This window comes from Eschrichtius robustus, chromosome 16 (genome assembly GCF_028021215.1).
Source record: "Eschrichtius robustus isolate mEscRob2 chromosome 16, mEscRob2.pri, whole genome shotgun sequence".
Classification (NCBI taxonomy): domain Eukaryota; kingdom Metazoa; phylum Chordata; class Mammalia; order Artiodactyla; family Eschrichtiidae; genus Eschrichtius; species Eschrichtius robustus.
Window position 1 is genome coordinate 5,466,045 of NC_090839.1, and position 141,622 is coordinate 5,607,666.

Consider the following 141,622-nt stretch of genomic DNA (forward strand, 5'->3'; position numbering starts at 1 on the left):
CAAATTCTGTAGCTGGTCCTGGTGTGGCGGCCTGGCCACAGTGGGAAAGACCTTTGTTCCTGTCTGTGTGGGGATTGACCACAGTAATAACGACCTCTACACCTGGCCAGGTCATAACAACTTCCATTTATTGGACTCACTGCCTACCAGGCCCTGTGCCAACAGCCCTACAAAATCATTCACTGCATTCTCACAACATCTCTGGGATAGATGGCATCCCCATTTTATAGATCAGGAAACTAAGGCTAGGAGAGGTGAGAAACTTGCCCAAGGTCACAAGGCCAAGAGGTAGCAGACAAGATTTGAACCCAGGTCTGGTTCAAACACAACAGGATTTTGAGTTCTGTTTGTATTCCATCACACCATCAACATTCCTGATGTGATACTGAAAATTAAGAAGCAGGACACCCGTGTAGGAACTAGAAAAGGAGCCTAATGAGGGTGGGGAGTCAGTCCCTGGAGGCCTGATCAAGCCATTCCTGAACTCCCACTCGCACAAGTTGTGCCCTAGGAGTCTCCCCAGTCTTATTCCTCAGAAGACTTGCTCCCAGGTGCTCACAGAGGAAGCTGGCAGGGACAGACAAGTAACCCATGATGGGGCTGGCACATGCTGGGCTCAGCCTCAAGCTCAACCCAGAGCCCAGGACTCATGTCTTTATTTTGGGAACACATGGGAGAATCACAGAGAACAGCCAGAGCCTGGGTCTGAAGCTGGCAAAATCAGGGTTTGCACCTTGGCTTTAGTGCTTAAGTCTGTGGTTTGGGGAAGTTTCTTTACCTCTCTGAGCCTCAGCTTCCTCATCTGTAAAATGGACTAGGACTTCCCTTGTGGAGCCTTTGGGGGGATGAAAAGAGTATAAACAAAGCCCTCATCTCTTGTCTACCAAATGCTGATCACTCAGTTCTATGCAAGAGCTCCTTGGTCTCGGGAGCCATGCTGTTCTCAGAGGAGAGGTCTGGGGCAAAGTTTCTCAAAATGGGAATGTGACACACCCCATCCCTGATGACTGACAGCATTTTCCTGCTGATAAAAAGATCAGTTCAAGGCTCAGAGACTGACTTCTTGCTCATCAGGATTCTTTTGTTTTTCTCTGCTGAGGAATGTTTTGCTTTCCCCTCTTTCTCCTGGGGGCAAACCCACTTCCCTCTCCATATCGCCGCAGGCCACAAACCAGAAGGGAAGAGAAAAGCATGCTTGGTCCTGGGGGGTCCAGGACCTGGGGGTTTATTGTTGTAAACGCACAATTTAATTATCTCCAGTTGAAAACTGGCAAGCTGTTCAGGATCTTCCTTCGTTGAATGTTAATGATGTTTTGGGAAACCTTTAAGCCACGCTCCCAAGGAGAAAATGGCTCCATGTGGTGGGGAGAGAGGAGGCGGGGGCTACCTGGGAAATGATGGCTGGATTCACCACTGTGGGTTCTACACCCTGACGCTGGCTGAGCACGCACTCCCTGCAAGGCCCTCTCTCAGCTCCTTGCGTGTCCCAAGCACCCTTCCCACCCCAGGGCCTTTGCACGTGCTGTTGCCATGGATAGAGCACTCTATTTCCAGATGTCCTCAGAGATGCTCATCCTCATCTCTTCAGGGAAGCCTTTCCCAAGCCCCCTCTCTGACGATGGCTTCCCACACCCCCATGTACACACGTTTGCTTGTTTGTTTCCTGCAAAGCACTTACCTCAACCTGCAATAATTGTAGGTGCTTGACCTGTTTACTCATCTTGCCTGCTATGATGTAAGTACTTGAGGTCAGGGCAGGGTGTCAGCCTCACTCGGTGCCCCTGAGGCATAGCACAGTGCCTGGAGGTGGGCGGGGCGGTGGCAGGTGCCCAATGAATGAATGAAAGTTGAATGAATGAACAGACAGACTCAGTGTTTGGGAAAGAGAGCGACAGGGCAAAGAAAGAGTGGGCGCATTCCCCAGACCTCAGTGTCCCCCGGGCTCACCTGCTTTGCGCCAGCTACTAGACGCCGTGCCAGTGTCCTCTTCCCCCACCACAAACGGCCTCCCCGCTCCTCCCCAGAGTGTGGCTGGATGGGCGGATGGGTGGATCCAGGGAGGGGTACATGAGTGGGGACGGGCTGCGACTTTCCTGATTTGGTTTCCATGGGGGGAGACAGGCATCCCCGTGCCCAGGACAGTCACACAGCAGGCATCTCCTGGGCCCTCGGCAGCTGCTCACGCTTCCTCCCGGCCACCCTGCAGCCCTGCACTCGTGCCAGGACACACTTCTACTTTCACTGTTTCCTTGCTATGGTTTAATGTCAGTGTTTCCTCCAGTAACCTTTCTCTTGCCTGGGCCGAGCCCCAGACAGCTCGGCTGAAAAGGCACCCTCGGGGCTTCCCTGGGGCAGGGAAGCCTGCTGGGGCAGAGCAGGGAGGGGCGTCGTCAGGTCCTTCTAGGCACATTGAGTCTGTCCCTGGGTTACTGGTTCTCACTTCTCTCAGGCCAGAAACCCAGAGACAGCTTTCCCATCCTACAGGCAACCAAAATTTCTGAGCGAGTAATCTGGGGGCAGGCAGGGCTCAGTGACTTGCCTTTGGGCTGCAGGAGGTCTCTTCGTTGAAGCTGTGACTGAAGCATTCTTATCAGCTGAGTTAACGCTAACTGCTCTTGCTAGGTTTTGTTCCCATCTCCGCAAAACTGTTGAGATTTTTCTCTTTCCCATTACAGATCAAACGGAACTTCTGTTTTGCATTTTATGCATCTGATCTCATGCACTTGGTCACTTTCTTCGCGCTTATATCAGCTGCAAAAGCACTGGGGAGACGGGGCTGGGGTTCCCCCCCTTTGCGGTGTTACACTCACAAGTCGCAGCTCCACAGGTAAGGCCCACAGGTACCCCCAGGTGGGAGGCAGCGCTGCCCCCAAGAGAGGGCTCGGAGCCCAAGGGCGGCGCCCTGAGTGTGCAGAGCAACACGCCCTTTCCAAATTGCCACCCCGTCACCTCAACTGCTTCTCACTGCAGCCCAGGAAAGGAGGAGGGACATTACACGTGAGGGACAGTGGGGCGCCAGGCGGAGGGGGGAAGGCAGTAAGCATTCACATCTGCTGAGCGCCGGCCCTGGGACCCGCCACGCGTCCCCGCCGTCGCAGGGTCATCGCTCATCTCCTCTCCGCGCATTCATGAAGCACCAACTGTGCGCCAGGGCTGCCTGCACGGTGCCGAGAACGCAGCGGCGAGCAGAGCAGACCAGAGCCCCGCCCCACAAGTGTTCAGTCTCCAGTGGTGAACAGACGAGGAGCTCCGGCAAACCAACAAAAAAAGCGAGAAACCCCAAAGGGAAAATGGACAAAAGATATGAACAGGCAATTTGCAGACAAGGAGACTCAAAAGCTGATAAGCACAGGAAGAGATGTTAACATTCCTCAGCAGTGAGAGCTATGCAGATGACAGCAAAGTCTGGCAAGAGTTTAAAAGGCAGCCGAGGGCTGGAGGGGCACACAAGGGTGGCCGGGGGCACACAAGGATGGCCGGGGGCACACAAGGGTGGCCGGGGGCATGCAGTATCCAGTACACTTTACGGCGTTTCAGCAATTCTGGATTCTGGGTGTAAATGTCAAAGAAATGCTCACCAAAGTCCAGAGAATGAATGAGTTTTTCATCACCGCCTCGGTGCAGGGCCCCTGGCGACCAGCTGGCATCCTTTGTGAGGGATGAAATCCACGGGCAGACAGGAAGCATCTAGAAGCAGCAGCCCGGATGTACACGTAGCAGCATGGATGTGCTTTACAGATGATGCTGAGAAAACAGAAGAAACAGTGAGATCCACAGGCTTCTATCGTTTCCGTAAAATAAAGCACACACACACAGAACAACAAAAGGACACACATCAACACTGAATGACTGCGGGAGGGGTGGGTTGGGAGCGCTGAGTAACTGGAATAAAACAAATAAAAGAGAGCGTGACAATGGTGTTAGCTATTGTTACACATGCTGCTCAAGGCTGGTCCAGGGTACCGACTCGCCTGGCTGGGAGGGGTGGGCTTTCCCCAGAAAGCCCTGACTTTGGTGAGGAGGAATGTCAGGGGGGCACATTCTCCCCACCTCAGCCAGGCTGCGTGAGGGCCGCACTGGGAGCCTCGGGGAAAGAAGAGAAGCCCACTCCCCTTCCCACCCCGGCACAGCCCACCCACCTGCTGGCAGCAAGTGCCTGAGCATTGTTCCTCTGTCCACCCCCAGGCCCCGGGGCGCTGAGTTGTGCACGAAATCATATATTTGGACCAGCTAGGCCTGGAGTCAAACAGCCCCCGAGCCTCCTGCCTCAGAAGTGAATCATCACCTCCCAGCTCTGCCATCTGGACACTGGGTCTCCCCTCCCACCACCAGCTCCTGGGCCCCCAAGGTCCCTCCGTTTCCCCTTTGACTTGTCCCTTCCTTCCCTCTCCACTGACCAAGGACTGAGTCATTGTGCATCCAGGCTCCATCTCCGCTCCATCCTCACACGACCCACACTTACTGAGCACCTGCTCTGAACCCCGGAAGTTTTACACTCGGCAAGCTGTCCTCAAGCTGGGAGGTTCTTGCGTTATGATACCCACTTTGCAGATGAGAAAACTGAGGCCCAGAGGGGCACAGAAACCACCCCAGTTCACGGAGCTGTGCAGAGAGGAGCACAGGCTCTGTCTTCTTCTGCCACTGGCGACCAACAGAGGGAGTTTGTGGGGCCAGTGTGGAACTTTCCAGAAAAGCAGCCCCTTCTTCGGAGCAACATCCCGACAGAGCAAATCTGTTCTTTCCTGGCGTCCCCTCCACTCCCGGTCTGACCTTCCCGTTGCAAGTCTGAGCCACGAAAGCCAGCTCACGTTCAGAGGATCTGAGGTTTCACAAACACCCCTCAGGCCAGGAACTCCTTAGGGACCAACCTGGGTCTAGTTCCCCTTTGCCTCCCCACACTCAGTCCTGAGCAGAGGAAGGTGTCTGGAGTCAGATAGACTGGGTTGAAATCCAGTCCCCCAGGCTGTGTGACGTGGAGCAGGTCCCCTCACCTCTCTGAGCCTCCGGGGTCACGGGGGTCATGACTTCTGCCACGGGCCTGGCCCCCAGCCGGCGCCCACGTTCCACTTGTCAGCACGGATTGGACCTCATTCTGGAAGGTATTTGCAAATGCTTATCCACCCTGGACCAACAGCCCCTTGGGGAAAGGAAGGGAAGGAGGGGGGTGACATCTCCCCCACAGGCTGGGGTCCTTGAGGCCTGTGGCCTCGGTGAGCTGGCCAGACAATGCCCCAGAGGATGGAGGGCGAAGCCAGGATGGGGGACCACGTTCCAGGGGGGAGAAACCATAATTCCAGTGGGCGCCACAGACTAGGTGAATGCCCCTCTGCTCCCAGCGACCCCGGTCTTCTCTTCAGGGTTCAGTTTCTTTCAATTAATCCAATTATTTCTGCCACCAGCCCCAGAGGTCTGGAGAGCTGGGGTTCCTGTCACCACAGGCCCAGAGGGGTTAGGTCCAGTCTGGCCGGAGTCACACGACGTGAGCAGAGCAGGACCCAGGGACCCACGTCCAGCCTGGCCCGGTGCCCTGCAGGACCCGCTGCTACAGCCCCTACTCGGGAGGTTAGCTCAGCCAGCACTGACTGAGCCCCTGGCACCGTGCAGAAGGGGGAGACCTGGGAGACAGAGGGCCAGTGGGCAGGCTCCCTGCCCCCACCCGCTCAGTCTGGGGCAGGAGAGGCTGAACAAGAGGATGTCTGATGATTAAGAGGCGTGGTTGATGGGGGGCGGGGGGGGTTCTTCCAAGGAGGAGGCCCTGGGGTGAGGGGAGATTTGAGACCCAGACTACAGGAAGGTGACAGACAGAGAGAGAGCTGGAGGAGAGCACTCCTGGCAGAGGGGGCGGCAAGTGCAAAGGCCCTGGGGTGGGATTGTGCTGAATATGCTGAGAGAAGGAAAGGGGCCCACGGTGCAGGGATGTGAGCAGGGTTGGGGGGTGGTAAAGGGGAGAGCGACGTGCAATTCGAGGGAAGGTCCCAGGGGACAGATCACTAGGGCCTTGCAGGCTGCAGTGAACAGTTCGCATTTGACCCCAAGTGCCCTCGGAAGCCGCTGGAGGGTCGCAAGCCTGGCAGTGACACGACATGAGTCTCCAAGGGTTGAAGTCTGAGCTGTGCCACCCCAGGAGGCCACCATCCCCCTGGGCTCTGTGTCCCCCCGACAGGGTCCCTGAGATCAGCCTGGGGCAGAGCCGGGCTCTGAGGCCTTCAGCCTTATAGCTGTGATTGCGGGCTGTAGATTTGGCATTTTTACTTTTTCCAGCATCTTCCACATTGCTTCGCACATTGACTGTGCCCGTTTCACTCCAGCCACAGTGGGAGAGGGTCCCGCTTTCCCCACACTCGTCCAAATATTTCCACACTTGCCCAGGTGATGGGAATCACAGGGGTCCCTGCTGCCCACTCAGCCCCAGGCCTGTGCTCCCCGGGGGTCCTGCTGAGGGGGCTCGTGACCTCTGCAGGCCCCCAAGAGCCCAGGTCACAGAGAAGCCGTTGTCTGAAGTGCCCACCCCCCCGCTCACGGTGCATGGCCAGCATCTTCTTCCCTTCCCTGTTCCATTTCTATATAGAAAAGGCATCGACAGGAGCCCACCGTGGCCGCCTCCCACCACCCGGGAGATGATCTGGACTGCGTCTCACCCAAACAGATGGGGGAGACTGAGGCCCGGGGAGGCAGAGACAAGTGTCCAGGGTGTGCGGGTAGATAAGTGCCCCTCCAGAGAGTGCCCCTGGCTGTATGTCGCTGTCGGTTACTGTCTTCGTGTCTCACCATCCCCCTCCTGTCCCGGTGCTTTAGCTCCACGAATGAAACAGGTATCGGTGAAGAGGGGCCTGGGACCCAGGGGCCAGGAGGCAAATGTTCAAGCCTCCCTGACCTCCTGAGTGCAGCGGGGAGATGACCACAGCTCTCACCCAGGAGCTGGGAAACCAGGTGGAGGTCCCAGCTTCCCCCAAATGCCTCCACAGGACACTCAGCTCATCATAAACTCCCAGGGCCATTCCTGCTCCATGTTAAATTGGATAATAACTCCAGCTCTTCAGCTGCATCATGGGCTCTGAGAGCCTCGAATGAAATACTGGATGATGATAATGAGAGTGGTGGTGATGATGATGGCGATGATGGTGAAGGCAGTGATGCTGATACTATGCTGCTGCTGATGGTGGTGATGGTGATGATGGTGATGATGATGATGGTGAAGGTGGTGATGGTGATGATGATGGTGAAGGCGGTGATGGTGATGATGATGACGATGATGATGGTGAAGGTGGTGATGGTGATGATGATGATGATGATGATGGTGATGATGATGATGGTGAAGGTGGTGATGGTGATGATGATGATGATGATGATGGTGACGATGGTGATGATGGTGATGATGGTGATGATGATGATGATGGTGAAGGTGATGATGATGATGATGATGGTGAAAGTGATGATGATGATGATGATGGTGATGATGATGATGGTGAAGGTGGTGATGGTGATGATGGTGATGATGGTGATGATGATGATGATGATGGTGAAGGTGGTGATGATGATGATGATGATGATGATGATGGTGAAGGTGGTGATGGTGATGATGACGACGATGATGATGGTGAAGGTGGTGATGGTGATGATGATGATGATGATGATGGTGAAGGTGGTGATGGTGATGATGGTGATGATGATGGTGAAGGCGGTGATGCTGATAATGATGACGATGATGATGGTGAAGGTGGTGATGGTGATGATGATGATGGTGAAGGTGGTGATGGTGATGATGATGATGATGATGGTGAAGGTGGTGATGGTGATGGTGAAGGTGGTGATGGTGATGGTGAAGTTGGTGATGGTTATGATGACGATAATGATGATGATGATGATGATGATGGTGAAGGTGGTGATGATGATGATGATGATGATGATGGTGAAGGTGGTGATGGTGATGATGATGACGATGATGGTGAAGGTGGTGATGGTGATGGTGAAGGTGGTGATGATGATGATGATGATGGTGAAGGTGGTGATGATGATGATGATGATGATGATGATGGTGAAGGTGATGATGATGATGATGATGGTGAAGGTGGTGATGATGATGATGATGATGATGATGGTGAAGGTGGTGATGGTGATGATGATGATGATGATGGTGAAGGTGGTGATGGTTATGATGATGATAATGATGATGGTGATGATGATGATGGTGAAGGTGGTGATGGTGATGGTGATGGTGATGGTGATGATGGTCTTGCATTTGAATGAGGGGATCATGCAGACGGAGGCTGACTTTGTCTAGGGTAGCCTCAGGGAGAGACACCCCACCCAGCCTGGGGACAGGCCCGCAGCATACTCTTGCCTGGGGTGGATGACTCATTTTTTAATTATAAAAACAAACTGGGTGTAAGGTGTTTGCCTGGGCCCGGCAGCAGCAGCTCTTGGGGGGTGGGGAGGGATGGTGAGCAGGGTGATGGCCGTTAGGGGCGTGAGGCGGGGGTCCTGGCCTGGCCGCTCGGGTCCTCCTGCATCCTGACAACCCGTGAGTAACCGCCCTGCAGCATCGCACCGCTTCCCTCCCAAACAGCTGGTGGAGAAAAACAGACACAGGGAGGTTTCTTCTCCAGTGATTTCTGGTCCCTGGAGCAGAGCTGGCTGTGAGAAGCTTCCCGATACAAGCCTCGGCCGCCCGGGGAGGGTCTCGCCTGGACACTGCAGCGGCCTCCCCTCACCTCCCCCGACCCTGGCCCACTCCATCTGCACCCCCGCGGCGGCCAGCTGACCTCATCACCCGGCCTGGGTCGCGCTGCTCCCGGCTTCTATCCTCCTGGTCTGAGAACAAGTTCCTTGCGTGGTCTGCAAGGCCCTGCAGGTAGGGTTGCCAGATAAAATACCGGACACCCAGTTTAATTAGAATTTCAGATAAATAACGAATAAGTTTTAGTATAAGTATGTCCAATACAATACTTGGGGTATACTTACATTTTTTCAAATGTATTTGGCATTTACCTGAAATTCAAAGGTAACCGTGCATCCTGTAGTTTTATTTCCTAAATCTCAACCGTATTGCACACCTTTCAACGAACCTTCCCCATCCCCCTTGCAGCACCTCTCCCCGTGTCTGTTCTGGAACTTACCATGCCCCACCCACCACAGGGCCTGTGCCCAGGCTGCTTCAGCCTCTCCCACTTGGCCTCATCCTTGTTAAATTCCACTCATCCTTCAGACCTCAGCTGAAATGTTACTTCCCCAGGCAGCCCACCAGCCTCCCTGAGCAAATCAAGTTCCTGTCTTCTGCACACACAGCTCCTGCCCCGTCCATACCCTTCGCACATCTGTGGTTTACACGTGGGGATGTGATGCTTGGACTCATGTCCAGATCTCTAACCAGACGCCCATCTGTACAGGCAGGATCGTGTCTGCCTTGTTTGCTGCTGTGACCCTGGCACCCTGCACAGGGACCGACACACCGGATACTCAGTGAACAAGAGTGCAAAACACAAATGGACCAGGGCCGCAAAGGTCGAGTGAAAGCCCACGCAGGCCCAAGGCCTGATCCTGTCACCGTGGTGTCCTGCATGGGGGTCGCAGTTTTGCTGCACGCCAGCGGGCAGTCCAGCGCCCCTTGTTTGCGTGGATAAGGACTCAGAAGCAGTGTCTACTTAGCAGAGCTGGCTTGGGGAAATAAAGGGTGGAAATTCTGAATTACAACAAATTCTGAATTACTGCAATGCATCATTTTTTTTTTTTTAAGTTTTATTTTCCTGGCAGGAAAGAAAGATGCCTTTTCCAGAGTTAATATGGAAGAACTGACAGGGCTTGAAAAACTGGCCAGCACCAGCTTTGTGTTCTTCCACGAGCACCAGAGAGATGCTTGTGAAGATAACCATGAGACCAGCCTTGGGCTCAGCACTGTAAAAATACACATATTTTCTCATTTACCCAATGACCCAGTGGCGTAGGGCTTACAGATTAAGAAACTGCCCGAGACATGCAGCTAGGAAGTAAGAGAACCAGCTAGAAACCAGTGCTAGAAACATCTGTCTTCAAAGAACCAGGTAGGAGATAAACAGACACTCACTCAAAGGACCCCAAAATTCAACCAGAGGACTTCCACTCCTGCTAAAGACTGAACGAGTCCCTCACAGAACCCAATAATAAAACCAGAGCCTGATGCAAGTGCTTGTCTTCGCAGCTTTCGTCCTGAGGCTAAGTGCAGGTGGCACAGTGCAGCCACAAGGCAACAGGACACCAGGGGGACTCGGTCTCTCTGGACCAAGAAACCAGAAAACGGAAGCTGGTAAACCATGACTGTTGACGAGAGCAGGGGATTCCTGGATGGGAAAGATTCAGAGGAAATCCCCCCCAGTTCTGTCTACCCGCACCTCTGACGGACCCCTGACCACTCCTGGAGCAGACCCAAAGCAGCCCAGGTAAGATAAAGCTGTGAATGGGGCCGGAATTGCCACCCCAGATACAGAATTTGAAGTTCAAATTCGGCCAACATCACTGCTTGCTAAAACACAAGAAACAGCACTCATGGGATAAAAATAACAAAATCTTTGAATCTTCAAAATTTAACATTCATTATATCCAGGTGTATTCATTTGCTATGATTTAACAAATTCCCGGGAATTCCCTGGTGGTCCAGTGGTTAGGACTCAGCACCTTCACTGCCAAGGGCGCAGGTTCGAACCCTGGTCAGGAAACTAAGATCCCCATAAGCCTCGCAGCATGACCAAAGACAAACAGACAAAAAACAAATTCCCACAAACTTCGTGCCTTAAAAAACACACAGTTATTATCTCACAGTTCTCTAAGTCAGGAGTCTAAATTCGGTCAGCAGGGACTGTGCTCTAAGGGGAGATCTGTTTTCTTCCCCTTTTCAGCTTCTAGAGGCTGCCTGAGTTCCTTGGTTCATGGCCAAGGTAAGTGAGGAATAACTCTTTGTCATATTAAATCACTGCAATTCTGGGATTGTTTGTTACCACAGCATAACCCAGCCTATTCTGACAGATACACCCTGATATCCATGTTAAATAGGTCATTCTGGATGCTGTTTGAAGAGAAGATTGAAAGGTGGCAGGACCTGTTAGGGGAATCTTACAGCCATTCAGGCAAGACCAGGGCAGAGGGAGTGAGAATCAAGAAACTGCACTGATTTGAGGGCTTTTTAGGAGGTAGGATGAGTGGGGTTGGGGGCTGGATTGCATGTGGGGTGCCTGGAGGAGGTCGATAACACCCAGGTCTCTAGCTCAAACACCATGAGGACATAGGAGAGGACCGTTCACCATGAAAGGGAACACAGCAGACAGTACCGTGGGGGCTTAGATAAGGTAGCCAGCCGAATAATGGCCCCTTCAAAGATGCCTGCACCTTAATCCTCAGCTCCTGGACTGTGTCATCTCACGTGGGAAAAGAGACCTTGCAGATGTGATGAAGGGCACAGACCACAGCTGGAGAGAGCAGCCTGCATCAGCTGGGTGGGCCCAGGCCAACCACAGGCACCTGAAAACCAGGGGACCTCTCTTAGCTGGGTCAGAAAGTTAAGATGATGGAAGAGGCCAACAGATGCATCTTGAGAAGGGCCCCAGCCGTCACTGCCAGCTTTGAAGACGGAGGAAGTGCCATGGGCCCAGTAGGGCAGTGGCCTCTAGAAGCCGGAAAAGGCAAGAAATGGCTTCTCTCCTAAAGCCTCCAGAAAGAGATGCAGCCCTGCCGACACCTTGATTTTAACCCACTGAGGCCCTTGTGGGACTTCTGCTCTCCAGAGCTGTAAGATAATGAACGTGTGTTGTTTTAAGCCACCGAGTTTGTGGCAAGTTGTTACATCAGCCACAGAAAATGAACACAGAAGACGAGTTCACATTTGGACACGCTGAGCTTCAAGGGCGTGGGACCTCCGGTGAGGGATCAACTGTAGTTAAGTGAGGGATTTGTCAGTGCCCTGCTGACCCCTGGGGACACCTTGCGCCGCTTCTGTTACCTGTGGCATCTCTACAGCGCACTTCCCCTGGGCCACTGGAGCCAAAGTGCCTGGAAGTTATGGTCCCCTATGCAACAAATCATCACCAACGCCTGGCCGGTGCAGGGGGACAAAAGTCCAGCTCTGCGCCTCCAAACAGGACAAGCTCAGAGGCACGGTTTACATGCCAGACCCCCAAGGATCAGGCTGCTGGTCCTCCCCTGGGGCTGCACCTTTTCGCCTTGCTTGGCGTCTTCTCCTGCCTGTCCTGCTCCCCCTACTCATCCCAGTGCCTCCTGGGAGCGCTTCCCTAATAAATCATCTTCACGTGTATCCTCGCTGCTGTGGAGCCCCACGTAGGTCCAGGTACTTGAAAAGGAAGGTCAGGGACGCCACTCTGCAACACGGTCGCCACTAGGCACACGTGGCTGTTTACACTTACACGTAAATGACTTAACATTATATGAAACTAAAAATTCAGATTCTCAGCTGCAAGCTCTCAGTAGCCTCGCTGGCTGGTAGCTACGGTATCAGAGTAGAAAGAACGTTTTCGTTGTCAAACGGTTCCATTGGGCAGTGTCCGTTTAGAACTTAGGAAAGATGTCAGGGCTGGGGGCGGGGAGGGGTGGTCATCGGGTCTGTAGATGGAGAATGAAGCCGAAGAGACAGGTTGAGCTCCCAAATGCACACAGCGCAGCACTGGTTGTTCCTGGCCATTCTGGACGTGAAGTCCAGCCACAGCGCGCCTGTCTCTCTCTGTGAGCTTGGTACCCCTGCTTCTTGCCAAGATGAACTAGATCACTGGGTGCTCCGTGGAAAACCGGGAGGAAAGACGTATCATTTCCCCCTTCGGCCTGTCAGTCACATCGTTAATATAGAGGCGGTGAACGAAGGCAACCTCTTTCTCGTTGCCTGTGAGCTGCTTGAATACGCATCCGCAAGCTGACAAGCAAGTGCTTTCCCGCTGCTCCCCGCTCATCTGCATCCTGCTAACGCTGTCAATCGGCACCAAGTCACAGCTCCAGCTGATGGGTGACGAGGCCGCCTCGGGGGTGACGGGCCACGAGCTGGAGTCGGCGTTTGTTGATCTGCAGTTAGAAGCACGGGGCTTGGGTCCAAGGCGACCTGGAGAGAAGTCAGTAGCTGCAATGCCGTGGGCTTATCACCTGATGACTTTGAGACTCAGTTTCTCCTTCTCTGGCGGGGGTGGAGGTGGTTCTAGAAATCCCTACCTCCCTGGACCACTGCCGGGAGGACTAGATGAGATGATGCAGGAAGATGCTCTCACAGGACGTCGTACAACATAAGCCCTTAACAAACAGTAGTTGTGGTCAACATTGTTTAAATATGGAAGATGGTCCATGAGTGGCCTGTCGCCTCTCGACCCCCTGAAGTCAGAAATATAACAACACTACTTTGAATCAACAAGTTCAAATCTTCTAGGAGATTTTCCCCTAACCAAGAACTGATGTAAGAGGCAGGGCATGGGTTTAGCGTCACACAGACCAGGGGCCCCTGGGTGGGCCACCTCACCTGTGTTTCCCACTTTCTTTGGTAAGAGTGACAATGCCTCCTCCGAGGAGGGTGTGGGGATCAACGTGCAAATCACTGGGGAAGGGGAGGTGCTTCGTTAAAGGATTTCTCCAGTGCTTTCCTGCAAGCAAGGGTTCCCTACTGGAGAGGAGAGTTGGCCTTTTGGCGAACGTGCGTAAGAAACTCTCCTGGGGGACCCCATGGAGGGTCTAATGCAGCAGAGGTGAGATGTGGCAGAAAGGCCCTCAGCCCAGAGGAAGTGCTGGGCTTGTGTGAAGGCTGGAGGTGTGTGCCAACACCAAGAACATGCAGGTCTGCTCCGTAGACTTCGGCGTGGAGAGAGTTGAGAGGTGAAGAGTCTTGTGGCTTTAAAATATGTCCACAAGTTCTCCCTCCTTCAAGAGGTGGAGCTGCGTTCCTCTCCGTGGGGTGACAGCTGGATTTAGGGACTTGCTTCTAACAGCTGGTACATAGAGGAAGTTACCAGGGCATAAAAGGCACTGCAGCATCCTCCTTGCTCTTTCTCGGATGACTCAGTCTGGGATAAGATGCTGCCATGTCCTGAGGACACTGGAATAGTCCTACAAAGAGGTCCAGGTGGCAAGAACTGAGGCCTGTGCCCACCTCCGTTGTGTGAGCCAACCTGGAAGCAGGTACTGCGGCCCTGGTCAAGCCTTCAGATGGCACAGCCTCAGCCAGCATCCTGCGTGCGGCCTCAGGAAGGACCCTGAACCAGACCTACCAGCTCAGGGTGACCATGGAAACTGTGAGATTAAAAAAATGGTCATTGTTTTAAGTCACTAAGTTTTGGGGAAATTCGTTACATAGCATTAGATAACCAACACAGGCGTTCACTTGATTATTTGAATGAATGGATGAACGTTGGTTTTATTCTTACTTGGTAATGAGAGACAGGACAAAGAGTAATACAGTGATACTATTGGTTGCCTACAAATAACCATTGCCCCTTCCTTCTTTCCCCCCAAAATTTTAATTTTGTTCAGGTATCTGCCTTTCACAGGCACCTCTGTAACCGGGGAAAACCTGACTCCCTCCTAGAGGTAGTAATTGGCAGGTCCCTGATTAACCTACCTAAGCCAGTCATGGTAATCTCATCTCCCTTGCTAGGAGTTGGTTCAGTTTAGCCAGTCAGCTCATAGCAATGCCTAGGCAAATACTCCTGTTTAAATAAGGGGCATGGGATTTAAGTTAACCCAATGAGACCCAAGAAAAGGGAGGCTTATATGCCATAGGTTGTTATGAACAAGGAAGCCTGCTGCTGCTGGCAGCATCTTGTGATGTGAGGGAAGCCAGCCTGAGAACAAAGCAAACACATGGAGGAGGGCAGAGCCAAGAGACTTGCAGCACAATGGAAGCAGAGCCTTGATCACAACATGCCTGAAGCCCTCCCTCTGGACTTCCTATTATGTCAGATAATAAGTCTCCTTTTTTAAAGTCTTCTTTTTCAGAATTTCCATTTTTATGCACGTTGTTCACCTTCACCTTCTTTCCATCATTTAACAAAGATTTATTGAGCAACTACTCTGTGCAGGCATGGTGATATTCATCACTGAAGAAAACAGACTTAGGGTCTGACCTCAAGAACTTATAGTCCATGGGGCCCTAGTTGACCTTCAACCTCTTCAAATATAATGGAGAGTGGGAGACCAGTGATGGTAATGAGGATGACCTAAGACCAGAAACACCCTTATTCATCTAACAAGCCCATACTGTGGTGGAGTTAGGGGCATAGATGTAGACAGCCCCTGAAAGCCCCAAAGGGAAGGATGACAGTGGAACTGTGAAGGCCCCAGATCCTAACATCTGTAAGATGAAGCTAATATTAGGATCGACCCCATAGGGATGTTTGGAGGATTAAATAAACAATTTAGTTGAAAGAGAGGGTGGAAAAGTGATCTGTAGAGCCTGAACGTGGGAAGTGGGCTTGGTCTCCCACCAAGATGTATAACAAAGGGGGTCCCTAAATGTAAGAGAGGGGTTCAGACTCCGGGTGGCCAAAAAATGACACATGCCTGCAGCCCAGGTGTCTGGGACAAAAGCTTGCACATTGAAACATACATGTGGCTCAGCCACCAAATGGCTAAAATGAAAAGGACAGACACTACCAAGTGTTGACAAGAACATGGGGTAACTGGAGCTCCATACAAGGGGTGAGGGTGCACGATGGCACGGCCACTTCGGAGAACTGCTTCGCAGGATCCACTGAAGCTAAGCCTTCACCTGCCAACAATTCCACTCCCGGGAACACGCCTGGGACAAATGCACCACAATGCACCAGAGATGTGTGCCAGGTACTCATAGCGGCACCATTTGTTAGAGGCAGAAACGACCCAAATGCCCATCAACAGCAGGGGGATAAATGAACTGTAATCTACTCATACAATGAAACACGGTAGAGCAGGGCTCCCAGCTTCAGCACCGCTGACATTTTGAGGTAGATCTTTCTTTATTACAGGGGCTGTCCTTTGTATTGTCCTCTACCCACTAGTTGCTAGTAAAGTGCTCTCCCCAGTTGTGACCATCAAAAATGTCTCCAGACATTGTCACATGTCCCCTGGGGGCTAAATCACCCCCAGTTGAGAACCAGTGCTGTAGAACAATAAGAAGAAGAAGAAAGGAAGGATGGAAGGGAGGGAGGGAGGGAGGGAAGGAGGGAGGGAGGGAGGCGCAATCCCACGTGCAAACACAGGAACACATCTTCAAAACATTGTGTTGAGTAAAAGAAACTAGACACAAAAAAGTGCCCAGGGAGCATGTGGTCCCATGTACACAAAGTTCAAGAACAGGCAAAACTAACCAATGGTGAGTCCATCAGAGCAGTGGTTATCTAGGGAGGGGTCACTGCCAGATGGACTTGAGGGAGTCTTCTGGGTTCTGGGAGAGGCTTATACAATGGACACTCACGTACAATTTCATCAAGCTGTACAAATAAGAGTAATTAAGTTTACTCTAGGTTTGTTAGATCTCAGAAAGTACTTAAAAAATAGATGTGGCCGCTCTAGCCATCTGTCTCCTAGGGCCCCCTCGTCATTCCCAAGCCCTCCCCCTGGCAGAGAACCCCGGCATCACCACCATCACTCCTTTCTCCAGCTCCTCTTCTCCCCCTTCCTCACTCCCGTCTCCCAGGGAGCCGCGCCCCCTACACACACACACACACACACACACACACACACACACACACACACACAGCAGCTCAGGGCTCCCACCCGACACGGGTGCCGCGGCAGGGGGTGGACCACATCTCCAGCTGCAATTCTCTCCCAGCAAGCCAACAAGCTCTGTAGAGCCCACCTTGGGCCTCCGGCTCCAGTCCGCCCTCCAGGTGGGGAGAGGAATTTCTCCTCTTGTTTCACAGTCCCAGACCAACCCACAGCTGACCCCGACCCTGACGGGATCCAGCAGCGTTGGAAGAGCCCCACGCTGTGGCCTAGGGGTTGGCAAGCAAAGCGGGCTCTCTGCGTTAACCGAAGTGCCCTCGCAGAGTCTGGGATCAAGGGCAGATGGCCCTGTAACAAGACTCGCCCACCCTGGAACGTGAGGGCGTCCAACTGCTTCACTGGACGCATGGAGCCGCAGGAAGATGCATATCCACAAGGAACCCAGCCTGGACAGAGGACCAAGAAGAGCCCTGGTTTACGCCCCCATCCTTCCAATTCAGCTGAGAGGCGTGGAGTCTGAGTCCGTACCAGTGTCCGCAGGAGGCGCAGGGGATGCAAAATTAGTCACTTCTCCAAGGTAGGTATGCAAATAGCCAGTGAGCACATGAAAAGATGTTCCATGTCGTTAGTCATTAGGTTAATGCAAACCAAAACCACAGTGAGACACCACTGTACTCCCGCTAGGATGGCTGGAATCAGATAAACGGGCAAGAACAAATGTTGGTGAGGATGTGGAGAAACCAGAATTCATATGCTGCACTGGTGGGAATGTAAAATAATTCAACTGGTGCGAAAAACAGGGGTGGCGATTCCGCAAAAAGTGAAGCATAGAATTACCACAGGATCCAGTAACTCCACTCCTAAGGGTATACCCAAAAGAACTGAAACAGGGACTCAAATATAATGTGTACAGATGTTCACAACCACATTAGTCACGAGAGCCAAAAGGTGGAAACAACCTAAATGTCCATCGGGAGATGAATAGATAAGCAAAATGTGGTGTATCTGTACGGTGGAATATCATTCAGCCTCAAAAAGTTACAAAGTACCGACCCAGGCTGCAACGTGGAAGACCCTCAAACACATTATACCAAGACAAAGAAGCCAGCCACCAAAGACCACATATTGTACGATTCCACTGATGTGAGATGCCCAGAACTGGCAAATCCATAGTGACAGAAAGTAGATTGGTGGTCGCCAGGGGCTGGGGGAGGGGGGAGGGAGAAATGGGGAGTGAGTGTCTCATAGGCACGGCTTTCTTTTGGGGGTGATGAAAATGTTTTGCAACATGTTAGAGGTTGTGGTTGTACAACATTGTGAATGTATGAAACGCTGCTGAATTGTAGGATGAAAATGGTTCATTTTATATTATGTGAATGTTGCCTCTGTTTTTAAAAATCAATGAGATAATCCCTGTTCTGAGGAATCCCAGAGGAGGCCGACTATTTGGAAGGCAAGGACACATAAAAGCACATTGTTCTGATTATTTATTATTAGTACATTATTCTGATTATGTATTACTATAATTTGAGTAAAAAATTACCCAAAATCCAGCGGCTTAAAACCATTTTACTTTGCTAACAATTTATGGGTCAGAAACTCGGACAGGACACAGCAGGGATTAGTTGTCTCTGCTCCACTATGTCCTGGGACTCAGCTGAGAAGACTCAAATAGCCAGAGCATCTTCTGGAGGCCTCTTTACTCACATGTCGGACACCCAGGCAGGAGTAATTCGCAGCCTGGGCTCAGAGGGGAGCCAGAACACCTTCACTGGACCTCTCCACGTGGCTTGGGCTTCCTCAGAGCATGGCAGCCTCAGAGCCCAGGCAAACCAGGCAGAAGCACTATGGGCACTTCTAACCCACCATGTAGTCAGATAGCATCACTCCCGCCATACTCTATTGGTTGAGGCAGTCACAAGGCCACCCACCTTCAAGGGAGGGAACATAGACCTTACCTCTCAGTGGGAGGAATGTCAGAGCATTTAGTGATGTGTGTTGAAATCTCCATGCCCATCACTAGAGTGTTAGATAACTTATGCCCATCTACATAACGGAATACTATGCGCCTATCAGAAAGAATGAGGCAGCTGTATGATGTACTGATAAGGAAGATCATTCGAGGTGCAGAGTTAAGTGAAAATAAGGAAGGGGTAGAGCAGAGTACCAAGAAAAGAGGGATGTAGTTACAGTAACTGCTTCTACATGCACAGACTGTCTAGGAGGATGCATAGGAAATTAGTAATAGGCTTGCTTCTGGGGAAGGGAAATGGGGGCTGGGGACATTGTCAGGAGATGGAGAGACACATCATTTTCACTTTCTATCATTTTGCACAATTTTTTTTACTATGTGTCTGTATCATAGGTTCAAGGGAAATATTTATAAAAATTAAAAATAAAGGAATAAAAAATAAATAAATAAATAAAGGAATAAGTTAGATAAGCAGTGCCGTGGAAACACGCCAAGACATTGTTTTCAAATTTACTTGTTTTGCTTAATATGCATAGTACAATCACTTTAATAGGCAAAACAAAATGATACATATACACACACTCACAATCACCCTCCTGAAGGTCAGGAAAGACACGCACCAAACTGTAAGGAGAGGTATAAGATTAGGTGGGGTAAGACTGCCGCATTTTACTCCTGATGCTTCTGGATTTTTTTTTATCTTTTATAATAAGAATGTTTGCAAAATACTTATGAAGATGTTTTAGGGAAAGTTTACAATTTTAAACAACAGACATCACCATACAGGGATTTCCCTGGTAGCACAGTGGATAAGACTCTGCGCTCCCAATGCAGGGGGTCTGGGTTCAGTCCCTGGTCAGGGAACTAGATCCCACATGCATGCCACAACTAAGAGTTCTTATGCTGCAACTAAGGAGCCCACGAGCCATAGCTAAGGAGCCCACATGCTGCAACTAAGACCCGGCACAACCAAACAAGTAAATAAATAAATAAATATCAAAAAAAGAGAAAGAGAGAGAGACATCACCATACAGCATGATGTGTGCTAAAAGGGGAGCCTGAGGCAGCAGAAGGATAGAGGGCAGCTAAATGGAGCTGGCAGTCAGGGAAGGCTTCCTGGAAAAGGAGGCATCTGAGTTCTCCGAGGCTGTTGTCTCTCCCTGAGTCAATGGAGGAACGGTCCTAGAGGGAGCCCCTCTGCTTGGTCTCACCTGCTTCTCATCCCAGAGGACTAAGTCCCAGTAGGACCTGCCTCTCCTTCCTCCGTCCAATGCCATTGGGATTTGCTGGGCCAAGACCGAATGCCTATAGACATGGGAGCCCCTGCTTCTCTTTTCCCTCTTTTCCCTGCTCTTTATAATAATAATAAACTCAAATTAATTAATAATCACCACTTTGTGCCAGTTGTTGCTGAAACACTTTATTTGTTTTAACTTAAAGAGGAGTACCATTATGATCAGTGTTCCAATTTTACAGATAGGAAAATGGAGGCACAGAGAGGTTAAGTGACTTGCCAAGGTCACACAGCTGGAAAGTGGCAGAGCTGGGATTTTGAACCCTCGATGTCTGGCTCCTCAGTCCAGACCCTTACCCTCTCACTGGGCTGCCTGGCCTTCCGGGTACTCACTCTGTCCCCCAGTGGTCCCCAAATCCCTCTTCCTCCCGTACGTTTCTCCCTCTCTCCTCTCGTCTCTTCCCACCTTTCCTCCCTCACGTCTGCTGCCACGTTGGCCTTGAGGAAGGTCAGCTTCCTTCCACAGACACAGCGCATTTCAGCCAGCTTGGGTTCCTGAAGGCGACCCTCCTCCCAAACTCTTTCAGGTATATTTATCTAATTAAAAATCTCTCAGCAGCCCGACGCGCTGGGAGATTTCATATTCAACCGACACACGTGGTCAACTCAACCTGTCCGGGCAGGGCAGGCCCATCCCAGGAGCATCACCCTGCCAGGCCTTGGGAGGCCGGGGACGCCCAGAGCAGCCATCCGTCCCGCAGAGCCAGCGCCAGCCAGCTGCGTTTCTGGCCACTGAACCTGCCACTCAAAGCCCCCTTTTGAATTAACTCCAAATCTCAGGGGGCCGGAGCACGTGGGCAAACTTCTGTCTGACTTCACTGCAAAGCCCAAGCACATCCCAGTTTGCTTTCCAAGAATAGAAGTGGGAGATGGGGGAGGGAGGAGGCTGGGATCTAAAAATGAATTTGCAGCCCAGAGCAAAACAACCCAGCCGAGGAGAGGGGAGAGAAAGCAACACACATGCATGCAGCCCAGCCCAGTGGGGGCTGTCTGCTGCCATCCCGGGTGTGAATCGCGGACCTGGCAGTCTGCCCAACTGTCTGGCAGGGACGGTGAGGGGGGGGTGGGGTGGCGTGGCTCATGCCAGGAGCAGGCAGCTGGGGACGCCCATGGGAGTCTGGATGTTTTCTGGGCTCGTTGGTTTTCCCCAGTAGACAGAGGTGACTCACGGGCTTGCAGGCTGGGCTCGGGGGGTTCATGAGTGCCCCAGATGTCGGTCGCACGAGGTTTCAGGCATTCAGGAGCCAAATGCCTGAGGGGCAAGGGACGAGATTCCACCACCAGGGATACACTGACCCCCACCGGGCCCCACTTAGGAATTGATAGGGGTGGCATACTTACCTGCAAATTATAACAAAATCAATAACAACAACAAGAATAATAATAACAGCTTCTATTTATTGAGATTTCACTCTGCCCATCGCTGCTCCAAATACTCTGCCTGAAACATCTCGTTTGAGCCTCACGACAACCATGTGGGGTATGAGCTATTCTTGCCCCCATTCTACTGATGAAGAAACTGAGGCCTGAGAGTTTGTCCCATGCCCAAGGTCACATGCTCCGGAAGGGATACCCTAGGATGGGAACCCAGGTGGGCCTCTTGCACGGCCCGGGCCCTTCACGTCTCAACGGCAGCATCTCCCTGACAGCCCGCCTGCCTCTGGTTGCCCACGGCCTATGGCAGTGCCGCCTAGGCACCGCCTGCATCCCTCAGGAGGCTCTAAGGGGTCCTCAGCATCAATTAACAAACTACACAGAAAGGGCTCTTGCCTTTCCATTCTCTTTCATCTTTTCCAGTGAGATCTGTCACAGAGAAAGTCTCTGTGGGGTACTAGCTTGTGGCTTGTCCTCAACACCCCCTAGCCCTTACTGGGCTCCCTTTGGGGCCAAGAGAGCAGGCTAGCACCACCTAGACGTTTATGACACTGATCTGTTCTCTTTGTGTTTATCTTTCCATCTTTATGGAGAGGGACCCAAATTTTCCTTTTAAGGTTGTGATACAAGAGTTCGCTTTTAAGATAAACTCAGTTTTAAAAGTCGAATGTTTTAGAGACAGGTACTGAAATATTTACGGATGAAATGACATGATGTCTAGGATTTGCTTCAAAATAATCTGGAGTGGGGGCAGACTCTGAGTCAAGGTATAGAAGAAACAAGATGGGCCATGAGCTGAAGTTTTTTGAAGCTAGCTAATGGGTAGTATATTGTAATAAATATAACACAAAATATGTTTATATATAATTTTATATAAAATTTATTTAAAATTTTAATATACCATCTCATATAGTATATTATAAATTATATATAATATATAAAAATATTATCAATTATATAATAAATAATTGTATAACTATATTCTATGTTAATTATACATAATATATTATATTGCAATATAGTTTATATTTTATGTATTACATATTGTGGGTACCTTGTATTATTTTATTTGGGCTACTTTTGTATGTATTTAAAATTTTCCATAAATACAAATGTTTTTCTAATTCTATATAAAAAATTCTATTAAAGAAAACTTTTAAGTAAGTTGTTTTAAAGAAAAAGGTGAGGTAACGGTGTAAGCGGTACCCAGAGACGACAAAAACTATGACCGAAAAGAGCAAACAAGCAAGGCGTGCAGAACACTGGCACGCGACTTATTTTCAACATTTACAAGTTTATTTTCCTTCCCAGGAAATGGGGAGGGGGGTGTACTCCTCCCCCTCCCCCAGGACTTTCTTCCTCTGGCTGCAGGACGTGGGCCCCTGGTGAGGCCAGTGGTCTGATGTCATCCTTGCAGAGCCTGGGAGAAAGGGCAGGAAGGAAAGCACTGCCTTTTTATCTTTCCCCTCCAACGATATAAAAGTGCAATATTGCTAAAATGATCCCATCTGGAAATCCAAATGCATTAGGAGCAAACAGGCCTGGCTCGTGGAGGGGGGAGTGTTGCAGGGCTCTGTGCTGAGGGCATCCGCAGGCCACGCCGCAGGCCCCACCCAGAGGACCTCGGCCCAGAGCCTGGGGGAGACAGGCCATCTGGTCTACCCAGAGCCCCGCCCCACGGAGGCTGCAGCCCCTCGGTGGAGCCGAGCCAGACCCTGAGCGGAGCGGCTCTGGGCCCTGGGAGTCGGCCCAAAGGGACTTCACAGAGCAGAGACCATGAGGCCAACAGACAAAGGCAGGAGGGGCCTCAGAGTCCCCACCCAGAGTCCCAGATCTGCACCTTTCCCCCCTCGGGCCTCTCCCCCCAGCAGGGCTTCAACTGTAGCTTCAAACCCCAAACAACTACACAATGCCCCCCTTCTCATGGACATTCATGTATTCATGCATTAGTTCATTCAGTTATTTAACTAACACTTATTAAGTGCCTACCGTCCACGGGGCGGGGGGCGTGTTCTAGAAGCCGAAAATGCAAGAGGGATATTGACACTTCCCAGGAGTCTTAACACCGCCAAGTCAGGAAACACTTTCATCACATCCATTCTCAGATGGGGCCTCTGGGGCCCACACACAAGGTGGCAGGGCTGCAGACAAGGAAACAAAGAGGCCCAAGCAGCAGCCGTGGCTGACGTCCACTGAGCCCGCGCCGGGGCCGCTCCTCCCCACGCAGCGCCGGGAAGTGTGCGGTCAGCAGGTGCCCTCCTCACACTGAGCGGAGGGGTGGGAATGAGGCTGGCCCGAGGTCCCCCGGCTGCCACGTGGCCAGGCAGTGGTTCCATCGATGGCAGCGGTGGACCCCCGGCCACCGGGCCACGTGCTCTGCATCGCCAACAGCCCCGCCAGACTCCTGTTGCGGTGACCACTCGGTGACCAAAGATACCCAGGCACAGGAAGAAATGAACCCTGGTCTGAAGTCGATGAGCACTTGCCTTGTTTCAGGAACCATGGGGGCCCCTTTGCCTGGATCTGCGTGGTCCGATGCTACAAGCCGTGTGAGATTTGAAACGTGAGTGGTCCAAAATGAGATGAACCATCAGTGTGAAATACTTGCTGGGTTTCCACTGGTTGATATGAAAAAGAAGTATAAAATATCTCAATGATAATTCTTTTATTTGCTAACATGTCAGAATGATAAGATTTTGGATATATCAGGTTATACGTAATTTTAAGTATATCGTTAAAATTAACGTCACCTGTTTCTTTTTACTTTTCTAATGTGATTACTAGTAAATTTTAAATTACATATTTGTCTCAGGCCGTTATATAGGTGGGGAGACTAAGGACACAGAGCGGGGAGCAGAGTCAGGGGAAAGAAATCCGCCCAGTCACACAGGCCCCCGGCTGGGAGAGGTTATTGCCGTCTTGAAATTCTTAAGAACCTAGGAACGAGGGGTTGGGCGTTTGCATTTTGCACTCGTGCACGCACAGAGGAAGGCCAGCTGCCCACACTGACCGCAACGCGAGTGTACAGCAGAGCCAGCTTCTAATGCAGCGGCCCAGGTGCTAACCCTCAGCACTCCAGTGCCGCCGTCTGGGTTTGGCGGCTGAGCGCAGCCCAGTGGATGCAGTTCCACTGTGCACCCATCCGAGACGATGTGGCCTCTCGGACCCCACAGCCCACACCCCCGCCCCCTTAACCATATGCTTGGTGTTTCCTTGACCAGATTCCTCTTCCTGAAAATCTCTCCCATGTCAGGTATGAATGTGCATGAATACCTCCCGGCCCCTGCTACTTATTTTTCCCAAATGGGCACACCTCCTCTCTGCCCCAGAAGGCCCCAGAAGGCTCCATCTAGCCCTCCAGCCAACTCCTCACTCATTCCTTGGGTAAAGAGAAGCAAAGAGACCTAATTGGGAGCAGTTTATGATAGGCGGGAATATTATCCAGGCACTGAAGAGGTTATTAACACCTTTTATGAACCTCATTGTTTAAAAGCCTGCCATGCTTAATCATTTTAGCACCATTAAATCAGTATTAACAACAACCCCACGACTTGTACTCCGAAATGTCACCACTTGATAGCACTCATGAAACGCAACGCCTTGGAAAATCTGAGCAGGACAGGTGAATGCTCAGCTTCCCTGCAAACACGTGTCCTCAGCTTGGTAGGCCCCAAACTAAAAGCGGGGGGGGGGGGGGGGGGCGGGGCTGCTACCTGGGGTCTCAGGATCTGTCCCCTACCCAGCTGCTTCCCAGTCATTCCCCCTTCACTAGAGCAGGCCTGGGATCCTTCCAGGAGACCTTCCGAAAAAAATCACCCATGAGCCCCACTCAGAAGAACACCCTGGGAGGTAGGAGAGGGCCTGAGATCAAAAGGGTACGTGATTGGAATTGTGTAAACCCTATCACTTTTTTATTTTTTTCATGCTTGCCCAACGATATACACTTTTGTAAAGTAAAAAGTGTTTGCCCTTCTCCCCCGCACTCGAATCCCAGCTCTGCTACTCGAGAGCTGTGTGACCTTGGCCAAGTGACTTCACCTCTCTGTGCCTTCATGGTCTCATCTGTACAAAGGGCATCAGGATAGCACCTACCTCCTGGTCATGTTGTAAAATTAAGTGAGAGACTCTGTGTCTTCAGCACAGTGCTTAGTACCTAGTTAATGCTCAGTAAAGTACACGACCTCTTAAATTCCAGAGGTAACATTGTCAGCAGATTGGGGTGTACCCTTTCAGACTTTTGTGTACCTATAAAATACATCTGCATGCATATTTCTAGAGTTTTTTTGTTTCATTGTTCTTTCACTATTCTTTACAGAACTGAAATCCTCCTATTTATGCTGTGGTACATCTCCACCCCTATTTAGGTATTTTTCTCATGTGACAGTAAGTCCTGGAGAGCCTTCCACCCTGATGTTTATTGATGTAGCAGTTTTTCTGAAAATGGTCAAATAGTAAATACTGTAGGCTTTGCAGGCCATCTGGTCTCCATGGCAACTACTCAACTCTGCCATTATAGCTTGAAAGTAGCCATAGAAAGTATGTAAATAAATGGTGTGTTCCAATAAAACTTTATTTACAAAAACAAGCAGCGCACCATCCCTAGCCCTCAGGCTGCAGTTTGCAGAGCCCGACTCCAGCCCCGCCCTTGTGGATAGCTCCCCGGTATCCCCATGCAGTTGTACTGTTACGTACTCAGTTCCCTCTTGTAGGGCATTTAGGTCATTTCCAAGTTTGACTTTTCAAACGATGCTTCCAGGTCTCACACCCAGGTTCCTGGGCGTCTGTGGCAGGAGGATGCATGCCTCCCACTGGGATTGCTGGGTGATGCAGGAGGCGCCCCTTGAACGTTACCAAGGAGTATTTTAAACGCATGAAGCACACCCCTGGGCAAAGTGAAGGCTGAAAGCACATTGAGGGATCAATTGTTTCCACTCTTGTTTTCTGAACAAAAGCAGGGCTATTCTACAAACTTGACCTCTTCAAGGTCACTGACAAGGTGGTGGGGAGTAAGGTGATAGGGACCATATTTCATGAGTGGAAACTCAGCCTGGGCTGCAGGACACAGCCCCCTCCTGGAGCTCTCACTCCGATAACCGTGACCGACCTGTAACAATCCTACAAGGTAGGGACCAGTGTCGTCTGCACTGTTAGCTTAGAGGGCAGAGGTTCAGAGAGGGGATGGCAGAATACACTTGGTTTTGCCCCCAAATGTATTCGGATCTCTGTGTAACTTATTTTAATTTTTTTTAAACTGGTTGCTAAAATGTACATATCAGGACATTTCCTATAAAAATCAGGATTTGGGCTTCTCTCGAGTATTCAGACAGGACTCGTTAAGGGCACAGACTCGGGCAGAGGACCATCTGTGTTGGAAGCCCAGCCCTGTGAACTTGGACAAGCCACTTATCTCCTTGTGCTTTGGTTTCCTCTGAGTTAAAACAATGATGCGAAGAGCACGTGTTCCCTCCCTCCTCTTGCTCCAGAACATGCCTCTCTAGTTTCTCAAACTCACCAAGGTCCTGTCCTTAACAGGCCGGACTGTTCCTTGCACCCCAGCCTCTTTCCAAAAAGAGCTCCTTCTCGTCTGGTCTTTCTGGCCTCAGCACAGAGGTCTCATCCCCAAGGAAGCCCTCCCAGACCTGCAAATCCAAAGCAGGTCCCTCCCCTCCTCCTGCTCCCTTCTCATCTCCCCAGGAGTGCCAGGATCTGCCATCACTTGGTGTCATTTGCTTGTTTGCTCCTTTGTTGTCTGTCTCCTCCCACCTCCATCACCCCCTCGATGATGAACGCTCATTCAGCCACTCAGCGCTCAGCTCCCGTAAAAAGGCAGAGTTGGAATCTGAACCCAGGCTCCTCTGACCACAGGGGTTCTTCCCTCTAACCCTCACGCCCCCCTCCAGCATCGTGATAAGAGATCCTCCACGGTGGACATCGAGGCTCCAGAACCACACCACTGCAGAGTCTGAGTCTCCCTCTCTGTCGTTCATCTTCCTCAGCTGTAAATGGGAACCGGTGCCCAGCTCCCGGGCTCGTCTGGGCATTAGGTGAGTCTGTAAGGGTTAGAACAGTGCCCTGTGTGGGGTATACACACAGCGTGAGCCATCACTATGTCATCATGATTCTCCACTTCTCAGCAGGTACCAAGGTCCCCAGAATCCCTTCCCAATAGCAAATCCAAGCTGTCCTGGCTTCCCCGAGGGGCCAGCCAACAGCAGTCCTAAGCACTTTCCAACTCATGCACCCCTCCCAGCAGCTCCAGGAGGTGCATTCAGTTCTAATTCCCATTTTAGAGATGAAGAGACAGAGGCAACGAGAGGTTAAGGAACGCGTCCCAGATAAAATGGTTGGTGAAGGGAAGAGCCCAGATTCGCCCTCATGCCCTTGATTCCAGGACCCACTGTTATAATCGTATACACAACGAGGCACCGCCTCTTCGGAACACTCTTTCAGGTATCAGTTCCACTGATGGGAATTTATCCCAAGGCAAAAATCAGACAATTACACAGAGGACGGTGTGCAGGGGGGCTCTCTGCAGCATCACGTAATGATGCAACACTGTAACGAAAAACCAGAAACAACCTAAATGTCCATCCACCGGGGATTGCTCAAATCACAAATACTACACCCAAACCTGGGTGCTCTGCCACCATGAAAGGTGATGAGAAATCTATGTTCATTAGCATGGAAAGCTGTGACAGCTAAGTAGAAAAAAAGCAAGCCACTCAACAGCACTTGTAGTGCAAGTCTATTTTTGCTTCAATATATATTTAAATATATATATTAAATACATATATATCCCCATGTGTGCAAATATGCATAGAAATGAGATTGGAAGAAAATGCATCAAAATGTTAGAAGTAGTGTTTGTTTCTGGGCAGTAAGATTCTGGATTCTTTCCACTTTCTTTCTCCTTATAATTTTCTGTTTTCTCTATTTTTTGCCATGAGCATGTATTGCTTTTATAATTGGGGGCGGGTGGAGATGCAAAAACCGATTTAGCTCTTTTCATTTTGAAAAATGTACAACTTGCTTTCTGTACTTCAGGATAAATCGTGGGCACCTCTCTAGACCTACAGATAGAAATCAAAGCCTTCTCTATGATCGCTGCCCTTGTTCTAGAGTATGGAGGGATCACACTTATTCAACCATTCCCCCAGTGACAGTCAAGGGTATGGGGTGTCACCCCTGTGATCACCTCACGGCACACGGCGAAGCTGATGGCGTGTCACTCCCACGCTTACATTATGCTGTAAGGACCGTCTTGCTGCCAGACTCCCTCTGGACGCTTGGCTTCCTCACGGTCTTTGAAGAAGCAAATGGCCATGAGTCCCACAGCCACAAGGGAATCAATTCCACCAATAGCCTGAGGGAGTGTGGAAGCTGATTCTTTTCCAGCCTCACACCCTGATTTCAGGTGAGACCACAGCCCCAGTTAGTACCTTGATCTCAGCCAGGGGAGATCCTGAAGCCGAGGCCAGCTAAGCCATGCCTGGTGTCCTGACCCACAGCAACTGTGAGATGATGAATGTGGATTGTTTTTTTAAGTATAGTTGATTTACAATATTATATTAGTTTCAGGTATACAGCATTGTGATTCAGTATTTTTACAGATTATACTCCATTAAAAGTTATTACAAGCTAATGGCTGTCATTCCCTGTACTCTACAATATATCCTTGTTCGTTATCTATTTTATACATAACAGAGTGAATGTGGATTGTTTTACACTGTGAAGTTTATGGTGATTTGTTATGCAGTAATAGAGAACTAAAACATACTCGGTAATTCATTCACCCAACTCAGCTTTGCTAGATAGGGGTGTCTGATTTAGGAAATAAAATACACGATGCCAAGTCAAGTTTGGATTTCAGTTGAACAATGAAGAATTTTGTAGTATAAGTATGTCCTCTGTAATATTTGGGGCATATTTATACTAATCAATTATTCATTGTTGAACGGAAATGTGAATTTACTGGATGTTCTTTCTTTTATTTGGTGCCCCTACCGCGGACGTCATCGGTAGAGAGCTGGGCATATACCCGTACCTTCTGCTGGGAAGGCCTGCACAGCAAATCCAGGGACACCCTGCGAACAACTCTACAAGACCAGATAGGTGAAGACAAGGACCTAACCCCAAGTTCCTCTTTCGTAACCCCAGATGTTCAGCACCATATCTCTGTCCCTAAATTGAAGCGCCCTGCCCTGCATTTCAGCTCTCCTGGGTCAGAACACACCCAGGACCCACCTCCAGGACTCCTGGCCCCAACAGCGAGGGCTGGTCCCTTCACACGTGATGCTCTCCCGTCCAGTGGAGACAGCCCACCCTCCACATAGTGTGGCCCAGGGCCTGCAACTCTTGGCACCAAGCTACAAAGGTAAGTAAGACATAGTCTCATCCCTCAAGCGGGTCATGGCCTAAGAGGCAGAGAGAAAGAGAGGAAAAAAAGGAGGGAGGGAGGAGGAAGGGAAGGAGGGAGGGAGGGAGGGAGGGAGGAAAGAGATTCATATGTGCAAAACTGTCCGTAGATGCATTATTCATTATGGCCAAATACTGGAAACAGCTCCCGCGTGCCTCCACAGGAGAAGGGATAAACACACATCGGAGGGCTACTCAGCAACAGAAGAACAAACTGCCGACACAAGACAAGGACGACGTTTCAATCATAATGTCGAGTGAAGAAGCCAGATACACAGAAAAGAACATCTTGTATGATCCATTCACATGAAGCTCCAGAACCATCAGCTTAATCTATGTGTTAGAAACAGGCTGGGGGCGCCCTTTGATGGGAGGCTGGGACTCGAACGGGCACGGGGTTTCCGAGCTGCTGCTCTTGTCCTGCTTCTCCATCTGGATGTTAGTTGCAAGGGCGTGTCCACCATGAAAATTCACCCATCTGGTCACACAGGATTTGTGCACTTTTCTATATGTATATTATACGTCAGTAAATAATCTCATTGTAAAAAGAGGTAGGTTGATCGGCAGGTGAATGGAACTGGGGTCTATCCACACGATGGAATACTATGCAAAGATAAAAAGCAATGAACTATTGCTACACACTGCGACATGCCCAAATCTCAGGCTAATTATGTTGAGTGAAAAAAGCCAGACCCAAAAAAGCACATACTGTATGATTCCATTTATATAAAACTCTAGAAAACGCAAAGTAATCTATGGTGATAGAAGCAGATCAGTGGCTGCTTTGTGGGAGGGGGCGAGAGAGATGGCCAGGGGGCACAGGGAAACTTCTGGGTAGTGACAGAGATGTTCGGTATCATGATGGCGAGGACGGTTTCGTGGGTGTGTCCATAGGTCAAAACTGGTCAACTCGCACATTCCAAATACGTGTAGTTTATTGTTTGTCAACAATGCCTCAATAAAGCTATTGTTTAAAATAGAGGTAAAACCCTAGGATCTGCCAACAGATGGGACGTTGGGGGCAAGGGACAGAAGGGAGGTGCCAGAGGGATCCCAGACTCATGGATCAAGGAATGGGGGAGAGGTGGAGCGCCCCCCAGGACAGAGAGTTTTCTGGCCCCAAATGTCAATAGCGACAACTCTGAGAAATCCCAGTCTAGAGGTAGACCTCCAGGGGTTGAAATTCTGGATCTGCCGCTGTGGGGTGAGAAGAGGCAGCAGAGGGAGACCTAGGCCAGCTCACGCCTCCCTTGGGAAGCTCACAAACAAGGAACAGAGAGCACCAGCCCCCCCCCCCACCCCAAAAGAACAGGCACATTGTCACATGCCCTGAACGCGTGTGTCTGACGGTCGAGTTTGTCAGGAGGGTGTGTAAAATGATACACAGGGGTCTAAAAATAAATAAATAACTGGAGAGGCCCGAATTAGCCGTCTGATGGTTTTAGCATGGAGATTTGGTACAGCTTGCTCCAAGCATCCTGGTTTCCCGGGATACGTTGGCCACGCATTAGCTGTCTCAGGCCAAAAATAAAAGAATTGCAAGAAAGAAGCCACGGGACATTGTCGCTGCCACCGCTGCTGTCAGGATCGCTCGTCATTTTAAAAACCAGACACCCCAGGCTCCTGGGACAGACGAGTGCCGCACTCTCTCTTCATCCTGACGGCAGGACAGTGCAGTGCCTGACGAGGCGGACCCTGGAGCCAGACTGGTCTGAATTCAAATCCTGACCCTAGGACAGCTTGTAAACGTATCATTTGACCTCCCCCAGCCTCTGAGAAGTTGCCTTCTCTGTTCAGCAAAAGGGAAGATGTTCCCACCTCATAAGGCGGTACGGGGCGTTGGCACAGAGTGAGGCCCTAAATCTAGAAGCCACTTTCATCACTTCCAGAACAGCCGGCACAGGCGGCCAGCATGCAGCACGCGGAGAGGGGGCACCATTAGACGTGCTCTTGGCCAGCCAAGGAGATGCATCCCTGAACCGGCATCCCCCCCCCACCCCGTCCACCCTGGCTGGAGCCCAGGGAGATGGCCCTCAGACAGGCCTGCCCTGCCCCCTGCCCCAGGGTTCAGTCTCTCCCTGCGGAGCTGGCCCTGGTCTTGCCGCGGCGTTCGCACGCTCTGCGCTGTATCGACAACAAAAAAGAGGAGTCGTAATTAACGGCCAGCACCTAAAGCAGTGCTCTCGGCCCTGGCTGCCCATCAGAACCTTCTGGGAGCTCTTAAACATCCCTATGCCCAGGCCACTCCCTGGACCAGTCGGGATCTGAGGCTGGGCCCTGGGCCTCAGCGTTATTAAAGATCCCCCAGTGTTCAATGGAAGTTGAGACCCAACGTCCAGACCAGGGGTTGGCAAACTTTTTTCTTAAAGGGCCAGAGAGTAAATGTATTCGGTCGTGCAGGCCCTGAGGTTTGTCGCGACTACTTACCCCTGTCCTTGTAGCAGGAAAGCTGCCACGGATGACTCGTAAATGATGGGCATGTCTGGGTTCCAATAAAACTTTATCGACGGACACAGAGGCTTGAATTTCATTTTCATATGTCATAGAATATTTCTCTTTTTGTCTTTTAACCTTTTAAAAATGTAAATACCACTCTCAGTTCAAATACAGGTGGCAGGCTGGATTTGGCCACGGGCTGTGTAGTTTGCCGCCCCTGGTCTAGAGGAACCACAGTGAATTTTTAACTTGAGTTATTTCATTGAGCATCTACGCTGCGCCAGGCACTGAGCCAGACTCTGGGATACAGCGGGAAACACAACAAAGTCTCTTATTTACAAATCAGGGGCACAGAGGGGACCACATTTTCACCTCTTAACACCCCCAGGAGGGGAGGCCCCGCAGCTGCCAATCAAAGCCTGAGTCTAGACCAGAACTCGGATTCTGTGAATTGACACTGGAAGCTGCCCTCTTCCTCCTCAGTGAGGGGCCCATGTGCCCCCTGACCCCTGTGCAGGGTGCCAGGAAGGGCCACACAGGAAATGCGGTCCACTCCTTCCCTCCAGGGGAGGGGAACCAGCACTGAATCTCAGCCTCACACCTCTATATCCCAGGGAATCATTTTTATTTTCCCATCCATTTTACAGATGAGCTAAATGAGCCCAGAGAGGCGAAGCAATTTGCCCCAGGACCTTAGCCAGGCGGGTCCAGCTCTCAGGAAACCAGCCCCGCAGAGGGGGTTGAGATAAGTGAAGATGTATCAGATAAGTGAAGTTTCAGATAAGCTGTGATGAGACCCAGGCTCCCAGCAAGCTGCCCCCACCCCGGGGCTGGACTGACCACTTCAAACCGCCCCCCCCCCCCACCCCATGGCTTCCCCAAGCCTGGCATTTCCCCAGAACCCACCATGGTGCTCTAAATAAGAATAAATACTTATTTATTTCCAGCATGGGGACATTTCACCAAGTTGTGCACGTATATCGATATTTTCTTAAGGGTTTTTGTTTGCTTTTTTTTAAAACTGGAAATGTAAGCTCTCTTCTTCCACATTTATCCCCACAGTCTCCACCCCACAGGCGCTCCTTTAGGACAAACATACTTGCTTCTCCCCTCCCTCTGAGTTCCTCTTTACTGGGTCAATTTCAGCATCTCTAAACCTACCCTCAGGCACTTGGATCCTGAAATTGCACTAGCGTGAAGCCAGGAAATGGGATTTTTCCAAGCTCACCTCATCCCAGCTTCTCCATAACTTGCCAGGGTGGGTCCTTGCAATATCCTGTGCTCCTGATGAGGCCAAGAAAGGTGGGAAAGGTGTTTCTGGGCTAATGGGTGGCAGAGCCCTGTGGATCCACCCAGACCTGGGTACTTGGGTGGGGTGACCTGGAGAGGTGGGCTCCCCCATGGGCAGAACTCACGGGCTAATATACTTTTTTAAAGGGCATGTGAGGAGACCACCATAGGTTAGTAAATTTTATTGTTTATTTATTTATTTGGGTGCAGGATCTTAGTTCCCCGACCAGGGATCAAACCCATACCCCTGCAATGGTAGTGCAGAGTCTTAACCATTGGACCACCAGGGAAGTCCCTGGTTAGTAATTTTTAAATTGCCAACAAAGAACATTTTGCAAGTTACTTTCTGCGATCAACATCATCTCACCGGAGAAAGAACTCGTGAATATAAACAAAATGGAAAGCAGACTTATCTCTGCAAAAAGTTCACACATCTCCCTGTTGGTCTCATTTCACAATGGCCTGATGGAAATGTCATCCCGGACCAGAAGCAGTCCCTAGCCCTGAGAGGGACAGTCACGGGACAAATTCATTTCTCTGAGCCTCAGTTCTCTCGTCTGCAAAATGGAGATAAAAATAACCGCCGCCCAGGGCTGTTCAGCACACTGGCAGACTTATCTCTAACAGCACCCTGCACCTTGCGCTGTGCTGCCCGCGGGAAACTGCTGGAAGGCTGTAGAAAGGAGCTGCAGGCGGCTCTTCACACAGGGCTCGGCTCAGAGCCAGGCTCGTCAGTGGCCGCTGCCCTGGCTGGGGCTGCAGCAGCGTGGGCGTCACTATTACTGCTGGAGTCGTTGTTGCTGCCCTCGTCATCCTCCCCCCGAGCCCGGTCCTATCTTCTAATTCCAAATCTGAGTCCTTCCATTAATCAGATCCCGTGTCTGTAAAATGGGGACCCTACGGAGGCCCACGTCGCAGGATTCTTGTAAGGATCTTGTGAAATAATGCAGGTAGAGACCTGAGAACGGTGCTTAGCACGTCGCAGGAACTCAGACTGAATTCACTGCCATTACTGCTGTGGCTGTAAGCCAGCCCGCCCAACTGCAGACCCCACGCTCTTTCCACGACGCCATCTGCCCTTCTCTCTCCCTCCCTCCCGAGTCCATTTGACTAAAGATGTCAGGACCCACAGGCCAGAGTGCCAGGCTGTCCTTGGCCATGAACCCAGGAGCACTGAGGGGCCCTGCAGGCAGACGCAGTGTGGCTTCTACACTGACCAACTGAGACCTTCCCCAGAAGGAACCAGACCCTCCAGGAAAAGGAAGTCTGGGCCACCTGTCCTTGCAGAACCCAAAAAAGTCCCCCAAATGTCAAACCAAGAAAGCAGTTTGGCTGTTGGTTGGCTCCTGAACTAACAGGTGAGGCTGGTCCCTGCCAGAGGGGCCCATGTGGCCCTGCTGACCTCAGATAGGTGTTTCCCATCCCCCCAATCAGGCTGCCTCGGTCGCCTTGAACCCTGATACCTCACAAAAGCAGCCAAAGCAAACGGCACCCTAAACGGGGCACCTGATGACCCACCCCACAGGAGAACGCAGCAGGCTCGGACATCTCCGAGGCCAGTTTGCCTCTTGGGGAGGCAGCCCGAGTTCATCTGACACACGTTCATTCAGCAGCTCTGCTGAGCTTTCTCTGTGCCAGGCAGGAAGCTGGGGTCATGCAGCAAACAAGCCAGACAGGCCCCTGTCTTCGCAGCGCTTATAGTTTGTGAGGCAAAGACATGAACAGCAAACAAATACACACGTTCGTACTCAGGGGTTCTTGCTAGGGGCCCAAGGGAAAGAAACAGGGCGATGGGGTAGGACACAGCAGGAGGCCGGGGGGAGGCTTCCAAGAGGAGGTGACACTTGAGCTGAGCCCTGAACGACAAGACGGAACTGGCCGTGAGAAGACCATTCTCAGCAGAGGGAACAGCAAGAGCAAAGGCCCTGGGCTGGGGTGGGTGGGGAGGTGTCATGTCCAAGGTCGTGCAGCTTTGGATACGGAGCAAGAAGCAGTGGGAGGAAACCAGGCAGGGCAGGTGACGGGGCAGGTGACGGGCAGCTTGAGTGCCACATGCAGGGATGTGAAAATACAAGAGGAAGCGTCCAAAGATTGCAGCTGCCCCTGCCAGGTGGCTCTCCTCAGCCAGAGCTCCTGAAGGCATGGCTGACAGGAGGCCTCATCTGTCTCAGGGATTCAACCTGAGGTGGGAGAAACGTGATCTTCTCATCCAGGGGCAGCACGTTTGGAATTGGATTGCTCTGTCAGGCTTTGGGTGAGGAGGAAAGGGGTAAGAGTTGAAATCTGGTCCAGAATGGGCATTTGTGGTTTTGCCTGTTTCCCTGACAACATCTGCCCTCAGAGGCATGAGCAGAGTGAGGGGACTCAGGTGTCCTTTCTGATCGCTGGACCACAGGCGGCATGAGGTCAGAGACTGCGCCTGTTCTGCTCCGAACCAAATCAGCAGAGGCCCGGACATGGATGAACAAATGAGAGAAGGAACAGGGAAATTCTGGTAGCTGTTTTGGCTGCACCTGAGTTCTTCGAAGCAAACTTCCAGAGGCTTTCCTAGGGAGCAATCAACACGCCGTGGATCCGAGAACACCTTTTCCAGGAAAGGGAGCCCTGAATGAAACGTGCCTATCCACTGCAACTTATGTTCCGCTTCAGAAACCGAGGACTGGACCTCCTGGAGAACAGGGTGGTACCGGGTTGAATGGCAGCCCCAAAATTCGTGTTCACCTGGAGTCTCAGAATGTGACCATATTTGGAAATAAGGCGGTTTCAGATCTCATTAGCTACAATGAGGTCCTACTAGATTAGGGTGGGCCCTAAATCCAATGACTGGTGTCCTTATAAGAAGGACAGAAGAGATTGGCGTGGCATCTATAAACCAAGGATGCCAAGGGTTGCCGGCAGCCACCGGAAGCTGGAAGAGAGGCCCCTCAGAGCCCCTAGAAGGAACCAACACTACTGACACCCTGATTTTGGACTTCTGGCCTCCAAAACCATGAGAAAATAAATTTCGGTTGTTTGCAGCCCCCAAAAGACAAGGACCCTTTTGCATCTCCCTTACCGTTGCCCACAGCTGCTGATGACTGGGGAGTCGTGTGGTCCAGACATTGGAAAAACAGCATTCCAGACCTTCCACATTCAGTTCCTGGGGCTGCCCAAACAAATTATCACAAACTTGGTAGCTTCAAACAACAGAAATTCTCACTCTCACAGTTCTGGAGGCCAGAAGTCTGCAATCAGTATCACAGGGCCGAAATCAAAGTGTCTCAGGGCCACGCTCCCTCCAGAGCCTCCGGGCGAATGCATTCCTGCCTCTTCCGGCTTCTGGTGGCCGTCGCTGTGCCATGGCTTGTGTCCGAATCACTCCGATCTCTGCCTCTGAGGTCACATGCCTTCTCTGTGTGTATCAACTCTCCCTCTGCCTCTTGTGACACCTGTGATTGCCTTGGGCCCACCTGAATAACCCTGGCTAATTGCCCCATCTCAAGATCCTTAATTTCATCACATCTGCAAAGAGTGGATGGTCAAGTGACATAATTTTCAACAAGGTGCGTGGTTGGCTTTCCTAATCAAATGACCGTCCTGGAATCCCCCCCAGTCACATTCTAGAACAGATCTGTGAGAGGCCCTGCCTCGAAGGCCCAGAAAAGAAAGTGATTCCCAGGAGCTGGCAAAGGTCCACTCGGAATAAAGGTCACTTCCATTTTCCATCAGTAGACCCGACAGGCAGGCTGTGGTGATGTTCTCAGGCCAGGCTGGGAAAGTGGGGAGTGGGGAAAATGAGGCAAGCTAGGCCTGAGGTCCTCACCCCCAGGACACAGCACCTACTCAGCTCTCACCCCATATGGTCTGATCTTTTGATTTATCAGGAACAGCCAGAAATGCAGATTTGTTAAGGTGAAATTTCCTCATTAAGTAAGCAACTAATTGTAAAAATTTGAAGTGCTCTGTAGATCAAGCAAGACACATCCAGTGGGTGGCCAGTTCCCAATGTCTGCTGTTGACTGGGGTCTATCAGAACCCAGCCAGCGTTTAGGAAGGTCTTCTCTGGAGCAGTATGGGAGGAGGGTCCACAGCTGAGGCTCTGGGGACAGATGGACTCGGGTTCAAATCCATCCTTCACCAGCTGTGGAACCTCAGGCAAACTACAACTTCCAAGCCTCAGTTTTCCTATCCGTAAGATGGGGTGATAAAATCAACCTGCCTGGGATTGGGATTGACATACACACACTACTATATATAAAATAGATAACTAATAAGGACCTACTGTATAGCACAGGAAACTCTACTCAATACTCTGTAATGGCCTATATGGGGAAAGAATCTAAAAAAAGAGTTGATATATGTATATGTACAACTGATTCACTTTGCCGTACAGCAGAAACTAACACAACACTGTAAATCAACTATACTCCAATAAAAATTTTTTAAATTTAAAAAATAAAAATTAAAAAAAATAAAATCAACCTCCCTGGGAAGTTCACATTGAGATGCCCCAGGCCCCCAGCACAGGGCCTCCCATAGTGAATGTGCTATAAGGGCTGGGCGTTATTATTATTGTTGTGTTTCTGAGATGCATTCTTTTGCGTATATTAATCATTCATACATTTGGCTGCAACCTACAATCACTGTGTACATTTAACATCTGTTCTGCCCCCTCTTCTCCCTTCCAAAGATGTCCTTAAATAGATTGTGTGACTTTAAAAAGATCGGATACCTTCCTGCTCAAGGTGTGGAAATGAAGTGCACGATGATCACGTCGTCGGAAGAGATCAAAGACTCGAGACCCAGGTGGGGAGGGAAGTGTCCAGGAGGAAGCCGGGGCTCTCCCTGCACTGCGGTCTGTCCTGTTCAGAGTTTCATCAGTCACTTAGATGAAGTCCATGCTTGTGAAATTTGCAAGTGACCCCAAGGGGGAGGGGGAGCTCCAGGGCTGGTGTGTGAAAGTCCAGGGTTCAAGGTCTCGGCAGCGGTCAGGAAGGAAGAGCAAGCGTGAGTCGCGGCACTCGGCTTCCTTAGGTCAGTTCCAAAAGTCAAGAGTGACATCACCAGAATAGCTGCAATTAAAACAGTGGCAATGTTGAGTGTCGGTGAGGCTGCGAAAGACCAGCAAGGCTCACGTGACTGCTGGCAGGAGTGCACACTGGTACCACCACCTCTGGAGACTTCGGCAATACCCACTAAAGCCAAACACAGGCCGACCTCTGACCCAAAGCCCCACTCCCGGCAGTGACCCCAGGATAATGAGTGCACATGCACGGTGAGCACGCCAAGACAGTTCCAGGATGCCCGCGGCAGCCCTGCCTGCAACGGCCAACAGCTGGAAACAACCAAAATGAACAGGAGGATCCACAGGAGAATCATGGTGCGTCACGACCGCTACAGAGCAACAAAAAGGAACAAACCACGATTATAGCGACGAGGATGAGCTCCCGGAGTTAACAGTGAGTGAAAAGGTCAGACACAAAACAGCACGTACTGTAGGATCCTGTTTATATAATGTTCAAGAACAGGAGAAGCAAATCCGCGGCGAAAGAAGGTAGAATGATGGCTACCTGCAACTGGGTGTGGTGGGTAGTAGCCGGGAAGGGACTGGAGGGAACTTTCTAGACTGGTGGGTGGTGGTTACATAGGTGTATACAACATAAAACGTCATCCAGCTATAGATTTTGGATCTGTGCACTTTACTCTAGATATATGTTCACAATGACAGACAAAAAGTCGAGTGCAGAGAGCGCCAGTGGCTGTAGGGCAGGCAGCAGGGTAGGATCTGTGAACCAGGACTCCCGAGGAGGTGTAGACCATGCCAGCAGGTGCCTTTCCCTGGGCCCAGCTGGAAACCCTCCTCACTCCGTCCTGGTCCAGGCAGACCTCTTCCAGCAACGTGCGGATCTGGAGGACATTACAGGGCCAAAGATCACCCATGGGAGCAGGGCCCATCCATGGGGTGTGACATGGGCAGTCACGTGGGACTCTGCTCTCAGAAGGGGCTCTGAACTCTGCTGTCACCACCTTGACATTCTTACTAATTTTTGAACCAGGAGTCCTACATTTTTAGTTTGCACTGGGCTCCACAAATGATGCAGCCGGTCTTGAATGGGAAGCCGTGATGTGTAGCTGGGTCCTCAATTTCTGAAGGGCTATTCTATGGAAACAGAAGCACATTTCTGGTGGCAAGAGCATGAAGTTATGGAAGTTATAGAGCAACTGGACCTCAGCTTGATGTAAGGAAGAACTTCCTGCCGGTGACAGTGCCTCCCAAAGAAAGACCAGCAGCCCGTTTGATGAGCGCCTGCTGTGTGCCAAGCATCTTCCCTGCATCATCTGACTCTTCACAATAACCCTGAGAGGAGGGACTGTTGTTATCCCCATTCTGCAGAGGAGGAAATGGAAGCCAGTTTTTATGGTCGAGGATCACTCAGCTGGTTAGCAGTGAAGCTGGGATTTGAATCCAGGTTTAAATGAGTCAGAGTTGGCATCCACCAGCAGAGTTTTCAGATATTCCAGCGAGGGCTGCACAACATCAGGGGCCAGTGGACGGGCTTTCAGCTTTGGGAGGTGCAGGACTTCAGGGCTCAAGGTGGAGATTCTGGGATTTTAAACTCAGACAGGAGGCAAGGTAAAGAATGCCAGAGCACTCACCTGAGTGCCAGCCCTGAGGAGGCTGGTCTTCAGGTGCCTGGCCTCACCTGGGAGCTTCCTTCATGGTTAAACCAGGGGACAGAGACACTCAGGTGCTGACAGGGACACTTGAGTAAAGGTAGGCATGTGTGATACAACAGGGAGGGGGTGGGGACTGTGGCGACTTATGCTAAAACGTTTAGAAAAAGTGTAAACATTAGGCAGGCAAAACCTAAAACACTTCCGCAGGCTGCCCACAGGTCACCAGTTAGTGGTTGCTGGTTTAGGCTGCCAGCCCCATGAGGGCAGGGATGGATCTGTCATGCCCATCAGTGTACTCCTGGCCCAGCCCAGCACAGGGCCTGGCACGCCCCAGTGGCAGCCTCTCTGTTCACCCCTCTTTGACCTCTGCTACCCAGCAGAGCTGGGCAATGTGGTGGGTGGCAGGACCCCAGCTCACCTGGCTGTGCCACACCCACCTGATCCCTCCCTTTTCTCTGGATTCCCAGGAGCACAGGGCTGATTTACGAGAATTTTCTTAGAAAAGAAAAACAAGTACTGGATAAATATTGGGATAAGGCAGTGGTTAAGACCAAGGCCTCTTGAATCTAACCCCACCACCTCCTAGCTACAGGATCTTGTAAAAGTTACGTGGCCTCCCTCCGCCTCGGTTTCCACATCTGTGAAATGGGAATAATAATGGTACTTAACCTGCTTGTTGTAACTCTTAAGTTAGGGAAGACTTGAATCTCGTGACTATTAAGTTCGATATGTCATCTTGTGACTATTAAATGAGGTAATACGTGGCAAGTGCCCAGAACGCCTTGCACACAATAGGGCGTTTAATCAATACTAGCTATTGTTCTTTATTGCACAAACAGCTACCATTTATCAAACCTACTACCTGGCAAGCCCTGCGCTAAAAATCGGTCTTTGAAATAATTACCTCACAAGTACATGTTGAACACGAACTATGGGGCAGACCCTTCACAAGGCACACGGTATCCCCGTCACTTACTCCCCTGGGAAGCTCACATCTTGGGAGAGGAGCAGAGTTAGCGCTAGGGAGCAGAGCAGGGTGGAGGTAACGGTAAGACACTTGCTGGTCGTTACACACGAGCGTGGATTCTCAGGGTGCCTCTCGTGGGTTCTACCTTATCCCACCAGGCCCTTCTTGGCACACAGTAGAGGCTAGCAAACATCAGTCCGATGAACGAATGCCACTGGATACTCACAACACCCTATACGGTACCTGCTGATACAAACAGGTGCGGTGAGGCTGAGCACCTGGTCCAGGACGCAGGAGGCGTGGCGGATGGCACCGCCGCACACCCTCCAGGGCAGAGGACTCTCTCCCCAAAAGGCGCAGCCGCCGCCGCCGCCCCGCCCTTCCGCCACCATGTGGATTTAAAACCCACGCTGCCGCCGGGCTCCTGCCCCTCTTCTGCCATTGGGCGAAGCCGCCCGCACTTGTGTCCAATCGAATGGCTGCTCCCAGAATGCAAACTTGGGATTGGCTCTTCCGCTGTGTCATTTTGGGCTGCTTCTGACGTCAGTGGTGTCTGGCACCCCCGCCTCTTCCGCGTCTTGACTGGAGTTAAAGGAGCCGCAGGGGGGAAGGCGCGCGAGTTGCTTCAGAGACACCTTTAAGTAGCCTTTAATTTTTGTTTTTTTTAAATTAACGTTCATTGTAAAAGCTACAACAAACAGTATAAGAGAAATATAAGTTTCATTTAATCCATTACACAAAAACTAACCACTGTTAACATTTTGGCAGTTATCATTTCATTTTTTTTTCTAATAATATAATTTTATTTGTCCAAAATTCGGATCAGTTCTGAAGCCTATTTTAAAATTTACTTCATGCAGGACTTCTCTCTGTATCGTCAAATAATCTTTGAAAACGTGTTTTTAAATAGTTGCATTATCTTTGACCTTCTTTATTCAACCAATCCCCTATATTTTTCTTAATTTCATTGAATTTTGCTTTTCCAAATGAAAATAAATATTCTTGTCCTTAAAAATCAGTTCTCTGATTATTTCCTTAAAATATGTTGTAGAAATGGAACCAGAGGGTGAGGACACTCATCCTTTAAGGCACATTGCAAAATTGTCTTGCATTCATTCATTCAGCAGGTACCTACTGAGCAATTACACCTGCCAGTTGCTGCTAGGAGCTGTGGATACAGCAAAGAATGAGACATGTGTAGCCCACGCCTCTTTCAAAAATGCTGCTCCAGTTTCATCACCTCTGAAGCCAGCTCTGTGTTCCCAAACCCCTTATCTGAGCCCAGGGCTCTCTGTGCAGAGAGGAAGAGGTTGTATCTCCAGCTCCGGCACAGGGACCGCAGAGAGAAGGCATAGAGCATATGCTGGGTGCCACACCCCTTGGGGGGGGGACTGTTGGGGTACCATGATGCCCCATTCCTCTGGATTCCAACAGTTCCTGTCTGGCATTCTGGAGGCCCTGGGGACATCTGAGCATCTGTTCCTGGGACTAAACACTGGGGACATGCAGGGCACAGTCCAGCAAGAGACACTGAACAAAGCAACTCACAAATTTATTTAAAAATTACGGTTTGGGCTAACTTCTCCAAAGGGAAGGAGGGGATTTCTAGGGTTCATTTGTGTTTTGTATGGAACACGGAGCTCCTGCAGCACAGAGCATGCAGTAATAACAATAATGAACTTTTTGCAAGAGCTTCTTCCTAGCCAGCCCCTATGCTACCTGCCTTACAGGAGTTTTCTTATTTAATCCTCCCAATAGCACTCTAAGTTCCTTGATGATCTCCATTTTAAAGATGATGAAACTGAGGCCTGGAGTCATTAAGTTTCCCAATCAAGGCCATGCAGTTAGAAGTGGTGGCCTATACTTGTGTGAGGTTTTGGCATGCAGAATTCAGCGTTTGGGAAATGAATCACTGAATGATTGAGCCCCCAGAGGGTAAACTTTGCAAAGGCAGAGGCTGGCTTGCCACGGCTGCAGTGTGGAACAGTCTGTGTGTGCCAGGTATGGTGCCCGTCGCTGGCCCAGCCCAGCCAGGCGGACGCAGCCCTCCCTGCACACTCTGCGACTAGCCTGGCCTGTAACCTCATAGCCACCTCCTTCTTCACCAGCCCCCCTAATCCCAGCAGCAGAGTGCCACTGCCCAGCCTGGCACAAGTGCCTTTTATGCCACCAAGTATCACAGTTTTACATTATTACTCACTCCTGACAACAGTAAAATGTATCGTTCATGAGAACAGAGACACAGAACATTTCTGCCCCAGTATTTCTGGTCCATGAAATCAGCTTGAATGACAAATAGTTCTTTCTGGAAGTGTTTCAGACATGAGCTGAACATCTGGAATCTTCCAAACCCCTCTCAGGCTCAGCCTGTGGCAGGAAAGTCTGTATCCTAAGCTACTTAAGGTAACCAAAGACCCTGCAGGGCCTGCGCCGGGAGTCAGGAGCAGGATGCTGGCTCAGCTTGGCCTTTCTCCAGCAGCTTGACCTTGGCCAAGTCATGTCCCTGCCTGGGCCTCAGTTTACCCATCTGTCAGAAGACAGGATTTAGCTGAAATGCTTCCTTCCGTCCTTTCCTTCGGTCCACCCCTCATCGCCCTGCCTTGGTCTCAAAACCCCGTCTTCTCTGTAGAAACCACTTCCCTGATGGAAATGAGAAACTACACAGGAGAGAAGGAGGTGACTCCCTGGTGGCATCTGTGACCAGTTTAGCAGGGCTCCTTTGCTTGTTGCTGGAGAGCTCAACCATGTGGCATGTGTCCAGGAGCTAAGCTCCTGCGTCAGCACCTAAACACACACAACACAACCAGCAAAACACACAACACACACACCCCACACCCCCCCACAGCACAAGTGTGTCTCAGGATACAGCCCACACACGTGCAACACATATATGCACACACACACACACACACTCCTCACGTCTTTATGGTTACGACTTCTGGACCTGGTTCTGGTACGAGGCAAGCACTTGTTCTTGGTAGGCACTGCCCAGGTCTCTGGCTTCTGGACACTTAGAAGCTTGTCATTAGGTGGGCACAAGGAGACCAGAAGTGGAGCGAGTGAGCCAGCCAGGAAGACAGAACCGTCAGCCAGTCAGGAAGGTGGCCCCAAGTGTGACTTATCTGTTTACATGTGCAAGTGCCACTCATTTACTCCACGGAGGTTTGCCAAGTGCCTGCTGCATGCCAGGCCCTGCTCGGTGCACTCACCAGGGACGCATGGGGGACAAGCCAGACTGTCCTGCCCCCGTGGGGTTACCACTCAAGTGGAGACAGACGGTGAACACGCAGACACGTGTCTGATGCTGCTGGTCACTGTGTCGAGGCCTTGAAACGCTCTCCCCATCCCACCCTATGAAATCCTGTTCCTGCCCCACTGAGGGGTAGAGGACACGTGGCTTCCACGAGGTGAGGCCGCCTGCCAAGGTCATCTACGGGCAGCAGGCGCCCAGAGGTGCCTCTCCGAGTTTGGTCCTCACCCTCTCCCCTCCCTGCACAGGTCAGCTACTCTTAGTCTTCGAAGGTGAGGTTTTACAGACAGAAATCACCAAGCAGTGGGGCAAATGGTGGAGCTGGGGAACCTCTATGGAGCCCAGGACCAGCGGGAAAGGCAAGGCGGACCCAGGCAGAGGTAGTGAGGATGGTGCAGGGGAGCAGAGACACCATTTGCTGAGGTCAAGCCCGCGGGCTCGGGGGCTCTGCATTCACATCCTGCACTGCCTCGTTCATGGGTTCCGGAGCCTCAGTGTCCCCATCTGTCCAATGGAAACGCTATTAGCTTGTACCTCACAGGGCTGACGTGGGGATCCAATGAGCTGAGCCCTGGCTCCCTATGGGATCCCACTGCATATGTGTTGAATGATTAAATGTACAAATATGAAGTGGCTAGAACAGGGCCTGGCACACAGGCAGTGTCCAATAAACATTAGCTCTTACTAGTGTTTAAAAAGGAAAACAAGACAAAAATAATAATAAAAACACAAAGTCCAAAGATGCTAACTTGGGCAGATCAACAGGCCCATGAAACCACCAGTAGCACTGCGGGGTGGAGGAGCTGGGGGGAAAAGTGACTCAGCCGGAAGGGGTTTCCAAAAGTGGTGAGTCGGGAGAAGAAGTGGTTAAACCACTTCAGGCCACCAGAGACTGTTTCTGAAAAGGCAGCTCTGTCCCGCAGGCCTGGGGATGGCATGAGGTGAGGGGGCAGGGCTGGACCTCAGAGGCCGGGGTCTGCTTTGTCCCCACTGGCCGCTGTCAAAGCAGGCCCCAGCGAGCACAGTCAGGACACGGCCAGCCATCCTCGACCACAACCAAAACCCACGCTGTTTTCCCTGGTCCCTGACTCGCTGCCGACGAGGGCCTGGAACCTGAGCGGGACCATCTGCAGGATTTGCAGGGCCCATTGTTCAAAAATTATTAATTATGAAGAATTTCAAGATGGTGACAATAGAACATCAAACCAAGCAAGGGGCCCTTCGGAGCCTGGGGCCCTGGCGTCTGCCTGGGCTGCACACCCGTGAAGCCGGCCGGCAGTGCAGCCCAGACGGCAGGCCCTGGCAGGAGCAAGGCCTCCTTACGGGGCTGGACCGCAATGTTTCTATCTAAAGATCGCCCTGTGGCAGATCCAACCCCTTCTCAGGGCAGACAGCCGCATGTGCTGTCTGGAGGCCCAGAAAGGCCTGTGCCAGCGGTCGTCTGGGGACACACACCCATTTCACAATCCCACGACCTGTAACCGGGTTGGGAAATGTATTCCAAGTCCCAGATTTCCTTTAGTTCCTCTTCCACCAAGGGCTCTGGCCTGGGCATGTGCTGCCCCCAGCCTGGGGCTCCCTCCCTGCCTGTCCCACCTCCCCAGAGAGGCCACCTGACCCCTTGGGCTCCAGCTGCATCCAGGCCGGGTCCCTTTGTTTCTTTCCAACTCTTGTCCCTCTGAAACCATCGCTTGGACTTACATGTTTACACATCTGTTGTCTGTCTCACCCGCAAGAATCCGAGCCCCAGGAGGGCCCTAGGAAGATGCTCAGTAAATACGAGTTGAATGAAACACCACCTCCTCGGAGTGGGCTGCCTTGATCAGCAACCCAACCTCTAGCTCATCATTACCGTGTCTGAAGTAACCCGTAGTTTAGCTACAGGTTTTCAGGCCTGTCTCTAGTCTCTCCTGACCCCCACGATGTCACAGGAGGGTGGGGAGTTTATTTTGGTTGCTGCCCTGTGTCTAGTACCCAGCACAGAGCCTGGCACTGAATAGAGGCACAACATTTACTGAGCGAAGGAAGGAAATGTCTTTCCCTGACTTTCGGTCTCCTTCCCACGGACTCAGGCTGGCCCAGCAGAGGTGGGCCGCCTCCCAGTACCCGCACTGCCAACAGAGTGAGCTCTCCCATCTCAGCCCACATCACCTCTTCCCGTGCCCAGCCTGACAGCGCGCTCTGTCCCCCATCACTGCGTTCCCAGCACCACATAGGGTCATGCCTGGCACACATAGGGTTGCCAGATTTAGCAAATAAAAGCACAAGACATCAAGTTAAAATTAAATTTCAGGTAAGCAACACATAAATTTCCAGTATAAGTATGTCTCAAATACTGCACAAGATACACTTACACTAAAAATTGTTCATGGTTTATCTGACATTCACATTTATCTGGCAGCCCTAGGCACACGTGAAGCCTCCCATGAGTGTGTGTGTATGCTTCTTCCAAAGCATCTTTGTCCTTTCCTGCTACCCACTCAGCCAGGGGCCCTGTCATTGCGGGAAGGCTTTCCAGTTGTCAATATCCTCGTCTGCAAAAGAGAAAACAACATAAATGCCAGAGCCTCCCCAGCTGGGGTTCCATGAGGATTAAACAGCATAACTGCTAACATATATTCAGCCCTCTTCTTATGCACTTCCAAGGCACTGCCCCCCTCACCCCCTCACAATCACCCCAGGCAAAGTCACCTTTAGCATCCCCACTTTGAAGAGGAGGAAACTGAGGTCAGAGAGGTGAAGATACTCAACAAGGTCACATGATTGTGTCCCACTCATCTTTGGAGATGCAGTTGCCACCACCATACTGAGACCCTGCATTAGGCCTCCAGGCAGAACTAACTTTGGATCCAGGACGGAGACCACTAACTAGTCCCAGGTGTTACCATCAAAACAGTGGGGTCACATTGTAGGTGCTCATTAAATGTGACCAGTGCTGTCGTTCCAGACGGATGAACCAGAGGTCAATGTAGTGGGTTTGTTTTTTAATCCACTGAATTAACTGGTTATTTTTGCCTGCTGGCAGTTTAACCTGAATTGTGTAAAATGTTGCCTCATTTCCAAAACAATCAGCGGTGTGTGATTCTTGCTGCCAGACAGGCCAGATCAGCTGCAAGAGAATTCAGGAGCGCAGGGGCTGCCCCTGGCCTCACTGAATTCCTGGCACTCAGGGCTAGCTAGAGCTCAGTGAAAGTCTGTTGATTGAATGAATAAAGGAATGGCTGAAATGAGGGGCAAGGCTGGTGGTCTCCTTTGGGACATGAATGGGATTCAAGGTCATCCCCAGGCCCTGATAACAATTTCAGGGACCCCCAAGGCATGTTCATGACTCTCCAGCTTTTCCTCCAAGCTGCTGAGGTCCAATTGCAGCCAGACCTCCCCTGTTCCTTCCTTGGACCTGCTGGTGAGATCGACCCCTCCTTAAGGTAGGGGCTGAGACTGTCCAGCCCATGGCAGGGGCGCCCTCCGCCGTAGGCCCTGAGTGCTTCCCCTCTTCCTGGCCCCTGGGCTTGGCTCCCTCACCAGTCAATCACTCCTGAGCTTGAACCCTCTAGAAAAAGTTCCTGGGCCTGCCCTCCGAAGAAAGCAAGAGGCATCACTGTGCCCCGTTGGGGAAGAGACCTCACCACTTCTTGGGCTGGCTTTCAGTGAGTTCTGCAAGATACAGCTCTGGTTCCAGTCTATTAAAAGGAAATGTCAATAACTTTTAAAACCTACCCCTCCCCAATGCAAAAGTAGTCTCTGCTCATTAGGAAAACTCCAGGCATTACAGGGATATGTGGATATTTAAAGAACTAAAAATATTTGGGCGGCGGACGGGTTGAGGAGCTGACCTGGGTTCAGCTTAGACTCCTCCATTGTGTGACCCTAAGCAAGTGACCCCCCCCCCGCCATCTTCCGTGTCTGTAAAATGGGGATAATAATACTCCTGCCCCTCAGAGTAGGTGTCAGATTGCGTTCATGTTGGTAAGTTTCTGGCGCACGGTAAATAAGTACTTGTTAAATAAATGGAGATTTCGGGCAGGGTCTAGGAGAGGACACACCGAATTGCTGAGAGGATGTGGAGATGGGCCAGGGAGGGGGCCTCTTATGTAATATTTTAATATCTTTTTAATTCCAGGAGAATGTGTTCTTGCAGCACTTCTGTAATTAAAACTTGAAATAAAAGTACACCCCCGCACTTCCTCCCCCGTCTTTAGAACTCCCGAGCCGTGCCCCTTCCCCGCCCCCCCCCCCCCCAGCCGGTGGCCCCTCGGGCAGCAGACGTTGGGTGTGGATTGCCCCGGGCCCCGCCGGCTGGGAAGTTACGAGTCCCGGACACGTATTTACATGACAAGGGCTCCCGGGCGTTTCTCGGAGCTGTCCGGGGCGTGCCTACGCGAGTTCCAGTTTTCCCCAGTCTACCTCTTCTCGGTCGGGTTAAAGTGCGCGGGGGGCGCAGTGGGCTTGGGGCCTCCTGGGGCTGCAGATCTGGAGTCGGGGAGCTTACTGCAAAATCAGGTAATGGGTAACCTGGAGGGCTGCCCCCTTCCCTTAATTTCCCCTGCCCCGAGTCCCAGGGACATCGTGCTTCTCTGGGGGGGTGGGGGGCAAGCTTCCCCCCCCCCCCACAAAGCCTCGGTCGAGGACCTCGGGGGCCGGGTTGGGAGGACGCACCCGCAATGGCTGGGACCCAATCCCGCTGCCCAGGGCCTGGTCTGCGCCGGGCAGAGCTTCCTAACTGACCCCCGTAGGGGAGGGGACGCTGCGCCCTTCCTCCGCCGCGCGGGTCCCGGGTCTACGCGGGCAGCCTTGCTCTGGCCCTTTAAGAGCCCGCCTCCTTCCCCGTCACCCCGCCCCGCGGCCCGGGGAAGGGGTGCGGGGGAACCTCGGCGGGGATTGGCGCAGCGCGCGCCCCCTCCCCGGCCCCCGCGCGGTGGGAACCGGCAGCCCCGTCTAGCGCTGACGTCAGACCGTCTGCCTGCCTCCGACCGCGGTCTCGGAGCGAAACCCGATCTCCTTGGACTTGAATGAGGAGGAGGCGGCGGCGGCGGCGGCGGAGGCGCTCGGCTGGGGGAAGCCAGCAGCGGAGGCTCAGCCCCGGCGGCAGCGCGCGCCCCGGCTGCCAGCCCATTTCCCGGACGCCACCCGCGGGCACTGCCGACGTCCCCGGGGCTGCGGAGGGGCAGCCGGGGGGCGCAGGGGAGCGCGGCCCCGAGCACTGAGTCCCGCGGCGCCCCGGGAACTTGGCGGCGCCCCGAGCCCGGCGAGCCGGGGCGCGCCTTCCCCGCCGCGCGCCTCCTGCATGCGGGGCCCGAGCGCCGGGCGCCGGCCGGAGCCCCCCCCGGCCGCCCCCGAGCCCTCTGCGCCCCGCGTCGCGCCGCCGCGCCGTCCATGCACCGCTTGATGGGGGTCAACAGCACCGCCGCCGCCGCCGCCGCCGGGCAGCCCAATGTCTCCTGCACGTGCAACTGCAAACGCTCTTTGTTCCAGAGCATGGAGATCAGTGAGTGACCCCGCGCCCCCCTCCCCGGAGGCCCCGTCAGGCTCGGACCCCGAGTCGAGGCGCAAATGCGGGCGGGGGCCTGGGCCGTGCGCGCCCCCTCGGGCCGTGCGCCCCGCGCCCCGGCTGCGCCCGCCGCGCCCGGGGCGCGCCCTCCCGGCTCGCGGCAGCTGGCGGCCGGCCCGGCTTTGTCCCGCGGCGCTGCGAGCCTGGCACGGCCCCCGCTGCCCGCGCCCCGCCCGCCAGGACTCGGACCCGGGGCCGAGCTGCTCAGAGGGCGGCGGGGCGCCCGGCGCGGGAGGGCTGGGGCGGGTGGATCCGTGAAGTTTCCATTTTATTTCCCTAAAGGGCAGTCGCGATGGAGCAATTAGGCCGGCTCTTTATCAACTTTGGCTTGGGGGCAGGGGGGTGTCAGGCGTGTGAGACACTGTCTGGCCTGCGCGGTGCCTGGGGCTCCGGGTGTGTGTGGCTCTGTGGCTCTCGGTCTGTGTGAGTGGGTTTCCGTACGTCTGTGGAGTGTGCGTGTCTGTGTGTCTCGGTCTAGGTCTCGGCGTCCCTCTCTGTATGACTGTGTGTCTGGCTCGCGGGCTGCCCCGGGAGTGTATGCGCCCGAGTCTTCCTGGGTCTCTGGGTCTCTCTGTGTCCGGGTCTGGGTGCCCCTCTTGAGTGTGTGCATCTCTCTGGGGGTCTGGGGACCATTTGTGTCCAGGTGTCTGAATCCAGGGCTCAGCGCTGGCGGGTCTGGCGAACGTGGATCCTGAGTGTGTGTCATTGTGTGATTGTCTGTGTCCCCGACGCACCTATAAATAGCCTCTGTCTGGACAGTTTGGCTCAGTCTGGCTGGGACGGTGGTTACAAATGAGTCAAAGTTTGGGGCTGTCTGTATTTGGGACTGCCTTGCTCTGAAGGGGGAGGTGGACCAAGGGTGGGGAGGGGAGGGTTTGAAGCTTGGCGCTGACTCGCCCTGTGCTCGGAGAAGTTGAGACAAATAAGCCTGGACGTCCGTCACACGTAGCCCACCCAGGTGGACCTTGGGGTGGATGGGCATTTGACTGGCACCCCCCAGGGGACTGCCTTCTAGCCTATACCCCCTGCCCCCGCCCACCCTTTGGAGACCCCTTGTCTCTCTGAGCTTCAGTGTCCCCATGGTCTCCCCTAATCTCCCCAGGCGAGGGTGGCACACAGCCCTTCCCTGCTGGGGCCAGCCTTCTTCCATCTGGGACCAGGAGTCCAGAGACAGCCGCCACCGAGCGAGGGCAGTCACTGAGTGACTCATAAGCCAGTTTCCGCAGGCGGCTGCCACAGTTTTCGACCCCTGAGCCTGTACAGTGAGGCGCAAGAGGTAAAAATAACCCATGACCGGCCCTGCTGGGGCAGGCTGGCTGGCGTTGGTGGTGGGTCCTTCCATCTGCCGGTCCCCACTCCCTCCAGTCCTGGAATTGAAAGCCTTGCTCTCCCTCACCACCAACCCACCCCCCCCCCCCCCGCCCCCAGCTGCCTCTTGCCAGGCCAGCGAGATGCCAGGAGAACCTGCCCAGAGCCAGCGTTTGCGGAATTGAGTTGCATTAAACCAGATTGCTTCCCAAAGGCCCTTTGTGAACTCCGGAGGCTAATGAAATGCAGGAGGATATTATTAAAATATGTTCGCACATGTTTGGAGAGTCTCGCTGGTGCTAAGTGGATTGGTGCTCAAGTACTCTCGGTGCCTTATTCTTCCCCTCCTGTAAAACTGCCTTAGGGAACTCCCCGCACCCCACCCGGGTCCACATTGTCAGGTTGAACTTATCCATTATGAGGGCTGGGCATGGCCGGACGTTCTGCTCTTCTTCCTTTGTGTTCAGGACTTTTTAAAAAATTCATTTTTATTTCTGTGCCTTCTTGGGCTAATCAGCCCTGACAATATTTTGACCGACACCAAGAGGCCGTTAAGTCCGATGCCTGTTTTGACCGGTGTGCTTCGGCATCTGAGTGGGACCCTTGAGGTTATTAGTGTCTGGAACCCTGGCCTGCTCCAGCTGGCCCTGAGGTGGCCCATTAGTCATCCTGCTCAGTGTATTTTTTACACACGGCCCTCTACTCCCTGGAAGAAAGCCCAGGGCAGGGAGGGAAGCGGTCTTTAAAGCGCAGGTATAATATAACAGTTTGTTGCGAGTGCTAATCAGATTTCCCGGAAACAGTCTGATGAGGACGCTTTAAAGGCCTGGAGTTTCTTTATACAAAAATAAGGACGGAAGGAGGGAAGGGAAAATTGAAGGAGGAAAAGAAACGGACGGTGGTCGCTGTGCATTTCTCATGATCTGAGCTGGGGGTTCAAGTAGAACGTTGAAGTTGGATTTGGAGTTGGGCTGCAGGGCAGTGTTCAGGGGGCTCCTCTTTTAGAAAAGAAGAGATTGCCCTTGGTAGGTCCGTTAAGCCCCCTGGGCCTCAGTTTCCTCATCTGAAAAACGAGACCATGATGGTTGAAATAAAAAACTCTACCGTCTTTCAAGATGAGACCTCGCTCTCTCCAAAGTCTGGCTGGAGGCATCAGTGCCGGAACTGGCTCCCTGCCCCTCGAATAGTGCTGGGTCCTTGGTGTGGTCTTCAGTGGCCCCAAATATCAGACCTGGGTGGACCCTTGGCAAACTCGGGGTTCACGCCCTCGATTTATAGATGAGGGGAAGTGGCAATGGAAAGCTTTGTCCCAGGTCCCCAAGCCATGCTAGACTCAGACCCAGGGTTATTTCTCATGGAATGCACACATCATCTTGAAAATGGACCAGGGGCCCCAGAGTAGGTCCACCTTGAACTTGGGGGCTGGAGGAAATCAGCAGCATCTCCTTTGCACCCGGAAGAATGGGAACTGGGTTGGCCCTGAGGAAGCCAGATATCTGGGATGGTCTTGACTTTGACGAGACACTGCCAAGACTCTCCAGGGGCTCCCATCTCTCCTGAGGGTCGAGGGGTGTGGGCTGCTGTCTGATGGGACTTTGCTGTTCTCAGAACTCACCCCACGGAAAAATACACCATTCTGGGAAAGAGCCAGGGTTCTTGGAATGGAAAACAACCAGCTCAAGTGACAGCCCACCGGAGATGACAGCCAGGGAGTTCGATGTGGCAACTTTTGAGGAAAGGATTCCTCTTGGCACACACATTTGCATTTTTCTTGGCATTCTGTGACCTCTTTTCAGTTCTGCTGCATCTCTTAGAAATTACCCCCTGTCTTTCTCCTCCAGCTTCTGCTTGAGACTTTTGGGGGCAGACAGATGCTAACTGTCTTTTCTGGACAGACCGAATTGTAGGGCCAGACAGCCGTTGGCCCTCGTGGCAGCATTTCTGGAGGGTCCTGGCAGGTGCCCCTGCCCTGGCTGCTCCCTGCACCTCTGCAGACGGTGTCTATGGTGGTGGCTTTGTTTTTTTAACACAACCGGAGCCATTGAGCCTCAGATTCCTCTTCTCCGACCTCTCCTCCGATTCCAAACAAATATCCCCAAGCACTAGAGACTCAGAAACTCATAGGAACCCAATTTTCTGGTGGTTTGTCTGGCACATGTGCTGTGCACGTGTAACACTGGAATCCAGGGTATGTCACCCTTGGCACTAGGACGCCTGGGCCAGATAAGTCCCTGTTGGGAGGGAAGGGAAGGTTGTCTTGCGTGTTGGCTATTCAGCAGCACCCCTGCCTCTACCCTCTAGGTGTCAGGAATAAGGTTGTACTCCCCCCAGCAAGTTGCAGCAACCAAAAATGTCTCCAGAGTTTGCCAGATGCCCTCTGAGGGGCACATTGTCCCTGGCTGAGAACCACCGTTTTAATCAGTTACTGGTTTTTCCAAGGGGGCTGGAGGGGGCGGGAGGGCAGATCTCAGTGGAGAGAAGATGATCCTCTGTTCCTTTGCAAAATCAGTCCCTGTAAACGCCCAAGGTGGCACCTGCCACTCATCCACTTAGCCTTTACTGAGCGCCTCTTGTGTGCCACGCGCAGGGAGGATTGGGGCTCCTCCTTGATGAAATTTCCGGTTTTCGCCTTGGATTTGCATTTATTAGGAGGAAAGACTCGGGCACCCTTGAAAGCTGATATTTCAGGTTTCCGGTTAAACTATGGACGCCCAGCCGGCACCAGCTTTTACCCCCGTGGACCCTCTCAGCTGGGACTTTAAACCCACATGTGTTCTGACTGTCCGGGTTTTAGGTTGAGGTGCCGTAGGAGGCTGAGTTTTGACTGGATCTCAGGTCAGGCCGTTGGCCACAGCTTCCCAGGAAGTCTGGGTTAAGCCAGCTACACCGCCCAGGTGTTAGTGTTTGTCAAGACACAGAAGAACTAATGGCTTTTGTGCACACACGCATACACAGGCACACACATGGCGTGTGCACACACACCCATGCCAACACACACGCACACATATGGGCTCACACACTCAGCTGCTACCCCTTTCTGCCTTTCCGGCCAGCTTCTCTCGAGGATGGGAATGGTTACAGCTTCTTCTGGGCATGTGAGACAAATACAGAGGAAAAAAGTGCACACACACATACTTTCTCCCCTATAAGTTGTGCAAATGTATGCACTCTCCCTTTGAAAGAGAGGAAGGGAGATGGAGCTGTGCATGAGGCTGCCTGGGAGAGGAGGCTGGCGGGGCGGGATGGGGGCGGCTGCTTACCTTCGGGACAGTGAGATGCACTTGAGCCCCAGTAACCCCAGAGCGGCCAGCTCAGCTGTGCCCGGGTGCCACCTCCACGTACCTGCCCCACCTCGTCTCAGGGTTTTTAAACGTCCATGGTTTGGTCAATTGTTAAAACATAAGAAAGTGTTGGAGAGGAGGGTACGGGTGGGGGGCCCCAAGCCAGAGGGCCCGCGTGGCCTGGTCTCCAGGTGTCATCACCCAGAGAGAAGTTGGCAGGCGGCTTGGCACCTGGGGTCCCGCGCAAAGAGAAAGAGCTCCGACACACTGAGTTTTGGAGACTGTACTCCTGCCAGCCTTGGGCTCTTGTATGGCGCACGTGCTGAGGAGGAGATCAAGGCCGAGGACACATTCTGTGCTTTTTAAAAGGTGGCACGTGCATGCCTGCGTGTGTGCGTGTGAGGATGCTTGGTTAGGGGTGGGGCTGGGTGCCGTGGGTGCCACCTGCCCCCTCCTCTTTGTGTGCCTGAGTAGCAGAGAGGATGTACCCCACTGCTCCGGGCCTTCAGAGGCCTGCAGAGCACGGTTCAGGGTGGCAAACTCAGTGTCCTCTGTTCTGGAGGGGGGAGCTGCAGAGAACGGTGGACGGAAGTCCTGCCTAAAGGGACCACTGCCAGTGGGCTCACCGTTGTCACGTGGGCCCTGTGAGGCCAGATCTCTCAGTTTCAGGGACCTGGACAGCTAGATTTTGTTGTAAAACTCCTGGGTTTTAAGTACTGACAATTCCTTCTTTTCTCACCTGCTCGCAGACCCTCTCTCCCGAGGGCTGAAGTGGGTTGAGAGTGTGACCCAGGGCCAGAGGGATGGAAGCTCTGCCCCGCTCCCAGACTTGCTGGCTGTGTCACCTTTCACTGTCACTTGGCCCATCTGTAGGTCTAGGTGACAGCAGCTCCAGTGTGCTGGGGTGTCGGGAGGATTCAAAGATGATTTTCGGGGAGTGTGGTCATGGGAGCTGGCGGTGACAGTGGGGTGAACTAGGCCCAATGACCCGCTTGTCCTGTCCCCTAGCGGTCACACTCTGGCACTCTGCCTGTTGAGAAGGGCTTCAGAAGAGGGTTCCTCCAGCCTGGGGCTGGGGTGCCGGCACTGGTTGGGGATGTTGGAACGAACAGGCCCATGTGGGTACCATGACCTTGAAAGTGGAGGTAACTGAATATTTGTGTGGGTTTCCTTGTCCCTGGCTGGCAAACCTCCAGCACGTCCACCCTCGGCCCAGGAAGGCCCAGACATCTCTTAGGGTCCCCCGCTGGGTCACTGGAATCCAGAGCCTGCTTTGGAGGCAGAGACTGGGCTCTGGGGGTGGAGGGTATGCGGCCATGAAGAAGTCAGCACCACCCTGACACCAGATACCCCACTGGGTCCATTCCTAAGACGGTTGGGAGCACACAGCCCAGAAACTCTGAATGGTTTGAGGCTCTCACTTTGAAAATTCATTTCCATTTTTAACAAGTGAGGGTACAGGGCTGGAGAGTGAGCCATCAAAAACAGACCCTGATCTTTTTTCCCCCGGTGGGTTTCACTTCTCCACCTCTGAGCACCTGCGTCTTCGCTCCTGCCCTTCCACCTCCCCAGGTGGGCTGTACCCTCCATGAAGTCACGTCGACTTCACTTTCCTTTGGGTGGCACCACAAAACCAAACCCTGACATTGCGGGGTCTTGCCAGGGCCTTGTCAGGCACTGGTAGAGGTGTCTGTCACCAAGCCGGGAAAGGTCCCAGCATGGCTTGCCGAGAGGAGCAAGGGCTTCAGCACCCAGGGATAAGCTGAGAAAAGGTTTAGGGCATCCCCAGGCTTTCCAAGAGCCACAGAACAGCTTCTGTCTTCTGTTTCCAGGGTGACTGATGGGTTTTTGTTTCCACTCCTTTTCCTAGTTGGATATGAAGAGCTTATTATGTGCCAGGTACTAGTGACGCATTTTTCTCAATCTTCAAAACAACTCTGTGAGAGAGCTGTTGCTATCACCAATTTGTAGATGCAAAAACGGGGTCAGAGAGGGTAAGACACTTGCTCCGGGTCACACAGCCAGGAACTGATGCTCTGTTGGGATTCAAACCTCAGCTCCCTGACCCCACAGCCCATGCTCCCGTGATTTCTTCCCCATGACACAACACCGACTCCCATTCATCAGGGAAAAGCACTAACAAATCTCAGAGCACACAGTTGGACAGCACACTGGCTGACTTTCATTGGAAAGGTCTCCCCCAAACATGTGTCCCGCATCAGGCTGTCTCTGTCTCTGGCTCCTTCCCGCACCCCCAGACCACCACCATCCGATCTTGTGGCAGGGGCTTGCTAAGTGGCCCAGGGCTGTTCCTGGAGGGACCATAGCTTAGCTTTCCTAGGATTTCCAGGCCGTCCGGGGTCTGAGCACTGCCAAACTTCTGGCCAGGGTGAGATGATGAAGATCTAGACTTTATGGGGGACCTACGTGGGGCAGAGCATCCCGTAGGTGCTGAGTAATTCAGCACTTCCTCCTGCACCGAGGGTGCTGTTCCAAGTGCTGTTCTGGGCACTGCAGAACATCAGGGGACAACTACACAGATAAACCTACCCTCCGAGGGCCGCCGTTCTAGTCAGGACAGGGACAAGAAAATGAGTTCATTTCGGGGAGGAGGGCTGAGAGGAAACCGAAACAGGGGCAACCTCAAAGCCTCTTTCGGGGAGGGCCCCCGGGCTCCCTGACTGGTCATTGTGTTTGGGCTCGAAGAGCACCCCGTGGGTCTCCTTCCAGACCTGTCACGTGGTATTGAATATTGTGTAATGAGTTGTGTCATCTCTCTTCCCTCTGGTCGCTGAGAGGTTGGGGTCCACTTTGTTCATTATATCCAGGAGCCTGGTTGGTACCTTGTGTATGAGGGGGGAAGGGAGGGGGCAGGGCGGGCCAGCAGGCTCCTAGAAGATTCCAGGCAGGACAGGAGGTGGTCAGGATATAGACTTGGAAAACCATCCTTTTGGGGATCCCTCCTAAGCTTCCCTGCTTGCCCCTCTGCAAAACAGAGGGGAGATTAACACCTGCTTCATAGCTTGTCGAGACAATTGCCCAGCAATGAAAAGCACCTCGGCACAAAACATTTTGAATGCTCCAGGGAATGCTCCAGGGACGTTTCCACTGTTTGGGGCAGGAAGCTGTGCCTCAGCCTCCTCCCCACCACCTCTCCCTCGGGGGCAGGTACCGAAACCCACGCAGAAAGGCCCCTGCCGCTGCCCCCGGAGGTCGGGGTCTCTCAGTGTCACTTTAGTGCCACTAAGAGCTTAGAAATGACAAAGGTGCATCGCCGGGCCTGCCCCATGCCCCCGAAAGGGGGATTTCTAGGGCGATTCTTATCTGCACACAGTTGTTTCAGACTTGGAGTGTTTTTTGATCGCTCTATCCATTTGTTACCCCAGTGGAGCTGGCGTCTGCTCGGATGTGACCGTGAGACCCACAGGCTGCAAGGAGTTAGCCAGCTACTGTGACTCACCTTCCGAGGTAACCAGGTGGTGATCGGATCTTCCTGACGTTCCCGCAAAGTCTGACATGTATTTGTTTTTCACTGGAGTGGGAGGGGGGAGGAAGGGGGTGGTCACTTGGCTTAGAATCGGTGCCTCTGCAATGCACTTGTAGGATGTTGAAAGCATTGGGAAATGTGGAGTCTGATCTTCCTTACCTTCAGATGTATTTTAACTATAGTCATTTATTATTGTATCCGGTGGGTTTGGGAAGTGGTTCTCCTGGCAGAAAAGAGAGTTTTAATTATTTGGTAACAAGTGTAAAATCCCAGGGGCTCTGGGATCTGAATGTTGGGTAAAGTTCGCTTCTGGCCTCCTTGAGCCAACTCTTAAAGTTACACTGTCCTCTGGAAACGTCTCCCGGTGCCCCATGCCTGGCACCAGCGCTGGGCTCCCCGGGGCTGGACAGATACAACTTAAACCACTGAACAGTCATATGAGTTCAGGACACCAACATTGCCTTTGATGTTTGGAGAAACGGTCCCATATCTTCTATCCCTAATATGGACTTTGGTGGTGATGGGGATGGGGGCAGCTGTGCCAGGTTCTACTTAGGACGCATACAACTTTTGCATGATCTTGGCACAGAGCAGATGTTCAGTAAACAATGAAGCAGTGAGTGAAAGAGTGGATTTATAGTGTTCCTTCATCACCCCCGTGGCTGCTGGGAGCATGCACTGAGGTTCTGTAACTGCTGGCATTTGATCTGTCACCTTCTATCATCGCAGTCACGCTTCAGGGATAGGAGAGTCTCTGTAGGTCCTTAAGGTCTGCAGGAGCTGATGTTTCCATCCCTGGCTTTGCGGTTGCGGGCAAAAGTGACAGATCCAGCTGTGGATCTGTGTGGGTGTCAGTGGTTAAGAATACAGAAATATGTGCTTTAATACATTAAAACCACATATCATTGGGTATAAAAAATACATACATATATAGACTCATATTTATAATATAAAATATGCAGAATATTTTAAGACGTGTGCATTCCACCCAAGGCTAGGAGACTTCTCTGAGGTCCCCCGCCTGGAGGCCACAGCGGGAACCACATCCCCACCACCCCCGCAGGTGTGTTTTGCCCTGGGCTCCCCCAGGGAGGTGAAATCAGGGTTCCCAGGCTCTGTCCTCAGAAGCAATGGAAATGAGCAGCTGAGTCAGTTTTCCTGCACATTTTGGGCAAAGCAGACTGCCCTTTCCCAAAAGAGGTTTTTTCAGCCCCGCTGGTCTTGGGTACCTAGTTGCTGACTGCTCATCTGGAATAGGTTCCGCAAGACGGCCCCGCCGCCCCCCTTGCCTTGCTTTGCCCGAGAGGGTCCAGGCGGCTGCTGGTAAGTGGGGCTGCTGCCTGAGAGCGTCAGCCAGGCGTGAGCTCAGTTGTGTTCTCGCTTATGTCACTTTGCCCACCAGGGTCAGACATTCCTGACGGGGATGCTTTCAGACTGTGCTAAAGCTGCCCTATAATGTTCAAATGCCTGGCCAACAAGCGTCAACCCAAGCCCTGTGGGGTGATTCGTCCCAGAGGCCACATTTCCACTGGGGAGGCTCAGAATTTGCACGTGGCCATAGCAAGCCCTATTTCTTCATCTGCCTAAGCTTTATAGCAGGTAGAGTAGCTTTGCTCTGATATCCCTCCAGTGGACGTCAGTTGAGAGATGGTGGAAGAGTCTGGCGGTTGTAGGTAATGTATTTCAAAATCCCGATCACAGAAGGGAGAATCTGTATGGTCTATTATGGTTGCTGCACTTCAGGAATAAAAAATAAAAAGTCAAGACCAAGACGTTTAGCAAAACTAAGTGCGTACATGCTTACTTCCTTTACATGGCTCATGTGGCTACACAGAAAGACTTCATCAAGGTCTTAAATAACCCTCCAAAAGAAAGTACAAAGTGAAGGAGGCAGGGAGGGTCCATTCAGCCTGGGGAGCCCTGCAGGAATTTGGTATCTGCCCCTGGCCCACTTTGCGAATTCCCAAGTCTGAGAATTCAGGCCGAGGTGCTGTAGCTGGTCACGGGTCTAATTGCCTTCCTGAAAATAATTTAGTCGGTAATAATTCTGTAAACCTATGAATCAACTTTGCGCAAACACCCTGAGTGATTTCTTTGTTCTTTTCTTTCTACTTTGTAAATTGGTGTCTGTAAAAGCCAAAGGTTTGGTCTTGTGGAAGCCATGATTCATTTATTGGTGTCTGTGCTGCCCCGTTGCTGTCCAGTCATTTCAGAACCCAGTTGCGGTGAGCCAGGAATGATTCATACGGGGCTGAGTTGAGCAGCCGATGGGGGTCACGGCCACAGGGGAAACAATTTTTTCTAGTCTGTTTATGGTATGGGAGAAAGAGGTGGCTGTATCGAGATGATGGAAAGGGTGTCAGTTACATCGGTGAGTATAACCGATGAAATGACACCAGCCAGCCCTTTGAACACCCCTCCATTTGCTGCTGTTGATCGTCCTGATGGACCACAGCTAAATGCACTCCTATCTCGGGTGTATCTTTCCCGTGTTTGTGGATCCCAATCTCTGAGCAGGCTGACATGTAGGGACACCCCCAATCAAACCTAGAGCCAGAGTTTCAACCCCAAAGCCACAAATGCAGAGAACGTTGCCTTTTTAAAAAGTCTATCCACTAGGTTCACCACGGGATAGTTCAAATATCCAGGCTTAAGGGTCAGGGGCCACTCCCGTCCCCTCTCATTTCTCTAACAAGGACAGTTATTAGATGTTTGCAGTTGTCAAGTCTCTGCATTAATCTGTAGTGTGTGGGGACTTACACGTGGAGCTGCTAATTTTGTCTAATTTTATTAGTTACTTTTGGCCCTAAATAAAATTGTCACCGTCCTCCCATCTAGAGGGTAATTAGAGTCGCCTGCTACATGGCGCAGAGGTGTAATTATGAGTCCAACTTCCAATCATCCACATAAATCTAGGCCCTGCCTGCAAGTGCATAATCCAGAAGTTGCTTATGTTTAGTTAAGGAATATTTCTTCCTGTGGCCATTTCTCTTCTGAAGTCTCCTTGTCTGGTTGATTCTCCATCTGTGTGACTTGCTCCACTGTATCCTGTCCTCTGTATCACTGAATGAGGTCCTGGCTCGGGTGGGTATCTGTGGATCCCCAGTTCCTATAACTCTTTAGTTAGAGGAGAATTTAGCTGGTACTTATGGAGCCCCTTTGTGACTTTCAAAGTGTGGATCAGGGATGAGTGCATGGCATTTGAGCCAGCGCTCCCCTTGCTGTCCGTGACAGACATTGCTAATCGATCCCAGCATGGGAGAGTGGCAAGGGCTGCAGAACTCCTGGAAGGGGAGGGACTGCTCCTGCATGCAGCCACCGGGACTCCCCATCTGCTCGTCATGTCATGTCACGTGGAGGCCTTTGGGCTGCCTGACAAGTCGGGGACAGCCCCTACTATGAGTTCTAAGGCTGTGCCACCACTTTGATATGACCCAGGCCCCGGCTTCAGCTGTCAGGCCTGGGTCCCTCCCAATCCTCTGGGCTCATTCATGGTGAGATCTGGAGTAAGCCCCCTACCCATGTTACTCTCAGCCCCCCAATATTACTTCATTTGTCTTTCTTTAAAATCGGGGTCACCAACTCAAATGTCACAGAAGCCTCCATTTTTACCTGGGATGCATGTTGCGGCGTTCTTTTGCACTCTAGTGAGAATGAGCTCTGAACCCTCTCCTGGAATAGACCCAAGTGAGTGGGGGTGGGCTTCAGGAAGAAGAGGAAGAAAGGAGAGAAGCTGGCAGTCAGTATTCGGGCAGTGAGCCCCCAGTGTCCAGCAACTTTGTCTGTTTCCTTGATGATTGCCTTAGTCGCATTGTGGCTTTTCGAACCCCGGCCATTCCTGAGCCCCAGCCATTCCTGCCGACAGTCACAGATGCTCACCAAGCACCTTGTACGCCCTCGGGGCAACCCCATTGGCACAGGAGGAAGCGGAGCTAAGGCACGTGCCAGGGTGCGGAGATCACCAGCCAGGAGCAGAGCAGGATTTGAACTTGGGCTACGGGACTCCAAAGTCTGTGCTTTGCCCCCTGTCCCCCCAGCTTCAGAACCGCTTGTCACCCGTGTAAGGCTGTGGCCGACTCCAGGCCTCTCCGCCTTTGCTCTCGGGCTTTTGCAGCTGGGCCTGCGTCCTGTTCATCCCTCCTCCACACGCTCCCCTTCTTGGAATGGTCACCGGCGAAGATCCCGGGGCTCCGTGCCAGCGAGAGCAGGAATCTGTCCCGTGTCGGGTTGCAGCTGACGGGAGAAAAGGGTCATGGTGACCTATGGGGCGCTGGGCAGGGCCTGGGCTCCCCAAGAGGGGTGCCTCGGGAGAGGGAGCGAGGAGAGGGTCCAGAGAGCATTAGGACTGAGGTCCCTTTCCAGCCTCCTTCTCAACAGCCTTTCTCCATCCTGCCGACATGGAAGCCCCGGGGGGTCTGCAACCCTGAGCCTCAGGCGCACCCCAAGGCAGGAGTGGAGCTTCTTAAAGCTCCCCGGCTAATTCCAGGGTGTTGCTGGGGTTAAGCCGTGTGGGGCTGGGCCCCCACCCCATGCTTACAGATGGAGAAACTGAGATTCAGTCGAGGGAAGGGAGGAAATCCAGGCCAGCTTTCAGCCTGAAGCCTTTCTGTGGCTAATCAGAGCGCTGCCACCAATAACGTCGTCATCGTAAGGACAGCAGGCTGGCGGGACTCTGTGCGAGCCAGGCCGCAGCTCACACTTGCACACGTCGCTGTGCGTTGGGCAGCAGGACCGCGGGGCCCGTGAGCCCTGGCATCGGCCTCATCTTCCAGCGCCCGTCCTGTCCTTCCAGGGCAGGTGCTCGAGCAGCCGAGCGACCCCTGAGGCCTCTGCCAGCTGCGGTGCAGGGGGATGGCCTGGGGTCTGGTGGGTGGAGTGGCGGCCCGGGGCCCGGAAGTTACCGTCTAGTTCAGGGAATGGTAGGGGCACCTGGTTTCACCAGGATCAGGCTGGGCACCCAGGGCCCTGGCTTCCTCTTCTCCCTGTGGCTGCCGGACACGCCTTAAACCCACCCTTCAGCTTGAGCTGCCCCTACCTTTGCCTACTGGGTTCTTGGCTACCAACGTGTGGCTTTCTGCTTCACCAGGGGTGGCACGTCTCTTCTTGAAGGGTATCTTTCCCAGGCGGTGGAAGGGAGAATCACACAGAGGCGGGAACAGGGCACTGGTGGGCTTGCAGTTGAAGGCGGAATGTTCCAGACACAAGATTTTCTCATCACTGAAGCCCCCGGTGAGCCCTGCTCATACCTCTTCCCCTACCATTTCTTTCCTTCTCCTCCCTTCTTAATTTTGTTCTCTGTAAAAGGGGCTTAATTGAACCCTGAGGCTCTTGTGAGAAGGAAGGCACTGCAGAGACCCGGTCAGACCTCACCAGCTGTCCCTTCCCTTCCCTTCAGTTGTTAAACTTCCTCTGCGAACCTGCACTTCCCCTGCTGTGACGTGTCTATTGAGGTATAATTCATAGACAGAAAGTGCACAGACGTACGTGTGCACTGTGTTGAGTTTTGGCCAGTGTCTGTGCATGTTACCAGTGTCCAGATGGAGACGAGGGACCTTCCGTCTCAGCACCAGGCCCCCTGCCCCTCCCAGTCTGTACCTGCCCCTCCCAGTCTGTACCTGCCCCACCCTGCCCCTCACCGAGGCAGTCACTGCAGATTCAATCACAGAATCTCAGAGATTTAAATTTAATCTCAGAGATTAAATTTTCTGAGTGGAGAACTTTGCATAAATGCAGTCACACTGTATGTTCACTCTTTTTGTTTGGCTTCTTTCACTCAGCCTCCTGACTTTGAGATCCATCCATGTTGTGTGTCTCAGTAGTGATTCCTTTTGATTTCTGAGCAGCATTCAATTGTGTGGATGAACCACAGGGCTGCCATTCAAACAGGGAAAAGCCCTGTAAAAGGGGCATATGGACCCAGAGGAATGACTATCTAAGGGTGGAATTCTAGGCACCTTCGTGGGGAAGAGGTTTTTTTTTTTTTTTTTTAAAGATTTATTTATTTATTTATTTATTTATTTATTTTATTGGCTACGTTGGGTCTTCCTTTGCTGTGCGCTGGCTTTCTCTAGTTGCAGCGAGCGGGGGCTACTCTTCATTGAGGTGCGAGGGCTTTTCATTGCAGTGGCTTCTCTTGTTGTGGAGCACAGGCTCTAGACACGCAGGCTTCAGTAGTTGTGGCTCACAGGCTCAAGAGCGCAGGCTCAGTAGTTGTGGCGCACGGGCTTAGTTGCTCTGCAGCATGTCGGATCTTCCTGGACCAGGGCTCGAACCCGTGTCCCCTGCATTGGCAGGCGGATTCTTAACCACTGCGCCACCAGGGAAGCCCAGGAAGAGGTTTTATAACCTGAATCTGAGCCCCATAAACGGGCACTTGGGGCCTGGGCATCTGTCCAGCCCTAGCCAGGGAGACTCGGGGTGGTGGCAGAGGCTTTGGAAACTCAGCAGGCTACACCTCTGCCGCCACCTGGCACGGCCCCGCCAGCCACTGATGCCAGCCCGCCAGCCCGCCTCACCTGGCCCGCATTCCTTTGCAGGGAATGAGGATGTGGGTGACCCCAGACAGGTATGAATCATGTCTGGGGGAGGTGGTTACTCAAGCAGAGAGCACCCAGGCTGAGTTCCTGCCGGCTGACGGACGGCTTGGACCTCGCGATGGAGCTGTATGTCCTGGGGGTTGGGGCATGCCTCACTGGAGAGTGTGGGGCTGGCAGACGGGGTCCCCGACACTGGGACTCGAGCATTCCCTGAAGAAGAAAAGGATACCCACAGAGTGGCTTCAGAGGCAGAGTGCCAGTTTAGAATCGTGGCTACGTCACTTACCAGCTTTGTGGCCCCCAGGCCTCAGTTCTTCGTCTGTAAAATGGGGATGTTAGTAAGTGTTCTGACTTTTTGGGGCTGTGTGTGACAACACATAGCTCACTACAGGTATTTAGTGAATGCCAGGCACCATGCTACACGCAGTTTTGCAGGAGCCACCGTTACTAGATCTGTTTTTCAGACGGGCAGACTGAGGCTCAGAGGACAAGAAGTCACTTGCCCAAGGGTACACGAAGATAATTGGCCGAGCTGGATCTGGAACCCCTTGACACCACTTGGGTCATAACCACCTGACCTTGTAAGTTCAAAGAAATCGGCAGACCCAAAGCAGACTGGCAGCCCATGAGAAAATTTTAGATGGCATGTGGACGGGTATTTCATATTTAATAGTTATATTCTTAGGTTAATGTATGTTAAATGTAAATAAGGGAGAACGGAACAAGCAAAAAAAGCACATCATTGATTTCATGAGTATTGTTCAAAACAAGGCTAAGTAGTAAAAGTGAGTCGACTGAATATTTATTTTTTTAAAATATCAAGGAATTTAAATTCCTTTAACGGGGTATTTGGAAATGACGAAGGTCAGGAAGGCTGGTTGACGTGATGTTTGAGATGCGCGCCCCAAAGAGTCCTCGGGGGTCTTTAAAAAGCAATTACAGACTCACGGCACCTCCTGCAGAGTAGCAGCACTTTGCTCTTTGCCCCTCTAAGGTCACCCGGCCGTTTGAAGGTCGGGGTCAACTCAGTTCTAATGAGATCTAGGTCACGGGGTCGCGTCATGGGCGGGAACCCGAGGGGAAGGTTCATGGGTAGAGAGTTATGGATGGAGGGGAAACTCTCATCCTTCCCCCAGACAGACAGCTCCGAGCAGCTTCCGGCAGGTGACGGGCCCCAGCTTTATCCTCAGGAAGGTGCTAGTGGGGAGAAGCAAACCTATCGCCCCACCAGATCTCAGGGCCGCCACGTGGTTTGCAAAGGAGTGCCCTGGGACCGCGGTGTCCACGACCTGCCCCGCACAGCTATGTGTCCTCTGGATCTCGGTGTGTGTTCGAATCAAGATTTCTATGTTCTTTCTTCGTAATGGGAAACATCTCCTTAACTTAATTGCCCTACGGTGCCTGAAATGATTTGATGTTTTGCAGAATAGATCTGTGATTTACTACGTAGCCTCCTAATGCACCCTTTTGGCTCTGGGGAGAGTGAGACACAGTGGGAAGAAAGGGAATCACAGGGCCCGGTGGGTTCAGCTCCGGCCGGGGCCTCGCAGGGGGTGTGGGCTCCTGATGGGCACCTGCCGTCTGCTGGACACTGCCCTCTGGCTGAGATGCCCCCAACATCACCTGGTCACTGCTGGGACATGTCCCATCGTTGGGGGAAGTTCTGCCACCTGTCTGGCTTGGGGTTTGGCAGAGCTGTGCTTATTTCTACTATTTTCCAAACAGTTTGCATGTGGAAATCCCCTAGCGGTCCAGTGGTTAAGACTCCGCGCTTCCACTGCAGGAGGCGTGGGTTCCATCCCTGGTTGGGGAACTAAGATCCCGCCTTGCCACGTGTTGCGGCCAAAAAAATAGAAAAAAATCAATCAATCAGTGTTAAAAATAGAAAAAAAAACAGTTTGCATGTGCCAGACGGTGGCGGGAGCTGTTTGAAGACCCCACGTGAGACTAGAATTGAGCCTCTTGGTGGTGTCACGGTCCCCTGGGGGCCTGACCCCGTGAGGCTGCTCTAGCTGGCATGGGAGCTAGGCTTCTTCCCAAAGAGCCCCTGACTCAGAGACCTTCCCGCACCCGGACCCCAGGTCTCAGATCCTGGGCCTGGGTCTGGTCCTAAAGAACTGAGAGGAAAGGGAAAAGAGGTGGCTCCTTGAACCCACTGACCCTACTCGTGGGGCAGAGGAGAGCACACGGCCCTGGTCCCGGCCCTCCCTGCTCATCTGGGGCCCGCCTCGTCCCTGACTACCTGTCTAGGAATTTTTATTGCAGGCCACAGAGGCATTGCAGCTTGGCTGGAATGTGAAAGATCCTGGCTGTGCGGCGGGCATCCGTAGGTCCTGGCCCCTGGGTGGGAATGCAGGGGCGGAGGCACCTGGCTTGCTCACAGGTGAGCATGGCCGATGTGGTACTGCTGCTTCGGGCCCCGTCTGGCCTTGTGCTGCCTCTTTGGGCCCTGATTCCCCTCTGGGTAGATTTTGCTTTGACCATTTCCCCCGAGACCTCAAACCACAGCAAGGACTAAATCAACAGTTGATTATGACCAAGCGTGAAAGCCGGGAAACTAGTCCTAAGAGTTACAGCACTTAGGCAGCCCCACCGTGTCCCCAGGAACGCGGCCCGGGACTCTCCCTGCGATGTGGGATCCTCCCGGCGTCCCTGGCAGGCAGGACGACGATCATTAGTCCCCGTGTACAGACGCACACGTGCTGAGGTTGAGAGGGCGCGGGGCTTCGGGCTTGTGGCTGCTGAGGGGCAGGGCCGGGACCTGAACCCCGGCAGCCTGGCTTCAGCTCCACTTATTTATGCGTGTGGGCTACGGGCTCGGCCAAGGGACAGTTATGGCCCCTTGTGGATCTCATCAGCCTTGCCGGTCAGCACTAGGAAGGAGGGATGGTGGCCTGGGGTTCCCAGAGCTCTGCCTTTTCCCTCCACCCTGGAGAGTGTCCAGGTGAGGCGGCAGTGGACAGAGGGGCCCCAGACTCCAGGCTTCCGCAGGCCACCCTGCCAGTGGGTGCCGAGCTGGCGGTGCCAGCCGGCGTGGGAGCGCCGTCCTGCCTCTTCTCCATCTGGCAGCCTCAGCCCTCGAGGAATTCCTCCTGCGGCCAGGAGTGGCCGTGTCATCCCCTGCCGGCCACAGGCCAGGTGGAGACCGGGCTTCTCTGAAGGAGCAGAGGAGGGGGCTTCTGGGGGGCAGGACCAGGCCCTTTCTCCTGGCTGCCCCGTGGTTATCCGCCCCGCCCCCATGATGGCACGGGCACATCTGATCTGCCCTGAAGCGGCAGCAGCAGCATTGGGAGTCCTTGGTGAGGCCAGGCCCAGCGTGCAGGCAGTGAGTGGTCACTGAGGACCCAGACCCAAGGAGCAGAGGCATGGGTCTGACCGCCGCAGCTTAGGAGAGGGTCCTTGGGGCTGCTCCCACTCTCGGAGCTTCTGCTTCCTCCTCTGCACAACACACAATGGGGATGGTGAGAGTCACCCACGCTATGGGGTCGTAGTGAGGATTACAGGAGAGAAGACATGCTTAGCTGAGCGATGGGCGCCTCGTAGATGCTTAGGAAATGCAGCCTCTTCTGTGGTTTAAGACGTGGCCGGTATTGAGGGAGAGATGGCTACACCAGCCCCCCAGGACCCGCCTGTGAGAAGGGAGGGGAGAGTGACGTGGAAGCCCTTGGCTCCGGTGGGTAAAGTTAGACAGGACCTTGAGGCATGAGTAGGAGTTCTACCCAGGGAGAGGTTTCTCCCGTGAGATTACAGGTACCAGCCCCTCCCAGGCACACTCAGGGTTGTGTTCAGCCCATTCGCCAGAGGAAGTAGAGGCACAGGTGCCCACGGCCGTGCAGTCGGGGCGGCATTAGAACTGAGGCTATGGGCACCAGCGAGGTGAGTCTGGGCCCCTGTGTTGTTATGTGTGTCAGGGACAAAACCTAGACCAGGAGACGTGGACCTGGCCCCAGCTTGCTCTGCAGCCTCGGGCCGGTTTCTTCCCTGCTCTGGGAGGGTAGAGAGTGTGGGCATCTGCCCGTCTCCACTCTGACCTTTTAGTTTTCCACAGCAGAGGAGTGATTTCTTTGGGGGGGAAAGTTCGCCCTTCCCCCTCCCATGAGGGACCAGGAGAGGAGTTCTGGGGAATGGGAGGAGATGCTGCCTTAAGGGGGCCTCTCCAGACCCTACCCGTGGGCCTGCCAGCCTGGGCTCCCCCAGCACCTCCTTCGCCTTCGCCTCTACCGGCCCAGAGACCCTTGATGACTCAGCCCTGCGGCACCGCTGCAGACCTTGACCCTCCTGAATCCGCCCCTTCCCCTTCAGAGCCTGCCCAGGGCTCCCGACCAGCGCCCCACTCAAGGCATCTGTGGAGTATCCATCTGTGGATGCAAGAGCCCTTGGCCCATCCTAGGGGTGCTGGAAGGCTGGATGGGGTGGGTGTGTCATCTGTAATTTTGTGCTCATTTAGGAACCTTACTGACGGGTAGTTTGCCTGAATATTGCATTCCTTCATTCGTGAATTCATTTGACACATTTACTGAGCGCCTACTATGTGTTGGGCCTAAGGCTCTGGAAGTTCACAGCCATGAAAAAGGCAGACTCACTTGAGTGGGGCAGACAGGAAGTAAGGAAACCAATGCAAGTGTAACAGCTTTTCCAGAGTCTCACAGGAAAAGAGAGAGGCGGGCCAGGGGGCTGGGACCGTCTTCCTCTGTTTCCTCTGCTTTTCCATCAGCCTTGTAAACTGGGGTTATCCCGTGGGACCAGTGCAGCCCGTTTTATCACATGCATTTGTTCTTAACTCAGATATGAAGCTGAAAAATAGGAGCTTCGCGACTTTCCCTCTGGGGCACTGATCCAGAAACCTGGGGTGGGCCAGGAATCAGCATTTTTGTAAGTTTTCTTGCAGGAGATACAGATTCAAGAACACAGAGTCCTGGATTCTGATCAGCTGGGGCCCCAGCAATGCTGGCGTCCAGAGCCCATCCCCAGGGGTTCTAGTGGCTCAGGGCTGGCCTTGAAGCCTTTGTCCCCTCTCTGAGGTTTCCTAGAACAGATAGATGCCAGGCAGTGGAGTCACAGGGCTAACCTGTGTGCTTGTTTTTCAAGCTTCTGCTCGTATTTCCAAAAGCACCCCTCGGAACGCCCAGAGCAATGTATACCAGCCCTAAAGAGATAATGCTGATTTCACAGTGAAAATAACCTGGTTCTTCTGATAGGAAAAAGTGATATGTGCTCCTTATTTAAGAAAAATTCGAAGAATTTGATAAATGACAAAGACAAAAGTCTAAATGCCCACAGCCCCATCACGTGGAGATGAGTTTACTCAGCAGGTCTGTTTCGAGGCATCTGCACTGCAGGCTGATGAAGGGCAGGTAGCAGTGGTTGGAGGGTTGGGTGCAGCCCCCTCCCCTGCATCGGTTTTTGCGAGGGGGAGGAAGACGTCCCTTCCAGCTTGCCTATGCCTCGTCTCCCTGAGACATGGGGTCCGAGGCCTGCCTGGGGACCTCCTGCTGGTGCTGGCTGCCTGGACAGCAGCCTGCGCCTTCACCTCTGTAAAATGGGCTGATGCCCGTTGGAGAGGCTGGGCCAGCGCCCGGTGGCCCTCAGCTGCTATGGGAGATGCAGCCTCTCACCTCGGGCTCACATCAGCCGAGAAGTGCTGCTTCTGTATCCATTTGATATCGCAAAGCTCCTGAGTCAGACTTTCATTGAATTGAAGGTCCTTGCTGGTAAAACACGGTCTGAAAAACCACAGATCTTATCTGAGCCTCTTTTTACAGACAGTGTGTCTCAGAGGCCCAGAGAGGGTGAGTAGGAACCTGGAGTCACACAGCCAGTGTTCACCACCCAGGTGTCCAGGAACACGTCCCCTCCCCTACTCGGAGCAAGGCCTTCCAGATGCCGGAAGACGCCAGGGACCCTGCTGGGGACTCTCCACCCTGGCCCCCTCAGCCCAGAATACGCGTGAAGCGTCTAAACTGATCATGATAAACAGCTGACATTTATGGACACGCCTGGATTCAGGCACTGCTCCGAGGCCTTCCTGTGAATTAGCTCCTTGAGTGAATTAATTTTTTAGTGAGGGGCTAAGGAATTCCCTGCATTTCGTTTGGAGACGGCGTGTCCAGCCTTGGCGGCCACCCAGGCTGGATCCTCGGGGCTGGGCTCTGGCCACATCTCCGTCCCAGGAGGGACAGGCAGCGAGCGTAGGGGACCCGAGAGGTGTCGGGCCTTCACCACGCCCCTCCCGGCCCCCCCCCAACGCCCCAACCTTTCCGCCTGGGAGGCCAGGCCTCCGTCCTGGTCATACAATGCCCCCTTCTCACATTCAGACTGGCGGTCTAGACGCTCACGCTCCCTTTTGTTCTGGAGGGTCAGGGGTTGGGGAGAGGCCCCAGAGAGTGGGATTTGGGCCGAGGCAGGAAGAAATCTTCCCCGAAAGAAGAAAGGGGTGGGGGTGGGTGAAGAGACACCCATTTCAAAGGAGACAGCCCATTGTCTCCCCTGCTCGGCCAGTGACCAGCGTCCCAGCAAAACATGCGCCGATTTATAATGATGGGGGCAGCTCCCGGCAGAGACGCGCCGTGAAACCCGATGGAGCTACGCCCACTTGGGCCTGTGCTCCCGGAGCTGCCCAGCGGACGCTGTCTAAATAAAGCCCTGCGGCCCATGCCAGGAGATCTGGGCCAGGCTGCCAGCCAGATTCCAAGGGCAGTGCTTGGCCCGGCCCGAGCCCAAGAAACCCCGTGGGAAGAGACACAGCCATACCACGTCCCCCGGCCTCCAGCCGCCACCTTCTCGGGGTGCTCCCGATGTCTGGGTGCTTCGTCAAGGTTGGGGCCGACCAAAACACCACTAAGATGCGAGCCCAAAGCCACCTTGTCCTGTGGCCTTTGGTGACAGGAAGCTCATTGCCTGGGAGCTGGCACTGCCTGAGGAGAGATGCAGAACCTCCAGTTTGAAGCTCAGGTTCCAGGCCTGGTTCTTGGCTAGCAAAGTCTGTAACCACTTAGAGCCTCGGTCGCCTCATCTGTAAAATGGGGACACACGTGAGATTGTCCACATTCCCTGCCTGGCGCCAAGTGAGTGCCATCCCTCTTGCTGTTGGTGATTGTGACATTGTTCAGTCTTGGGATGAGCCCCCTCCCCTGGGGAATTCAGAGGCAGTAGGCAGCCTGGGCAGAGGCCATCGCGGTTAGGAAGAGAAGCATCTTCGAGTGGAGGATGGCACTGGGAGGTAGGGGCAGCCGTGGAGGCCTGGGGCTGGGGTGGGGGGGGGACATGCCCAGGATGGGAGTCAGGCCAGTGGTGCTCGGCTCGGCCCAGGACTTGGTGCTGTGTGGTGTAGCCAGTCGCTTGCCCTTTCTGAATGGCGTGTTCTCACCAGGAGGCCCCTCCCAGCTCTGCTGTGCTGGGGAGAAACCCCCAGAATCGGGGTGCCACGTGGCGCTCATCACCCACTCAGGCCACAGTACCTGTTGGCCCAGCCTTGGGGAAGGGGAAGCAGGATTTCATCTCAGGGATGAAGATTTCCTGCTGAAGCCAGAAAAAGTGTGCAGTGCCTTTGGGACCTTCAAAGCCACCATGGTTGGCTGGAGCTGATGGGTGAAGAGGGGGCCGTTAGAGCTGGGAGGATGGGGTCTGATCTCGCCTGGTTTCAGGGGAGTTTGGGGAGCCCTGCAAGGGTTTAGAGCAGGGGAGGGGGGCGGGTAACGGTCCAGTGGACGCCCATCTCCAGCTGCAGAGTGGAGAACGGGCTTGAGGCAGGGGGGGCAGCGAGGGGCGGTCCTGCCGAGATCCATGTTACCAAGGATGACGGTTGGACCGGGTGTAAGGGGAGGGAGGATGGGCTCAAGGTTATGGTGAAGACAGAGGTTACAGAAGGGCCTGGACCACTAGGCTGACCTCAAGGTGCTCAGAGCTGAGGGCAAGACGGAGGGACACAGGACCCGGGATGGTCAGGGACAGAGGCTGTCCCTGAGCCTGGTGAGGAGAACTTGGTCTCCGCCCCTGGGCACTTTCCTCCACTGGTGGAGAGAGCTGCTCCAGCCTCTCAGGGGCCTTCTGGGAGGCCCTGGGGGTCTTGAGATGAGTTTGGGAAAGCAGGACAGGGTGGAGAGAGGCGGGCAGAGTAGGAGCCCGTGTGGGCAAAGGTGTGGAGAGAGGCTGGACATTTCTGTGGGTGTTTGTGATGATCCCTGGGGCCCAGCCCATCAGTGGTCCTCCCAGCTGCCCTGGACCTTGTCCTGCAGGACTTCCCCTAGTTCCTCCCCGTATTGTATCATTTCCTTTCAGGTCAGAGACTCGCCACGACTATGTTTGGAAAAGAGTTGGCAGAAAACATTTCACTTACTTCCTGGGACACTGGGGACAGGAGGCTCCCTGAGGCCTGCGCTGGGCTCGGGGAATGTGCAGTCATTGATTAGTAACGTCTGCTGTGGTTGCCAGATGAGAGTGGCAGCAGGTGTGTGTAGGAGGGACTCACCAGTGCACGAAGTATCTGGGTTCTTTCTAGTCCTGGCTGGGTCACCTGGGCAAGTTGCATCCCCCGTGGCCCTGGCCTTGGGGTCCAGCTGTTAAATGGCAGTGCTGACCCAGCTGGCCTCTGCCATCCTTCCAGAGCTTCAGCCGTGTCCCAGGCACAAGAGACCACGGGCTCCCGTTTCCCATTGCCTCGGTTGAACCCCTTGACCGAAGACAACACCTTTCTTTTTTTTTTTTTTAATTTTTATTTATTTATTTATTTATTTATGGCTGTGTTGGGTCTTCGTTTTCTGTGCGAGGGCTTTCTCTAGTTGCGGCAAGTGGGGGCCACTCTTCATCGCGGTGCGCGGGCCTCTCACTATCGCGGCCTCTCTTGTTGCGGAGCACAGGCTCCAGACGCGCAGGCTCAGTAATTGTGGCTCACGGGCCCAGTTGCTCCGCGGCATGTGGGATCTTCCCAGACCAGGGCTCGAACCCGTGTCCCCTGCATTGGCAGGCAGATCCTCAACCACTGCGCCACCAGGGAAGCCCGACAACACCTTTCTAAATCCCGGCGTCATACCCCCCGCGGCAGTGGATGCCTTGCAGAACCTCCACACCCATGTGTCTGGGTGAAACCAGAGGTTCTGCCCACAGACGGCGGAGCCTGTGGGCTGTTCACTGTGGGAGAAGCAGCCTCTGGAAAAGCAGTTATTAAAAATGAGTCTGGAAACCAAAACCAAAAAAAGGGAGGAAACACTCCATTCATTAGTCCTCTGACATATAGCCCACAATCAGTCCCCCCTTGATTTGAGTGGATCGGGGTCCCTGCAAGGACCAGCGTGGGAGGCTGCTGAGGCTTTATGTCACCGGCACGCTGACCTCCCCGGTGGACAGTGTCGACAGCTTTCACTGGTGAGCCTCCCAATCCTGGCGGTGTTTTGTTTACAGACCGTGTGCCTTGTGTCCTCACTTTCTCCTCCTCCCAGCATGTGAAGGAGGCCGGTACCCGCTTCACAGATGAGGGCAGCGAGGCCCGGACCTGGGACTGGGCCTGCAGGATGCTGGGCCAGCGGCGGGGGCATTTAATCCTCACGACAGCCCTTCAGGGCAGGTGGCCAGGACCCCGCTGCACAGGTGGGGAAACAGAAGCTCAGAGGGGCAACCTGCTTTGGGCCACGTAGCCCGAAAGTGGTGGAGCTGGGGTTTGCTCTGTGTCCGTCTGGCTCCAGGGTCTGGACTCCGCACGTTTGAGAGAGAAGGGAGGACAGAAACCCAGCACCCTGGCAGAGAAGGCAGTGAGGGTTGATGGAAAGAATGACCCCGCGTTGGGCATCCAGTGGGCACCAGGCCTTCCTCTAGAAGTTGGCAAACCTGAATTGAAGAGACCAGAGACCCCACGTCGGGGACCCGCCCCGTCTGGCCGCCCCAGGTCCTGCACACGCCCTGGGCTGGGGCCCACGAGCTTGGGTGCGGTTTCTCCTCCCTCTGACCTGACCTGGCCGAGTAGAGACACATCCCTCTGGTTTTTGGGGCGTTTGGGGTACACTGAACGTGTCCAAAGGATGCACCCCTGAGGCCGGCCCACCCCTGACACCGTCCTTGCCTGGGAAGGGAGGACATTTTGCCTGTTTTGCTGCGACTCCACAGCAGGGGCAAGGGCCGCTCCTGCAAAATGCACAGTTGGAGGTGACACCGAATTCCTCCTCCCCATTTACTCTCGGTGTCCCCGCCCCCCCAAGAGGCAGGTGGAGACAAGTTCTCATCCCACCCACAGCCCCCACCCATGCTTTTTAATGTAACCCTGCCCAGGCTGGGCCTTAGCAACATTTCAGCAGCCGGCTTCTTAAAACAAGAAGAGCGAGAATTATGCGCCGGTGGGCCACGTACAGTCCTCTTCTCCAGGCAACCTGGAGGGCGGCCCAATCAGAGATGATGTGTTTTCTATTTCTCCGGGGCGGCCCAGGCCCCTCCCCGCCCCGTCCACCCGCAGACCCCAAAGCAGACCGTTAACTTAGCATTTTCATTGAAGTCCATCTGACAAATGGTTTCGACGGAGAAAGCAATACTGCGTCTTTAAATGGCGACTTTGTCAGCGCGTCTCTGAGCGCCGTAAAAAGTCCTTTGTTATCTGTGTCTAGACAGCACGCCAGCGGGATATTTGGTCTGCGTGAGGGAGAGAGATCTGACAAGGTTGAATTCATTTACCGGCTTATTTAAAGCAGAATTTCCAAACACTTGCTCATAAACTGTTTTCGGCCCAGACTCCCCCGGCCTCCCCCTCGCCCACGCTGGCTTTTCTTGTTTTTATAATTTTTCGCCTGTTTGGGCGGTGAGCGGGTTGCAGCCGGGTGCCCTGGCGAGGAGGAGGTGAGGGGTGACCGGGGGCTTGCGGCTTTTTTCTTTCTTTAATTGTCCTCTTTATGACTGTCTAGACGCCCTGCAGATGTACGTTCGCAGGGAAATGGCTTTTCCCTCTGGTTACGGGACACTGAGTAGGAAGGTTGCAGAGCTCCCCGCCCCCCACCATCTGACTGCCCTCCCCCTGCCCAGAACCTTCTCCCGCCATCTTCCCTCCCTTAACTTAAGGCACTTCGCCTTCTGGCAGCGTCTTTGTGTTTATAACACATTTACTTGACTGTGCTAATTTTATACCGTCACCAAAAAAAAAGAGAGAAAGTGACATCCAGGTTTTCTCCTCTCTGAAGGGTGGGCCGAGACCCCTCCCATCCCTTCCCCCAACTTCCCCCTCTTCTTATCACTCTTTCGCATTCCTTCCCCCCGCCCCTGGGTCATAGACTAATAAAACGAAACATATAGGCATAGACTAATAAAACGAAACACCAGAAGTTAGCTTTTTAAGGATGAAAATATCAGGGCAACTTGAATGGGGTCCTAGGTTTTAGTTACTCGAAATAGATGCATTCATTAACCTCATTGCCATAGCGACTAGGTGATTGTTGCCTCAGTGAAGAGGGAGCAGCCTGTGTGGCTGGAGGGTCTCCAGCCCCCAGACACCCATCGCCAGCCCTGCGGGACCTGAACCTGCAAACGGGCGTTGTCCTGCCAGGACGGGAGAGTGGGTGCTCTGGGCAGTTTCCCGACCCTGCAGTGCAAGTTGGGCATGGAGGCGGGCCGGGGCGGTGGAGCGGGGTGGGGGGGAGTCCTTCTCAAACTCCCCTCCCCTTGGGGGCAGCCGCAAGGCCCTGGCGTTAGGAAATCGAGTTGCGTTGCAGTCCAGCTATATGTTAGGCTTAGGCCGGGAGGGAAGCAGACACCAGACCTCCCGTCTGGAGCGGGGGAATGTAGGACGGAAACAGGGCCGCGCTGCCTCCCTGCCCGCTCCCCCAAACCAAACGCCACAACTTGCCCCCCAGAAAACTATTGTCATCGCTGTTGACCTGGCTGCAAAGCCATAAATTTCCACCCTCCGCCCCGCGGTCATCAGTCCGCCCTCTGGGTTTTACATGGTGGGGGCAGAAAAGGTGGGGAGGGGGTTGGAGGCGTCTGGCTGACCAGATGTCTCCTGGGATCCCTGAACTGCATCTCATTTCTGCCAGGCCAAGCAAATCCAGCATATCCATCTACTTCCTTGAGTGGTGGGGGGATTGGACATTTCATCCGCAGGAGATGGGAGATAAAGTACTCAAAACACTCTGGGCTTCTCGGCCCGATCCTTTCATTTCTTCCCCCAAACAGACAAAACCCACAGGCAGAGGGACCTGTGACACTGCTACTCCCATTGTTCCCCGGCCCTGGTTTATTACCGGCTTTGTGCGGGCAGCTAAACGAAGGCCGAAGGAGAACTGGAGCGCTCCAAGCCTGTCCTGGTCATCGTCTTAGCCTGCAAAATCTGTTAAGTCCAGATCTATCAGTTCTGATTTGTGACTGAATTGTAATATTTTGAGTTCCACAGTCATCGGGGTCTCTCCCCGCTCCCACATTACTATAACGTACGTCTTGAAGGAGACAAATCCAAAATGAAGGTCAGGGACCTTTTTTAAAACTAAAAGAGAGAGCCCAAAACAGCATCACCAGGTCTGTACTGCGTGCAGACGCACCGCTGACCCTGCTGCCTCCTCCAGGCTGCCGAGCAGGAATGGTCCTGAAGAAGGATGGGCTATTAAATACCAGATCCTCAGGCTGGCAGACGTGTCTGTGCTGTAATTGGGTCTGTCTTGGAGTAATTAAAGGAAAATGATTATATTAACCCAGTCACCAAGCCATCGTGGCATAGAGAAACGAGTGCCACCGGTATTGACGTTCACTCCAAAAGTTGGCCTTTTTCAGCACATCAGAAGTGCACTCTTGGCTGGAGTTTGGGGGGACCTTTTTTTTTTTTTTTTTGCATTTTTTTTATACTTGATCATACGTCTCCTGGTCTTCTTTTTCCTTTTAAAGCGCAGCGGGATCCCCATTGCCTCTAAGACAAGCAGCTTCAGTTCACACAGGGAGATGTGAGCTTTGAAAGCCGAGCTTAAGGATGTGCGTGGCACAGATGCCCCAAGAGCCTGCAGCTTGAGAGATGAGATTGAAAAAAGTCTCGTGTCTAAGTCTCAAATCTGGGAGGCCTGGCCTTGTTTTTTTCTTCTTGGGGAAGCTGCAGTTTCAAGACGGCCTTGGTGTGCTGCCTTATTTAGGAGGCGAATTGCTGCTCATTTGTCAGGCAAAACAGATGTGGTAGGGAGACAACATCTATTTTCATAATTCGAAACAAATCTGGTGGCCGCCTTCCTTTTCAGTGGGGCCTGCTCATCTAGAGAGCCCAACTCCCCGGCAGCATTTAGCAGAAATATTTATAGCTCATCAATTGAACCTTTCTTCTTCCAGGAGAAGTTGGTTTCTGCTGGCGACTGGGAACACTGACTCTTGCAGGCAGTGGGTGCTGGGCAGGGATTTGTTTTAATGGAGGATCGGGGGTGCCAGCCAGTCAGAGCAGCTGTGCTTCACCCCATCAGCGGGTCTTCTCAGAGTGGGCTGTTCGCTAAGGAGCCCTGCTTTCCCGTCACTGTTGGCACCTCTTTGTCAGGAGGGGCAGTTGGAGGCTGGTCTTGGGGGACCCCTCTAGGCAGGCAGCTGGCACCCCCGACAGTCCAGGAAGACCCAGGACCTGGGCCTCTATCAGTGGGGAGTTCGTGCTTAGGTTTGCAGGGTAACTTGGGTGTCATTGCCCCATTTTATGGATGAGAACACTGAGGCTCACAAGAGAGAAACAGCTCGCCCAGGATCGTGTGATGTGTTGATGGTGGAGCTGGTCTCCTGGCTCAGGGGCAGGGTACAGAAATGACCCGGTTTGTTCAGATTCTGCTCAAGCATTCATTCCCAACTGCAGCCTTCCGGATACCATAACCCCCAGCTCAACATAGCCCGGTGTCTGCGTACATGCAGTTTATGGAGGGAAAGAGGGTGGCCCCAGGGTTTGGGGAATTGGCCGTTGGGTGTTCATCCACCAGATGGTTGAGCTCCTACTGTGTGCCACTGAGGCAGCTGGTGATGGACAGTGGTGACCGAAAAGGGTCTGTGCCAGTCCTCGTGGAGCTCAGGCGCTCACGGGGAGCAGACAGTACTTTCAGGCGCTGGTGGTGCCAGGGTCACGTGACCGTGCCTGGGGGCGTGTGCTGGGCGGGAGCTGAGAGGCCTCTCAGAGGGGCTGACACACATGCTGACATTTGAGGGATGAGACCCAGCCAGCAATGGGAAGATGTGGGGCAGAGAACCTCAGGGAGAGGAGAGATGGTGAGGGCGTGGGGTCTGCTGGCCGTGGCACCTGGTGGAGGGAGAGATGGGGTTCAGTCCCCTCGCCTGAAAAACGAGGGTTGACCAAAAAGTAGGGGAGTTTCTGATTCACCTGCGAGAGCCACAAATGATGCAGTTCTGCAGGATGGTAACCACTGGGGACACCTGGACGAAGGGTGTAGGGAGATCTCTCTATAGTATGTGAATCTATAGTTATCGCAGAATAAAAATTGTGTTCTAAAAAGCGGAAGATCTGACAGGATCCCTTCCCTTCTCGTTGCTGGGACCACCCTGGTGCGGGTCCCTTAGTATCCTTATCATTGTAGCCCAGGAAGAGAAAACGTGGATAGCTTCTCTCTCGTGTTCACCTGCAAACTGTCGGGTGGAGGACGGGGGGCTCTGGGCAGCTTTCACACTGCCCCTTGTTGCCCTGGCAGGAAGGAGGCCCATGCAAGGGTCAGGGTGACTTCTGGGCCTCACACAGGCAGCTGGTTTGGAGGGCATGGTAGAACCCAGTGAGGCAGGGTTTCTCGTAACCACCAGAAGTTGGAAACACACACATCTCTTGTCTGTCCTGCCGGCACCTGGGGCAGACATCACTAATCACTCACAGCACCCTTTGCTGTGGGCCTGGACACAGCCTTACGTAACCCTGTCGGTGGTAGAACCTGGGGTGGATGAGTAGGGTCTCGAGGCCCAGGAGGACTGGTCGTGAAGATGGCCATGCAGGGGGCCATCTTCCCAGCCAGTCAGAGGGCCCCGCTTTGCATCTGGAGGCTACCCCCCAAGGCCAGCCGGGACATTGCAGCTGCCTGTAAAGACTGAATGAAGACACTGTGTTTCTTTGAGGTCCCTGAGCTTATGGTCTTTGTGTTTGGGCAAAAGGGCTCTCAGATAGTGACTGCTGTTTGCTCAAGACACAGAAGCCAGAAGTTGTCATAGACCCCGGTTTTCCTGCAGATTGACATCCCATTCCAGAAATCCCCTTTATCACTCATCTGGGCCCCGCCCATGGTTGGTTCCTTCTCCTTCCTGCAGAGAAGGGTCTGTAAACAACGCTGGGGCTGCTTTCCCTCATTTTCACTCATTTACTCCTTTCACAAGCATTTATGAAGCACCTACTGTGCGCCTGGGACAGGAGATGCGTCTGTGATCAGGAAGCTGCTGCAGCTCCAGCCTTCAGAAATTTACAATCCAAGTGTTCAGTGAACAAGTGCTTTTCCCTCGTTTGTCTGCGTTCACATCAGATGTTTAGACTGGGCTGTTGATACTCTTTAAACCAGCCGTGTGTAACTTAAGCCCTTGACACTGTCTCCGTCCTGAGCCTAATGAGGACTCTCGTGTTGCCTGACTACTGTTTAGGGAGCAGGTTTTATGTACCAGGCACTGTGCTGGAGATATTACCTGTCGTCCAGAGTTGCTCGACCTCGGCGCTAGTGGCACTGGAGCAGGATAATCGCTTTCTGTGGGCGCTGTCCTGTGTGCTGTAGGATGTTTAGCAACATCCCTGGTCCCTTTACCCACTAGATGCTAGCAGGACCCCCTTCCAGGTGGGACGACCACAATGTCTGCAGGCATTGCCAGATGTCCCCCGGTGGACAAAATCGTCCCCGGGGAGAACCGCTACCTATACCCTCAGGGCCTGCCCTTGAGGTGGCTGTGTGAGTGAGGGCAGGCTGGCAGTCTGTCTCTTCATCTGTCAGATTAGGCGCTGACAGGACATCCTGTCAGTGGCTGGTTGGGAGCCTTGAACGATAGAATGCACTTAAAGCTTGCAGCACGGCCCAGCCAAGCCATCGTAACTGGTGTGTCTGATGGGCAGAAGTCATGCCTCCCGTTCACGCATCCAACCAGGCTCCCTGGGGCTTTCGGTGATCGTGAGGCAGTCTCCACGCCACCTGGAAAAGACAGGCAGGGTCATGGTGCGTCATGCTGACCCGCACCAGGTAATGCCGGTGTGGGCGGCTGGTATCCAAGGGACTGGGAGGCTGGCGCCGGCCCCTCCGGCCTTGCCCAGGTAGCTCTGTGACTCTGAGCAACTCTCTTCCCCTCTCTGGTCCACCCTTTTTGTTTCTGACCCATGTTGGGGGTTTCCAAGCTGCTGCCTTCCCCAGAGGCCCAGCATCTCACAGGCTTGTCTTCTGCCCAGCCTCGTTCCTGACCCCGGTCACTTCAGGGTTCTCTGAACCACTCGAGGTCCCAGGTGTCCACCCCTTCCTCTCCCTTTCACCTTAATTAGTTTAAATATTAGGCTCCGGCATTTGCTTTTACATCCGGGACTTGAGTGTAAGAGTTTATTTGAACAAGCGGATCCTCCACTAAAGGAGTGAAAAGCCTGATAGAAATCGACTGATCCACAGCAGGGTGATTGTAAAACACACCAAATCCTGCAGGTCCCTGAACGCAGCGCCGGGAGATGTCGACTCAGTCGTGGACGTGGGGGCTGTGTGCTGCGTTTAAGGAGCTTCCACGGCGATTCTGATGTGCGGCCGTGTTCGGAAAATCACGCTGGAAAGTGGATCGTTTCAAAACTCACACTTTCTGTGCTGCTTCTGCGTGCACGCACACACCCAGGCACCCCAGAGAGGCTCGTGTACTTTGCCCGGCCCCAGAGCAGCTCACTGCACTTCATGCCCTCACTCCGTGGCCCAGAGGCATCAGTCTTCTTTCTTCCCCTTGAATGTGGCAGACGTTCCTGCCTCAGGGCATTTGCACTGGACATTCATTCAGCCAGGAGTGTTCTTCCCCCAGCTCTCCTCATCTTTCAGGTCTTGGCTTGAAGGCCACCTCCTCAGAGATGGGTCCCTGACTCCCCATCCAAGGAGCCCCCCCCCCCTTCCCAGGCGCTCCCCCCATCACCCTCTGGTGCTGTCTTCCTAAACACCCTTAGCTGTTGGTGCTTCTTTGCATATTTATAGCTCAGCTTTGGCCCCTCCCCAGTCGACTTGAGCCCCGTGGGAGCAGGCGTTGCTTCTCCTGAGCTAGCACAGGGCTGGCCTGGACCCCCAGATGCGGAGGGACCAGCGCTCATCACAGGTCAATTCCGGTTCCGGTCAGGTTCCCTGAGTAGACAGGTGAGCAGTATTTGAGAGGACACTCGGGTGTCTCCCAAGACGCCCGTGTTGTTTGAAGATCCCTGCAGCTCCTGACTCTTCTGTGCCCGAGATGGCGACTGGCAGCAGTTTGCAGTCACTTCGTCATCGGCGACACGTTGATACTTAACAATGATGCTTTACCTTGGGGATACCTGACGCTTTGACCTGTCGTATTGGGGTTATTGGGTTGTATTGGGGATGCGGTGATACTTTGGGGAACCCAAGCTGCTCTCTCTCCCTTTGGGACAGAAGTGGGAGGTGCTTTGCTCTCTGCTGTGGGGAAGAAGACAATGCTTAGAGGTTACTTAAAATCTTCTTTCTTCATTTCTAAATTTTAAACGGCATGTTTAGAATTTAATCTTCAAACCTGGGAGCCAGACCTGCAAGTTGAGAGATGACAGCCGAGAGATGGTTTCGTTTGGCTGGCTGCAGCAGCCAGATGGCAGATGCTGTGAGCGGGAGACGGAGCGAGGCCAGGGCAGGGGGGCGGGGGGGCTTCTGTTTCGGCTCTTACCCTCCCCCCGAAGTAAGCCATCCTCCCAGCACCAGACCTGGGCCGTGCGTGCCCCAGGGATCGCTTGAAGCAGCTGGCATTGCCCTCTGCCAGGGTGATGTAGGGCCCCAAGAGACAGGACCCCCCCCCCCCATACTCCTCACTTTTCTTTTTAAACTTTTTATTTTGAGATAATCGTAGATTCGCATGCAGTTGTAAGAAATGATACAGGGAGAGCTCTTACACACGTCCCCCGGCTTCCCCCAGTGCTAACATCTTCTATGGCGATGGCCCAGTATCCCAGCCAGGAATCGGCATTCAGTACCATCCACTGACCTTGCTCCCATTTTCCCCATTCTCATGCACTCATTTGAGTGTGTTTGTGTGTACCTGTGTGCATGCTTATTAGTTCTATGCAATTTTATCAGATGAACCACTGGCAACCAGTAATCTGTTCATCTCTATAATTTTGTCATTTTGAGACTGTAATATAAATGGAATCATACAGTATGTAACCTTTTGAGATTGGCTTTTTTCACTTGGCATGACTCTGAAGAGCCACCCAGGTCATTTTGTGTATCAATAGTTCATTCCTTTCCATTGTTTCCGTGCCACGGAGGTAGCCCAGTTAGTTTGACCGCTCACCTGCCGAAGAGCATCTGGGCTGCTTCCAGTTTGGGGCTGTTACGCATAAAGCCCCTGTGAACATTCACGCACAGGTTTTTGTGTGAACGTAAGTTTTCGTTTCTCTGGGCTAAAAGCCCAGGAGCGTAATTGCTGGGTCGTATGGTAGTCGCATATTTCGTTTTGTGAAAGACCCTCCACTTTTCAGCAGCACGCATCCATCCTCTGGCCTGTGGGGAGAGATGTGAGTCCCGGCGAGTGGACCTTGGACGTGAATTCCTTCCTCCTTCAAATATTAATTGAGGGCAGCGTATGGTGCCAAGCATGGTGTTACCCTCCAGGGATTCAGTGAGAGCAAGGTAAACAAGGGCCTTCGCGTGGAGCTTTCTTGCTGCTGAGGTGAAATCAGCAATAAACAGCCATCAAATCAATAAAGAAGATAGTTACTCTTACACGGTGCTATGCTACATGCCAGGCACTCTCCAGGTACATTACAGTCCTCAAGCAGGCCAGTGAGCGAGGGCTAGCCTTTGCAACGCCCCTCACTGCAGATGCAGATAAAGAAACAGAGCCACAGAGAGCCATGGGACAGAGCGGATAATCCAAGCTTCTAACTGTGCACTATGTTGCCCCTCATGGCCAAGACAGGCCATGAGGAGATGCAGAGTGTGGTGGGAGGTGAGTGCATTTGGGATAGGATGACCGGGAGGCCTCCCTGAGGTGGGAACATGAAACATCCCAGGACAGAATTGCACATGCAAAGGTCCTGGGGTGAGAACAGGAAAAAGGCCAGCATGGCTGGAGTGTGGTGAGCATGGGAAGGAGACCAGAGGTACAGAAATGAGGTTGAGTGGGCGTTGCAGGGCTTTAATCTGAGCGTGAGTCAGGGATTCAGTTGGTGTTTTTTAAAGATTGCTCTGGCTGCTGGGCACAGAGTAGACTGGGGAGGGGTGTCAGCGTGCAGTGGAGGAAGCAGGGAGATGAGAGAGAACACGTAGGCAAACCTTTTGCTTTTGAGGGAGGACCCCTAGGTCTCCTCCAGCCTCAGCCTGGGAAGACCCCCGCAGGCTCCCCGTGAGGGTGGTGGGCTCCCTCTGGAGCGCAGCGTAGGGCAGAGTCTCCCCGTGGCTGGATCTGCACCTGATGAGCTGTGAGGGCAGGAAGAGGACCCCCGCCAGCCACCCCCTCGAGCATCTGGACCTGGACCTTGGACTCCCCTGTGGGTCTGTCTCCTGGTGACTTTCCTGGTTTCTCCGTCCTTCTTGCCTTTTTCTCTCCTCCCTCTGTCCACGCCAGTTGTTATCCCACAAACTGAACTTGCCTGCTCAGCATCAGTCACTCCGGATCGCTGACGAACATGTGCGGACGCTCTCGTGTCCCTCACACCTGGTCAGGTGGGGCTGCCTGCTTTTTAGTCTAATGACGGCCACCATTTATTATGCACTTGCTGTGTACCAGTTAGTGTTGGGAGAGCTAGTACACGTCTACTAGCTCAGTTAATCCTCACCAATCCTTGGAGGTGATACTGTTACTGATCCATGCTTTACGATGGGGAGACAGAGCAAAGGGGGCCAAGTAGCCACCCAGGGTCACACATACGGGAAGTGGTAGCTCCTGGACTCAAATCCAGAGCCGGGCCGCTTGTCTCCCACGGCTTTGCTCTGTCCCCATCTCAGTCCCCATCATGAGCTCTGCTTCCTTCAGAGAACAGTTGTTCGGAACCTTGGTCTTTCCATTGTTTGGGATTTTCTGCTGCTGGAAGATGTTCAGAAGGAAATGATACCAAGTGCTGGAATAGCCTCACCCGTCGGGTGGGGACCGGGAGAGGCAGCTGGCGTCTGGGAGGCTTGTAACTGCCCTGTGGGAATTTGTTTTGCTTGTCGCCTGAAAAGGAGAGAGGAAGGGACTCATAAGAGTCGCAGGGAAAGACTGGACAAATTTAGACCCCAGACAGTCACACACACACACACACACACACACACACACACACACACACACACACACACACACACACACACACACACACACACACACACACACACACACACACACACACACACACACACACACACACACACACACACACACACACACACACACACACACACACACACGAGACACCCGGAAAGGCAAACAGCCCGAGAGAAGGCCATACGAACGCAGACAGTCAACGATGCGAGACAGACACACAGACGCCCTCAGACAGACCCAGACTCGCAGGCCCTCGGAGAGAGGCAGAGACAGACGCTGGAAGGGGGGTCCTGCCGTGGTGACGTCACTTCCCCCATCCGAGCTCTTCCTGGCCGTGGGCCCTGCCCAGCCAGGGAATCCGTGCAGTGGCCGACTGTCAGTGTGTCCAGCCTTATTTCCTAGAGCCCACGCCCCCGGCCCCTGAAACCTGTAAATAAACTCCTGGGCCAGGGCTCTTCCTCGGGACCTGAGGCCCACATCGAGGTGATGCACCACCTGCGTCCCCAGGCCAGCACGTTGGCACGTGTGTCACCTTGCAGCCCAGCCTGGCTCCTGACGGACTCGGCCTTTGCCGGCTGCCGCTCTCTCTATGAGACGAGAGGAGGTGAGAGAGAGTGAGGGACCACTTCAGCCTGGAGCTGCCGGGAGGCGGCGGTTTGTGGTGTGGCTTTGTGTTGAGTTTCTTGTCGGGAGAGGGTGGCGGTTAGGACACCCGGCCCCGCGTGGAAACCTGTGTGAGTGTGAGCGTGTCCCTCCCTGAGCCTCAGATTCCCTGTGCCTATAACGGGGGGCCCATAAGACTAAGCCCCCCCGCCCAGCCCTGGAGCTGCTGGGAAAGCTCCCTGAGACGAAAACTCAGACCCGGGAAACACGGAGAGTGGGGGCCACACCTGTTGTATGCGTGTGTTGTTAGAACGGCCTTGGGAGAGTCCAGACCATTGACTTCCTGTCCCAGAAATAAATCCACCCAGGTTTCTGAGGGCACAGGTTCGAATCCTTTCGCCACAGAGAGCAGGATTTATTTACCGCCCTGGAAATCCTCAGCTCCCGGGGCCTGGCTCTGAATCCCCGGGGCCTGGTGCAGGGCCTGGCACACAGTAGGTGCACAGTGAACGCGTGCCCCTGGAATGAACGAGTGGGACTGAAAAGTCCCTGAGGTTGGATGTAGATGACAGAAGAGAACGTCCCTCCTGGAAAATAAAATCACATGCACCCTGGGAGATTGCGGGCAGGCTGCTGGCTGTGTTTCTGTCCCCGTGGGTGCACTTGTGTCTCCATAGGCCCATCCCCACCTCCCCACCCAGGGCAGGTTTCCTGCCTCCACGGCTTGTAGTTGATTTCCCTACATCAGCTCCCACTATGCAAGGTGCCAGTAAATTGGGTTCTGGTGAGGGCTTCCTTCCTTACTGGTAGACGGGCCACCTTCTCGCTGTGTCCTCACATGGCCTTTCCTTGGTGTGTGTGTGCGGAGAGAGAAGGTGAGCTCTCTGGTGTCTCTTTTTTTTTTTGGCCACACAGCACGGCTTGCAGGATCCTAGTTCCCTGGCCAGGGATTGAACCTGGGCCCCGGCAGGTTCCCAGTCCGAGTCCTAACCACTGGACCACCAGGGAATTCCCACCGGTGTGTCTCATAAGAACACTAATCCTACAGGACCAGGGCCCCACCCTTATGACCCCATTTATCCTTAATTGCTTTCTCGGAGGCCCCATCCCCAAATATAGCCACACTTGGGGGGTTAGGACTTTAACGTACTATTTTTGGGGGACACACATTCAGTCTGTAACACAAGGTACCCTTCTGCTCCAAGCAGAGGATTTGGGAAGGCAGGTGAGAACTGCCACTCCTTGTAAGTTGATCTATTAGCACCAGCCCCCATAGTAGCTATCACTTTAGGGTTTGCTATGAGCCTGGCACATCCAGGTCTACACCTCAAGCCTCTGCACTGCTCTGGAGGTTCCAGGCTCCTTGCTTTTTGGCTGACTATGTATTGACCAATACAAGTTTCTTTGCTGCCTGAGCACCGTGGTGGACCAGACACCAGCGAGAGACCAGAAAAGGGGATTCCCTCTTCCTTGGAGCTGGGAATCCCACATGGCAATGGCCTGGGCTTGGCACCATAATAGGATGTGAAAGTTGCTCTGGGACAACCACAGGTGGGCTTTGAGGGTTGAAGAGGAGCGCGCCCTCCCCAAAGGCTGGGCAGAAAGGCTCCTGCTTGCCAGTCTGATGCTGGCTGTGAGGAAGCTGCAGGACAAGGAGACAGCATCGTGATGGTGTGGACAGACTGACAGTGGCAGTAAGACACAGACCAAGGGAAGGCTAAGTCATGACACATACATTTTCTTGGAAGTCATAGCAGATATCCTGGTTGGTATTTACAAAATTAACCACCAGTGATATGGGAGAGCTTAAAACTGCCAGAGAAAGCCAGAGAAGGAAGTGACCGCGGGGGCTGGGGCAGTTGGAACTGGGGTCAGAAGCCAGAACAGGAGGAGGAGGAGGAGGAGAGGGGGCATCCCAGGAAGGTGGACCACCCTGGGCAAAGGCCCGGCAGAAGGGAAGAGGAGATTCTGCTCATAGGGCAGCAGGGATGCCGTTGGCTGAGAGGATCGTGTAGCAATCAGGAGGCAATTAGCAATGAAAGTAGGAGGCCGGGGGCTCTGAGCCGAGCAAGTAGCCCTCGTGAATGGCAGCTGATGTTTATGGGCCACTTAACATGCTCCAGGCACTTGATACGGATTCAGCCACCCCGTTCATCTGCATGACTTAAGCTGGCTGCTCCTGGTGCCCCGCTCCTCAAGATGAGGAAACTGAGGCGCAGAAGATGAAATAACGTCCTCAGGTCACATGTTTGGCCATAGGTAGAGCTGGGGTTTGGATCTAGGCAGGCCAGCTCCAGGGCTCCCGCTGATGCCGCTCTAGGTGTTTGCTGAATCAAATTCAGTTCCTGGGAGCCCGAGGGTGCAGGGGAGCCTGTCCTGCTCTTATAGCTTCTCCAGCCTCTCCTGACGTCTGACCTTGGCCATCATTGCATCTCCTGCCGCTGCCCTGGGTGAGACCCAGAATGGCTGGGCCCTTCATGGTCCTAAAGGAAGGGGCACCCGCGGCCAGCGCTGAGATCCCTCCTGATGGAGCGGGTCTCGCCGACCCCGAAGCCTCCAGCACGCGGCCGGGTTGATGGAGGAGCTATTCAGAAGCGTCTCAATACCGGCCGCATTGTGGGCCGATTCAGAGCTGAGCTCTTTGTCCGAGAGGCTTGGAAACGGAGCTGCATTCACTTCCCCTCTCCTGGCGCTGCCCTCCAAGCCCCTCGGAGCTCATGTTGGGAAACACCAGGCTCTTGAAAATTGGTAATTGAGAGAAACATCTGCTGGTTTCCAAGGAGCACACGGTGACTCCTGAGTGGTGAGGGCAAGCGTGAGTCGCGTTGTCACCGCGTGCTGAAACTCACACACACACACACACAGGCACACACGCGCCTGAGTCTCTTTGGTATGTTAATTAAGATGGATTAAATTAAAGTTGTCAATGCTTGTTATAAAGATACAAGCAATATAGGCATACAAAAAGTAAAAAGGATAGACTCCCTCTTTCAGAAGTAGCCATCACGAACAATTTGATTTTTATCCTCATTTTTGCTATAAAAATGGGTCCATATTATATATACTGTTCCAATTTCATTATTTCTGCTCAGCAGTAATTGCAAACAGCCAGCCATCATCCGACCTATAGATCACCCGTTCTCAGCCAGGGGTGATTCTGCCCCCCAGGGGACATTGGGCGATGTCTGCAGACGTTTTTGGTTGTCACAACTTGGCAGTTTTGGTGCTACTGGTATCTAGTGGGTAGAGGCCAGGGGTGTGGCTAAATATCCTACAATGCACAGACCACACCACAAGAGAATTATCCAGCTCAAAACGTCAGTAGTATCAAGGTTGGGAAACCCCACAATAGATTTATGTATCTTTCCAGTGGCCCCATTGTATTCGATAGTGAGATATACACCAGGATTTGTCTAGTGGGATTTGGACGGTCTCTGGTTGTTCACGTTTACCAAAAACCCTGCAGAGGTGTCCTTATACGTATATGCTCTCGGGTCCTTCTGCGAATTTTTCTGTTGGATACAATCCTGGAAGCTAAAATTGCTGGGTGGAAAGGTAGTGTGCATTCCAGATGTTGGTAGGTACTGCCATGGTGTCCTCCGAAGTGATCATGGCCATTGACACTGCCACCTCACTCACCCATGCCTCCCCTCCTCAATTAACGAAACGCATTTCATTTATTTTAAATAACTTTCCATTGCACCTCCTTGCCCATTGACAGAAACGGCTCTCTCACCGCAAATTCACTCCATCCTGCCAATAACTCTTGAACGGTGATTGCTATTTTGCTGACAGTGGGTGTTTAAAGACGCTCGATATCAGTGACAATAGAAAAAAGAAAGTCCCATTAGTTCTTTCCATTTGGATAATAGCAAGAAAGATAAAAGGCACTGCTTTGTCTTTCCTTATTGAAGGAGCATTTAATCATGAGGTTCTAAAATGATTATACAGGTCTTCTGCTCTCCCTGGAGTTGATTTCACCACCCCGTTCCCACACGCACTTTGAGACCCGGGGCTCGCCCATCGCCCAGCTGCAGCCCCTTCCCAGGCCACCTCCCCAAAGGTGACTTCGGGATGTGTGGGGTGAAGTCCCAGAAATGAGCGAGGCTCCGCACGCTTCTGCCACTCGGGTACAAGAAGGCAGCTCGCCTGTAACCAGGACAAGGTATCTTACTAGTTAAAAGGAGACGCACACATAAGCAGGTTATGTGGGGCTAATGATTTACCATCAACACCCTTTAAACCTGGCCCTGTATTTATTGTCTAATTAATGAACCTTGACTGTAGGGTCCCCTGGGCTTCCGGATGCTTCCACCGCCACTGGGACAGACTAGAGTGGGCCTTCTCTGTTAGGCTGCAGCTCTGGGGGGCTGTAGAGCTGCGTCCGGTGCTCCCATCCCGTGATGCTCTAGACTAGAGTAGATGAGTGTAAGAGTTGAGAGACTGATGCCCACGTGCTTGGGAGCTCGGGGGGGTGTGGGGGGCAAGCCCAGCAGGGAAGTGCGTGTGTGTGTTCGTGTTCATGCATGCACGTGTGCGTGGGTGCAATCCGGGGGGGAGAGGGAAGTGTGGGAAGGGGTCGGCCGGGCGAGGAAAGGCTGGAAGTGGTCGGGCAGAGGGTGTGGCTCAGGTGTGAGCGTGGACCATCCCCTGTCGTCCCATTTGCTCTACAGCACCACACACTTTCATCCCTGGAGACGCCGTCAGTCCAGCCAGTGTTGGGGAGAGACAGGGAGCCACAGTCTCACAGGGCAAGCTGCGCGTTCATCCACACACATCTCCCCTCTCCAGGCGAGGGGAGGCCAGGCCCGGGTACTAGATGACCACCTGGCACCTGGGTATCACCTTGGGCTCCTCAGCCGGGGCCACCTGGAGGGGCCATCAGGCCCTTCCCTGCCCCACCAAGGGCAATCTCAGTGCAGCACCTGATCTCCCAGGGCCAGTCAGAGGCTACCCGATGCCTGGGCTCCACTGCCCTCAATCCCAGGCCGAGAGGCTTGACCCAGACCTGCTGCCAGACCCAGGATGACAGCACCTCTGCCAGGAGACACCTGGGAAGCCCCATTACGGGGCGCAGCTGCCTGTTTGGATACTGACAGATGCTTCTTACATCTTTGTTTTTCTCTTTTATTATGAATGTAATTACACATGCTGAGTGTGCAGGAGTGTGTGTTACAAGGAAGGGGCCGTCCCCTCTTGGCACCCACCAGGGTAACCACACCTGTCCCCTGGTCTGTGTAGACGCATGTAGTCACGGGCATCTGTATTTATCGCAAGATTCGCTTTTGTTTTAAAATACACACGTTTGTGCTTTTCTAAACAAAGACGGGCTCGTCCTATCTGGTGGCTTCTCCTCTTTCTCATGGAACATCTTTTCGTGTCGGTGCCCACAGATCTGCTGGCCGTGCCTTCCTGGTTGCGTCGGCCCCTTGGAGGGACGTTTAAGTGGTTCCCAGTGATTCTCCCTTTTCGTGCAAACCTGCAGCGGGCCTTCCTGACCCTCCTCTGTTTACCTGAGAGCACTGCGATCCTTTATTCCACACATTCATTGTGCGTCTGCTCTGGGAAAGGTGCTGCGGACACAGAATGCTCACAGAGTCACTGGACACTGGCATTCGAGGGGGGGGGGGAGGCAGGAAATAAGCGGTTAGACAGGCCGCATGTGGCCTCTGATTAGAGCTACAGAGGAGAGCGAAGCCGGCACGGGACACAGGGTCCTGGGGACTGGGGCAGACACTGGTTCAGACAGGATGCTCAGGGATGCTTCCTGAGGAAGTGACATTGGAACAGAGACCAGAAGGTAAGGAGGGAGCAAGCACGTGGATGTGGGGAAAGATCATTCCAGGCAGAGGGAGAGGCACATGCAAAGGCCCTGAGGTGGGCTGTGTTGGGACATTTTAGAGAACACAGAACAGAACTCTTATTAGAGCAGAGAGAGCCAAAGGGAGAGAGTCCCAGGAGAGATGCACGTGGAGATAAATACCCAGGAAGTGATTTGCCTGGTCAAAGGTTCTCTCTTGGAAGTTCTGAGAGATTGTTATTTTGCTCTGCGGAGATGCCCCCAGCTTGCACCGTCCATCAGCTGCCGCACTGGCAGAGGGGCCTGCTTTGATGGGCCTTCTCCAGCTACTGTGGATTCCACAGCTCAGGTCTGCGTAGGGGCAGGGCATAGGTGTGGCCCAGGGCCTGGAGTTCTTGGTTCCCCGTAATGAGGCTTCCCAGGTGGTCTCCCTGCAGAGGTGCTGTCATCCTGAGTCTGTGGCTCCAAATTAACTCATGTAGTTCTCACCACAGCCATGTGAAGTGGGGACTGGGTGATCCCTCTTTTTCTCCCCCCCGAGATGAGGACACTAGTGATATACCAAAGATCACAGTTTAAGTGGTAGAGTTGGGATGTGAACCCAGGAATCTTGGGGGCAGACCTCGTGTTCTGAGTCTGTACCCTAAATTCTTCCATGAGCAGCAATGCGGGAAGCCCCAGGCCCCTGTGCAAAGCCGGGTCCCCCAGCCCCAGCCAGCCTAGAACTTGTTTGCCCCTAACCCCCAACACCAGACAACAGTGGATAGTATCTCACGGTTATGTGTTCCGGTATCGGGTGCCCGGAGCCCAGCCGTGTGCTTGGCACAGAGTAGGTGCTGGGTAAGCGGTGCGGTCTGTCTTTAAAAAAGAGAAAACTGGCCTAGATTTGCTGCCCACCTCCCAAACCTTAAGAGAAAGATCCATTTTTTACTTACAAATGGTCTTACCCTAAGAAATAAATGTGCGTCAGGGGTGTTTGAAATGGCACCAGGAGCGATCAGAAAGTTACTCCTTTGACGTCTGGTTCAATTTTATTTGAAATTCCAGGGGGGGAAGGAGCTGGGTTCTTATTCAAATGCAGTGGTGGAGGAGGGGCAGCAAATGAAGTGGCAGGAACCCCAGGCAGGCTAGGGCTCCACTGAATGACAATGAGGCCTGCCCCGGCCCGTCGCATCCAGGCAGGCCTAACGAGATTAGATTTTCATAAATTTCAGACAGTGCCAATTCCTAATTCCTCGGTGTACGGCCGGGAGGCCAGACAGGGCTGCCTGCACGGGCTGTTTGTTAACCAGGAAGCACGCTGGCTGCCCTGCCGCCCAGAGCAGACGCGATGGGGGCAGGCGGCGGGGGAGGGGGGAGAGTCGTCTGGTCTGGAGACCTCCCGTGGGCTGGCAGGAGCTGGGTGGACTCTGGCCCAGCTCTCCAGCCAAGGAAGGAGGAAAAGAGCTCCAGCACCGGGCTGCCGCTCCGATTATTAACTGAGAACCCAGTGACAGTCGTGCCCACACATCGCATGGTGAATTCTACACCAGCCCCATTTACAGCTGGGAAGTGGCTGGACGGGGGTTTGAACCAAGGCTCCTGCATTTGGTTCAGGTTGTGGCTCCATCACCAAGAACAGGGGACCATAAGCTTGGATGCAAAAGAATTGCATCTTTACCTTAACCAGCCCGAACAGGAACATGGGCACCAAACCACAGGGCATCACAACACCTGCGATGTGGTCGCCAGCGGAAACCACAGGCTGCCTATCGCATCGAAACCTGCCGGGTTATATTTAATGTGATAGTATCCCCGGGTCACACGTGTGATCCTGTATATTCTTCCTATGTCGCAAGTCTGGTTGAGAGTTTGAGAACTATTTTGATACGGTTGGCTTCCTTTCAAAGCCTGACTTGAATTTTTATTCAGTTTAATTTTATTTTTAAAAATCTCATTGTGAGAGCGCGTCCTGGCTCCCCCAGGTGCTGCAGGAGGAAGCCTCGGAGTTAGGACTGTTCTCTGACTCCTGGTCTGACCGACGATGCGGCCCCTCGGGGGTTTGTGGGAATTAAGAGGGAAGGTCCTGTTCTGGGCGGGTGCTTGGCACTCAGGTAGCAGCAGAGGAGAACGCAGCTGTGAGTATCTTCATGCAGTTTCGTGGGAGGTGCCCAGAGCTGCCCCGAGTGCCTGGCACGAGGTCCTTCTCCCCATCCTGCGACTTTCCTCCATGCTGGTGGGGAGGCGGTGACTGCTGGCCACGATACTGGCTTCGAGGACCACATGACAAGTGATGCTGCAGCCAGTCCTGATGCAGCCTGGCAACCAGCCCCACTCCACACAAGTGCCTGGCTTGAACCCACACCGTTCCTGACATTCCGGGGCCACGGCACTCAGGACCGTTGGGTGTGGGGCATCAGCCTAACCTGGCCCTAGAAGTATGGGCTTGGGAGGTCTGGGCTCTCTAGGGCTGTGTGGCCTTTGGCCAGTCACCTCCCCTCTCCCAGCCTCAGTTTCCCCATCTGTAAAGCTGGCGGCGGGGGTCATGTTAGTATCTACCTCACAGAATGCTGGTGAGGGTTCAATAAGATGATGCCCGTAGGGATTCGGGCTGTGCCTGACCTTGAGCGGGCTCTCGGCGACGCTGCCTCTCTCACTAGTGTCAGAGGGGCTGGGAGAGGATCAGAGATGCCTGTGCACACGTCTCGATGTGACTGCGTCTGTCTCTGGAGGAGGAGACAAAAGGAGGGTCAGGCCGCTCCAATGAGGCAGACGAACCTGTTAATTTGAAATTATTCACGAGGAAAGAAGACACTCAAATTAGAATGACCTTACTTTGCATGTGGAAGATGGGCTTGGCCACCCCCAAGAGCCTGCCGCATCCATCACCCACCCCAAGGGGGAGATTATGAAGAAAAATGGCAGGATGTCTCCCCCACCCCCACCCCCCAACAGCGAGAGGACTTGACGCCCAGAACACAATGAGGGAAATGTGATGTTTCCTCCCCAAAGGCTCCTGTCCTCGGCACAGGTCCTTGGAGCAGAGACCAGTGCCCAGAAGTCCAGCCGCCACCCTGGGTAACCTTTCTGGACTGACCCTGGGGCAGAGGCCCGTGAGGCGTGCTCAGCGTTTCCAGGGCATCGGCCTGGGTGAGGGGTGCCTGTTGTCCCCAAAGGCATGTTGGGAATTGTGACAGGATCACGTGCTGTTTCCTGCCCCGTCCTGAGCTCTTGACATCTATTATTTCATCCCCCCCGCCCCGGGAGCTCACAGGGGTGCATACGCCCAGGGTCACACAGCTAGTAGCTGGCAGATGCAGGAAGACAGGACTGGGCATCCTCGGAGGTATTCCCAGCCTGGGAAGGGGAAACTAACAGGTACTTTGGGAACGCTGGGAGACTTGAGCAGAGTTTCCCCTTCTCGCTCCCTGAGGGAGGCTCTGGGTTCGGGACCGGCCCCGCCCTTTGATCTAGAGCCATTTCTCCCTATGCCTCGGTTTGCCCATCTGCAAAATGGCAGTGGTGATGGCTGGCACCTCACAGCCTTGGGGGAGGCGGGCTCGAAGCAGGGCCGCGCGTGTGTCGTACATGTTAGCATGCTGACTGCTGTCCCAGTGAGTGGTCACCACGACAACGGGGAGCTTGGGCTGTGGACCAGCCCACCATCTCCTCTCGCTCTAGTCTCCCTTTGTCTGTGACCAGGCTTTGCTGTGAGTCCCATGGTCACAGGACACTTGAGCTGAGTGGGGAGCAGTGGTTGGACCCACGCCTTCCGCCACTGTGCTGGGCACTTGGCCCCATGTCCAGCAGGATCGGCGTGGCTCCACATCTTGGGAGCTCCTCCCTTGGCTGGAACTCCCGAAGCCGCCCGTCCTGCAGGCTTTGGCCTGCTCGGTGCTTTCAGAACTCTTGAATGTGTTGCCGGCGTTAAGGGCCAGGCAGTTTCTAGGTTCTGGGGAGATGGGGAGGTGTGGCCGCACTGGGCCAGCCTGCCTGGGGGCTGTCCTGTTTGGCCCGCTGGGCTTTCAACTAGCAGTGCGTGTCCGGAGTGCCCTGTGGACCTGGTGAGGAGGAGCTCCTGCTCGATTAGTGATGCCTGCTGTGGGAGCAGGACTGAGGAGTTGGGCATGAATGCTGAAACCCAGGCTGCCCACAGGGGCCAGGCAGACGATGTCAAGCAGGATGGGGGCCCAGGTGGAGCTTGGGGCCAAGTGGACAGCACAGCCTGTGTAGTGAGGATGGCTGCCTGCAGCTCCGTTCCTTTGAGTGGGGGCAGGGGACTGTGCATGCACGTGCCCTCAGGTCCCCAGTTTGCCACCGTTCCCAGCAGGTCCTTTCCGATGCACTTCCCGGAGAGGTGGGTTCCTGTCGCCCGAGGCAGTGTCTCCTGGAAGGAGCACCCTGAGAGTGAAAGTTCACTGTGGTGCTGTCGGCGGAACCAGAGCCCCCTCACCCTGTGGCCAAGGTCAAAACACCCAGCCCAGGGTGTTCTCTGCCTCGTGGGTTGGGGTGAATCACCTGCCGGCTGGAGGGGCCTCTCCTGCACCCCTCACTGCCCCACCCCACCCAGCCCATGTCTCTGCACGGCCCGGAATACCCAGCCCGGTCCTGCTCGACCCTCTCTATTCCGGCTTACGGGTTCGGGCCGCCCTTGTTTTGCCTCGGCTGGAGTGCTGCAGAGCCCCCCACGAACCGTGCTCGCCTTGAGGGAGTGCTCCCCGCGTGCTGGGCACGTCACCCTCGCACCACCTCCTCCTTCCACACAGGGAAGCTGGGATGGATTCAGCGAGTCAGGGTCCCAGAGCCAGCCTGGGGGTCCCCTTGGGGACCTGCCGAAGGGTCTCGGGAACCCGCAGGAGCCTCCCTCCTCCTCTGGCCAAGACCCCAGGCCTTTGGCTTCCAGAATAGAGCCTAGAAATGATTCGTGGTTTCTCTTTTTCTGAGCGTTTTTGCCTCTCTTCTCCCACGTTGATGTGCACAGGGCTGTGGCCCAGGGACCAGGGTGGTCACATTGGCGCTTTCGGCACCCGTGGCTCCTTCCTGGGGGTGACGCTTCACTCTGGGCCCCGGCCCCCAGGAATCACGTCCTCCTGCCCTTTTGGGGTCGGGAGAGCTGTGAGGTTTGTTCACACCCGCTCAGCCTGCTGGGGCCTCATCCACTGCTCTCTTTCAGGCCCTACCAGGCCTGCTGCCTCAGCCGCTGGACAGCACCGGGAGGAGGGCAGAGGCCTGGCCAGGGCCCCGCAGGCCGCCGGGGCCGGGGACAGAGACAGAGGCAGCGCACACCTCCTTTCCTGCAGGCCCGGGCGGGCAGGGCGCCTGGAGATGGCGGGGGGAGGGGCAGAGAGGTGCCCACCCCCAGGTCCCCGGCGGGGTGAAGAGTGCACGGCCCGGGGGGAGCGGGCGCAGGCCTCTCCGAGGGGGCCCGTGGGTGTTGCACAAAGCCAGCCTCTGTGTCTCCTGAATGGGCAGCTTCATCCCGGGCCCTAGCCGACAGGCCCTGGACCAGCCCGTCTGGGGAGGCGAGAGGTGTGGCCGCGGTGACTGGGGCTGAGGCCAGAGACCTGGGCTTCGCCCAACCCAGGCCCGGCCGTCCTCCTGGCGGGAAAGCAAAGGAGCCCCTCAGAGGGTTTGGGGCTTGTCCGATTCCCCGCTAGGCGGGGCACAGCCTTCTGGGGCTCGGGAAGGTCTCACCAAAGTCCCTGGCTACTTCCTCCTCCTTCCTGGGCCCCCCAAGGCGGGGGAGGGGTGCAGCTCCGCACAGGCCGGAGCCAGGGCCCAGGCTCCAGATCGAATTCCCGGGTGCAGAGGCGGACGTCCAGTGGGTGGTTGAGCGGGGGGAGCCACCAGCGCAGGGCCCTTGGGCTACACGAGTCGGTCACTAGGCCTGAACCTGGGTCTCCTCACCTGCGAGACGGGATGATAAAAAGTACCCGTGTGTACGCTCAGCCCTGAACAGAGGTCCTCAGCCCCGGCACACTCTTTGTCGCGGGGTGCCCTGTGCCCTGTAGGATATTAAGCAGCACCCCGGCCCCGCCCTCTAGGTTCCAGGAGCGCCCCCAGTTGTGACAAGCCACTAGTGTCCCCAGACATTGCCACGTGTCCTCTGGGGGTTAGACTAACACGACTCACTGACGGCCCCAGGCAGACATTGGCACAGTTGGGCAAAGGCTTGACGTGGTGGAGGAAGGTGGGCGTCCTGCAGAGCCCGGGGGGCGGGGGAAGAAGGGGTGGCCGGGGCTTCGGAGAGGACGTGCGGGCGGGCTGCGTGTGGAGGAGCTCCCGCAGCTGTACCAGCAGGGACGGCCACCGGGACGCATCGATCTCCCGCGGGACACCGAGGCTGGCGGCAGGAGGGCTTGCCCTCCCCGGGTTTGGCGGGGCCCCGCTTGAGCGACCCACGAGTGATTCGGCCCGCCGCGCTCCGCCCGCTTTCCAGGCCCCACCTGCGGCCCACCCCCGCTCCCCCAGCTTCCTTGCGACTCTCTGGGGGGAGGAAAAGCTGAGTCAGTGGCCCTGAGCTTGAACCTGTGCCCCTGGGGAGCCCTCCGCTAATTGCTTGTTAGCGGGGGAGGGGGGCCTTCCTGCCTGCCCTCTGGGATGGTCCGTGGGCGGCCTCAGGCTCGGGGAGGCCGGCTGCGCCCCCTCTGCCGCCCTGTCCCTGCCCAGGTCCCCGGCGTCTCGCCCGCCGCTGCTGGGGACTCTGCTGGCACCGGGCACGGCCAGCTGCCGCGCCGCCCGACACGGACCCGCTCGAGTCAGCAGAAACCGCCCCGACTCCGGCAGGATCAAAATAACCTCCTTCCTTTTCCAGCACTTGAGGGTTTTTCCGCCTTCTGGGGGAAAAACAAAACAAACCCGAAAAAAAGAAATGAGAGTTGCAGTGTTCGCAGCCGCCCGGAATGTGGTTTTTCTGAGGCCTCTTCCCGGCGGTGCCCGCACACACTCTGTCCCGTGGAGGGTGGTGTGTCTTCGTGCGTCTCGTGCGTGTGACAGATGTGTCTGGACATGGGTGTGTGATCTGTGTTCGTCTGTGTTGGTGTGTGTGGGGGTTTGTGTAGGGGTGCTGGGCTTTTTGTGTATTAGGTGTGCACGTGTGTTGGGATGTGTGGACGCTCGGATGCCCTGAGCCTCCGCCTGCACCGGGGTCCCCGGGGTCTCACGTGTCCCCTTGGTCTTGCAGCGGAGCTGGAGTTCGTTGAGATCACCATCATCGTGGTGGTGGTTATGGTGATGGTGGTGGTAATCACGTGTCTGCTGAGCCATTACAAACTGTCCGCTCGCTCCTTCATTGGCCGGCACAGCCAGGGCAGGAGGAGGGAAGACGCCCTGTCCTCGGTGAGTGCCCGCCCCCCCCCTGAGCTTCCGGGGGGCCTGTGGACGCCCCGGATCAAGTGCCCACGGTGTCAGCGTCGGGTGCTCACAGGAACTGACAGCAGGGAGACAGTCTGGGGTGGGAGGGTGTGAGGGGGAGGGCTTCTAGGTATAGGCAGTGACCCAGATGGAAGGGAGCCCGTGGACCAGTCCATGCCGTGGGGCTTTGGTCCCCAGACCCATCCATCCATCCATCCACTGGACAGACATCTACTGGGCACCCTCTGTGTGTCTAGAACCCTGCCAGGCATTGGGGGGAGATAGCTTCGAGCAAGTCGCAGGGGGTTGCTGCCTGATGGGCTGGATGTAGACAGACAGGAGCACCGGGTGCTCTGACGGAAGCTGAAAGGAATCACCGGGAATCCCAGAGTGGCTGCTTTACCCGGGACAGCCGAGGTGAGCCCCTGAGGCCGAGCTCTGAAGGGAGAAACAAGGGTGGGGTGCAGAGGGGGTGAGTGCAGGAAGGGTGAGAAGGACAAAGGCGGCACGGTCCTTGCTGTCCCTACAAAACTGCAGTTTGATATGTTACTAGAATTGTGTGCCCTGTTGGGCATTCTGGAAACCCAGGAATATCCCCACAGAACTCCACAAACTGGGGCAGATGCAGCAGCTCCCAGCGGTTTGGGAACTCGCCCTCCTCCGGATCTGAGCACCCACGCTCCCCTCATTCACCTGCACCTTCGGTGCCGCCCCTGCCCGCCGCTCCGTGTTCCTCAGCAGATGGGCCAGGGGGCGGTGCAGAGTCCGTCACTAAACAGTTCCCATCTCCACGCCTGTGAGGTGTAATTTAACAACCTGGACAGGAGTAGCTGTCTGAGGGACGGGCTGCAGATCACAGGGAGAAGGGGGCCCGGGGGCGGCCCCGGGGCTGTGCAGGGAGCACATCTCTGAGCCCGTGTTCACCGGGCGCTGGGGGGAAGCGGCAGCGGGCATGGCCTCCCGGCTCTGGGGGACGCCTGGGGCCGGTGCTGGTGCCCAGAGTCTGTGGGACTGAGCCGAGTCAGGCTGGCAGGCCTGTCCCTAGCAAATTTGGGCATCTCAGCTTGCGTCAGGCCTCAGTATGTCACCAGCTTGCCAGGGCAAGGAGCATCCGCTCTGGTCCCTCTTGACGGGAACACTGGGTGCCCCAAACCCGAGGCCTGGTGTGTCCGGAGGGCACTTGGCAGCTTCCTGCAGGGCTTACCTGCGTGTTTATTTGCTGTCGCTGTTGCCTGAGTGACGGTGCCACCAGCTGCACTGCCACGTCCGCGCTCAGTAATCCCTCCCACATTTTACAGAGGAGAAACTGGGGCTCAGAGAGGTGGGAACATTTGCCTAGGGCCACACAGCTTCTAAGCGACAGCTTGAAGAGCCCATGACCCGTTTGGTCTCACCTCGGATGCTGAGGCAAGCTTCGGACAAATGAGAAGACATCAGCCTGGTAGCCGTGCTCCAGGGTGGGGCATCCTACCCCCTCTGAGCCTCAGTGTGTGCGTCTGTAAAATGGGTGGAGCGAGCCTTTCTCCTTCCTACCCTGCATGGTCACAGGGAGGGTGAAGTTAGCCGAGGGAGCTGGGGAGATGGCAGAGGTTCCGGCGTGAAGGACCCTTGCCACCGTGGGGGGGACAGCCCCGTGGGCAGCATTGGGACTTCGTGCCCAGATGGAGGTCAGGATCCGGGCTCTGGTTCCTGAACATCTGAGGTTAGAAGAAAGTCCCCCCTGCCCCCGCCCCCGCCCCCGCCCCCGGCCGACTTCTACCAGCCACCTGCACGGGCCCCCGGGGATGCCCAGCTGGGTAAACGTGGAGGCTCGTTAGACCTGAAGTACGTGTGGCGACTCCCCTGGGGCCCCTGCCAGACAGGGCGCGTCTGAGGAGTCTAGGGGGCCCATGACCTCCCAGAGAGACCCAAACGCAGCCGCCGTGTGCTTGGGGCTGGGCCCATCCCTGGCCATGGCTGTCCTGCCGTGGCCACTTTTCAGGGTGAACCTCTGGGAGTTCATTTCCTCATCTGTCAGAAGGTGGGGCTCAGGTGCAGGTAAAGCCCTGTGGCCCTGGGACCTCACTTGCCCGCCTGATACTGCTCCCAGAGAAGCTAGAAAATACCGCAGGGGTACAGACTGTGGCTCGGCGTCTGCAGCTGAAGGCAGGTCGGGGGTCATCCAGGTCTAGATAGACCAGGGCCGGGTGCCCACTCTGTGAATCGGGTTTTCTGGGCTCATTCCCATGGTCTCTTCTGTGGCTGCAGTTGCCCTGCAGTAGCCTTCTTGGTGGTGTGACAGACCGTCTGGCCCTTTATGGAGCCAGTTTGCGGACCCCTGGTCTAGATGGGGAAGCCATGGGCAGCTGGACGAACTCGCCAAGGAAGTTTTTTGAAAGAGAAGGAGGTGTCGGGGAGTGGAGTGGGGGGTGAGAGAAGGAGCTGCCAGGAACAGCCCTGTGGGGGCACTGGCACCTGGAAAGGCATCAGGGCCATTCACTGAATTAGAGAACAAGGTGAGTTAAGACACGGCATGTGGGCAGGTGCAGTGCAGCCAGCTGGACTCCGGGTTCCTCACAGCAGGGCCAGGCTGATCCAGGAGCTGAGATGCTGTGGGAGCCTGGGGAGGGGCATCTGGCAGGTGGGAGGTTCCTGGAGGCCTCCCTGGAGGAGGAGGCGACCTCCAGGTGCACAAGTTAGGGGTAGTCAGGTGACAAGGATGGCAGTGATTCTGGGGTCTACGGTGGGGCCTCCCAAGCGGTGACTGGTATTTTCCTAAGCACTGTGGGTGGAGACTCCCCGGGCTAGGGCTCGATGGAGGGCTGGGGGGTGGGCAGTGGTGGGAAGACGTTGTGGGGACCTCGAACAGAGGGCCTCCTAGGGGGGTTTTAGGCAGGGGCCCGTCTGGGCCACATTTATCCAAGCTGACCTTGGCTGCTTGCACCCCTCCCCAGGACTCCCGACTTGAATGGGGAGCAGGTGGATGTCCCCCCATCTGCTTCCTGGTGCTCATTTGGACTGTGCCAGGGGCCCGACTGGGGGCCACAGAGCCTGCCGGGGTCGGCTTAAGCCCGAATGATTCTGGAGGCGGTGGGCGAGGTTTGGATCCCAGCACCGCCCCCTACCAGCTGGGCCAGCTCGGCTGAACCACCTGACCTCAGCCTTGCAGGTTTTGTCAGGAGTTGAGTTAGTGCTTTAAAGAGCGTAGCACAGTGCTTGGCACCAAGGCGTTCCTAATATCAGGAACAGAATGGCCCTTGATGACCATATTAACAGTAATAGTGTATGTCTGCCCTCTGTATCCCCACGCCTGGAATAAACTGGACCCCAGTGAGTCTTTGTGGGGTAAGTGCTTTCCTGATGGAACAGTTTTGAGAGACACAGAGCTCCCCTAGTGGCCATATAGGAAATTGCAGCCCTCCAGGCAATTCCTCCCCAGACTGCAGGTGAGAATCGTCTTACAAGGGAACCCTCAAGAAAACATGTTCCCAAAAAAACTTTGGCGTGATAGATATGTTCATTATCTTGATTGTGGTGATGGGCTCCTGGTATATACCTATGCCAGAACTTAACCAAATTGTATGCTTTGAATATGTGCAGTTGATTATATGTCAGTTACAGCTCAATAAAACTATAAAGTTAAAGGAAGAAAGGCATCCCTCCCCACAGGCCCGGGCCTATCCATGCATATCACCGGAACAGAAGTGGTGCTGCATGATTAACTCTCCTGTATTTCTTCATCTAGAAACTGGGCTCACAATAACAAGGGGCAAGACAGACTGTAGTAAGTGCTAAATAAATACACGGACAAGGTGATTACAGATATGACAGGTGCTTTGAAGGAAATAAGCGGATGACAGGATGTTTAATGGGAGAAGGCCCTTTAGATAATGGTGCTAGAGAAAGCCTGCAGCGGGCACTGGAATTGAAAAGCGAGAAGGAGCCAGCTGTGCAGTGGGGCAGCCAGTGCAAAGGTCCTGTGGTGCACACTTAGCACTTCCATGCACTAAATAGCAGGTCAGCGTGACAGGAGGGAGAGTGGTGGTGGCACCCAGCACTGTCACAGGCTCACTGCAGGTCGCGTGCACCCCAGGGGCTTTGCATGTTCGCCTCCTTCAGTTCTTCGACAGATACTGCAGTTATGCACGTTTTCAGATGCAGTAACTTGCCCGAGGTCGCACAGCAAGTACCTAGGCTTTCTTAGGAGCCGGTTCACCAGTTCATTTGGATGTGTTCTAAGGCCCACGGAAGCTGCTGGAGGGTTTTGAGAAGGAGGGACCCACGAATCAGATGTATGTTTTGGAAAGTGTGAGTTCGGAGGATGCATTTTCGGGGGGCAGCCTTGGGAGCCGGGAGATCAGTGACAAGGCGATTGTGTCATGTCCGAGAGAAACGTCCAGGCCCGGGCTGGGGTCACTGCAGTGGGGCTGGAGAGGGGGATGGGTGCAGCATCCCACGCCCAGTGGAGGCTCTCAGAGTCCACGCCAGGCCGCCCCCTTGCTCTGCCATCTCTGCCCGTCCCGCTGACCCTGTCCTCTTCCTCCCCATACAGGAAGGATGCCTCTGGCCCTCGGAGAGCACGGTGTCAGGCAGTGGAATCCCGGAGGTGAGACCCAGCGCCGCCTCCCCTCCACCACTACCCTCCTCCCACCCCCGCCCGCCCGCCCGCCCCCACCCCCCCAAGGCTGCCGTAGTGGGCGCCGAAGGCCCCCTGCCCAGTAGCTCCCCTAATCCAGACCGGAGGCACCTCCCCTGCTAGTGGAGCGGCTACAGGAGGCCCACACCTGCCCTCCTCTGAAGAATCCCCCTTGGTTGCTGGGATCGTCCCTACTGGGACATCATACGCTCCCCACCCCCAGGGAGCAGCCCTCAGTATCTGCGACACCGAAGGACGAAGGCTGCCCTCTTCCAACTGTGTGACGATGCTCACAGGCCAGGGCTCGCCAGTCATCAGGGGGCTGGACCCGGGGCTTGGCTCCTTCCCCCCGCCACCCGGCGGCCATCTTCCCCCTTTCCCCAGAGAGCGGAGTCACAGGGGCCCTGCTGCTGGGGGACCCTCACTCGGCTCTTCTCCTCCAGCCGCAGGTCTACGCCCCGCCCCGGCCCACCGACCGCCTGGCCGTGCCCGCCTTCGCCCAGCGGGACCGCTTCCACCGCTTCCAGCCCACCTACCCGTACCTGCAGCACGAGATCGACCTGCCGCCCACCATCTCGCTGTCGGACGGGGAGGAGCCCCCGCCCTACCAGGGCCCCTGCACGCTCCAGCTGCGGGACCCCGAGCAGCAGCTGGAACTGAACCGGGAGTCGGTGCGCGCGCCCCCAAACAGAACCATCTTCCACAGCGACCTGATGGGCAGCGCCGCGCTGGGCGGCCCCTGCCCTCCCAGCAGTAACTCGGGCATCAGCGCCACGTGCTACGGGGGCGGCGGGCGCATGGAGGGGCCGCCCCCCACCTACAGCGAGGTCATCGGCCACTACCCCGGGGCCTCCACCTTCCAGCACCAGCAGAGCAGCGGGCCGGCCTCCTTGCTGGAGGGGACCCGGCTGCACCCCGCACACATCGCCCCCCTGGAGAGCACAGCGGCCTGGAGCAAAGAGAAGGATAAACAGAAGGGACACCCCCTCTAGGAGTCCCGGGGGGGCCAGGGCCGGGGCCGCAGTAGGTAAAACAGCAAAACACTCCGCACTTCTTGAAAGAAAAGAGAGAGGAGGACGGGGCGACACACAGGAGACTGCACCGCATGAGCATATTCTCCCCACCTCTCTGTGTATAAATATTTACATGTTCTGTCTGGTCTGAATGCACAAGCTAAGAAAGCTTGCAAAAAAAAAAAAAACCATGTTTCTTTGTTGAGCTGTGTCTTGAAGGCAAAAGAGGGAAAAAAAAATTCTACACTAGTCTTTTCTGTTTCTAGTTGAGCTGCGTGCGTGAATGCTTACTTTCTTTTGTTTGTTTATGATGATTTCACTTAACTTTAAAGACATATTTGCACAAAACCTTTGTTTAAAGGTCTGCAATATTATATAAATATAAATATATATAAAATAAGAGAAACTGTATGTGCGAGGGCAGGAGTATTTTTGTATTAGAAGAGGCCTATTACAAAAAAAAAAAAGTTGTTTTCTGAACTAGAAGAGAAAAAAAAAATGGCCATTTTTGAGTGCCAACTCAGAAAGTGTGTATTACCTTGTAAAGAAAAAAAAACTACAAAGCAGGGGTTTAGAGTTATTTATATAAATGTTGAGCTTTTGCACTATTTTTTAATATAAATATGTCAGTGCTTGTTTGATGGAAACTTCTACCAACGTCTGTCGAGACTTTTAAGGGAGAAATGTTGGAATTTCACGGTGGACGTCAGGCAGAGGGTGGGCTCCACGCTGAGTCTGGAGAGAGGCTCCCAGAGGGGCTGATTTCCTGCAGAGTGGAAGCTTCTGTCTAGTGATAGGTTATTACCTCGTTATACATTCCCTCCCGAAGGAGACGCATTTTTTTCCCCTCTGGGCCAGGACAGCCTTTGGATCGCAAAGAAAATAGGAAAGTTACTCGAGGCCCCAAGTTCCAGGAGGTGGGCTTTGCTCTTCCCGAAATGAAGATAAACTGTTACTGAAGGAATCTTAGTTTTTTCTCCTCTTTTCTGAACCACGAAGGTCCCTGTAGGAAGGGGCTCGCTAAGGTGCTCCCTGCCCCCTGCCTGCCTTGCCAGGGCCACGCCACAGGCGGTTAGGTGGCTCGTACGTGCAGGATGCTTTGGCGATTCAGCTGGCTCCAGACTCTACCGGCTGAGGTGGGTGCAGCCCACTGGCGCATAGGAAAGGCCCAAAGGAATAGCAATGTGACCTCATCCCTGTCTTTATGTATTGATTCTCACGTAACAGGCCCATAACCAGAAGACCAGAGGTGAAAAAGTGACATGCCCAGGTTTCTCCCAGGACACTGCAAAAGGGTTAAAACGAGAAAGACAGTCAAACCAACGCAAACTCAAGCTTTAGGATGTAGAAGCAGAATTCTTTCCCTTCTCCTCTCTTTCGCATTTCATTCCCTTCCCCGTGGAAACCATCGTTTTTGATGTGTTTATGTATCTGTGTTTTCATAAGCGTCTTCATCAGACACAACTCTTGTTTACCAGGGTTTTACGGAGTAGATGTCGGCGGGACCCCCTTGCTGGTGGCGTGCGCGTGTGCGGGTAGAGAAGGCGGGGAGAGAGTGGAGTCGGGGTCCTCCCTCCCACCAAGGGTGGGCTAATACTCCATGGGGTGACGCCCTTAGCAGGAGAGCAGGCCACCCTGCCCCCTGCCCCCTGCCCCCTGCCCCCTGCCTCCCACGGAGGTGTCTTTTCATCTTCCGGCAGAATGCCAACTAGCCGGTTAACATAAGAGAAAGGTCTAAGAGGCAATAAGTATTGATTTTAAACAACTTTTTTATTACTTGAAAAACAAAAACTCGAGAACAGTTTTGAAGTTCTGACCATTTGAACTCTATTTCTATACGTACCTTTTAAGACCATGGTGACCAATAATAGATGACCGAGCTGTCTGAGTGCCCGCTTACCAGCCTGGCAGAAAGTTCTGGTACCTTGACAATAAAACCTGCCTCTCCGTGGGGTCTTCAGCCTAACCTTTGCCTAACCTTTGCTTCTCTCTCAAAGATTCTTTGAAAAGGTCATTCATGCAGAGACATCCATAGAGTTTGTCCTGAAAGGTACAGGGACACATTTATAGATAAAGTTTTTTTTAAAAAAACAAAAACGTATCGTTCCTTTATGTGAAGCGTCTCCCTAGTGCCTTACTGAGGAAGCGGTTGACCCCTTTTGTCCCCCGGCAGCGGCGTTCCTGGACGGCGCCCTGCTCACCGGGGCCCGGCCTTCCCGCTCGTGGTGGACAGAGGGCTGCTGCTTCTTTAAAAACATCCCCATGGCCTCGTGCCGTGTCCCGCCCACCTGCCCTCCACCCTGGCTGTGCCTCCCTTGGGTCAGGCCACCCCCCCTGCCCCTCCAGCCTCTTGTCAGTACTCGTTTAACTCCCACCCGGGTCAAAAACCTAGACGTGGACCTTGTTTGTGTGAGTAGCGTAGCAGCAGACGAAAGCCAGGCCGAAGTGTTCCCGAGGTCCTCGAACCAAACCTTGACTCTCGCTGCTGGGTGGTGCGGTCTGCCGTATGAGCAGCGAGGTAGAAGAAGGAAGCAGGGGAGGGGGTTACTGACCTCAGCTGGCTTGAGGGCAGAGCACCCTCCCCACGCCCCCGTTACGCCCCAGGATGGCAGTCCAGGCCTCAAGGCCGCTGCATTGTCCCTGGGCTGCGTGCCTAGCGGATGACAGTTGCAGAAGTTCACGGTGGAGCAGCTTGTCAAGGCCAGGGCACCTCCCAAGAAAGCCATGGGGTGTGTTTCTGCAAAGCTCTTGGTTTCTCTGCTGGACCCAGAGCCCTGAGGGTACACTCCTTCCTCTAGGTGTTGGCTGTCGTGTCCTTACCTTCGAAAAGCCTTTGAGCATCCCTCGGGAGGCCCCCTTTTTTCAGTAGAAAGTTGGGGGGGGGGGGTCGGCCCTTGGCAGTGGCTGGTTGCAGGGGGACCAGGCTGGGCTCAGAGAAGGTGGCAGAGCTTGGCTTTCTCTAAGCCTCTCATTGTTTCCCTGCTTGTCAATCATCACATTTCCTCCGGAGGAAAACTCTTTCCCCCGCCAAGCCCAGGTCTACACGGACGGACTTAGCAAAGTGGCCTAAGAGCCGTCCACGTCCCCGTGTTTTTGCCAGGAGCTGAGAGTGACACCTCCCCACGGCTAGCAAACCCCGGGCCAGGGCGAGGACCGAACCATCCCCAGTCCTTGGCTGTCTGCTCTGTGAATTGTACTTTTCAGAGAAGTTTCTTTTCTACGTGCAACACCAAGCTTCCAGATCCATAAAACATCCTGATGACAAAGGAGAGAAAATGTTTCGTTTTGTTTGGTTTTCCGGACACTGCGCTTCAAATTCCGCTGTACTATAGAGCTCAGAAGGACCTGCTGCGTTCTCGTTTGCCTGCCTGTTTCCATGGTGGTTGTGCTGATGGTGACGCTTTCACGTTGCTCCCTTGGCGTTGGAACCGCTCTCTTTCGCAGCCCTGTTTCCCAAGTTTTGTTCAAGTTACGCGTATGTAAACTCCCCGTGGCACGCTGGGTGCGGCGCCCGCGTTGCTGCTGCGTAAGACTCTGTATTTGGATGCCAATCCACAGGCCTGATGAAATCGCTTGTTGTGTATCAATAATCACTAGTGGCAATGACGACATTCTGAAAAGCTGCAATACTTATACAATAAATTTTACAATTCTTTGGAACGAGGCTCTTTCGCTTTCTTGGGCTGCATTGCTTTCCCCCCTACCACCGCACCGCCCTCAGCACCAACCCTTGGATGCCTTTAGTGGGAAGGAAGCAATCCCTCGGAGCTGCTGTGTGGCCTTGAGCAATTCCATCAACCTCTCTGTTTTAATTCAGGCAGCATTCAGGGAGCCCAGTGAAAACACTTGCACAGGCAGGGGGTGCATTGGGTGACATTGGGGTAAAAGAGTTTGCAAAACACCGCGTACTTTTCCCGCCTCTTGGGATATCATCCGCCGTGGCATGATGAAAGCTCTGGTAAGGGCTACAAGAAAGAAACTGTCTTAAATGGGGCTCTTCCAGAGACGTGGACTTGTGTGAAGGGATGTATCCAAGTTCTGCTCCCAGGGGAGACAGTGAAGGGAGCTGGGAAAAGGACAGAGGGAGGAGAAGTGCGAGGGGGACTGTTTTAGGCCAAGTCCCAGCCTCAGGCTGATCCGCAGGGAGACTGTGGGAAGCTCTGGGATGCAGATTGCACCCGGGAGAGGCAGGCTCTCAGATGTTCCTGGCTCTTCCTGCCTGAGAGTGGGGCAGAGAGGGGTCCCCCAGGCCCCAGGGTGGCCCTCTGAAAACATCCCCAGATGCCACCCCTTAGCAGCGACCCACATGGAAGCAGGGAACGGGATCCCGAGGGTCTGGGTGGGACACTCACAGTGCCCACTACAGAAATTCTTGTTTATTTCTCTAAATTGAACCATTTTTCATGTCTGGTCAAGGATTTTTTTTTTTTTTTTTTTTTCCAAATCAGCCAAAACAGAGCTGATCCCCAGAGATGAATACTGTTTGGCCTCATTCCCCGAGTCTTGTAAGCTTCTGGGCCATAGAGCCCTGTGATTGGGGCAGAACCCGACACACGTCTGCCTTACCTGTTCCCCTCTCTGGTGAAGAGATTACAGAGAATTGGGGAGACACCAAAAGAGCTCATTGCTCTTGGCTGGTGAGAGTAGGGACCGTGGTGCTCTGCCCTGGCCTGGCTCCAGAACCCGAGTGCCTCTTACTGGCGGTCACTCCCCTTGCTGACCCTCAGTCACCTGGTCTGTAGAATGGGTTGACAGCAGTACCTGTGAGGTGGTGTCTGATTCAATAATGCCAAAGGGTGCCTGGCAGGCACAAATATTAGCCACTCTCATTAATAACAGGCTCCCTGGGACAGTTTCCATATAATTGAATGTCCCTCGAATATTCTGGATGAGTTTGCAGGTCCTGGGCTGAGCACACAGACAACACCACCTCTCCAGGTGGTGGGGTCGGTCGGAACAGAGCTTTTCCCCGCTGGAGAGGGGAGTTGCGGGTTCTAACCAAAAAGATGACACCCCTGCCCCACTTTGAGTTTAGCTCAAGCAGATATCGCCCTATGGGTCCAGAATAACAACTGAAATCACTACAGCTGATACTTATTGAGCATCTACTAGGTTCCAAGCACAATGCTAAGTTCTGAGTGAAGGTGGCAGCTCCTTTCGGGAGGCCTCGCTTTGCACTCACTCCCCCCACGTTTTCTAAGCCCTGCTGGGGGATGCTGGCGCATCAGACCCAACCCTGACCTCAAAGAACTCACCTTCTGGTTCTAGAGACAGACTCGCAGCCTGGGACCACAGCCCAGTATGGTGAGGGCAAGGAGAGTGTGCTGTCAGGAGCTAGGAGAGGTTTGTGAAGGCTGGATTTGGAGCTCAAGGATGTGAGGAAGGAAGACGAGGACAGCAGAGACCGAACCAGGTGCTTGCGTGAGCAGAGGCCGCGAGGGCACTCGGCAGGGCACCTGCGCAGCCTGGCAAAGCCATGCCCTGGAGGGGAGGCTGAGCCCCTGGCAGGGTGGGAGTGGGGGCACGGAGAAGCCCAGCACGGTTAGGAGCACCAGGAAGATACTCATGTGACCAAGAGAAGGGCGTAAGTTTCCTTTAGAGCCGATCTGATAAGCAGGTATTTCACATCCTCTGTACGCCCGTGCCAGGGACACAGGATGACAGGAAAGACCCCGTCCTCCCTCCGCAGCCTCCAGGCTGGTGTGTGCTGCAGGTGTTGGGAAGAGCCCCTAACTGGCCTCCCGCAGGTCTGACGTTGAGATGGAGTAGTGGGGGACAGCCTTAGGTAGCTCTTTGTGAGCCCAGGGCCTCAGCAGTTACCTAAAAATCAACAGGCCAACTGGTCTCCCCCATCACCCACCATCCCCATCACCCAGAGCCAGTGCCTTCTCTACTCGCCTATGACCCATGGACCAAATCCCCAGCTGTCTGGTTTTGTAAATAAAGTTTTATTGGCACAGAGCCCCACCAGCTTAGTTACACATCATCTATGGCTGCTTTTGTGCAATAACGATAAAGTTGAGCAGTTGCGACAGAGACCAAATGGTCCACAAAGCCTAAAATATTTGCTATTTGGCCCATTACAGAAAAGTTTTCTGATCTCTGCTTTAGAACCCCACGTGGCTGCAAGATGGCTGCTGCAGCTCCAGGCATCACACTCAAAGATAAAAAAGAATCCCATTCTTTTTATCTTTTTTTAAAAAAAATAAACCTTAAAAAATAAGCTTTATTTTTAGAACACTTTTATGTTTATGGAAAAATTGAGAAAATAGTGGGCTTACCATACACCCAGTTTCACCCATTATTAACATCTTATACCAGTGTGGTATATTTGTTACAATTAATTAATCAATGTTGATATATTATCATTAACTAAAGTCTAAACTTTATTCAGATTTCCTTAGCTTTTCCCTAACATCCTTCTCCTGGTCCAGGACCCCACCCAGAACACCACATGACATTTAGTCATCACAACTCCTGAGGCTTCTCTGGGCTCTGACAGTTCCTCAGACTTTCCTTGTTTTTGATGACCTTGACAGTTGGGAGTCCTGGTCAGGTATTTATTTTGTAGGATGTCCCTGTATTGGAATTTGTCTGAGGTTTTTCTCATAGTTTAGACTGGGGTGGTGGGTTTTGGGGAGGAAGAACCCAGAGGTAAAGTGCCCTTCTCATCACATCACATCAAGGGTCATACATTTCCAAAGATATTTAGGTCAGCACCCTTTCCCCTAACCCCTTTCCCTGAGGCAGTGACACACATTTGTAAGACAGTTACAGTGTCTTGTCACATTCTGCCTTCCATCCTGGGATCCTCTGACCTTCTAAATGTTTTTTAATTTACATACACCAAGGTTCATCCTTTGTGTTGTAAAGTTTTGACAAATGCTTAGTGTCGTGTATCCACCATTACAGTATCATACACAAGAGATTCACTGTCCTGAAAAACTCCCCTGGACTTCACCTGTTCCACCTCCCCTCCCTTCAAGGTCCTGCAAACATGGATTGTTTTACCAAACTGAGTCCTGGTTTCTCCCGGGAAACAGGCCTGGGAGGTGAGTCCTGCCCCATGGTTCTTCCTGAGAGCCCCACTGAGGTAAGCAGGACGCTGTCCCTTATAGTCTGTAACAGGCAGGGATGTGTGTTTTTTTGTTTTTTGTTTTTTTTATTGTGTGTATTTTACATTCTTATCAAAGTAAAACAGCAGGTCCAAAGCGACAGCCCCCTGCCCTGTCTTTTCCAAACCCACAGCCCAGCCCTTGGAGGCAATAACAGTTCTTATACCTCTTCCTTCTGAGAATGACCACTTCATCTCCAAAACAATAATCTTCTACCTCTAGCCTGCGGTTTCCCAAAGTCGAGACGTTACCTACTGACTTCCTGCTTTGACCGACAAGGATTTAGCACATTGACACGCCTCCCTACTTCCCAATAAAGAAATGTTCTTACTTGGGTTCCTTTTATGATTGTCTTTATGACTTCAAGTACTGTTATCTACACCTCTGTTTTGTGTTCCCTCTACGGGGACAGTGTTTCTGGACTCCCCACCTGGCAAGTTGAGGAGACTGTACCCCTGGCCTGGCTGGTCTTCAGCTCACCCCCTCTTCCCAACCTCCTTTCACTTCCTTTCTACCTGTGTTCTCTCCATTTTTACTTCCAACTTATCAAGATGAGTGACATTTCTATTCTGCCCATAGTATAATTCAGTCCTCTGTGCTTTATCTGTGAGTTGATCCTAAAACTGAAATTCAATAAATGCTGTTTACATTGTTGTGACTATGTGGATATTGTTCATTGCATGCAAAGTCCCATTCAATATAAAGAACTGAGTTTTGTTATTATTTTTTATTACACTGTGCTATGGACTGAATTGTGTCCCCCAAATTCATATGTTGACTCTCTAACCCCCAATGTGTTGGTATTTGGAGATGGGGCCTTTGAGAGGTAATTAGGTTTAGGTGAGATCATGAGGGTGGGGCCCCATGATGGGATTAGTGCCCTTAGAAGAAGAGATACCAGAGAACTCTCCCAACCCCCCACCCCGTGCTCTCTCTCCCTCTTTCTCTCTCTCTCTCTCAACCATCAGAGGACACAGTTGGAAATCAGCCACGTGTAAGTCAAGAAGAGAGTTCCCACCAGAACCCAACCAGGTTGGTATACTGATCTCAGACTTCCAGCCTCCAGAACTGTGACAAAATTAGTTTCTGTTCTTTAAGTCCCCGGCCCCCTGTCTTCTGTGGTATTTTGTTCAGGCAGCCCCAGCAGACAAGATACACAGGTAATCTACATTTATTGTAGAAAATGTAGAAAATTATAGAATACAAATTATACACATTATATTGTAGAAAATATAGAATACAAATCACCTATGTATTGCTAAGAGATAATCCATACTCTCTCTAGGCATTTTTCTATGTTATATGTAATCACATATATTTAAAAATGGAATCATCCTCTAGCTTTATAAACGTCTTTCCTTAATATACTATAAACACTTTTCTTTATCCATAAATACAGTTCTATATGGCATTTTTTTCATAGCTTCAGAGAATTCTATTGTACAGGTTTCCTAATTTACTTAACTGGTCCCCTTTAGTTGGACGTCTAGGTTGTTTATAATTCCTTCACCTTTATAAACTATCTTGTGATGAACAGCTCAGGCATACGTCTCAGTACACAGGTGATATTATTTCATCAGGATAAAAGAAAGAAAGAAACTCCTAATATTAATGTTTTTACAGAACACAGTGGTTCAAACTGAGGGTGAAAAAGCCGAGGCCACATGCCAAGCACATGGCAAAAGGATTCTCTCCCTCTCTATCCTCCCTCAAAAATGCTTTCCATTCTTAGATGTCCACCAAGTAGCCTAGAATCAGTTCATCCAGTATTTTAGTCTTCTGTCTGATAAAAGTGTATGTTCTTGTTAATTCTTTATATAATAAATGACCCAAACCAACTGAGACTGGCTTCAGCAGAAGAGGGAATCATTGACTCTTGTAACTGGTTGGGAGCTGGGCTAGATCACATGCCCTCCAGGTCCAGATGTGCACACCATGATTTTAGGAAGGTGTCTGTCTCCATCGAACTGCTCATCTCGACTTCCCTTTCAAGCAGATTCTCCTCTCCCGCCACCTTTTCTCCAGGTTCATTTCCCGACAGCTCTAAGTCAAGTGGGAAGAAATTCGCTCTCAATCTTCTATCACAAGTCTCAGAATAGAATCCCATTGGCTGGCTCAGGTCATGTGCCCATCCCTGAGCCAATCACCACAGCCAAAAGAAGAGAGTGCTCTGATTGGCCTGGTTAGAGTCTCATGCCCTGCTCTGGACCTAGAGGTGGGGTCATCTTCCTCCCATCCATGTGGATTGAGAAGGGGGTGAGGTGGCTCACCAAAGGAAAATTGGAGTGATTGTGCCAGAAGAACGGGGCTGGGTGCTGGACAGCCAAAACCAGCAGGTGCCATTACACTGGTCTAGTAGAGGCATTAATAATGAAAACAGAAGGCTTTTTATAAACACGGCAACACTTTTGCCATGTGTAGTCCGTGCTGCCTCCTTTGCACCGAGCTGGGGAAGGCTGCGGTGCCTGAACCAGCCCTGCCATTTTGACTACTTCAAGTTGGTTTAAAGTTGATATTTGTTGAAATTATTTCAGCATGTGTGTCTGGCTTCCTGTCTCAGTCGCGGGCATAGATGGAACGTTCAGAGTGAGGAAGGATGTGTGAGCCAAACGGGGGAGACAGAACACACAGGAAGTCTGTGCCAAATCAGCATCGCATTTTCTTTAACACGTTGTACAGTTGTCTCGAAGTAAAAGAACTGTTTCTAAAAATAAAACAAAACATTATAAAAGCTTCACAATTAAACGATTTGGAACAAATGATGGGTTTAAATGTGCAAATAAAAGTTTAAAATAAATATCCACCCGTGCATGTGTGTGTGTGAGTATGTGTGTGTTCACGCCCGTGTGTGTGGGCTGGCATGATTTGCCCCTCCCCCTGCCCCACGTCCCCCCCTCCCCCAACTCTCCCCTCCCCTTTGTGGCCCCTCCTTGCCATGACTGATAACCCTGAAAGCAAAACACTGAGACCATGATGTTCAGCTTATTAAAAGGCTTTTATTGAGCTCAAAATAATTAAATTTGCCTTTAAAAGCATCTAACTTGATTGAGTGAGCAAATGTAAAAATGAATTTTTAAAATTCATGGAGTTAGATTCCTGCCTGCTCTTTACAGGTGTGGGCAAATGCAGGGGAAGCTGCAAAGGATGGACTCAGGGCCCGGCTCTGTGATCATTTGATCTGGATTCAAAGCCACCCCTTGTCCCTCTCCAGCTAGTTAACCCCTGGGGCCTCAGTCCCAAGAGGAGTTACTTGTGCAGAGAACTGTAGCAAATGCCATCGGTATCCCCATCATATCTCCTTGGCCTTTTCCATTTCTTTCATGTGAGTCCAACCGCCCACCACGCTGCAGGCCAGACAGGCTGGGGGATTGACACGGTTGGGAGCAGCCTCCTTCAGTGATGGGAGCGGAGGGTAAGCACCCCATCTCCCTCGACCTCAGCGGGGAGCCCTGAGAAGATGTTCCCCATGCTCCAGCATTCCTAGCGCTCCCTGCGGCACTGAACCCCAGGTGCCCCCAGGGGGCTTGCTTGATGGCAAAGCCCTCCATTAGCTCATCATTCCCCTGTCCCAGGTCCCCACCACCCTCCCAGGGTTTCCTAGCTTCACCTCCCAAATAACTACTTGCACTCAACTCTGGGGCACCCAGCCTCAGACAACAAACTCTAAAGTGGTGGTGGGTGAAGTGAGAGATCAGAGCATCTTGGAGGGAAGAGCTCCCTGTGAGGAAGGGACGGGGGGGGCTCCTGTGTGTCTGCTCAGGTGTGGACATACAGTCACCAAGTCTTGTTTTTAACCCAATATAGCCAAAATATCATTTCAATCAATCAATATAAAAATTGTTAATGAGAACAAAAATCTTAAATATTGGACTCTTTTCTACTAACTTAGGTTTCTGTGTCTCGGAGGACTTAGGACAGGGCTCTGCTCATATGGACACTGTTAAGAACTGAATATTTGGGTCCCCCCACCAGCAAATTCAGTGTTGAAACCCTACCCCACAATGAGATGGTGTTAGGAGGTGGGGCCTTTGGGAGGTGATTAGGATTAAATGAGGTCGTGAGGGTGGAGCCTCCATGATGGGATTAGTGCCCTTATAAGAGTCATGAGAGAGCTCGCTCCCCCTCACCCCCACCATCTGAGGACACAGAGAGAAGACAGGCATCTAAGAACCAGGAGGTGGATCTCACCAGACACAAAATCTGCTGACGACCTTGGACTTCCAGCCTCCAGAACTGAGAGATACATATTTGTTGTTTAAGCCACTTGGTCTATGGTATTTTGTTACAGCAGCTAAGCTGACTAAGACAGGTACACTCAGTCAAAGAAACTTTAGAAAAAAGAATAAAATATCAACTTTTTTCCTGCTAGATCTGGTAAGTCACACCAGGCAGCACTAAGTTGTCCAGCATAGAAAGCACTGCTCCTTATCCTGTGGCAGGATGACAACATACCTGTTCAAAACAATAGAAATAATTGCTAAGGGCTTGGCTTCTAGAGCCTGATAGCCTGGGTTTCAACTCCATCGATTTCACCCACTGGCTCCATGATCTTGCCCAGGTTACTTAGTAATCTTTCTGTACCTCAGTTTTCTTATCTGTAAAATGCAGATTTAATATTACTTGTCGGATTGCTGGAAGAATTGAATAAAATAATGTAAAGCACTGGAAATAAGGTCCATAGTAAGCTCTAAATAAATCAGTTGCTATCCAGTTGCTATCCAGCTCTAAATAAATCAGTTGCTATAAGTCTTGTAAGAAACATCTTCGGGTCAAATTTTAGAGTACGTTACCCATTTAAAATTAAAAGAAGTTACGAATTAATACATAAAAGTATTCTGTTGGTGCCCATCTTCTATCCCATACTCGACAACACCCTGGCCACAGCTCACCTTGGGCCACGATCCCCAAAAGACCAGGAATCCTGGCCCTCGCAATCTGTCTCTCTGCCTTTCCCCATTTTATCTTCCAGGTGTAGAAGTCTTAGCACCTCAGGCCTACAGATGCTTCAAGAGCTTTTGAAGATGTTTGAACTCCAAAATATGGGGGGAAAACCTTGCAAAATCAGAATCAATAAATGTTTAATTAAACATCTAGAAGACATAACATTATGTCAAGTTCATTAACTGTTCCATTTAGTGGTCAAAAAATTTTCGTTATACTTCATTATATTTGAAACAAATTTATAGGTGAGATCTCTTCATTGTGCAAGAATTCCCAAGAATGCTGGACCCCCGGTGGAGGAATTGTGGCCAATTGTAATTAAATGAATTTCTTGTAGGCAAAGAATTTTGGAAGCAGCATTATCAAAAAATCTTTTGATTATAAAAATAAAAGTTAGTTGTGAATTCATTTCAATCTATTTTGGGGGATGTGGGGAAGGACTTCTAAAAAGAGTTAGTGCGGGAAGGAAGGGTGTGAAAGCAGCCTGATGCTGGCCACAGGTCCCTCCCCTGGGCTCCACACTGCCTCCTTGTGGCCACAGCCCCTCTCCCCCGTCAACCTCCTGCCAACGCTCTCTGGCACCCCTGGTGGCCTCTCCCAATCCCCAACCCACCTTGGGTGAAAATCTTCCAGGAACTCTTCCTTTGCCCCGAGGGAAGATCACAAATTTCAATCACGGCCTTCGATGCCCTGGCCCCTGCCCAACTCCCTGACTCATGAGACCCCTGCCCAGCTCCCCTTTACCAGCCAGCACTTCTGGGAGTTGAGGGAGGGGACCCAGGACTTGGTCTGAGTCACCCGTCAATCCCTCGATTGGGTAGTGTGGCCTTTTCTGCAGCCAACATGGGAAGTAGAGCCAGGAACTAGCAGGGGGTTGGGGCTTTCTCCCCGCCGCGCCCTCACCCCACCCCGCCCCGCCCCCCCCCCCCCCGCCCCCCACTGGCTCCAGCGCTTAGCCTGGGCACAAGGAATGAGTTGGTGCAAGACCAGATGAGTAAATGGGACTGCTCGTCACTCAGAGAGGGATAGGTGGGTCATACCATGAAGATACGATAGCTCCTGTTTATTGAGCACGTGCGTGCTACGTGCGTGGTGCTCTGCTGGGACCTTCCAGAGCAAGATCTCAGGTTAGCTTTGCCACAAGCCCAGGGTAGAGCTGCTGTGATCCCCTTTTACAAAAGGAGAAATGGAGGCTCAGAAAGAGTAGTGACCGGCTCGAGGCGCAGAGGTACGAGATCGGGGCCCGGGGATCAGAACCCCAGGCCTATCTGACGTGATGACCCAAGGAGGCTCGCTGAGCTCTGCCTTGAAGGTCAGTGAACGGAGCCCGGGCAGATGCCTTTGGGGGCTGCACTGAGAATCCGCTGCCCCCTGCAGCCCCTGGTTGGGCCTTTGCCCCTCGCCCTCCGCTGGTAGCTCTTGTGATCTTGTGCAGTCCCTGTCTCTGGCCACCTCTAGGTTCTCTGCCCTTTGCCCCTGGCCAAAGACACATTATTGTCCCCAACTGGTGCCTTCAGACCTTTCCACTCCCTCCCCACGAGGTGAATTCACAGAGGAACCGTGATCATAACATCCAGGCTGCCGGGTAGAAAGGAGACTGGGTTTTGCCAACACAATGTGCAGTAAAAATATCTCTCTTTTAAAAGAGAGAGAGAGAGAAATTTAAAGACTAGAGATCAGTAACGTGTAATTATCATCTGGTTTGGGCGGAGAGTTCTAATAGTTTCCAGAAAAACACAAGCCATGAAAGAGGAGTGTGCTTCCCAAGGCAAAAAGGGATCTGGGCCCCAGCACGCAGTAGCGCCATCTTGGAACTCCTGTGGGCTTTGAGGTCCTTCCCAGGCAGAGTTGGGTGTCACCAGAGTCCCTGTCTCCCTTCCTCTCCCCTTTTGTCTTCCATGCTGGACGGGAGTCTCTGAGAGTGTGGGAACTACCTTTGAACTCAGCCTCGGGCCTGCTCGATACATAAGCTCCAGCGAACAGATATCCTTCAAGGCATAGAAGAGGTTTCCTCGTTCCTTTCTTGGGGGGAAAACAGAGCCTCGTAATGGCAGGGACAGCTAAGTATCCTCTGATATCTGTTGTCCCCTATTTGGAAGTTAATCGATCTCCTAATTTTAGCTAGGTGCATGGCGGCCCAGAATAAAGATCTTTCCTAGCCTCCCTTGCTGGGCCATGGGACTGATGGATGTCGGGGGAATGTCTGTGTAACTTGTGAGTATTCTTAAAGGAGAGGTACTTACTCTTCTTCCCTTGCATCCTTCCTGCTGTAAGGAATGCAGTTGTGATGGCTGGACCTTGAGCAGCCATCTTAGAACGTAAGGCCACAAATGGCAGAGCAACAAGATAGAAGGGGCCTGGATCTCAACACTATGGTGTGCCACACCACACCTGGACTGCCTACCAGACTGTTTTAGGAGAGAGACACAAGTTTCTGTATCATTTAAGCCACTGATATTGCAGTTAAAGCAATATCATGGTCAAAATTACCTTGAAAGTCTCTTAAATTGAGACGAGGAAATACAAGCTAATTAAAACTTTAAAAGTGAGAATCCCACTCAGTGTGGTGAGATGCTCACAGCAGGTTCATGACTTCCATGAATTCCAAATGTGCCACAGAATGCTATGGAAGATGGAGCCCACCCACATTAAATTGTTTTTTCTTTCTCTTTCTCTCTTGCTTTTTTTTTTTTTCCCCCTAATGTCTAAAAGTTATATTATGGAGTTATGGAGACCCATCACATCACATTTTCTAAATGACGCAAATTTTGTGAACACCAACTAAAGGGCAGATAAACATGCTTTTTCTTATCTATTATCTTTGTTTTATAATTAACGAAACCAAGGCTCAGGGAGGTAGTGACACACAGCTAGGGAGGGGATGATGGGGACACAGGGGCACCGGAAAGGGCCATCCAAACATGTCCAGACAGACACGGGCCAGAAGCAAAGCTGACCCTCAGATCAAGCTTGAGTTCCTCAGCCGGACCTGCAAGCCCACCAGGCACCCAAGTCAAGGCCTAGGTCGGGGTGTCCATACTAAGAGGTCAGCAGCACGCAGGGAAGGAGCCAAGGAGCCTGTGTAGGAGAGGCATGGGGAATGGGGAGACGCTGGGGTACAGCCAGATGGAGTTGGGGTTTTTCTAGGGTAGGGGACGGGTGAGAGGCCCCTTAAATCAGAGGGACCGGACGAGGGAAGCCGGGACGCAGGCTGGTGAGCGGGCGCCACCTCGTGGCTAGTCCAGGCACGGCGCCTCCCTTCCTCCCGCAGGGGCTCAGCAAGAGCCCGGAGGGCGCCCCACAATCTCCCCCAACACCCCAAATTACTTCGTATTTAAAATTAAGACTGTCAGTTTACATAGAGGTACACGTTTCTTTGGTTTTACATTTAAAAAGGAACAAAAGCATCATCGTGGCTTCCTGCTTTTATCGAGTTGTCCAACACTCCACATTTGGTTGGAATGAAATCACCTGGGACTCTCGGCCCTGCCTACCGAGATTGGGATTTAAGTGGTCTGCGTGTGGATGGGGCATCAGGATTTTTCCTGCTTGCTCTGCAAGGACAGCTTTGAGTTAAGTCTCCAGGGCCCTTTCCATGGCTATACTTGTTCCTGAGCTCCTCCCTTTGCAGAAATGCTAGGGATGGGGTCCCCCTGGGAGCCTGGGCCTGGCACCCCCTCCCCAACTTCTGCAGCTGGGACCCCAGGCCCAGGGGTTTCCAGGGCTGAGTTCTTGACCCTCTGGGCTGCCTCACACAAAGCCGTTCACCTCTGTAGGCCTCAGCTTCCCGTTCTGTTACCTGGACCAGAACAGTGGCTCTGAACTGCTTGGGGCGGGGGGGGGGGGGGTGTCAATGGCCCCTTTGAGAATTTACAAAAGCGATACATCCTTCTTCCAGAAATAGGTAAGTGGGTGTCCAGCTGTGTTCATGACTGTAGAAGGCATGAATTAACCCTTTTAGTCCTCACCACCACCTCCTGAGGTTGCTACTTTATTAGCCCATTTCACAGACGAGAAAACTGAGGCATAAATAGGTTAAATAACTTGCTCAAGGCGCCACAGACAGTAAATGGTGGGGCCGAGTTAGAACCCAAGCATCTCTGTGGCCTTGGACAAGTGGCCTCACTGACCCAAGCTTCAGTTTCCTAAGAAAAGAGGCCAGTACTGGCCCCTACCCTGTAGATGATTCAGGGGCACACGAGATTGGAAAGCACATAGTAAGTACTCATTAAAGAGGGTTGTTGTTTTGATATGCACAAACGCAGGCACCCACCCATCCACCCACCCAGGTGTCTTGGCCTGAGTGTGGGGCTCAGGGTGGGCAGCGGTGGGAAGTCCCCTGGCCCCAGAGGAAGCTCTGGTCTTGCCCAGCTCAGCTGCTCCTTACTAACATCTAGTTGGAGGCCTAACTGTGTCTTGCTTGTCAATTCCGTTTTCGATTTTGTTTCCTTCAAAAGCCACACACAGAAGTTTCATTTTCTTTTTCTCCAGAATCTGATCAGCTTGAGCTGACTAGACATCTGTTTCTGGGGTGTGTGCACAGCTGACAGCTGGCTGGGTGAAGCTGGAATCTCTCCACAGCTGCCAGAAGCACCGCCAGGACCACAAAAGCATACCCAGCCTCGACCGGGCCCACCTTCTCCAGGCCACGGGGTCGGGGAGCCTGCCGCTGCCCTCAAGTCCCCTGGGCTCCCAGCAGCTGCTGCCAGCATGGCTGAGGCCCCTGCCAACCCAGGAGACGCAGGTACGTTCTTCCTTCTAAGGAACAGTGGGAGTGCCCGGGTGGGACTTGCACCTTTTTTCTGGTTCCTTTTCTTGGTCCAGATTACAGCCACGAGAGGACAGTATCTGAAAGCACAACAGTAGTAAGAAAGAGGGAGAGAGGGCATCGCATCAGGTTCAGAGCCTTGCTCTGCCCAGGCATCTTGCAACATACTTTGTGTGCATTTTGCAATAACTCACAGGGGCAAGCCCGATGAGGTTTCCATCTTACGTGTGAGATCACTGAGGCTTGCAGGGGAAATGACTCAGGGGACCACGGCTGAGCCTGGGGCCTTAACACCCATCTTCACGCTCATTTTGAGGAAGAACAGAAGTTGTCTGCTAGGAGGGGCAAGTGCATGTATGTGGTTTTCCTCCTGTTGCATTCTTTCCTCGGATAGCACTTTATTCCTGGAAACACATGATGCAAGTTAACTGTTATTGAGCAGTGCTCTTTTCTAGGGTCCCCACTGAAAGCATGAGGGTTGTGGGCTGGGACGCTTTTTGTTTGTCTTTGTTTTGTGATTGTTAGCTATTTAATCCTCACCACTATCTCTGAAGTAGCTGCTATTACCACCATTTCACAGATGGAGAAACTGAGGCCCAGGGAGGTCACATAGCTAGTAGGTGGCAGAGCTGGGGCTCAAAACCAGGAAAATAGGGTGTGCTAGGGAGGGGTGCCGACTGGGTGTGACCCGGGACCCCAGGCTGGTTCCCAAGCTCCTGTTGTACTTCCCCAAGGAGACATGTCGGGGGCACTCGGTAACTGAGTTTAACTTGCCCCCCGGCAGATTCTCCTTTTAACCGACGTGTCACTTACACCTCATCCGTTTCACAACTTCCAGTTCACCAGCCTGAAGACTCAGCAGGTGACGCCAGCCCCGCCTTCACTGCACGGACCCCATTTCCCCTTTGGGGTCAGGGCACTGGAGGAGGGGGAAGAGGCTCACCCAGGGGCAGGTTTTTTAAGAATCAAAACTCTTTTTAAAACTAGGCAAAGCCACAGTGGGTTGGACGGGTATCCCGGTTGAGGGGTAGTTTGGTGGGTGAAGGGGTGGGTGACCCCACGTGTTCTAATTGCACATCACCTGCGCCCAGAAGGATGCAAACATTCCGACCACAAGGGCAAGGCCACGGTGCCCAGCGCAGAGTTGGCAAATGGGTTGTCCCTTCCCCCACTAGGAATCCAGGAAAAACCCAGAAGGTAAAGGATTGGGTTGCTGCCCTGGAAGGGGACCTAGGTCTTTCCAAGAAGGGCCCTGCTTTGCATTTCCCTCAGGGTTCTCAGGACAGGCATTTCCTCTCCCCAGCTCGTGGCGCTGCAGGCCCTGTGTCTGACCAGTTCTCTCACTCCCCGCAGGGCAGCTGGGTTGGGTTTATGGGAGCCTGTCTGGGAGGAGTAGGGGCCGTTTGGAAAGTTCCTCGTTGAGGCTCGAGGCATCCTGCTTAGGACCATTAACTCAGGTGGGGAAACAGGCCCCGCAGGAGCTACTCATCCCTTGCCCAGGTCATCTGGGCAAACACCTACCCAGTAGGGTACACTCACTTTTGCACTCAGTCACTCCTTCATTCAAATGCTATTTCCTGAGACCCTACTGTGTGCCCGGCCCCATGCTAGACACTGAACCACTACAGTGAACCTGGCAATCACAGCAGGGGATCCTTGGGGACACTCTTCAGGGGACCCACACACAACCAGCACCCCACCCGCTCAGGGCATCCAGGACAGCCTCCCAACGATGGAGTCTGAACAAAACCTGAGGTGGAGTATCCGTTGGACGGGTGGAGGGAGGGAATAGTGCTCCTAACAGAGGGAAGAGCATGTGCAAAGGCCCAGGGGTGAGTGCGTCTGAAGGGAATGCAGACAGGTTGGCCCTTGAAGGGAAGCTGAGGGTGGGTGAAGACGAGGCTGGCAGAACCAGGAGTTGGTGGCGTTGCTGTCATCCGGGAGATGGTGGTGACAAGGAATAGGAGGTAGAGGCAGCGAAAGGAGAAGAGAGGATCCGAGACAGCCAGGGACAGTGTTGCTAGGACTCCGGGATTGGGCATCAGGGTGAAAGATCCGTTTCTGAACGGCTGTTGGGTTTGTGGTGGGGATGAATAGTGACATCGCCCAAGTGGATTGTGAGCCCAAGAGGAGGGGCAGATGCCACCGGGAGGAGGAGGATGGGGGACGGAGAACACCGGGGTGGGCCTCCCCCCTCCCCCCTCCCCCCTCCCCTCCTTCCTGTGCTCTGCCCCCGCCTCCAGCATCCTGCCGCCTCCACTCCCCTCTCTCGGAGGACGCCTGAGAGCTGAGTGCCCCCACCTGCCCTCCGGTGCTCACTCGGGGGTGGGGGGGACGCTCGGAAGGCCTGGCGCCGCCTCTGCCCTCCAGGCTGTCCAGCCAAGGTCATTTCTGAGCAGCCCATGTGCCCCTCCCTGAACAGAGATGCTGGTGGATGTCTGCTCAGACCTCTGTCCCTGCCTCTGCCCTGGATCCCTCTCCTGGGGGGCCGCCAGCCGAGGCTGGGTAGTTGGGGGACTCAGTTCTGTCTCTGCCCCTGTCTCCCTCCCCCAGACCTTGAGCAGAGGATTTTGGAGGTGCTGAGGGACTCTGGCTCCCCCGTGAAGACAGCCCAGCTGGTGAAGAAATGCCAGGTGCCCAAGAAGAAGCTCAGCCAGGTCCTCCACAAGATGAAGAATGAGTCAAAGGGAGTCCTGCTCCTAGGCCCCGCGACGTGGTGCTTGGCCGATGGTGGAGCCAAAGAAGTGGTTCCCGCAGAGCTGGGTAAGCTGCCATCCCGGGACAGGGGCAGTTGGAGGGGGCGGGTGTTGGACCCAGCACGAGCAGTCCTGGCAACAGCCTAGCCCGGATTTGGGCCTGGGTTCAAATACAGGCTCTGCCCTCGGGGACACATGATGTACCCTCACTGCATCTTGATTTCTTTTTCTGGCCAACGGAGGTCACAGTAGGGCTGCTTTGTAGGGTTGCGAGAGGATTTGATGCAGAGGGCTGAGGCTAGTGCCAGCACGTAGTAGGTGCTCAGCAAAACATTAATAATGATGATGACGGCAGTAACGATATGATAATAATAGAAGAGCCGTAGCATCATACGAGATCCGCTTTTCTAGTTCTGGTGCGGTGCCCGGGGGTCCCCTAGCCCGCACACAACCCCAGAGGGAGTAGATGGTCTTCCCCCCAACCCCAAGCCACACAGCTGGAAGGGGGCGGGGCGGGCTTTGAAGCTAAGTTCCTTTAACTGTAGAATCCGAGTTTGGAGCGTCCATGCGCTAGGGCCTTCTACAGAGCAGCCCACCTCTGTCCGGTAGGGTCCCCATCCCCACTCCCGCTCCGCTGACCCCTGACCGTCTTTCTTCCCAGCAGAGAGGCCCCAGGAAGATGCAGTTGCAGTTCCCCGGAAGCCTGGCCCTGAGCTCAGTCAGCGGCGTAAGTATCTCGTTTCCTTTCAGCCCCTGTTCCCTCTGACCCCAAACTCTCCTTGGCCACTCGAGAAGTTACAAGTGTTCAGGGGCCATGCCCACCCACTAACAGGTCCCCACAAAGTGTTCGGAGTCAAGACTCTGTCTTTCGGTGAAAGAAGCTAAGTGACTGAGAAACCATTTGATGGGTAGTTGGCAATTACTGTGCACCTAGCATGTGCCAGACACTGTTCAGAGCCCTTGACGAACATCCCCAACCCCCAGAACAACCTCTGTGGTCCATTATAATTATGCCCATTTTACAGATGAGGAAAATGGGCACAGAGGCTGCGTCTGTCCCAGGTCACACAGCTGGTAAGCAGGGGAGCAGATTCAGCCTCCGGGGTCCTCCTTAACCACTTGCTGTCCTGCCTCCCAGAGGAAGAGATCTTCCGGTTTCTGGAAGCCCATGGGCCCCATAGAGCCCTGATCATTGCCCAGGCCCTGGGAATGAAGACAGCGAAGGAAGTCAACCCAGACTTGTACGCAATGAGGAACAAGCACCTCCTGGACTTAGACCAGAAATCAAACTCTTGGGCTATTTATCAACCAGGTAGGCCTTTTACCTGCTGCCCACACCTGGACGGGGCAGAGGGCAGAGCTGTGAAGAGAAAGAATAACACCCAACACCTGGTCCTTGCTGGGCTCCCGCTAAGCTCTTTGCCTGCCCCACCTCGTCAGAAGCTTGCTGTGGTCTTGCTGACCCGTCCCTGGAAGAGGGTCCCAGGAGAGAGGGGCATGCTGGCAGGAGTAACCAGGGAGGGCTTCCTAGAGGTGTGGCCCACCCCTGACTGTATCAGTCCTGGGGCGCTGGTCTCAGCCTGAGTTTGCTAACAGTCTTCTGTAAGCACTTTGCCCAACTTGGAGTTTTAAGGCTGCTGAAGGAGTAGGCCAGGCTGGGCTCAGATACCCACAGGGTAGAGTCCCAGAACCGACTTATCCATTACATGCAGCAGGTACCGGGCCTAGAGCCCACGGTGCTTTTAGGGGGTCACAAAAATGCTCTAGTTTCTCTTAAAATCAGAAGAAAAAATGAGTATTATAGTAACAATGAATAACTAATAATGACTCTAGCCGAGACTATATTTTTCTTTATCCCAACGCAGTCATAAAATGTAATTTTAAATATTTTTTATGGATGTAGGGACTCACAAAGGCACAAGAGCCAAGGGCTCATGAAGGTGGGAATGTGGCCCCGTGTGTGGAGCCCACGTGGGGCTGACACCCCTGCTTATGGTACCCAAGGGGGGGGGGTCTCAGCATCCTAGGCTGGATGTTAAACACTGGTGACAAATCCAAATTCTTAAAAATGCCTTGTGAGTCAAGCAAAGCTTATCCCATGGCCAGAAACAGCCTATGGACGGCTGCCTTGCATCCTTCCCTAAAGGAAGAGAGGACCCTGGAAGCAATGGTTAGGGCTGTGGGTTCCTCGCAGTGAGAGATACAGAGGGTGGGCAAGCAGCAAGGCACCTGCCATCCTCCCAGGGTGGCAGAGGACACAGGGGTAGGGTGGCCTGCGGGACAAAGTCCAAGCAAGGCTCGTCTGTGATACCTGCAGTGTTTGGTAAACACTCCACTTCCTGGAGCCCACCTTGGACCTACTGACTCAGAACCCCAGGGTGGGCCCCTGGGAATCTGTGTTTTAACCAGCTCCCCGGGGGATTTTGATGCTGCCAACTAGTATTTGGAACTTCTGACTCCTAGAGGGATACAAAGGGATTGAGTGGAATGTTATTTTGCAGAAGGTTCTAGAAATCAGTCCACCCCAGTTATTTACCAGCAAAATCCAATCAACATGATCAGTCAGAATGGACCAAGCAGCCACATTTCCATTGAGAACTCCAAAGGCATCCAGATTGGACACGGGAATGTCATAGTGAGAAAAATGGCCTCTGGGGAAAATGGTGAGTCCTCTGAAATGTCCAGGAGAAGGGACCTGTCGGGGAATCTGCTGCATCTGGGTGGGGGCAGGGAGTGGGGGGCATTCAACCTTCCAGGGAGAAAGGGCAGCTTTCAGATCTCCAAGGTCCTTTCTGGCTTTCTCAGGAATAAGGATGTCCCTCCTTGTGCCTGGATCAAGCCTCTCCTGCTTTCCCTTCCTGCCGACATCTTTTGCCTCATTTTCATTGGGACCCAATATTTTCCCACAAGAAACAACTCAATTCACTCTTCCTCACTAGGATGTCACAAGGGGTCGTTGTAGCATTCTGTTTGTCCCGAGACACTAGTTTTCCCCATGTGTTAACATCTCAGAAACTGGGATGCATCGTACGGGTGCATCCGAGCTTTGGTGAAATACAGTAAGCAAATGGGTGCCTGCTCCGTGGTGGGCACTGCGGGGAGAGGAGACAGGGCCACCCATCAGTCCAGCATGGGACATGAGAGTGAGAGCACTGACCCCAAAGGGGGAGCGCTCCCTGTGACCTCGAGAGAGCCCTTCCCTGCTCCAGGCCTCAGTTTTCCCAACTGTGAAATGAGGAACTTTATTCTAGAATCTAGATCAACCTTTCCCCAGCTTTGGGTCCTCTGAGCTCCACCTCCCTAATTTTGGCCACGCCCATGGCTGATTATTTACTCCATGTTGTTAAATGGTTTACTTTTTATTCGACTCAAATTCATTTTAAAGTAAACTTTTACAACATTACCTTGAAAACTACTAAGGTTACCATAAAAATAAATGCTGAGAAAATAAAACAATGTCAGAAGCTCTGAGGGCTCCATGTCAACAGCAAGTGAACCCCAAAGGAGACTTTCTCCTGATGGGCCCAGAGGATTGAGAACAGCTAGGAAGCAGAGGATGTGTTCATTGCCTGAGTTTTCAATGCCCCAGTGACACCCCAGGCACCAGTGGTAAAAACCCCGGAACCCCAGGCTAACTGTTCTGCCAGCCCACCTGCTCTCCAATACAGACCCTGAAGTAATCACTCCCCGTCTGATGGTGTCCAGAAAGAATCCAGAAGCCTGTCTCCTCTGTCCGGCCATGACTTAATGTGTGTGTGGGGTGGGGGATGGGGGGTCAGAGGGTGGGGGTCAAGGGTCACGTTTCTGTGTCCCCTGCCAGGCTCCACGGCTCCCCTCTACCTCCCTCCAATGGCACCCACTGATCCCTCAACTCAGGGTCCCCTGGCTGGATCCTGGGGGCCCCAGGACATCCGGATGGAGAAGTCTGTGCTCAGACATGTACAGATGGGACACGGCAACGAGATGAGTCTTCACGGCAGCCCAGCCAAGGGCCCTGCCCACAGCGCCTGTGGCAGCCCCCCAGGTAACTGGAGAACAGGCTGCCATCCCACCCCCACCCCACTGCATTCGGCTCCTCGCTAGATGGAACTTGAGCCAATCTTTGTGGGGAGAGAGGCATGACGGGAAATTCTTTCCCTTCTGCCAGGCGGCTGTAGAGCAGGGGGCTCTTTTAGAGTTAGCACGTGGGTTCCCATTCCCTACTACCCCCCTCAGGAAACCTCAGTTTCCTCATCTGTACAATGGGCAGGGATCATTTCCTGGGCCAGCTGAAGCGGGAACAAAGGAGATGGCTGGGCTGGAACTGGACAGGCATCTAGGGAGCCACCTAGGCGCTGTCACCAGTGACCAGAGCGCCCAGGCCGCGTCCTCCCTGGCACCGGTCATCGAGAGACAGGCTGGCGGGTAGGAGCACAGCAGAGAGGCCTGAGAGAGAGGAGGAGAACCAGGGACGCCAGGGGACGGGTTTCCAGAAGAGGCGAGGCCGGTGAGGTCAAGGGAGGGCTGCAGGGTCCAGCAACAAGGGGTCAGTGGTGACTTGAGGGGACAGAAGTGGAAGGAGGGGAGGCGGAGCGTGGACAGCTCTTTTCTGACGCTTGGCCAGGAGAGGCAGGAGCGAGACAGCTGGGGCTGGGGACCGGGCTGGAAGGGGGCCACATGAAGATTCTAACCAAAGATGGAGAGGGTATTCCAGAGCTGCCAGGAAGCAGGCAGCAGAGAGACGGGGAGCAGGAGGTAGCAGGGGGGGGCGGGGTTGAGTCCCAGGGGAGGCACAGAGGACCAGGTCAGCTGGGCTGGGCTGCAGGAGGAGGGGGACCCAAGGTGGCAGAGCCAGGGGCCGAGGGAGCCGGAGGCCCCAGCAGGTGAAAGGCATGTGCAGAGATGCCGCGTGAGGCCACGTGTCCGCCGGCGACAGAGCACGGCGTGGGCCACTGAGGGGAGGTTCCAGGAGGACAGTCAGCCATGGAGGACCTGAGAACCAGGCTCGGGGTCAGGCCCACCGTCCAGCTGCTCTCACCGTCCACCTCCCCACCCGCCCCCCCGGCATCTCTCTCTTTGGCTGACCTGCAGTCTCTGTCCTGGGTACCGGCCCGGAAGCTTCCATCGAAATTCAAATCCCCGAACCAGGACCTCACTCCGAAGGGGGCATGGCCCAGAGAGTCCACATTCGCTCGTGCTTCCTGGAGGACACCACCGTAGGCAACAACAACAAGATGACCATCAACCCAGGGGCGGCTCATCCCGGAGGAGTCGCGAGGGCTAGTGAGCCAGGAGGGAGCGCAGGTGAGCCTGGGACACCCCTGTGCGTCCTCTTTCCCTCTCTCATTCATTCATTTATCCAACAGTCACGAGCCTCCCATTTCTGGAGTCTGGGAGACAGGAGAGGGTCGTAGCAGGAGCGGGGGCTCTAGGGTAGAACGTGTGGGGTCCACCTAACCCATCACTCAGCTTGGAGCCTCTGTTTCCCCGTCTGTAAAATGAGGGTGATTAGATTAGCCTGTGGCTCCCGAGTTGTGGTGAGGACTGGATGCGTTCCCCTCACTGCTGGGACACCTGAACCGGACCGGTGACATGTCTTGTGGTGCCCAGTGCAACCAGAAAAAGCAAGGCTCCTTGTTCAAAACTTAGAAAGAATTTCAAGACAAAGACAGCAGAGCAGTAAACTGAGCACAGGCCCCTCTGAACGGGCCTGTGTGACTGCCCAGGCCACATGCCCGTGAAGCTGGGCCTCCCTGGAAACTTCTGGGACATGATCCCTCCTCGATTCTTAGTCACCCACTTCACTGATTCTTCCCCCCAAATAATGCTGTAGCCACCTTACGCTTCTTCCCCGTTTAATTATTAGGGAGAAGTCGTTCATTCATTCATGCACCCACTCAGGCCCCACTCCCTCCCTCAAACGCTCCGTCCCCCGGAGATACAGCTAAGAGCACAGACAGACAAATACTCCCCGCTCACAGGGGCCAGAGTCCAGTAGGCACTAGAGACAGTCACAAACCAAGCCTTTCGAGGCTTTTAAGACCAACACTACAAAAATCTATAAAACCTGGGGCGGTGGGTGGGCAATGCCGTGACGGGGAGGAGCTGCCTTAGCCAGGCCGTCAGAGAAGCTCCAAGAGGAGGTGACATCTAAGCCCAGGCCTGTGGGGAAGGAGGAGCCGGCCAAGCACAGATGTGGGAACAGCATTGCCAGTGGAGGGAACAGCTAGTGCAAAGGCCCCACGGTGGGGAAGAAGGGTGACATCCAGAATCACACACACGAGCCTAGGGAGAGGAAGGGAATAGATCCGGTGGGCAAGGCCAGGTCTCTCTGTGCCAGGAAGCCCAGAAGAAAGGTCCGGATCTTATCTGAAGTGACCTGGCGAGGCCTGGAGGGTTCAAGCAGGGGCAACTTGATGTGGGGCACGATTTAAAAGTCTGGCTGAACACCATCGGGGGAAAGCAAAGGGGGCTGAGGAAGCGGGAGCAACGGTCCAGGGGAGAAAGGACGGGGCCTCGGAGATGGGGACACAAGGTCACCCACCGGGGAAGCCTGTGTCCGGGTCAGCAGCCTCAGTCCCGGTGAAGCAAATCGCCTTGGCTATTCGGTAATTCGAGGGGAGGCGGCTCACGTGTTCCTGGGGCCCCATCTCTTCCCTAGACCCTCCCTCCGGAGCTGCACGATCCAGAAGCGAGGTCCCTCCCGGCGGCAGTCAGGCTGCCCCCATCAACGTTGAGACGCTCATCTCAGAAGAGCTAGCGGCTATGACGCTCAAAGAGCCGGGGTCCCAGAAGCGCAGAAGACACCTGCTGAGCGACAGAGCCACAGAACCAGTGTCCCCGGAGGGTGGGACTCAGAGCAAGCAGCCTGCAGGCGGACTCGCGCAGGAAGGGCCTGGGAGCCAGTGAGCTCTCTGCTGCCTTCAGTGTCGTTTTTGACCTTCTCGCCTCCTGACACGTGGCCAGCGTGCATCCGCATTTGGGCTGGGCCCGGCGTGGGGCAAGGGCAGGGCAGCTGGTGGCAGGGGCAGCCTGCCAGGGGGTCACCTTCCCGGGCCCGCCGTCCATCAGGGCCACCCATTCTCTGCCCTTCACTCAAGACCTGACTTCCCCAAGGCCCATCTTGGCCACCTGACCACTTTACCACCTGACCTTTCTAGAACCTTCCTACCTCGGCCTTGAGGGCTAGGGATGGACCACTCTCTAAAGTTGCCAGAAAAGGGATGCCACCAGACAGGTAAGAACCTCAGAAGTCGGCTGTATCTCCCCAAGCACTGGCCAGTGAATTCACTAGGCACAGAGACCCTGTCTTTTCACTCTTGAACCTCCAGTGTACGCTGGACCGGCCCCTCCACTGACCACCTCCTGAGTACCATGCCCTCGGGCTACAGAGAGAGGAAGACCAAGCCCTGCCCTCGGGGAGCAGTTCACAGTCAGCGGGAGAGGCGGCCTGGGACATGGGCAGTGAGTCCTGAGCAGGAACGATCACGGGGAATTGAAGGAGTGCAGAACAGCAACGCAGACACTGTCCGGAGGGCCCAGGAGGCTCCCCGGGGAAGGAGAAAGCTCTAGAGCTCATTCTTCAACATCTGGCAGAGGGAGGAGGTTGGACTGGGAATGGTGTTCTAGGCAGGGGCTCGGCCTGGCCAAAGCCATGATGGTCAGAACAAGAGGACTTATAGCAGCACAGCAGTTTGGGTGTTGCTAGAAAGCCCAATGCAAAGAAAATGCAAGTGGGAGTTTGGCTGGAGAGGAGTTTGGACTTGATGCTGAGCTCTGGACAAGCACGGCTCCACCTGCGCAAATATTCCAGGAGGAACTGGGCAAGTCCATGCAACAAGGAAGTTGGGTTCATTACAGGGAAGGAAGGGTTTTGTCCAATGGGCTGGAATGGCCCAGCCTACAGGGAGCAAAGTTATCTCGGCCACCACCGTGACCTGGGGCCCCCAAATCCCTCCTGCCTGGGATATCCAGGTCACAGACATGCCACACGGTGTAAGGGGCTTGAAATCAGGTTTGAGTCCTTGCTTCTGGCATTGTCTGCCCTCTGGGGTGAGCTGAAAACTAACTGCTTGCCTCGAAGTTTGCCCGAGGTCTGTGGTTAACCAGGCCCGTATCAGTGGGCCATCAAAATGCATCTCAGAACTCAGCCTCAGCTCCCACCTGCAGCCCAAGCCAGAACATTCAATTTTCCTGTGAGATTTCCCCTCTCTGTATAATTAATTTGTCATAAACACGCTGACAAAGCATTGCTGGCAGTTAATAGGGGCTGGAGGTGAAGGTCAAAGCTGGTCTCTTCAGGAAGGAAATTAACTAGCTACATTAAAAGCAAAGAATGATTAGGTCCATCCACCCCCCAATATTTTGCTCTCACTAGCTCATCCACCGTCCCCCCTTTCTGCAATGATACCTGTGCACACAGAACTTGCCACCCCTGGAGTTGGATGGGGTCAGGGTGGGGATGGGGGAGGAGGAATTTGCTACATGAGTTGGAAGTGATTTTCCAAAGCCACCATGACCTGCTCACAAATGCAATTCTATTTTCTTTTTCTTGTTGAAAAAATTTTTATTGGAGTATAGTTGATTTACAATGTTGTGTTAGTTTCAGGTATACAGCAAAATGAATCAGTTTATATATATACATATATATCTCCACTCTTTTTTAGATTCTTTTCCCATATAGGCCATTAAAGAATATTGAGTAGAGTTCCCTGTGCTGTACAGTAGGTCCTTACTAGTTATGTATTTTATATATAGTAGTGTGTATATGTCAATCCCAATCTCCCAATTTATCCATTCCCCCCTCTTACTCCCTGGTAACCACAAGTTTGTTTTCTACATCTGTAACTCTATTTCTGTTTTGTAGATAAGTTCATTTGTACCCTTTTTTAAGATTCCACATATAAGCAATATCATATATTTGTCTTTCTCTGTCTGACTTACTTCACTCTATGACAATCTCTAGATCCATCCATGTTGCTGTAAATGGCGTTATTTCAGTTTTTTTTTAAATGGCTGAGTAATATTCCATTGTATATATGTACCACATCTTCTTTATCCGTTCGTCTGTCGATGGGCATTTAGGTTGCTTCCATGACCTGGCTATTGTAAATAGTGCTGCATTGAACATTGGGGTGCATGTATCTTTTTGAATTATGGTTTTCTCCAGGTATATACCCAGGAGTGGGTTTGCTGGATCATATGGTAGCTCTATTTTTAGTTTCTTAAGGAACCTCCATCCTGTTCTCCATAGTGGCTGTACCAATTTACATTCCCACCAACAGTGCAAGAGGGTTCCCTTTTCTCCACACCCTGCAATTCTATTTTCTTATCCCCGCTTCTCTACTCCTCTCAGAGTAAGCTTAGACAGGACTCCTCACCTGTGGGGCTTTAGCAGACAGCCAAGATTAGAGGCTTAGAGCAAGAAAAAGAGTCTAGGGAGAAATCCAGGAGCATTTGGGCTGCAAATGACAGAAATCTAAAAGGGGAATCTATTTACTCAAGCAACTGGGAAATCAAGAGATAACTAGCTTCAGGAATGGCTGGATCCAGGGGCTCAAGCATTATTTTCAGGCCTTTTCTCTCCATCTCTCTGAGAGACTCTCTCCAGATGGCTGCCAGCCACCCAAGACTTACAGCCTGTCAGCTTAGCAACCCCAGCAGAAAGAGAATTCTTCAAGCCAAACACAAGAGGTAGAATGTCCCAGGGAGGATTCTGATTGGCTGAGCATGGATCACATGCTGATCCTTGAACCAATCAGGGAGAATGGAGTGCTCTGATTGACTAAAGTGGAGTCAAATGTGCTCACCTCCATGGTGGGGGAGGTGAAGGCATCCTGGCTCTCACTGCCTGGCCCACGTGTTTTGACCCACTCGCACATTCTCTTTCCCACCCCAACCTGAGACCCTATGGCCTTTGCCTCCTTCAGCTGAGTCTCCACCAGCTGCTGGAGAAGCGGCCCAGCTGGGAAAAGGCCGCAAAGCCCAGAGATCAGTGGTGTCAGACAGTGGGCGTGAGGGCCGGGCTGCCCCTTACCTGGGCTGCAGAGCCCCCGAAAGGCCTGGCATCGCCTCAGGGCGGCAGGCCCAGCTCCTCCCACTGGTGGGAGGCATGAGGGTGCAGGGACGCAGAGTCTGGGACGGAGGCTGCGAGATCCTAGAGGGGAATCCGTTTCACTCTCCTATCTGTGTGACCCCCATCCCTCACTGCCCATTTAAAGGCTCTGAGCCTCAGCCTTTGCATCTGCAGAACGGGCCAGGGAGGCGATTAAGGGCACACAGCTCAGGTGTGCGAGAGTGCTAGACGGTATGGGGGCCTCCGAAGGCTGGACCACACGTGGGAAGAACTCAGTAAAGAATAAGTAGTTCAGTGGTTCCCCACTGGGGCCCATTCTACCCACATCCTCCCATCCTGGGGACAAGTGGCATGTCTGGAGACTTGGTTGTCAGGGGGCAGGGGGAGAAGTCTCCTGTTGCTGCTGTAACAAATTGCTGCCCATGAGTGGTTTAAAACAACCTAAACTTAGCATCTTCCAGTCCTGGAGGTCGGAAGTCCCACACGGCCTCAACAGGCTAAAATCAAGGTGTGGGCAGAGCTGGTTCCTCGGGAGGTTCAGTGGAGAATTGCTCCCTTGCATTTTCCAGCTTCCAGAGGCGCCTGATTTCCCAGCTCGTGGCCCCTTCCTCTGTCCCCAGATTGAGCAGAATCACATCTTCCAATCTCCCCTCCACCCGCTCCTCTTTCCTCCCTCTTCTAAGAACCCTTGTGATGACTCTCTGCCTACCCCGCCAATCTAGGATAATCTCCCCTCAAATCCGTAATCACATCCACAAAGCCTGGTTCACTATGTAAGGTGACATACTCATAGCTTCTGGGGATCAGGGCTTGGACATCATTGTGGGGTGGGGGTGGGACTGTATCCCGCCTCCCCCTCCGCTAGGCAGCACCGCCCCACAGCAAAGAATTGTCAGGACCCCGATGTCAGCAGTGCCAGGTTGAGAAAGCCTGCATCGGTGATGTTATTATTATTAATATCCTGGAGATAAAAGAATGAGTGGGGCTTAGCATTGCAGCCCTAGGTGTAACCTGAGCGTAACCTCAGGTAAGTCCCTCAGTTTCTTCCTCTGTGAGATGGGCAGAGATAAGGACAGCACCCTCCCCATGGAGTTCCTCGGGAGGATGAAAGGGTGTCTTGCACGGTGATTCTCAGCCCTCAGAGCGTCTAACAAATGCTGAGTCCCGGTCCAGCCCAGGTCGATTGATGACAGTCTCTGGGAGAGGGGCCTGGGCAGCGGTATTTTTTAAAGCTCCTCCATGATCCCAAGGAGCCCCTTGGGGGCTGAGATGTCCCTGCCTGGCTCCAGGTGGACACACCCAGGACACCAATGGACCACAGCCGTAGCTGGGACCCCAGAAACCCCCCACCCAGCACCACTTTCTGGCTGGTCTCTGTGGCAGGAGAGCGTCTGTGGGGAGAGGAGCCCCAAGCCAGGTCGCAGCCAGGTCCCTGGTCCCAGGTCCCAGCTGACCTCAGCCTGAGAGCCTGCAGTGGAGGATTCGGGGCTCAGCCTGTCACGGCTTTGGTCCGAGCGCCACCTGCTGGCTGGATATAGCCCCTCACCAGGCAGGGCTTGTGAACTTCCAGGGTCCCAGTCTGGGGCCAGGCAGGATGGGACCATTCCCTCCCAGCAAAGTGGCCAGACCTACGGCATTTCCCCTAGGGTTCTGGGGCTCTTCACTGCACCCTAAGCCTGTCCACAGGCCCCAGGTCAAGTCCCTGCACTGCCCTCCCTTCCCACGGATGCCAGCACCCCAAAGTCAGAAACCCAGTGCCCACAAGAGCTGATTTTCTTCCCTCAAGAGGAACACCCCTGTAAGCTGGGACCCGCCCCCGGAAGACCCCAGACCAGCTCCTGCAGGGGTCCCAGGGACCTTGCCTGTAGCATTGCAGCCCTGAGCCCTGATGTTTGTGGAACTCCCACTTGTACTAAGTCACTTCATCCTTCCATCCAGCCTGTGAAGAAAGGGATTCTCAACCCATTTCACATGGTGAAAATACTGAGGCACACAGAGGTTAAGCTACTTGCCGAAGGTCACACAGCCAGGGTTGAATCCAGGGGACAAAGCGGGATAAGATAACCCCTTTGGATGTAAAAGAAAACCTTCGTGCGTGGAAGGCCCACATCATGTTTGGGCAATGCCTTGGTCTGGGAGGGCGTATGGGGTTGGGGGCCCCCGTTGGTGAGTGGAACAGGACCCCATCTGAGCGCAGTCAGGCCCCCTGTCTTCACGCAGGCCCGCCACGCAGGTGGATGCCCCCGGGTCTCTGCGACAGTGTAGGGCTGAAGAGAACAAGCTCAGGGCCACCCCAGTTCGAAGTTCAGTCCCACCATTTCCTGCTGTGTGACCTTGGGCAGATACCTAGTCCGCCTGTGCCTCAGTTTCCACACGTGTAAAATGGGATAATCGTAGTTCCTCCCCCTCAAGACGGTTTGCAGGATGAAATCAGTGTCTGGCTCATAGGAACCAGGAGTCCCTGTGTCAGTGCTGTTGGTAACTGTGCCCTTCGCCACACGGCCTCCCGAGCTGCCCACGTCTCAAAGGCCGCCCCCCTGCCATGTTGCCCCCCCCAGACCCCATCTTCCCCCTCTGACTCCCTAGTTTTAATCTGACATCAGTTTGGATAGGATGGTCAGAAGCTGAACCGCCCCTAGTGAGCCCTGCTCAGGCCCAGCAGGCAGCGGCTTCACCCTCTGGGCTGTGACCTCAGCAGCCTGACCCCGCAGTGCACACACAGCTCAGTGCCCAGGGCAGAGGGGGGACCTCCTGACAGGGCAGCCCCCTCCCACCATCACACACACACACATACAAATCACACACACACACACACACACACACACACACACACATCACACACACACATCACTCACACACACATCACACACACACACGTCACACACACGTCACACACACATCATTCACATCACACACATACACATCACACACACACATACACATCACACACACACATCACACGCATACACATCACACACACATACACATCACACACACATCACACACACACACGTCACACACACATCATTCACATCACACACATCACACACACACGTCACACACACATCATTCACATCGCACACATACACATCACACACACACACATCACACGCACGTCACACACACATCATTCACATCACACACATACACATCACACACACACACACATCACACACACACATCACACACACACATATACATCACACACACATCACACACACACATCACACACACACATCACACACAAACGTATACATCACACACACATCACACACACACATCACAAACACACACACATCACACACACATATACATCACACACACACATCACACACACATCACACACAAACGTATACATCACACACACATCACACACACATATACATCACACACACACATCACACACACACACATCACTCACACACACATCACTCACACACACACATCACATACACACATCACACACACACACATCACTCACACACACATCACTCACACACACATCACACACACACACATCACTCACACACACATCACTCACACACACGTCACACACACACGTCACACACACACATCACTCACACACACACGTCACACTCACACACACACACATCACACACACACATCACAAACACATCACTCACACACACATCACTCACATCACACACACACACACACACACACACACAACACACCTCGGGGCCACTGGGCAGCATCACCTCCTCCTGCCCAGAGAGGGGCAGCCAGGCCTGGGCCCCGTCAGGGCTCAGACTCTTACCAGGGGCTTGGCCCTGGAACTGTTGTGCAGTCTCCCTGAGCCTCGGTTCCCCATCTGCCAAGCGGGAGGTTAACAGAGAATCCGTGGCAGCGCCTAGCACGCAGCAAGCATTCCGTGGACGTCCGTGGAGCGGCTGCTGTCATCCCTGTGCTCACGGTTCCCCACAAGGCCATGGCCACAGTGGCAGCAAACAGTGGGTCTAGCCTGCTGTGACTTAATGACATCTGTCATTCAGGCCCCTCCTAGGAGGTATCTGACTCCTCTGCAGCGGAAGAGAACAGGCCAGGCCGTTCCAGAGTTTGCCCGACCCACAGCCCGTGAATCTACATTTGAACACAGGCCTAGGAACTGTCCCTCCACACAGACGAAGGCTGTTTAACCCTCACAACAGCTCTATGAAATGGACAAACTGGGATTATGCCCACTGCACAGATGAGGAAACTGAGGCCCAGGAAAGCAAGATCAAATCCAGGTCTGACTGGTCCAGACCGGTCCCATTGTGCGTCAGGACCCTCCAACTCTGCGAGGAGCCTGGGGTGGGTCATGAGGTAACTCGGAGCGCCGCTGGGAAGCTGGGTGGGCCTGGTCCCCAGAGCCATGAGGTTTGTATCTGAATGTGGATTTGTCAAAACCCCCTTCTCATCACAGAGCCGAGGCCTTTGAAATTTCAATCTTCCTCAAGGGAAGCAACGACAAAACCAAAAAACTCTGGAAAACTCACTTTGCTCCAATAAATCCAACCTACAGTGCTCAGCCAGCCTGAGTCACCCCCTGGCCACACCCAGAGGGCGTGTGCAACTGCTCAAGTTATGTTGTGAAGGAACCTTCAGTGACACGGAAAGACATCCAGCATCTAGCAGTGCATAGGGACAATCCCAGCAGGTCCCAGAGCTCTGTGTGGGGTGTGATGCACTTTTTGGGTTAAAAAATGTCTGGATGCATGGAAAAGAGATTGAAGGAAGTCAGTGTACACGTGAAGAAAGGCTCTCTCTGGCTGAAATCCCAGGTGGTCAGTTTCTTTCGACTTTGTCTGGGTCTTCGACTTTATCTGCAGGGCACGTGCATTAATTGCGTAACTATAAACATCTGTCATAGAGACTCCTGGGCCCCCCAGACACTGTGGGCCCTGACGCGGGCCATGGCCACGGCCCTGGCCACCAGGTGGCACCCCCGATCTTTTTTCTGCAAAATGAGCCCAAGTTTGGAATTAACTGGGCAGTGAGACAGGGGGTCATGGGATCCACTTCTCTGCCTCAACTAAGCTGGGACGCCTAGGGTGAGGACTGGTTCCTGAGGTCCAGAGCTCAGACCCTAAGATCCCCACCTCATCTCTGTGGACCCGCCACCCCCAAGTTGGGCAGTTCTTCTGCAGAGCAAGGGTGACAACCCTGCCCATCTATCCCGTCCGCCCAGAGGTGTGTGTCCTCAAAGTGACCTTCGGGTGCCTTTGTGTTCAGCTCCTGCAGGGGCCCCACCTGCTCTGGCCCCTTCCCAGCCCTCTCTGACCCCCATTCTCGTAGGTATCATATCCTATGCGCGCCTAGAGCCCTAAGAGCTCTTGTCTCTCTCTGCCCGTCTCTCTCTGCATCCTTCTGTCTGATTTCCTCTCTCTGTCTCCGTGTCTCTGTCTGTCTCCCGCTCACCATCCCCTCCTACCACATGACATCTTATGGTCCAGCAAAGTCCATGTGTCTGCGCAGATAGCCTCCCAGCCCCCCACCTACGCGAATTCCGGCCAGCAGGTCTGGGTGGGGCCCCGGAATCTGCATTTCATGTAAATCTCATCAGACTCTTCTCTGCTGAAAACCCTCTGTGGTGAGCTCACTGCTCAGAATCCCTCCCAACCTGGGGCGGAGGACAGACCTGGCCCTGCCCGCCCCTTGGCTTCATCTCCTGACGTCCTCCTATCTCCCTCCCTAGCCCCAACCTCACCAGCCTCGAATTTACTGCAATCCTCCTGCCTCAGGGACTTTGCACACACACTCCTTCTGGCTTCCTTTCTCTGTCTCTTCTGGCTGGCTCATCTTCCAGGTCTTAGAGGGTCCCCTCTTCAGAGAGGCCCCCTCCCTGACACCCAGGCCCTCTCTGTCACACCCACTGAGCAATTTCCATTTAAGCACCCAGAGTAATCGGCCATCATTTTACTTCCCTGTTCCTTTCATTTCAGTCTCTCTCCCTGGACAACACTTTCATCCCACCAGGGCAGAGATCTTGTCTGTCAGTTTGTCCGCTGTCCCCTCAGTTTCAAGAACTATGTCTGGCTTTCGAGTAGGGACACAATGTGTATGTATTTCATAAATGAATGAATGAACTCCCGCAGGTGACTGATGTCCAGTGCGGCTGGAAACCTGGACGATTAGCCTGCCCTTCAGGGCCTTTCAAGATATGGCCTCACCACTAGGCTTCACTCCCTACACCGTCTCCCTCATGTGCTCCCAAGACCTGATTACTCCAGTGTAGGGTCACCCTTTCCAGCCGCCGAGGCTTTGCCTGGGCAGTGCCCTCCACCTGGATGTCCTCCTTCAACTCTGCCCACTAAACTCAACTGTTAAGGTCCCACCCAACCTCCAACTCCACCAGGAAGCCTTCCTGGGTTGTTCCCTGAGTCAATATTTATTTCTCTGTCCTATAAACTCCACCCCACACTTTATGGGTTTCTAGGGGTTCCGCCCAAGGCATTTGCTGTTTTCTCCAGGGGCAGCCCCACCCGGGGCCCGGCCTGTATCTACCATCCTCAGACCCCAGTGTGGACTCCATAGAAGTGCTGGCTCCGGAGCTCCCAACCAAGAGGTGTAGGGTGAGTGTGGCCCTGGGAATCAGCATTCAGCAGCCTCCTCCCGAGAGCTGACGCGAGCTGTGGTTGGCTGAACTCGGTGACTCACGTCTTACTAAGCCAGGGGCCCAGAACCCAGAATAAGCAGCTCCTGCCCTCTGCCCTCTGCCTTCTGCAGGACCCAGGGCAGCAAGGTAAATTGAGGCCTCCTCCACCTTGACCCAAGGGCAGGGGCTTTGCCCCGGAGCTGCCTCGGCAGTTCAAACCCTCTCCCAGGCTGGGCAGCTGTGGGCAAACGCACAGCCTCTCTGTGCCTGGTTTCCCGCCTGCACCAACCTCGCAGGCTGCTGTGTGGGTCCAGGGATGCCAGACACCTGACGTGCCCGAACAGGCCTGACACAGAGAAGTGAGAGCTGTTTGTTTATTGAAGAAGGGAAAGTCAGTCCAGAAGCAGAGGGCGGGCTCCTCCTCGAGGCCCCGTATGACACGTAAGGCAGAGGGGCCAGTGTGCTGGTGACCCTCCGAGGCGCTTCCCTCGCCTGTAACAGGGGCCCTCATCCTTCCGACCGCCCCCCTGGATGGAAGAGAGGGACTCAACTCAGCACGTGTTCCCTCCACTGAACAGTGAGCGCCTAAAGACCTCGGCCCGTCACTGTGCGTGGCCCCAGACGGCCCTGCCCCCTCCCGCATCCCTGTCCGTGGTCCCAGACGGTCCTGCCCCCTCGCCCCTGTGAAGGGAGTCTGTGACCCCCCGATGAGGCCATCACAGCGGGGTTGCACCTCGGATTCCTTGGGGGCCCCGGTCAGGCTCCAGGAAGATCGGGTGCCCTGGGAACCCCACAGTCTCTGCGCCCACTTCCCTTCGGGCTCCGGCTGCCAAGCGCCCACACGCAGAGTCAGGCGTGTGGGGTTGAATCCCATGGCAGGCTGGGACTTCGCTCCAGGCTGGGGTAGTTACGGAGACCCAGGGCTCGCTCCCAGCGCTGACAACGTGGCCGATGTCCCGGTCGGAGTCCTCGGCTTAGGCATTGATGTTTCTGGCTGATTCTGGCTTTGGACGGGGGACATCTAAGGGAACTGCCAGGGGCTGGACATGGTGGAAACGGTCCAGAGATTTTCCACCTGAGGCGGGGGCCACCCCTCCCACTCCTAACCCAGCCTCTCCTTTGCTGACATTCAAGGCCCAGACCAACTCCCTCCTCTCTGCCCTCGGCCCCAAACCGCCATCCCAGCCCCCCACCTGCACCACAAGTATGCCTCCACTCCTCTGCCCAACTGTGTCCCCCCTCCAGCCTGCCC

At 53.6% G+C, this 141,622-nt stretch overlaps 2 protein-coding genes and 1 non-coding gene across 4 annotated transcripts; 2 read left to right on the top strand and 1 right to left on the bottom strand.

Moving 5' to 3' along the window:
- The first annotated feature begins 48,734 nt into the window (after positions 1-48,734).
- On the top strand, positions 48,735-107,858 carry PMEPA1 (prostate transmembrane protein, androgen induced 1). Of its 2 annotated transcripts, none has more exons than XM_068565641.1 (4): positions 48,735-48,811; positions 98,401-98,555; positions 103,102-103,155; positions 103,629-107,858. In XM_068565641.1, the coding sequence occupies exons 2-4, from the start codon at positions 98,445-98,447 to the stop codon at positions 104,175-104,177; spliced, it is 714 nt and encodes a 237-aa protein (XP_068421742.1). In that variant the 5' UTR covers positions 48,735-48,811; positions 98,401-98,444; the 3' UTR covers positions 104,178-107,858. The 2 variants fall into 2 exon arrangements, with proteins under 2 accessions (XP_068421742.1, XP_068421741.1); XM_068565640.1 differs by lacking the exon at positions 48,735-48,811 and adding an exon at positions 49,599-49,796.
- On the bottom strand, positions 86,374-86,446 carry TRNAP-GGG (transfer RNA proline (anticodon GGG)). Its single transcript has one exon. It is a non-coding gene; the product is annotated as a tRNA-Pro (tRNA).
- Positions 107,859-120,894: 13,036 nt separating the features above from the next.
- Positions 120,895-130,606, top strand: ZBP1 (Z-DNA binding protein 1). Its single transcript, XM_068524150.1, has 8 exons — positions 120,895-120,998; positions 123,576-123,785; positions 124,380-124,445; positions 124,857-125,030; positions 126,220-126,381; positions 127,539-127,742; positions 128,789-129,001; positions 130,359-130,606. The coding sequence occupies exons 1-8, from the start codon at positions 120,965-120,967 to the stop codon at positions 130,604-130,606; spliced, it is 1,311 nt and encodes a 436-aa protein (XP_068380251.1). The 5' UTR covers positions 120,895-120,964.
- Positions 130,607-141,622: the final 11,016 nt, after the last annotated feature.

Excerpts from the sequence above, each read along its gene's own strand:
- ZBP1 (XM_068524150.1), top strand. The coding sequence starts at position 120,965 with ATGGCTGAGGCCCCTGCCAACCCAGGAGACGCAG. Across the intron at positions 120,999-123,575 it reads TGCCAACCCAGGAGACGCAG|ACCTTGAGCAGAGGATTTTG; the intron begins GTACGTTCTTCC and ends TCCCTCCCCCAG. Across the intron at positions 129,002-130,358 it reads TGAGCCAGGAGGGAGCGCAG|ACCCTCCCTCCGGAGCTGCA; the intron begins GTGAGCCTGGGA and ends TCTCTTCCCTAG.
- PMEPA1 (XM_068565640.1), top strand. The coding sequence starts at position 49,685 with ATGCACCGCTTGATGGGGGTCAACAGCACCGCCGCCGCCGCCGCCGCC. Across the intron at positions 49,797-98,400 it reads GTTCCAGAGCATGGAGATCA|CGGAGCTGGAGTTCGTTGAG; the intron begins GTGAGTGACCCC and ends TTGGTCTTGCAG. Across the intron at positions 103,156-103,628 it reads CAGGCAGTGGAATCCCGGAG|CCGCAGGTCTACGCCCCGCC; the intron begins GTGAGACCCAGC and ends CTTCTCCTCCAG.